The sequence below is a fragment of the Amblyomma americanum genome, chromosome 7 (assembly GCF_052857255.1).
Source record: "Amblyomma americanum isolate KBUSLIRL-KWMA chromosome 7, ASM5285725v1, whole genome shotgun sequence".
NCBI classification, from domain to species: Eukaryota; Metazoa; Arthropoda; class Arachnida; order Ixodida; family Ixodidae; genus Amblyomma; species Amblyomma americanum.
In genome coordinates this window covers 10,352,893-10,495,173 of record NC_135503.1, presented here as the reverse complement: position 1 = coordinate 10,495,173, position 142,281 = coordinate 10,352,893, and the positions used below count along the sequence as shown (strand labels likewise).

Here is a 142,281-nt window from a genome sequence, read left to right as displayed (position 1 = left end):
CATACAACATAACGTCCAAGCATACACTACAGCGAAATGGCATCATTATGATATCACTCTGATTGTGCGTGCAATTCATGCCTGCAGTGGGCGCACACGAAGACTGTGTGTGTGATGGGTGCGCTATCGCTGCTCGGTGGCGACAGAAACAGGGAGCGTCGAGGGCCAGGGCCACCCGTGCACTAGTACTAGCTACTAGTAGCACTAGTACTAGTACTAGTACTGGCCAGCTGTTTGCAGTTGGCGCAGCTGTTTGCGCGGCAGTGGTGCAGTATACGACCTCAGGCCGGCATGTCATTGACAGCATGTGGTAGGACGTTTAGAACGCCACTCTCAAGTACCAACAGCCGTGTCGCAGCTATGGGAAGTCGTCTGCTGATTGTAGCCGCCGCGTCATACAGTGACATGGGTACCAAGCACAAGATTACGAGTTCGACACCAGGAGGCAGCGGCAGCTGGGTTCCGATGGCACGCTAGCGGCCTGAGGGCAGAATACGAAACCACGCTCATGCAACGTCTGCGGTGAAAAGCAGAGAAAATCATAAATCGCTTTCGCGCGCGATGTTGGGTATGTACGTGCTTCTAAAGCAGCGTTCTTCGTTCGGCTGGGTTCATCAGTCACGAGCGCATGACAACTGCATTGAATTTATTTGAATTAATTTCATAGTTACCTGCCCGTCGTGGCAGGTGGGCCGCCTGCTTTTTCGTGACACGGACCGGCGGACGACGATTTTTCTCGTGAACGGAACCTCTAATGATATCGCATTAATCTGTTCATTGTTTTGGGTACCAGGGACAGCATATAGTATACTGCATTGAGGCAACGCAATAAAGCGTGCTGTATAGCGTCCAGCGTACAGTGTGTGTAGTATTCCTGAAACAAACACGCTGTCTACCAGAAACTCATTACCTGTGCGCCCCCGGTCGAGCCTGGATAACAGTCCAGACAAGTTTCTTCTAACTAACCAGAAAGTCTTGAGCTCGAGTTAGCAATACTACTTGGTTATGCTCGGATAAGAGCAAGATCAGCTTCGAAGACCCATAGTTTGATTCGTTTCAAAATGCCATCACTCGCGGATTTAATCATGACTGTGAGGTCCTCAAATGGCTGTCCGCATGACAAGCCAAATCAGATTTTTGCACATTATTTTCACTGTACTTTGAGCAGCGAAGTATTTTTGTTGATAGTTGTGAGTCTGACAAGATAGACTTCACCACAAAACATAAATGTTCTTTGGCAAGGTGGCTTTACTGCAGTGCAGCAATGCAGTTGGGAGAATTGGTACGTCAGACTCACAACTGCCTTCTTGTTGGGCTGAGTTCGAACAAGCGGGATGCAGAATCGGTGTTAATTTGAGGCTAACAAAACTAAGAGGCAATGCAGGATACGAATGTGACAAAGTAAGCGCCACAGAAGCGAAAATATGCCTACACTGAAAATAAAACTGTGCCTTAAGAGTGCGTTTCCGTGCATGTAACCCATCCTCCAGCACGCCCCAAAATAGTGGAGCCACATTTTTGTAGCGTGAGCTACACTCGCCGAGGTTAAGCAGTTTCTCGTAGCTCCTGGAGAGCCGTGCTGCGCATGCGCGAGGAGCAGTGACGTCACACGGCGCACAGCTGGTGCGCCGGAGCCGCCGCCGCCGCGCGCCTCACCGGCCATAGCGGCAGACGCACTGGCGCCGCCGCGCGCCCAGCTCTGCGCCTCCGTTGCGCAGTAGCCAAGTCTGACGCTGCGCCGGAGCCGCTTGATAGCGCCTCTCATTTTGTACGCATGCGCAGAGGTATACATATAGCGAGGCGTTTGACAGTGTGGCATAGCCATGGAGAAGGAGAGCGAAATTGCTGCTCAGCAGCAATTGATGCTTAGCGGCTCAGCGTAGCTCACGCTACGCATAACCTGGCATAGCCGAGCTAAGCCATGCGCTGCAATTCTTTTACGTCCACATGACAGGAAATGGCGCTTTATCTGTATCACATCAGGGTGGACACCTGAACCGCGCCGTAAAGGAAGGGATAAAGGAGGGAGTGAGAGAATACAGGAAGAAAGAGGTGCCGTAGTTGAGGGCTCAAGAATAATTTCGATCACCTGGGGATCTTTAACGTGCACTGACAACGTACAGCACACGGGCGCCTTGGCGTTTCGCCCTCATTGAAACGCGGCCGCCGTAGCCGGGTTCCAACCCGGGACTAAAAAAGAATTTTTTACAATCACGATACCACCTTAGGTGAAACACCCGGTATAAAAGACACCGTACGAGAGACAAATTTTATCCGCCCGCCTTGGAGTGCACAATATCAGTTGAATTCAGATTTTCGTTTCCTTCAGAAGGTTTCCAAACCCTTCCAAACGTGTGGTTCGGCGTAGATGAGGATGACCACGAGGCATACTGGTAGACGATGACAACAGAGGATTTATTCTCCACATATATATACAGAGAGTAAAACTGTGAGTAGCAGAAATGAAGTAGAAAAAAAGAACCTTGCGGTACTTTGCTCATCAACCTATACATTTGGGAACAGCTTATATGCAAAGCCGCGTTATAGACTGGACTGGGCTCAGTTGGCTGCCATTTCATCATTTTAATGGCGATTTCAAAACCTTCATTCCACAGAATTTTGGCGTTCATTTTCAGTGGCCTGCCCGGGACATCAGTTCAACAATAAAAAATGGCATGCGAGGTGGCCACCGACCCATGGTGGGAGGGGAAGGGGCACAGCCTCTAACCCAGGGTCCAGCCAATAACACGAAGCAAATCAAAAACATATACCAGATCCCTTTAAGTGTGCCTGAGCCCTCTCTCGCCGTCGAAAGACTTCTGCCTTGCCTCCGACACGCCGTCGCCCGCACCATCGCGTTGAGTGATGCGCCTACGCGGGTAAACCGCGATTGACGTCGGTCAAAGGCGAACGGGAATGGTGAGACACGCAGATAACCGCCAAAAAGGATAAAAGCTATCCTGGCTTCCACACTTACGGGCACGCGTCGTTCCGCCGTTTGAAAAGGCGCCATCGTTAAGCACCACTTTAGAGCGGGCGCCTGAGGGCTCGGGCGTCCCTCAGGAGACAGCAGGTGAAAACATTTCTACTAGTCCCGGGCGCCTCAAGTTCAGACGGCAAACGATGACGACCGTTTCTGCAAACGCGGTGCACGGAGCTTGCAAGCGGAGCCGATACGGCCGCCTGTTTTCGAGCACGAGCAGCTCAGCGCAGTGGAAAACACTGGCTGGAATCCTTGCTACGATCGCCTCCGACCGAGTGGCGAAACAGGTGCCGTGCCAGCCAGTTTTTGCGGGGCAGGCGTCATGCGCTCCAATAGCACAAAGAAAAAATGACTGGGGGTTCAAGGTGGCCTGAACCTGGTTATACGAGTGATGTTAAGCATGGTTTTCACTGTCTCAAATCAAATGTCAAGGTCAGGTAGCCAATGGTCAGTCATGTGATAAAATGGTCGTACACCATAGCTTCGGTCATACAACCACGCAGTCAAGTTCTGTTTGACCTTGTGAGGCATTGAAGGTTATTGTCTCATCCACATCGAAATCAGAAGTTGTACCCCGAGGAGTAGAGCTCTCACTCTAAAAGGACCGCAGACTTGCAGTTGCCTCACGAGAAGACCACAGAGACACTACTCGAAAACGTTGCAGGATCTTGACCTTTCAGGAACGAGCAGGCAGTATGTCTTTCTTTGTGATGCGTTCTCTGTTGCCTTCGAAAGAGCATTCGTAGCATCCCTCGCACGTCCTTCTATATCTCCGCGTTTGTTCTCTTCGTGTGTGATAGCTTTTGTGTGTTCGGTTGGTTTGTCGCATGCATGAAATATGTATAAATATGCCTCTCTGCACTTGTGCGTGTCTGAACTTGCAAGCAGAAGAATGCATCTTAAGTTAAAAAAGAGTATGTATTTCAGCACATATTATTGTGATAAAAAGGAAAAAAAACGAGCCTGCAGACTATGAGTATGTGTAATGAACTTTATTGTTGCAGCTTGTGGCGTAGCCGCGTTGGCACCAAGAAAGAGGAACTTCACCAGCCATTACGAGGAACATTGGAGCGGTCCGCCATTGAGCAAATTTACCGCGCACAATGTACAGTTGCACTGAGATTGCAGAGCCAAATGCGTACAGTGGAGATCTAAAACATGTGGCAAAGACAGGCGCACCTGCTTCGATGAACTCTTGCGCCCGAAGAAAGAAGTATAATGAGAATATGACGTGTTCATGAAGAGTATGTACAGTCATTCTTCCAACTCAAGTCCTTTGTCCCCTTCAGTGTCAGGCGAAAAAAAAAACGGAAGGGTTAGGCTAACACCAATAGCATCCGTGTCTGATTGAGCTCTCAACCAAACAATAAGTAATGGCTGCTACCATTTTTCACCACAATAAGTCCCCGCTGACGTCGTTAAGAAGCCGTGCGAAGCTCGTTGTCAGAAAGATCACGTGATCCGAAGCGCAAGAGCCTCGCCTTAGAGAGGCTGAATGGCCAAAGCCGCCAGGAAAATGGCACTGCGTTTCGTGGCGGTAACTTTCCTCGACGAAAGCGGAGCCAGGAAGCGGTTTCTGAGCCAGGAGCGAGGGCGCGCCTTCTGGAATGTGTCGGCACGTCCGCTATGGCTCTTTCCGGCGCGGTTCTAGGGAAGCCTCGACTGTGGCGAGAAACGATTGCACTCGCGGGAGGTCATGCTGTGGACGTGCTACATTGCCTTCGCGCCCCTAGAACGGGAATGTCACGACCGGCGGCAGGAAAGGCGCGTGGTACGGCTGGCCGAAGGGGAAGCCCGGGAAGGCGGCCGAAGGCAGCGAGTGGCCCAGGTGCGCCGAGTGGAAGAAGGCCGACGCCAGCGCGGGGTTCGCGTAGAAGGCCGGTGGGAACAGAGGCTGGCGTGGCGAGTACGACAACTGCGGCACTCGAGGAAAGTACGACGACCCAAACGGTTGCGAGAACGCTGGGTGGAGAAAGGGTCTCGCGGCGGAGGACACTCTGAACGGGAAGCCACCGTGGAAGGCCACCTGGAGTCCTCCCGGTCTCCGGTGGTAAGAAGGCATCGTGATCGGGTGGAAGCCAGTGGGTCCGATGATGTGTACGTCCGCTCCGCTTACGTAGAACGGGTATCTGGGCAGGTGGACCGCAGTGCGCTTAGGAGGCGTCACACTGCCGGCACCGGGCACCTTTGCAGCAGGAGGGACAGACTCCCCGCTGCCGTTGGCATCGACCGCCGGAGGTGCTGAGCTCGCTGGCAAGGGCCCAGGTGTGCTCACAGGCGGGAAGACGGAAGGCCTGGGCTTGGGACGGCGAGGCGGAGGCTTCGTGGTGACATCCTCGCCGCCGGAGAGTATTTCTGGCGGCGCAACGTCGCCTCCCGTTTGGGCGACGGGACTGGTCTGCTCGGTCTCGCGAGTGGCAGGCTTCCCTTCTGTCTCGGTAGGCTCAGCTCTCGTCGACGGAGGCGCTGCTGTCGAAACACTGAGTGTCGCGCTCGACGTAGATACAGACACCTGAGGAACTTCTGGGGTTCCGCTTACTTCGACAATTGGCGAAGTGGGATCCGTCACGGGAGAGACGGTCTCGTCGTCACAATCGCAAGGCTCTTCCTCAGTGGTACCAGACTTGTCACCCGTGTGGTCTATGGTGAAGGCTACTGGCGGCACAGGGCCGACGGGGGGCGAGCGGCTTATGGTGGCGCCGGCAGGGTCCTTCATGGGTGCGACCCCTGGCTCGTTTGTTCGCACGTCGGCACGAAATCCTTGCGCGTCAGCCACATAGTTGACAACGCGCACTCGGCCATCGATGTCTCGCAGTCCGTACGATCCCACCTTGACCCCGTTGGTGCTCTGCTCCTTGTGAAAACTGCTGCCCGATGAATGGACAACGTCGTAGCCAAACCTGTAGTTTCCATTGCTCTGTAATGAATAGAAAGGCAAGAAATTGTTACTCATCACAAGAAATTATTTTTAAAAAATGAATGCTATCTCCCGTGTATAACTGGACGCAAGAATATGATACTTTTTTGTTTTTGTTATATTCCAGCGTAGTGCACGCTTTTCACGCTGCAAAAGCACGGATTTGGCTGTTAAATTAAAAAAAAACGTGCTCTGAATGCACACGTTCAAATAACATCGCCATGCTTTAGGGCGCATATACTTAATGAAAGCCCAGGATCTTGCTGACGCTGTAAATACACTATGAGCAATGTTCAGCAAGAGTGTTCTTTGCAAGTTCGACTAATCACAAAGAAAGCAATAAAGCTAGTAATTTGGACAAAGAGTCTTGCTCAGCGGAAGGACTTGGGGAAGACCAGTGAAGAACGCACTCACGTCCTGCGTCTTGAAGTGCGTGCTCGTGCCGGTGCGCGTCGCAACCCTCTGCTGGTTGACAGCACCGCCACTCGCAAACGCGAGCACGGTCGCCAGCACAAGGACACGCTGCGAGCAAAAAGGTCAGGTATCAGGTCATGCGAAACAGGTATTGCTTATGCTGTGGGAATCAATGACTCCCATCCGGAAGCAGTCCCTTTAAGACTACAGCAGTTGCCTGCGCAGCCACGTAGTAATAATAAAGGGTAGGTGGGTAATTACATGCACGCGGAGACGACTTTCCATGGCTGTGTTCAGGAAGCTACGAGAGCGAGGCCACGGCATACACAAGTACGTTGTTCTCATACAAACAATAGCAAAACACACGTCCGGAAGTCGTCGCCTCGCGCTGGTGGTGTTTGCTGAATAGCTGAAAAATTCTACGAATCTAGAGACAACACACTCATGTTTTGAAACGCCGAATGGGAAACTTCGACGACTTATAAATTCCCTACGAGTATGTCAATCCTGAGAGAATTTGTTTTTAGGCTTACACAACCACACGTTTTGCTGTCTGCGAAGCGAACAACAACATGCGTCCCTCACCTGCATGGCTCTCAGCTCCGGGACCACCGCGACGCGCGCGCACCGTCCTTCTCCTGGTCGTGAGGTGTCAAAGAATCCGCCACGGTCTCTCGCATTGAGCCCCCGAGCGAGAAATGGACATCCGGAGGGGGAACGACTTCTCTTTATAAAAGCAACGCCCCGGTGTGTAACACAAGAAGCAACCGGGGCTGTCACGTGACGGCCCCGCTCCCGTGTAAGCGGCCCGGACAGCGTCATCACCTCGCCTTCCTTCGGGAAGGAAGCGCCGTTTCAAGTTCATCCTCCCTGCCTCCTCGCCGCTCGGCTTTCGCTGCTGCCCCGGCGGGCACGAAAACAAACGGCGGCCGAAGGGGGAGGCTGCTCCGCCGCCGTCACAACCGGACAGGCCCCGCCGGAGGACGTGAACCCGCGGCAGACGCGGCGAGGGCGCTCCATTAGGCAACGTACCCGCCCATTACCCGTCACGAATGCCCGATGCCTGAGCGGGGACGGCCCGCAGCTCGACGTTGAGTGTGCAGCGGAGCGGCCCTTCCTCGTGCGGCGTCCACCGCTGGGATGACTACACCTTCGCGGATGTCGTCGCACCGGCGCGCCGATAAGGCCGATGGCTCATTGCCCCGCTCGAAAGCAGGAAGAAAACGAGCAAGGGAGCGGAGGCAGTTTTGCGATGATCCCTGCATGATGACGAATAGGATGCTTCGCAGAGTGTTCCGAGGGGGAAAGGAGGCAGCAGTGATGTATAGAGGCGGGATAATAGAATCAACCGCAGGAAGGATTGCCTCTGCTTAACTCAAACCTCGGAGGCTCAGCTGGAGTGATGAGGTCTGGCGGGAAGCTCGTTAGGATGGGGTTGCCGCGCCCGGCGCCTTGACACGGGAACTAGCGATCGCTGGGAGCGGCATCTCGCCTCGGGTGAACTCAAACTGGTTGTAGCTGATGACGATAGTTAACTAGAAAGTTACCGTGCTGAGCCACACGTACGTGACGAATTAACCTCATCGTGTGCAGTAGTGCGGAAAAAAGATTTCCAGAAGGCATTAGCCACGATAGGGGCGAGTGGTATTTGCAATACCCGTTGGGGCAGGCGTGGTATCATGATTAGACGAGGCGACAACCGTACGTTATACTTCTAGCCCCACATGGCGCGTTCGCGAAAGACTGCTCATTATAGCGGTCCTATGCGCCTCAATAGCACTTTGTGCGTTTTGCATATTTTTGTCTGCGATGGGACAGCTATGGACTCATCTGTGCGAAGAAAACGCGTTGCTGATGCGTGTTCCTTACTTTTGCCACCGGCAAACCCTGTTAACTAAAAAGAAAGACCACACACACACAAAAAAAAGAAAAGTTGTTCCTATTTAGAAGTCACTAAGTCCCTGTGTTTTGCATACTGTTGCTTAGGCTTTCGTGAGCGCTTTACTTCGCTTCTCCAGGCAAAAAATCCTCTGCAGCCTGCTTGCGCTCCGCACAATGAATGTAGCCTTTAAACGCAGTATTACCTTTAGGTACGACACTCCTCTCGGCCGGGCCAGGTTAAAACTCGTGGCTCACAGCCCTAACTAAACGAATGCAGAGCTTCGGAAACAAAGCAAAAGTGGCTGGGACCAGCACGTGGACAGCTAATGCGAGCTGACGTCGTCGCCCGCGTAAACGCCGTGATCGGCTTCCAGCAGCAAAAGCCGGCTGCCAGCGGCCGCTCCATCTTCAAGGCGACGGAAGGGCTCCGGCGCAACCAGCCGAGCAGCGCACGCGGTCGGAAGCAACTCTCTCCCCGCAGGCCGCCGCGACGCGCCCAGCGGGACAGAGTATCGCTTCCCCTCAAAGCTGACCGCCGGCCTTGAATCAATAGGCCCTGCACGCGGTCGCTGGCGCGCGCGATGCCAACGAACTGTCTTTCGGAGAAGGTTGGGTGGCCCCCGCTCGGGGGTGCATTGCGGCCGGCGTGATTATGGTAATGCGGGGAGGCCGACGCGGCTAAACACGGGCAGGCATCGGCCATTCCTGTGCAGCGGGAGAGCCGCACCTGACATCTGGGGGAGCGTCGAAGAAGGCGCCAGCCAGCGGTGCCCATCCTTCCTGTCCCTCGCGTATGCGAGCCGCTTGGAGCGCCTCGAAGCGGCTGTCCGGTCACCAACCTCACGAAGACGCGCGGAGCGCACGTGATCGTGTGTTGTCCTCTCGGCATCGGTCTGCCGAAGACATAACAGGGTGTCACTCGAAGTGCAGAATGGTGTGCTCCGTTGTGGACGTACTTTTACATATTTATATATTTTTTGTAATGCAGCAATGCATCATGGCGGCTTGCAGGCCAGATTATATATTCGTATAGTTTTTTGTAATGCAGCAATGCATCATTCTAGGGTGGCTTGCAGGCCAGATTTTCGCGGCCCCACTTTTACCTTCGCGAACTCAATATCGTATCCAAACTGCAAATATTACCCCTATAACAATACAGATACAAGCTCACCTTGACAACAATAAAAAAGCTTCCGTGTCTTGAAGAGCGTACGTTACACATACGGCCACGTAGGTAGTAGCATCCGTTACCCGTGTTATCAAGGTGATCTCAGAAAAAGAGGAAAGCAGAGAAGAGGAAGTAGTAAGCCGTGTTCCTCGGCTTCCCCGTGTTCACTAGCCGAAGAGTAAAAACACCCCTGAGAACAGAGTGAAGGACGGGACGAAAGAAATATGAACAACACGAGCGCTGTCCAGAAGCGTTGTGCGCAAGTTGGGTTGTTAACAGCGCGAGAAACGATCGCGATCCGAAAAGGCCCTGTCTGCCTTTTTTTCAAGAATTAACTTCCGCCAACAAGCCAACTTTGTACACTGGTAAAAAAAAACGCACAAGAAGAGCGTAAGTTCTGTTAAACCACAGGCGCTCCAAATATAAAGGTTCAAGGGGTTACATTACTGCACGCGCAGAACATGGCATTAAGGCTACTGTTGCGAGGGGTGGAACCCCGTATCCATGTAGCAACACTACTGCATTTACACTGCACATCTACCAAACTAACGGCGACAAACTTTCCAAATTCAACACCCTACTGTCGCATTTAGTTTTGTTTTTCCGTTGCCTCGCAAGAACCATGCAACTGGTTTTCTTTCCCGAGGTTTGCGAGCCTCTGGGCAGTGTGAACTGCCCCAGGTGAACTGTCTGTTCTTGTTGTCCAGCCGCGCCCGTAGCATGTCCAGAGAGTCGCGTGATATGCGTTTATGGCGCGATTAAAAGCCGTGCAGTCACAGCAGGGTAGTGCCGGCGAAGATCAGACATGGCTTCAGCCCTGTACCGCTGACAGCTATGAGATTTGCGGTGTCATGGATCACGGAGGACAAAAACCCTTCCCTGGGTGAATGAAGTAAAAGAGAGAAGCAGGCGGGAGCGGAAAGGTGCTATTTAAAATTTCGGGTGTTATGATCCCTAAACAGTCCCACTGCCTCAAGAACCAAAATACGACCGCATATAAAGAGATGGAAGCATGGGTGCAAGGGTAATGCCGATCTTGCGGTTCTATGAGGTGAAGGAGTGTGCAAGGGCATGGCCGCTCAATCGAGCGACCGTGGTAAGGGTATGGGTGCTTTCAGAACACCTGTCCACCTCTGAAGAACGTAACGGTTGGGTGATAGAGTTTGTTCGTGCTTGACATGATTACAACAGAGCGAAAGACAACACGGCCTTGCCCTTCGTTCTCTGTCCATCGTCTTTTCCGCTGTTATAGCCATGTCTACTGTCCACCTATTCATCAAGCATTCATATAATACGTATGATGTGAACTGATTTCAACTTTCTGTTAAAAGAGCAGGGACACCAAATTTTGCGGCTCTGTGTTCTTTCGCATGACATGCAAGACGATTGAGAAGCCACGTGGAAATCCTTTTTATCATCGCAAAATGTCTATAATTCCGTTTTTTCTTCTTCCGCGTTGCATCTATTTCAGCAGCCGAGCGGTGACTATGATGTCAGATTAGTTGAGACAAGAATGAAGTAACTTGCGGCGTACTAATACACTGATGTGATGGCTGCTTGTTCTCTTACTGTCCTGCCGGCTCTTGGGCCAGGCCAATGAGTTGGATCAAATTAAAAGGAAAAATCAGCGATCATATCGCAGTTTTTGAACGCCTCAAGTGACATTAACGTTGTCTCAACTTAATTGTGACGTCGTAGCACCATTAGGCTATTGATACCGAAAAACTTCAGGGTAAAATTTTTATAAATTATTTAGCGGGAGTGGGCGAATTCCACGTGGTGATCCACTTATGCTAGTGTCTTACGCACCATTTCGAATAAAAAAAAAGCACGCAATGAGAAATTCGCTGTCCCAAAGTTATTAAAATATACTTGCAGCTTGATGCGTGCCGCTGCGGTTACGACTTGTGTCCATAGAAATTAGTAAATTTCCTCGGCCCAAAACGCAGAAGGAGAGCGGTCTCGGATGAAATGGTATGTAAACGTGAAGAAGGCAAGTGTGTCTGGGGAGCGGGGCGCGTTGCTGCCCTAGCTTGCAGTTGGATTCCATGACCTCATAGGCTTCGTATGTCAAGTGATGTTCCATTCTGGGTATTTCCCCTTTTTTAGGGAAATACCACGAAATTTCTTCAGTCTTCAGGGAATTATAACAACCGAAACTTTCTCGCTTTTTTTTTTACGTTTGCAAACATTTTTGCATTTACAAACTGCAATAGTGAAGAGGCAGAAATAGGAATTCTGGGGTCTAATTAAAGGCATTTATGTTTACGCGTGGAACATCATTGTGTACGTCTTATTTCAGTGACGCCTTAATAGACGTGTTTAGCATACCGGAGACATATACCGGTTTACCGGACGCCGGCTGCGCACGCGCAGTGACTCCCCCTCGCCCCAACAATGCCACTGCGCATGCACGGGGGGGGAGGGGGGGGGGGGGGGGTCCGGTAAACCGGTATACGCCTCCGGTATGCTAAAGACGTCTAATATCGCCAGTGTGTACTGTCACGATTCATGCTATCTGAAGACTCATTGTTATGTCCGGCGTGCCTTCCAGCCTAAAGGGATAAAGACGCGGGCTCCCTCGACCAGAATTTCCAGAAAACCAACGTGAAGGCGATTGAGACTTCTCAAGAAACGCTGCTGCCTGGCGTTCGCAGAAGCAGTGGCAGAAGCAGCGGCGACAATGGCGGCGCCAAGTGGCCATCGGGTCGCAGGACGGAGCGTTGCTTTCATCAGTCACGCTGGTGAAGACAATTGACGGGCAGCTGCGTCTTCGACAGAGTTCCCGCGTTTGGGACAACAGGCGAGGAAGTGCAAGGTCGTTCCACCCCCCGGCTGGGAAACGGCTTGACATTCCTGTGCCACGTGGGCGCCCACCTGGAAGCTGTGTTGACAACGTGCCAGCGTCTTTTACCCTTTCTATCGACGAGCTGAGAGAGCACCAGCACCGCCCCTGCCGTGGGCGGTACCATCAGTGTCATCGTCTGCACGTTTGACTGGACATCATTCTTCGAACTGTATTCCCAGCCAGGGATGTGGGGAATACGAAAAGTATTTAACGAGTTGCTGGTTTGGTACCGGCAGACCCGATTGCGGAGACACCTGTCTCCTAAGAGACTTCCTTTTACTGAGAGGCATTCTCAGTTGCTCCTACTTGTACATTATGTAAATAACCTGTATAAAGTTTTCCTCTTCTTTTCCTTCTTAACCACGCCTCCGATCCTCCTCGTCCCTTCTCCGGCCCGACCACGCTACCTGAATCCCAAAAACGGGTGGCAGCGGTGGGATGCTGCTACCCGAATCGCAACAGCATAGACTAACAATGCACTCCGCTTTTTATTCTGTTAAAGCCAGCTCTGTTCCCCCTAATCCAAGACGCCATAAAGCAAAGTATGTAGCTCCTCCCCTGAAAGCGGGGTTGTTGGTGGCGAAAGAAAAAATGGTGTGGGAGAACCAACAAAGAAAAAAAAAAGGACAAAGCGAGACCCGAGGCACCCCTCAAGAGGAGAAATGGAAGCGTCCCCGCCGGTCCGGAGCAGCGGAGGAGGACACGGCTTTGAGCGACGGAGAGAAGAAACATGCGGGGATGGAACTTTCTTCAGTTCGAAGCAGGCTCCCTTCCACTTTTCTGCGAAAATCACTTTGCGATGTTGGGGTGGGTTTATTTTCAGGGAAATAGTTAAGAGCAGCGCTGGCTTCGCCTAACCAGAGCAGAGAGGCGCGAGTTATCCGTGGACACAAACTCCACGCCCTCCGCGATGCATTGATTCTATGATCCATGAATAAAGAACGCTGGCGAAATTGACAGCGCCTTCTCTCGCTCGAGGACAGCGCGTGCTTCTACGAAGGCCCTGAAGATGCTAGTACTGCACCTAAATATTGTGCGCATTTCCTCGTGCAGCTGATCGAGAAAACGTATTTCGTGGAAGAACACGAGCAGTGATCTCCCCATTTTCGGTCGGCAAAGATGGCAAACGGGGAGGCTTGGCTCGTGCGCGGAACGCTACAGCATATAAAAATGTCCATTGGCCACGATCGTCCGTCACGACCATCCCGCATGCAAACATGCTCTGCGTTGCTAACAATCCAAATAATCAGTAATGTTCGGTGCATGTGATTTTACACTCGCGATAGGATACGTACCAGTTTTAAAAAAGCAAGTCGGCAGAGAAAGAGCCTCATGGGTGCTTTGTTACTCCGTTGACTAGTCGAAGCTCTGAACGAAAACAATATTTTAACGCTTCACTCTAACAAACATGTCAGAGACCCTCAATAGTGCGCTGCTCGTTACAGTCGCTCGAGTCTTGAATGAAATATCAGCGATACCATATGAATAACAAAGAAGGTTTAGGTTGCATTCATACAAGTTATATAAGTCAAAATCTGACGAATAAGCGAGACTCTTGATGCAGTAATTTCATGTTAACTGAAGATATATTGTAATGTAATCCAAGTCCCGAAAAAATGCACTCATATATTTCTGCTTCATTCCAACAAAAACGAGCTCGACTCGCTGATAAATGCGTCATCTTCACCAATAATACTAACAACGCTGAAAAAAAAATGCAAGAAGCCAGGAAAAGAATAATTGGGCAGCTGAAATAAATTGTGAATGTGGACTTAACGGTCTATATAATTATACTTGTTTGTTTAGAGCACCTTTACTATGACACGAGCAGGCAAGTACAATTGAGGTCTCGGAGTCGCAGTGTTGCTGATCTACTATACGAGATCGCCAGCATTTGCACATCTGCTCGGAAACACCTCAACGCAGCGTAAAAGGCTTCTAGACATTTCCTTTCAAGAAAGTCTACGGATCCTTTCTCTCAACACGAGAAAGCGAAGCCTACAGTAGTCAGTTTTCAAGATTGCTGCATTTCCTGATGTTTTGGCGCCTACGAGTGGTTCACATAGAAGCAGCTCGATTTCAGCTTATTTTTAGCTTATTTAAGTCTATTACTACAACCGAATGTGAAAGTATCAGCTCTTTTGCGGCTGAAATGCAGCCGCACGCTTACAAGAGCAGAAATTAGCTTAAACTGAGTGCTCGTGTATGTCATTTTAACTTTCCAGTTATTTCGCTCAAGTTTAATGCAGTTAAGTAGTAGTGGTCGACAGAAATGCAGTTGTCTCCATTTTTTTTCTCAAAAACTAGCGCTATGAAAGCAACGAATTCAGTAACAAATCGGGTGCCATACGAAACACTAATCATGGCGCTAATATTACTTCATTGCATAGGGAATTGTGGTGGAATGGTTCATGAGTCAGGAAAGAACTTTTTCTTTTAACGGCTAATGACAAGCACTAAACAGTACACGGCCCTGGATAGATGCAACTCGAAAATAATCAAACTATGACGTGTAAATACCGATTTTTATCCATCATCGTAAACTGCTTCGAATGATTGAGATGCATATGTTTTTATCTTGTACACACAAATAAAACTGAGCTAACTGACACATTCTATCGCATTTATGAACCCATCTTTAACCAAAACATACATTCAGTGGTGGTAGTTGCCTATCTTGAATAAAATGAAAGTGCATCTAATATACGGGACTCGTGCTTGGGCTGGCAGAGCGCTGGCAGTGCTCAATTTCTGCTCAGTAGACCAATCTTTGAATGTTATGTCGCGAACTTCGCGTACCCTCGAGTGATGAGAGGCGAGAGCCGCTGCGTGAGCAGTGGCCGACTGTTTCAAAGCCCCCAACATTCTGCATCAACTTCCTCAGAAGTTCAAATGCCTTGAATCCCTCCTCTTTGCCTGACACTTCTGAACACTCGGCGCGGCTTTAAGAAAGCCATATTTCTATAGCTTTATCTACTTTGCTCGAACTAAACCATTTTGGGCTGTCTTTCCGACTTCGGAGTCCACTGAAACGTGCGGCCCATGAGCAAAAAATGGCAGTGGCTTAGCTCGGCTATGCCAGGATATATGTAGCGAAAGCAAGTGTGAAACTCCCCGGTTGGCCTTGTTCACATATTCCACAACGTATGAACCACAGGCATAAGCGTCCAGTATGACCGCTAGGTCCATGTTTGATTTCAGCACCGAGGCTATCCACGGATTGAAGGGGTCGCGTCACTCTTCCGCCTATTCTCGAGGCTGACGGCACGTTGTTCTTCGGTTTCTTGAGCCCGCCGATGAAGTCTCTTGGTCGCATTCCATCATTCATCACGGGCCGTCTTCAGTGAAGCAGGGCTCAGGTCTCTCTTCCGGCTGCTCTGGCTGCTGCTAGCGGTCAAGACACCGGACGTTAAACGTGCCTGTCTCGTGGCAGCATATTCGCGAGAGCGTTTAGCCAGTCGTTCGGCGCGCTGTTCGTCTTTCTTAAGCGATTCGTTTCCTCTTCATCTCATTCCACTGTCGCCTCCTCCAGCTTATCAAAATTGTCGCCGTCCATACTGTCGCCTAAACTGTGGTTGCGGCGCACGCCAGCTCTCCTTTTCAATCCCGTGACATCTTATCACGCATGCGACGCAACTGTCGAAGCGAGCGGAGGCAAGCGCAACGACGAGGAACGCGGTGTCACGTCCTACCAAACGGCGGCGGCGGCTGCGAGCGGCGCGGTGTGACGTCATGCCAGATGGCGCGGCAAGCGCGCTAAGCACAGTAACCTTCCGCGGCGAGTGAGTGAGTGAGTGAGCAAGAACTTTATTTTCCGCCGATGTAGGAGACCCCCTACTCCCCATCCCCGGCACGCAGGCCTGGAGAACGGGGGCCGGGGTCTCCGCGACTAAAGACAGGCGAAGCGACAGTGTTTCTTCGCGGCTTTAGCCGCCAGGCGGATGGCTTGCTGCTGGTGGGCGAGGGACTCGCTTCGCAGCATCAGTTCCCAGGCTTCTCTACTTCTTATGTTCTCCTTGGCGCCCGGGGAACCAGGGCATTGCCAGATTATGTGGTCTAAAGTACCCCTCTCTCCACATGTCGCGCATTTATCGTCGGCTCTTTCCTCCACTTGCGTGTGGTAGAGCCAGACGGGGTTCGGGAAGTTCCCAGCCATGCGACTGCCTCCCTGTTTGTTAGCGCTCGGTCCGGTGGTGGCAGGGACCGTCTACCAAGTCTATAGTGCTCTATGATCTCTTTGTATGTCTGCAGCCTCTCGTCCATCCCTTCGCAACCAGGCGGCTCTGCGGCTGCCCGGAAGTAGAGTGCTCGGGCTAGCTCGTGCGCCGCCTGTTGCCGGGGACGGATTCGTGCGCGGGGGTCCAAATTATTCGAACTCGTCTATCGAGTTTTCCCTTTTCCAAGATTTTGACTGCCTCCTTCGAGACCCTCCCTTTTCCAAAGTTCCAGACAGCTGTTTTGCTGTCGCTAATGATCGTACTGGCTTCCGTGCCAACGCAAGCGAGCGCTATTGCAACTTCTTCGGCCGTGTCTATGTTTCGACTTCTAACGGAAGCGGCGGCGACGGGGCCGTCAACGACCGCAGCCACCGCCGCCCCCAACTTTCCGCTAGCCGCGTCCACGTAGGCGACTCCTTTCGGCCCTATTTTGTCCGCGTTTTTTGCGAGAGTCTCGGCCCTCTTCCGTCTCCTCTCCCCGTTGTATGTGGGGTGCATGTTTTTAGGTAGCGGGGGCACTGTTATGTGTTCGCGGCATCCTCGTGGTATGTCCGCGGCGAGGCGCGCGTTGTGACGTCACGTGCCTCAATGGAGTACTGCCACGGCGAAATCGCGAGTTTGCGACCAGTAAAGCTTTCGCTTTAAAAAGAAAGTTGAAATAATATCATTATTACAGGCTGTTACTGTATCTGACATATGAAATCAATAATGCTCTACCATTTGCATTACCTTTTTAGCCAGCTGTATGAATGACTTCGCAGCACAGGAAGGAAAAATTATTGATATTCCGTAGTGCCTTTATGCGGCACTACACCGAGCGTTGAGAAGTCCCAGGCAAAGAAAACGGGTTCAACACATTTGCAAGTTTTAAAAAGATGGCGCTTGAGTGAACGCTGGGGTGTTTCAAACAGTCGGCCACTGCTGATCAATGAGAAATCGTAGATATGGTACAGAAAATCCCAACGATGGCAAGAAAAACAGGGTGACGTCATCAAGCGGCCGTAGAACGCACAAAGCAAGGCCAGAACCACCATACACCCCTCACTGGCTGACCTCAAGGTGGCGCTGCAGTTTCCCCTACTACATTCCTACCAAAAAATGTGAGCAACCGTTTGTCGTGCAGCGTTCAGGGTGCTGTCATACGATTTCTCGTACATATAACTTACATATGCTAGTCAATATGGAGGTTAGCTTGCGACAAGGATCCGAACCGAGTGTCCAAGTCTTTCACGCGGACCTTTGTGGATTCAGCGTCCGGAGGCGAGTCCGTTTCATTTCTCAGTGCGCAACTTGCGTCGAGTTGTGTTAGCTTTATAGTATAAGCCATTTAGGGGTTACAACGGCAGCCATAACGCGTTAAGAGAGACGCTTTTGAGGTTGAAGTGTCCAGCGTGAGGCGACATAGTTACTGCGCCTCTCCTTTCATCAAAGCAAACCTGCGGCTCTCCCAACGTTCACTGTATTCCCCGACGGGAATGAGTGAAAACAGCCCGGCGGCGTTTTGTTGGAGGCGAAGTGCAAAACGTCGAAATTATTATTCCGACATTTCTTATTGTGTAAACAGTTTGTGTATATTACCACTCCCCCTATCCTCTCTTTCTGTCCCCTCACTTCTTTCATTTCATTTCTCCATTCTGCCTGCTATCCTTTATTTCCGCTGCCCCAGCTCAGGTGCTTCAGTACGGATGGCAGATGCCGGGGCTAGCAAAAAACTTTTCCTTCCTTTTTTATTTTAATGAAACCACTTACTACTACTACTTATTCCGGAGACCTCCACTACGGCACCTTTCTTCCTTCACTCCCTCCTTTATCGCTTGCGTAATTACGGCGAGATGAGCTAACCGAGATATGCGAGACAGTTACTCCGCCATTTCCTTTCCTCAAACCCACTTTTCACTTTACCCTTCCCTTACGGCGCTGCGGTACAAGTGTCCGCTGATATGACAGATACCGCGCCATTCCCCCCCCCCCCCCCCCCACACAAAAAAAAAATCAATTTTGGCCAGTATGTTGTGCGACCCCTTTTTCTTCTTCCACCTTCCTCCATTCTCTTACGGCCACCGAGATGCGGCAAAATTTCCTTTCCTCAAAAACCAATTTCCGCTGTAGTCAAGTTCAAACCCGGGTACCCCAGCTCAATAGCTAAGCGCTCTAACCATGGTTCGGATGTTCGGAGGATGTTCTGCTGCAATTGCACAAGGAAGTCTTGGATCCGATCGAGCACACCAGTGACAAGGTGGTCCTCGCCTTGGATCTCAAGGGGGCGTTTGACAACGTGACCCACGACATCATCCTCACACATTTGTCACAGACGAATTGTGGCCACAAGACGTAGAAGTACATCAGAAAATGAATTTTTTTTTTGGGGGGGGGGGGGGATGAAATGGCGCATTATCTGTCGCACATCTCTGATGACACCTGAACCGCGCCATAAGCGAAGGGATAAAGGAGGGACTGAGAGAATGAAAGAGGTGCTGTAGTGGCGGCCTCCGGAATAATATCGACCACCTGGGGATCTTTAGTGTGCGCTGACATCGCACAGCACACGGGCGAATTAGCATTTCGCCTCCATCGAAACGCGGCAGCCGTGGTCGGGTTCGAACCCTGGCAGTCCGAATCAGCAGTCGAGCACCCTAACCACTGAGCCGCCGCAATTTCTTACTGATCCGCAAACCTATATAGGTATCCAAGACCAGGAGCATGACCCGAACCCCTTAGGTACCAGAGGAACTCCACAGGGAGCAGTTCTCTCTCCCTTCCTTTTTAATCTCGGCATGGCTCACCTCCCCCCACTGCTTAATGATGTCCCAGGCATCAGGCATGCCCTGTATGCCGACATCACGCTCTGGGCAACACATGGGTCGTTGGGACAGATCGAGGCCAACCTACAACAAGCGGCGACTATCGTGGACGGATATACGCTCGCCGTTGTGGCCTAGAATGCTCCCCGACCAAATCAGAATTCGTGCACCTTCGGCCCTTGCAACCCGAAGTGCATCAACAAAATTGACATCTCCCTTGCTAGCGGCCCTATCCCTGAACACGATGAGGTAAGAGTGCTGGGACCCTTTATTCACCGCAACCGCAAGATCGATACAACCATGAGTGAGTGAAAACTTTATTGGATATTTCAAGGGTTTCGCGGTTATGAAGTCTCCGTCGTCTTCTCTGGCGCTGGCGACTTCAGGCTTCTCGTCAGCAAGGGTGGGCCCCTATTCCAAGGCTCCACTGAGTCGTGCTGCATCCTTCGCGTGCTGCACTAAGGCCCTTTGGGTCGTGAGCTCGCCGCTGGTGAGCCGACTCTCCCATTGCTCCGCACTCGGGTGTTCGTGTTGGTGGAATGCTTTGCTGCGTTCGCACTCCCACGTGATATGGTAAAGCGTAGGTGTGGCATTGCACCAAGGGCAGGTGGCCCTGTATTGTGTCGGGAACATCTTATTAAGTATGTGTAGGTTCGGACCATTAACGTGGGACCATTGCCGAAAAACATGGACCCCAATCTTCACGAAAACAGACGAAAAGCGAGGGCCAAGTACGTAGAAAGAACGCTAGCCCAATTAGACAACACCGTATACACGGACGCTGCCGTATATCCGCGCGAGAGAGAACGCGTAGCCGCGACGGTAGTGGTAAACAAGGAAGGAAACATGATCACGTGTGCCACGGCAAAGGTCGCCGGCACAGCGGAGGCCGAAGAGATTGCCGTTGCGCTGGCGGCAGCAGAAGACTACAGAACGGGCCGATATCTATACATACTGACGGACTCGAAGGAGACGTGCAGGAACTACACGAGGGGCAGGATCAGCAGAACAGCCCTTAGAAAACTCAGCGGGGTAACCTCCGCCGAGGAGAAACCCAGGCATAACCTAATCTGGATCCCGGGCCACGCGGGCATAGGGGGGAACGAAAGGGCAGACAGCCTAGCTCGAGGTAACGCATTCCGAGCAGGGCAGTCAAATGCTCCGGAGCTCCGCCTACAGGCTTGCGAGGGGGGATACGCAGAGACCTTGAACTTGCATAGGAGAGCTAGAATTAGATATCCACCACCACACAAAGCCCTAACAAAGGAGGAAGCGGGGGGGGGCTACGATGCAAACACGCCCGGCCAATGCATTTGTAACCAGCTGGATACTCTATTCGGCACCCTATCTCCACTTGCGGAAATGTGACGAGAACGCCCTAGAGGTGACCCTTCGCAAAATCTATAAGCGCGTCCTCGATCTACAAAGCGCATGCAAACGAAAAGACCAAGGGTCCAGAGGACTGGCGCCACGCGCTACAGGTCCAACCTCTGCCACAGAACATGATAAAGGAGGCTCACAAGGGCCGTCGAAACGCTGCGCGCGACGGCCCTATGGCTCTCGCTATGGAGTCTTCTACACGGATGCTGCTGACCCCACACCACGGGGTATGGTATACGGCCGCAGCAATCCATCAAAACACGGACGTTAAGGGAATCACCTTCCGTGCACCAAACATTACACACGCGGAGGAGGTCGCTATAGCACTCGCCGCTGCAGAACCAGACTCCCGGGAAGCCTGTCGAAATCTACAAGGATGCATATCTCAACGCACAGCCAAAATATTACATACATGCGAGTACCGGGATCGCCCAGACGCGTGTCGTCGTCTGGACCCCAGCACATGCGGGACTAGAAGGAAACGAGGCTGCAGACGCCTCAGCCCGCGCACTCAAACACTGGGCATCGCCTCGACACTCACCGCCTGAGGTCGAAACCTGATCCAGGTATCACTTACAGAGAAAGTATTCAATTATATCAAACACAGCATAGCCGCTTTCATCCCCCTGCGAAAGGGCTAACCAAAAGAGAGGAGCGTTGGCTCCTTCGCTTATATACAACACGGTAATGTGCCCGGCAGTGCTGCAATATTTTAATCCGGCTTTTAACGGGGAGTGCCCGCATTGTGGATGCGCGTTCTCGGATGTGTAACACATGGTGCGGGCATGCCCCCCCCTCCCCTCACCTACACGAGAGAGCTGCGAGACTGCCCTGCTGGGCTGCTCTACGTTAGAGCCAAAGAGCCCTCGTCGCTAGGGCCCGAGCTGCCGCGGAAGCCACAGGGGTCCCGGACTAGGGACCTCTCCTAGAATTTGTAAGGGGCTGGCCTTTAAGGCCAGTACCCACTCTCTCTTGTAAATAGCCGTAAGTAAATGTTCTCCACCACCTCTAACCACTAAGCCACATCGGCGGGCAGTGCCCAGATGCTATGTAGCCAAACTTGCAAACACCATCATTTACAGGCACCTTCTATAGAGCTGCAGGCTTCCAAAGCCTCGGGGTTTTCCTCTAGGACCCGCTACACGTGTGAGAAGTTGCTAAAACGAGTTTAAAAATTTCCCATTTATTCTGAACGTCCATTCAGAATGTATCCGAAGTTAGCTTTGCCAACTGAGAACGCAGACAGAGTCAGCCACGAAGCTTTCGAAAGACTCCGAACAGCGACGTGTGAAGATTCGGGATGGAGTGAAAGAAGAAAGGGAGAATGTGGTGGTGAAAAACATGTGAAGCGAAGTGCTCCGCAAGCCACGGCACTGCTTTCTCCCTTCACTCCCCCCTCCCTGCCTAACCCGACCCCGGCAGTGTTCTGCATTTCTTTCCCCCCTGTCGGCGCCACGCCAGCTGCAGCTTTGACGAGGTGTGAACATGGAAAGGAATCCGCAACGAACGTTAGCGATGTGTGCGCCGTGGGATGCCCATAGATTCGCCATACCGGCAGAAGAGGATATTCTCCATTTCAACGGGAAAGTTGAAAGCGTGTTGACGTCAGAGTTGAACGTGCATGTGCAAGATCGCACCCCTAGCGGCGGTGCTAACACATAAAGAGCTGAAGCCAAATGGCTGAACGAGTTCTAAATTAAGAGCCGCTAAGCCGAGCAGCTAAATGTGCTAGAAATAGAAAACCAAAGACGTAGCTATTTGTGCCTCAGGTTGTCTCGTCTTGTGCATGAAACGTCTGTAAATGATTGTGCCAGTGCTACAGTCCTCGTTGCATGCATGCGCCAGACCGGCCTCACCTGCTGGAAATGCCAAATATGCACCAAGCCGGTAATAGCTCTACTAATTTTTTTGTTGAACAGACTCGTGTGTTTCGAGCTTGGTTGCGCTCGGCAATTACATCATCGTGCACGTTTCGTCGATGCATGACGCTGCAGTGATCGACATCTTCAAAAATGTCAACCTCTGAAAGCAGCAGCGCATGGCAGATAGTAGACCGTTGCTGTGCAGCTCATCGTTTGGATTCTTGGCGCTAAATTTCGAACGTACATGTTTGGTCATGTATTTTTTGCCTGCTATCAAATTATGGTGTATTCAGTAACGATGCTTTAGCATGGATTGTGTGTGCGAGCTGCTACTTGTTCCTATATCTTATTCTAAGCCGGTCGCGTAGCGGCCCAAGGGAGCAGATTTGTGTAGTACAACGCACGGCCGCAGCAGCGCAATGTGCAACTTTCTCATGCTTTCTTCCGCTGCAGATTCCAATACTTTGTCTCCTCCGCACAAGAACACTGCCTGTTGTCTCTTCAGTGCAATGCATTTGTCTTCACTCACGACCATTCAGTCAGGTATATCCAAAGCAGTCTCCGTTCAGAAAGGGGCGAGTTAGTGTGCGCGCTGCAACGGCATGTACTGCATACAGTGCTCACAATTCGATGTGCCGTGCAAGATCCGGTCAAGCAGGTGCATAAGACAAGCCAGATTTTCTCCATAAAGAACATATGAAGGCACTAGAAGCTGTCGTCACCATCAGCACCAGGTTACACGACAGAATAAAAACCTTTCCCAGTATCTGAAGCTACCTATGTCTTGCGTCAGCCTCTTTAAAACGTAGTACAGTAGAAACTTAATTTTAACTCGCTCAATTCATGGCTGCTTGTGAACAGAAGCTCTTAAGTTTACCAGAATCAATGCCTTGGTCCCATTAAGAGAAGACGCTGGTCCTAAAATAAAATTTTTTTACTAGAGATATTGTGATGTAATTAGGTGTGTATATGCATTTCCTCCCGTTTTAAAAACTATAACGAGTAGGATTGGATTGGATTGTGGGGCTTAACATCCCAAAGCTACTCAGGCTATGAGGGATGCCATAGTGGAGGACTCCACTAGTGGAGCCGGCACCTCGCACTCGCCCCCTCCGCCAGATGCCAACGCACGCGAACCAATGCCAGCAGTCCGCTGCTGACATAACAAGCGCTACATGACGTAACGAGCGCGGATTCGGGTGAAAGCCCAGAACCCAGGTCGGCGCGGAAGCGGGTGTTTAAAAAATTGTAATGTAAATTATCGGCTCGCTTTTAGGGTCTTGAAAGTTCGTTGGCATGTGCTACACATAATGGGAGCATTTTATAGAAAACCTCAAACACCCTTTCCAGGGGCCCTTTAAAAAAGCTCCTTTCAGTTAAAACAAATTTTTGGTCTCAGAGTTCGAATTATTAGGAGTAGAGTGTGTACCTGTTTGAAAAAAAAAATTACACAGCTCCAATTTTTTGCTGATATCACAGTCAAGAGAACCGTGAAAGACCACAGTGGTGAAATGGATGAGATTATGAGCATGTGCACAATCCTCATGCCAGTTGCAGCATCACCTGCTCAGCTGTTCCGCTGACGTGATAAGACCCACTGCTTATCTGCTCCTGCTGCAGCACCAGTGTCTTTTACGTCAAGCTTCATTAGGCCAAGGGCAGCAAGTGCCCACAGAAGCCAACACACAAACTGCTACAGAATGCAGAACACATGTCCATATGTCCATAAATTTCTTTTTGAACTGACCCACACGTTCATCACTGAGAAATAAACATTTGTTTCATCAGCCACATACTCTACACACCACAGTAAACGTTTACACCAAATAATAAATAACTTTTATAAGGAATCAAAGCAAGAATGCTTCAGGCAGTCATCGTTTTTGTATTCACACTACTAATCAACACTGTCTGCGACATCACTGGGCAAAAGGTTCCAGAGGTATCTTGAAACGTCTCTCCAGGTGCCAGGTCCCAAGTCTGAACAAGAATCTAAAGCTATGTTCAGACTGCCAGCTTCAAGAGGCCAGTGTATGTCTTGACCTTGGTCGCAATGGACATATCAACAAACTTGTCACCTATGCTGACAAGCATGCCACCCATGATACTGGGATCCACCTGCAAAAAAGCATGCCATATACATTAGCTGCCAAATGCACTACTGCTTCAACGAGTATAGCCACTTATAAAAATCAAGCTGTCTTAAACAGTGAACTGGATGGAGACCACGCAATGGCCCGAAAGATTGAACTTATTTAATAACCTCAGGGTCAAATGAAATCATGGCCTGCCTCTTCATCATCCTGTATCAGCATTTACTTGTTAATTGCAATTGAATGTCGGGCGCAGCACAACCTACAACACACTATATACGGATGGAAGATCATTTCAGAATGTGGTGCAAGTCTGGTACCGCAAAATGTTACTAGCAAATCAAAAGATTGGTTTTGGTTTTATGGGGTTTAACGTCCCAAAGCGGCTCAGACTATAAGGGAAGCCGTAGTGGAGGGCTTCGGATAATTTCAACCACCTGGGGTTCTCGAACGTGTACTGACAGCGCACAGTACACAAGCCTCTAGCATTTTGCTTCCATTGAGATTCGACTGCTGCGGCTGGGATTGAACCCGCGTCTTTCAGGTCAGCAGCCAAGCACCATAACTACTTAGCCACCGCAGCAGCTGCAAATCAAAAGAGCAGGCATAAACTTCAAAGCCTCGCAAGATTTAGTTGCAAAACCTGCAATCGAAGCAAAACTATAGATTTACAAAATGCCACTGCACTAGATGCGAAATGTCTGTGGGGTGAAATGGACACTGGCGAGTGAGGAGCCAGCAGCCTTGGAAACCACAGATGCTGGGAGCATTCAATATTGCACACTATTCTGAATTCCAAACTCCTCAGTGATGGTGAATGGAATCGGTTTATGTAGTGTGCCCAACCAGCTCTTCCCACATTCCTTCACACATGTTACTATATAGGTGGCATGTACTGCGAAACACACAAGAACTCAAGTGTACAGTTGAAAATATCCCTGCATTCAGATCGCCGAACTTTACAGTATGCATCCTTGAGTAGGATCCTGGAGTAGAGTGCACATGCTGTAAGGTGTCTCTTCACTGCCTTCCTATTTCCTTTGAGGTGCGATACCAATCCCTTGAATGATGTTGCATGGGCATTTCAGTAGCAGGAAGCAGACTTTCATGCACATAGCAAAGGATGCAGGGTTTACCTTCTTGGTGAGTACGACCACTTCTCCCTTTTTGAGAAATGCCTTCAGTGCCGTTTCCAGCTCCTTTTCCATGGCAGCGTCCAGGGGCTGAAACAACAAAGCCACATACTCACCCAAATGCACAAAGGTCACTCGGCGTATGCATGAGCACTGGCATTGAGGCAATGAAGTCAGGATAACCAGCTGTTTTAACATTTAGCTTGCGACTGTATTCCACATGATTGCTGCCATAATGGTGGGCATGGTATATGCCAGGAGTGTGGCTTAAAATTATGCTGCTGGCCAGTGGACGTTAAACGAAAATTTTAATCACATCAAACCAAAGGTGTTGCAAGAACACAGAACACTGCAACAAGACTGCTTATACTGCTCATGTAATTTTTTTCCATAATGCAGTTCAGTGGCGAGGCACCAGGTGTGGCTGACCACTTTGAAAATGATTTTGGCCTAACAGCAAACTTTTGGGCGCAATGTTAAACGATGAGCTCATTATACTGTGTGTACTATCATGCTCTGCATGAGCTACACCGTGCTAGGGCTCGGCCAGGCACTACCACGCGAAATAGTACATCCTTTACCTAAATTTTATTTGAATTAATTTAATGAGGTTTAATATCCCCAAGCTACTCAGGCTGAGGAACGGTGTAGTGAAGGGCTCCGAATAATTTCAACCACCTTTAAGGGGAGATGCGCGTCGAAAAAGCGAGTTTTTCGCGAAATGTTTCAGTTTCGGGTGATCACACCATGTGTGGCTCAGTGGTAAATAAAAATGTACTTGCATTTGGTATTTTTAATTTAACAAATTCTTTTCATACATTGCTCCACTGAAATATTTTTGCGCAAGCTTTGTGCCCTGCATATGCCATGGCAGAGCTGCCCTGCAAAGCCAAGGCAAACCAGTAGAGGCATGCCTGGCTTCAGCCTTTACCTGCAGTTTTTACAATGCTACCACTTCAAGCGATTGTGTGTTTAGAGCCGTCTCGGCCAATATAACAGCTCTGTCGACTGCCATCTTGTCAACCGGGACCTCGGTCTCTGTTGAATGGTAGTTCATGCTGTTGTGTAACACCCCTTAACTGCCCTTCAGTTAGACTGCTGATCGCCTGAACAGCCATCGAAAACACCTATGCAATAGAGAAATTACCATACAAGGATCTTTAAACCGAAGTCCTGGAGCACTCTTCCCATCTCTGCCTTGCAGCATAACCTAAAAGCAGCAACAGGCCTGTCAGAGTAGCAAGCTGTGCACTGTCTGCGAAGTGAAATGGACACTGGCGAGGGTGAGCAGCCAGTGACCTAGGAGACCGCAGATGCCAGGGGCATTCAATTTTGCACACCATTCTGAATTCCAAACTCCGCACTGATGGTGAATGGAATCGGTTTATGTAGTGTGCCCAGTCAGCTCTCTTTCAACATTCATTCCAACCAGTTACTACTTAGGTGGCATACACCGCTAGACACACACAAACACAAAAGAAAGTTTTGCCAGTATCCTTTTGTTTTTTTCGCTCATTCACTTGTCCAACAGTTCTCATTCCCATACACTTGGTTTTACAGCAGCAGTGGGCAGCACAACTCTGGCCACCCTGATTGGCCCACATAGTGACGTCGTTTGCACTCTGGCGGAGGAGACAAATACAGGGTTCGCAGCAGTTTTAAAGGAACGCAATCGAGGGTTTTCAAAGACTAAAATTTTAAGGACTTGCTATAATATAATTTGAAGGACTTGAACTATGTACTTAGTAGCTTGGGCAGAAAGAACACCTTCAACAAGATCGCTCATTTTCAATGCAAAGAAAAAATGACACAAGATTGCCTTGAAACACCAGTAATTTGCAACCTAAAATTTCATTTTTTTCATTGCCCAGCTTGGAGTCACGCCACTCCTGCCGGCACGGTGAAGGCGGTTACTTCTGCGCTCCCGTGGCTCTCCAAAGGTAAGCAAGCGCCCACCAGAAGAGCGCGTGTCTGTTTGGCAGCCAAATTTTGTTTCAAAGAAATGATTGAACAAAATGCTGAGAGACTAAAAGCACTTAGGATATCGTAACGAAATTACCACGTATTTCTTTCTCTTGTTTTCAAAAATATAATTAGTTTCAGTATATCAAATATTTTCCATATTATGTAAATATAAATGAAGCCTAATTGGGTAATCACTTGCAGATCGTTAAAATTAACGTAACTGAAACTTCCATAAGGCTATTTACTTTGGCAAAATACATGAAGTTGAGAAACTCTCATTTGAAGAGCGTGCCAGCCATTCGGAGGTCGTTGTAGAGGCCTCAGAAAATGGCAGAATATGGGCACTTCGAGAGGATCTCACAATAGTGAGTACCGTAAAAACCGGAATATAGGCCAAACTTTTTTTCAAAAAACCATTGCGAAAAGTCGACCCCCGTCTAATATACCGGTCATTGGAGGAAAAACTATGGAAGTCTTGCAACAATGGGCGGCTGAAGTCAACAGCCTCCAACACCATAGCGATCAGCAGCAGTGCGGCGTGGCGCCGTTGTCGCACAGCCATTTTGCGTTTCCGTTGTTTGGTTAAAGGCTGCTTTTTCACATTTTGTTTCAAAATGAGCGGAAGCTGGTGGCAATTCACCGTCGCCTTCAAGGAAAACGGGACTGAGTACGCGGAAGCTCACGGCAACCTGGTGGCAAAGCGTGAATTTGGAGTATCTGAAAAGAGTGCCCAGTACTGGCGGAGGCAGAAGGTGTGTATTACAACTTGCAGCAAACAGAAGAAACCATTATTTCATGGGCGGACCGCAGCGTATTCAGAATTGGAAGGAAAGGTTGCGCTGCGTGCAAGATTGCTGCCCGCGACTGCCGAATGCACCCGCGTGAAAGCGGTAGAGATCGCGCATGCCTCTAGACTCATGAGGACGCAATTAAAGGGCTCGCCATCCTGGGTGCGGCGATGCATGAAGAGGAAGGGCTTTGCTCTACGGCGCTGTACTTCTGTGTGCCAGAAACAAACACGCAGGTCAATGAGCGTGCAAAACTGTTAAAAAATTGGCCGGGTGTACATACGAGCAGCATTTAAATGAAAATAAATACTGTCACCATTATGCAACCTGTCGAGTCGCATTTGTTTCAAGGTAACAGTGTCTTCCAGTACTTTTTCCATAGAAGTTTTTTTTTTTTTTCATTTTTAGAATTCGTTTGGTTGAGGGGGGGGGGGGGGGGTCGACCTATATTCCGGTCCGACCTATAGTCCGGTTTTTACGGAAACGCCAGGATGTAGGGAAAAGTACCGGCTTTCAAGCAAGACCAAGATGACAGCCATCGCAGACGTAGTTGCGGAAAAGACAGGCGCAAAGTTCCATCGGATTTTGCCTCGAAACTGGCGCTTCGGAGGAGTCAAATGTACCAGTTTTTTAGTAGTCAGAGGCCAAATTAGACCTTGAAACTTTGCAGGAGGTACTTTAGAGTATACTGAGCCGAATATATTTAATCTTTTTAAAACAAAATTTTAGCATAGAACTGTATCTCCAAACACCAGCACACGAAGCTTTTCGTTGCTAAAATTTGTGACCAAGTTTTTATGAGCGTTCTGGTACCTGCTTACGTGCAGCATTATTAACCAGCTATTTGCCTTTTGGCAACACTAATATTGTGGACACAGAACTGAAATGTAATTTCGGCGCCGCCAGAATTACAACAGCAATGCGCAACACTGACAACTACGTAGTAATTTGCTTGCCTGTGAGCCGATTGTGCCATCAGATTTTAAATTTCAACAGAAAAGTGTTCTGAGCAGTGCTCACTACGTGAATACACCAAGGAAGGTCTCTGCATGCACACAGAAGCTGAACCACAGGGGCGCCTAAGTTTCAATGCTTTGTGCCAGTGCTCTCTCAGAGCAACATGTACCCCTAGTATTTGTCCTCCAAGTGCTGCCAACAGGCTTGGTACTAGAGCGCACCTGTATGCTCAACATATCACTAAGGATGCTGCTTAGGGTGTTCAACAGTGGTTTGCTCACCTTGGCAGTGACCACCTCGCAAGGCACCTCCCCTCGTACAGCACCCATGATGCGTGAAAAGGCACCAATCACCGGCATCACATAGCGGGACCGACCATTCTCAGCAAGAGCGCCTGCATTGCAAGCCAGCAGCATGGTAGGAATTAGGCACAGCATGTGGTGTTCCAACATCAAGAAGCTGCATTTGGACTACAAAGGGCAACGTAGTGAAAGGATCTCAATTAATTCTCATCACCTGTGATTCTTTTAATTTGCACTGACATTACACCACACAAGGACATTTTTGGAGTGCACCCCCATCAAAATGCAAACACTGCAGTCAGGATTCAGCACCACAATCATGGTCCCAGCAGCCAAATGCCACAGTCACAGAGCCACAACTGCAGGTAAGCTGAACTGCAACCTTGAATAACTTTAAGGGGAGATGCTGGTCTTAAAATAAAGGTTTTTATTATCAGAGATACTGTAGTGACATTAGGTGGGTATATGTATTTCTTCCTCCTGTTTTCAAAAATATACCGTATTTACTCGCATAATTTGCACATCCCGAGTTTATTACCCGGATTTATATATATACATATAAAAAAAATGTTTACTCGCATATTTTGCACTCCCTGCTGTGCAAGCGCATCAGTATGCACGCGGACGCGTGCAGGGCAGGCTTCGGAAGATTGTCACGGCCGTGTGCGGCTGCGAAAGGCGAGTGAGTGGTGCTAAAAAGTCAGTAATTTGTAAACTGGCTCCGATAAAGAAAAGTCAATCATCTGCACGCTGCTACTCAGCCGGGCCACATGTGAGGGATTAGTTTAATTGCCTAGTATCTCCATTTGCCCCTGACTATGGCTTTGCAACTATCGCTCTGCGTTTATTGCTTTGAACTGCGCAGCATACAGCTTAAAGCTGCATGTCATCAAGCAGGTAGCTGCGTAATGTGGGTCTGGTGCAGGCGCCAATTACGCTGGCTTTCCAGCACAACACCGACAGCATGAAACAGTGGCAGGTTAAGATCTAGCTGGGGTGGCTTTGCCAAATAACAGCCACGTCACATGGAAATTGGTACATCAAAACAAATGCTACCGCAGTTTTTACCCCATCCATGACAGCCGATATAATCACAGGACAGTCATTTCAAGGCTACAACTGTCCACACTGCTGCTTCCGTGGCACTGTCGACGGGTGTGAAGGCTCGAACACGCGCTGATTTCCCGGCTATAAGCCGTCCATGCCACTACCTGTTGTGGCGCCGTTGGCAAGTGGGAGGTGAAAGCACTAATCTTGGCACAAGCGCATGCTGTGCCACCATTAATCACTTGTGTGATACGGCGAAGCCCACCTCCTGCGAACCTAGCGGCCACCGCTTAGCAGTGGAGGAGTTCGATATATCCATTTCATGGCCAACACCATTCAATATACAACGTAAAAATTGCATGCGTTTGCAAGAAATTTAGGAGCAGTTTGATACAGCCAATAATTCGTATATCCGTGCTCATTATATCTTTTCAAAGAAACAAGCACACGCACACAGGGATTAGGGCAGCAACAGCTTAATCGTACAGTACAGACGATGCTCTCGAGGCACACAGATCGAAAAGGAAAAAAATGTTTGTGGGCTGAAATGGTCACCAAGCACATTCGCACAGGCGACCTTGGATATCCCACTGCAAGCATGCATGTTATATAGCACACACATCTGAACTCAGCCCATGAACAGCACAGCAGGCTGAATTGGTTTCGGTGTGCAGCCAGTCATTAGAAAATATTCCAAAGATGATCTCTGGCATTTAAAGAGAAGCTTAAACTCTTTTTTGAGAGTTCAACGATATGCAAGGATTTCGATATAAAAAGCTGCTTGGATGTATGCTTTGTAGGTAAAGCATACCAAGTTGTTTTGTGCTACCATTTATAGTGGTGACATAATCACAGATTAAAGTCGTGACGATCTTCAGGCTTCTCCTCACAGCATCGGAGGAGTCAGAGAAACTAGATGCTTCATATTTCTGCTGTCTAATGCAATGGTTCAGAAGGAGGCACATTCTCCGTACCAATCAGGTTCACAGTCAGGCTGCTGAACTGCAACTTCTTCAGGGCATCCTGGAGGGCATCTGAAAAAAAAAAAAAAAAAATAGCAGCACACGTCTATTTTAACAAGTAACCCACCAGCTTATCTTTAATCTTAACTGCACCAATCCAAGTGAAAGATTAGTTTATCAGGCACTTGTTAAAGATACAAAGATGAAGCACAGCACAGGTATATCTACCAACACTTTAAATGCAGAATAACACTTCACAAACTCAGTTCCAAGCCAAGCCATGTAAACCCAAGTCCACCAGTCTTAGCAAGCAAAACGCAATTGGTACATGGTACAAGTCACAGCAACACCAAAACGTTTTTTTTTTAAATTTGGAATCTATGTTCTTTCGTAACTACAAAACAAACAGAAATATTACAGTCAGCAGCAAAAGTTTACAGGATGCACGTCCCCCTCATGGCTGCAGGAATTTAAGGTGATTGGTTTGCACGAATGCCATCCCAAAAAATTTTTTTCCCGCACACTCGCATCCCACAAACTCTTGCAGCCGGCTGCATATATATTTTTCTTGCAATTGGTTTTTTTCATGAGAAATTGTCTTGTGACATGCCGCATCATGCAATACATAAGTATTATTTTAAATACCTAATAAATATTTAATGCTACATTGGCCCAAGTTCGACGCTTTCCCGGACTCACACAGGGAATTTCAGCAACAAATCATAATAGGGTGCCAAACATCTGCTACAAGAATCGTGCTTTGCAGACTCTCAACCTTTTCCGTATCTCATAGTCATCATCAGCCTGACCACGCCCACTGCAGGGCAAAGGCGTCTCCTATATCTCTCCAATTAACACAAATAATCCAGTTTCCATATCTACCATAGTCTAATTCTTTGCATTGGCACCCGGCAACTCCAACCAATATTCAGGAATCTGAAATATCTTTAGGAACGCACCTCTCTTGATGAGCTTGTTGACCAGAGGGTTTTCAACGAACTGGGCAAGCTTGGTGTCTTGCTCCATCATGCCCTACAAAGAACAACACAGCAACCATTCAGCTGCCTCCAATTTTTTCTTCTCCGGGAACAAATGACACAACTGGCCTCTATTTCTGACCCCTGCTGCTCTCACAATGTCCGCACGTGCACTTTTGCACCGATAGAAACTTCCTGCTTTCAACCAAATGATTACAATCACCTGGGCATCTAGGAAAGTATCCGGCACTTTATACAAGCAGAACAAACAGCAATGCTCATAACAACAATCTAGGATAACTTGCTGCAACTTGCTGCAGTATGTGCTTTCTCTCGGAGTCAAACTGGATCAAGTGTGTTTGGCAGGCATGTAAACTTGGAACAGATAGTCACTCCGAAACAAAATCCATGATATGCTTTGTAGTATGGTTGCATAAGCCTTGCCATAAGGGATTTAGCATAGCATATGGAAGAACTAAGACAAGAAAGCACAAAATATTATATTGCAAAGTAAAAAATTGCTAAATGTAGACTTTCATCAAGGCTGACAAATAATGGACACGAAGTGCATGGTGAAGCATCACATAGCTTTAAGCTAAGAGCATGGGAGACAAATGGCTAGCCAAGATGGGCAATGCCCATTTCATGGATGAACAATTATTCAAAAAGAAATAAATGCCCTGCCCTCTTGAGAAAAGTAATAACAATAAAGACTGTCTTTGTGAGCCAATATTCTCTCTGTAATGCGTGTGCACCTGATCCTTTGCAGCACGGCATCTATGATTTCGCATGCAACTTTTAATCATTTTTTGTAGAGTCTAGATGTGTTTTCACAAGGTCAGTGAAGCTGGTCACATTTTATATCCCTGATGGATAAAATGGTAGGGCCGCTGCGTGCCTAGATAAAAGGACAGATTTTCAAAACCGAGAAATAAAGATGCTCGCCGCAAAGTTTTACGGTGGAAGTGCTGCCTGGTGCTGCAACTTTTTTCTTCTCTCATGCAGTAGAATGTTTTACTAAAGAGCCTTCTAGGAGAGCTTTCATTGCAAAGACAGCTTCAGATGATAAAGAAAATAATCCAGTGCCATAAACACACACACAAAAGTTTTCAGATTTTTCTCTATATCAGAACATAATGCAGGGTGTGTCCGGAAAATAATGCAATTATTATTTTTTTTTTTTTCGGGCGCTGCTATCGGTCCTACCACATTCGGATTAGTTGGGTTAGGTGGAAGGGGACTTTCGGCTTTTTATCACTGCCTAGTGCAGTCTGCTCCAAGCTCTGGGGCCGTCAGGATCGCTCTTTGTACCTAGTGATGGTGTTGTCACGACGTGTGATGACATCCGCACACGAACAATGGTGCGCGATCAAGTTCTGTGCTAAACTCGATAAGACTTTTGCCAACACCTACCAACTGATTCAGCAAGCCTACAGGAATTCTGCTTTGTCATATTCTCAAGTTTCAAGGTGATTGAAGGCATTTAAGGCAGGCCAGGAAGACGTCGATGAATCCAGCTCTGGATAGCCATCAACGAGCAAATGTGACAAAAATGTGTCTCGCGTTAGTGATCTTTTGAACACCGACTGTTGAATGAATGCGGATGACAGCAGGGACTCAATATTCCAAAAACCGCAGCACACGGCATCGTAAGTATGTGGATGTGCTCGAGAGATTAAGAAAGAGTCCTCAGAGCGCGAAAGGAGATCGCAAATACCTGGCAGTTGCACCACGACAATGCTCCCTGCCACATTTTCTCACTAAGCACAACTTGGCGACGCTGCCCCAGCCCCCCATAGTCCCGACCTGACTACGACAGACTTTTTCCTGTTCCCGAGAATCAAGAGCATCCTGAAAGGAGCCTGTTTTGGCAGCATCGAAGCGATCCAAACCGGCGTGACAAAGGCTCTAAACGAGGTTCCTGCAGACACCTTCCAGGATGCGTACAGTGCATGGCAGAGTCGCTGGAAAAAATGTGCAGATGCAAAAGGGGACTACTTCTAAGAATTTTAAACATTTGTAACGAGATCATGAATAAATTTTTTATACGGATAAAATTGCATTACTTTCCAGACACACCCTGTACGTGTCTGAAAGGGTTATGGACATTATTAGATTTTCTCTATATTAGAACAAAATATGCATCTGAAAGTGTTACAAGCATTATTAGCTAATGCAAGACACAACATACAATAAAAAAATAAAGGTGACAAGATATGACAGGATCTTCATGTTATAGCCAATTCCACTTGGTGTCCAATACCAGTTTCCGTATGTACTAGTACCCCAGAACAGAGCACACAAACAGCGGACAAACAGCATCTCAGTGTACTCGAGCAGAGGATGCACATGCATACAGCGAGGGTGCAGGCAGCAGATGTGGCTGACCACCACTATACTTTTGACGTTCACTTTACCAGGAGCCCAGATGAAGCAGTGCTACTTGTGTATAGAGCATGAGAAAATCCCTGCTAAGTGATGTGAGAACCGTGCCACATATATAAAGCAGCATTCCGAAGGTTACTGCATTCTTGTCGAAACAGACTTCCCGTGCAGCCGAACGTGCACATAGCGGACCAACTCTATCAGAAAGATGAATTCCAATATTAAATCCACACACAAAACATCGAGTGACCGTGACGCACACTGCTCGAAGCAACGAAGCTTCACACAAACTGCCAATAAGGTGAACAACAAAAGTACATTTGCCCACCAGATGTACCACCTGCACCCTGCTGTATCTGCACAAATCTGGCATTAGAAGACTGCATGATGTAATCTACACACCTGTGGATTGGCCTGTCTGTAAATATTGTGTACAGTACAGATGTTCTCTACCCTGTGTGTACGTTGTGTGATCCTCCTGAAAATACAGATCCCCAGTTAACAGGCTTGGTTTCTTTGTTCTTTATGTTGGCCACAAAGTTTCGCCAGCTCAAACCTGCCTCGGGTCGATATTACACAAAGCAACATCGGACGTATGAGAAAAAGATGTCATCACTGCAACACTGCACAGCACGGCGAATCACTTACCTTAAACCTGAGAAGCTCCTTTTCGACTGCGTCCAGCTTCTTCTCCTTGGAGGCAGCAGAAAAGAGTGCCGTCGCATACCGGCCTTCAATGCCAAATACTGCTAAAGGGGGCTGCGAAAATGCGAACAAGCGCTTTACTCAGAAAACATCAGTACGAATATTTTCAACGCAACAAACTAGCCTCGAGAAGAGAAATATACTGACGGACAAAGCTGCTTTTTCGTTGACAGACGAGACTGCACTTTTCTTAGTTTTAACAATATGGATGGATCATGAAATGTGCTCAGCGCCTTGGCTGGATACACAGAAGAGCACCGCAAGTAGGCACGTATCCAATGCCGTCTTTCTGCCGCTTCACGTTACAACCACAACGTTCTCAAGTCCACGCTAAGAAAAAGACGCGCAACATTTCCTAAACACGGATGGCCACATTTATGAGGAACACCGAAGCTGCCGAGCGCTATGCACTGCACTGAACAGGCCCCACATTTGCTACTCACCTTGACCAGACCGGCGTTGACCGCACCGGTCGTGGAGAACTGGCGAGTCTGCAAAGATGCCCCATGGAGGCAAAAACAGACAAAAATTAGATTACTTAGTCGAGTATGGAATGCTATCAGCGCTTGTTACCACTTTACCTAGAACGCGTACTATTAAAAATTATCTTAAGAAAGCACGAGAAAACAGACACGGGTAGAGGCTTAATCTCTTTCAAATATTACTATCATATTCGACTAAACAACCAGGACTTTTGATGCGCTCAGCAATAATTTGCAACGCACACGTGATATTTAGCTCTCCAGTTGCTTCGCACCAGAACGCAGCAACTCGGGGAAACAAAAAAATGTGGACCTCACCAAAGTCAGCACACGACCGCAACCCGCCATGTTGTGAAGGTCAAAACGATGTGGAAGTGGTGGAAGCTAGCAGCCCTGGCGGTGGTAATGATGATAACACGGCTACCGAACTTTTCGTTGTAATAAACTGTGAACTGAACTCAATTAAGTAGTGAAATAATACATTTTTTATATATAAGCAGACCATGGGAATTTATCATTTTTTTGTAAACGCATATCTCGGAGGTCATGTCTTGCGTTTCTCCACCATACACCATACAGTTACGTTACTCCCTACCACGGTGCTCCCCACATGGTACTCGCAGTACTCGCAACCCGCATGCCGCAACGCAAACAGGGCGTCTGATTTTGCGGCGTGTGCCTTGCACGCCTGAATAACTGCAAACATGCCAGCGTACGAAATGACTATGATTTTACGTACTCTGACGAAAGTAAGTCCGTCAAATCTATGCAATGAGAGAAACAAGGCCATACGCGCAGTGTCGTGATTAACATCCATGTACAACTGAACCTTTCGTTTCCATTTCTTCTTTCAGCCGGAGCTCGCAAGTGCTCTCAAACGCACGGGCGAATACTTACTGAAAAATGGAGCAATTCTTCGTTACATCCAAAACCTGGGCACGAAGGAGCTTCCGCTCAAGATGAGCAAACATGGTCAAAGGAACTGGCACGGCAGGTTTGTCGCTGATCTCGTCTCGTCCCTTCGTAACTGTAAAACTGACAGTGTATCATGCCCGCAGTTACACTAGCTCCAGCGTTTTCTAACGACCATTAGGCAGTGCTGATGTGCTGATCGTCGTGTGCTCATGTGCTGATCGTCGTGTGCTCATGTGCTGATCGTCATTCCTAGCAATATATTTGCACTGATAGATAAGCAATTTTTTCAGCCTAGCTAGATTTAACATTTAGGGCATGTAAAGTGTAAATCGGACTGTTATGACAGATATTGGTCGAACATGCTGAGGGTTCTTTTCATTAGGTCAAACTACCCAACTATAAAGATCTGTGCTGTCTGTCATTTGAGAACCTTGCACCCATTTAAATGTATGGAGTTGTCTTCTGGCCTTTGTGTTTTATGTTACACTGTAATTAGCTGTCTGCATTCAGGGATGTTTCACGAAAGACTTTTCATGGCACAATGGACTTATTTTTCTTCTCCATGGTTGAGAGAGAGGTTGATCAGACGGTTCTTCAAGGTAATCACAAATTGAACTTTGGCAAGCACCCTGAGGTTTTTCCTCCCTTTTTCACTGTGATTATTTTTCTACTGCCAGATTTGTTTTCAGTAGCAGGTTGCACATGACATCATGGGTGTCATGATGAGGCATTCCACATCGTGTTCAAAGTGCAGGTCGGAGCAGCAGGTGATATGCGGATTATGCAAATCTGTAAACTTTCTCCATTCTTGTCTCCAACATGGCAGTCACTGTGGCATAGTACAAGCCATTTGTCACCATTTCCCAATGCTATGCTGTTCTCACAAATTACTTCGCATGCCTACATTTGCTTCTTAGCTGAACATAAACAAGACTGCTAATTTTGTCATGCGACTTAACCACTAAAATCTAAATCAAAAGGTTTAAACTGTGTGAGTGTATTATCTCCTATTGTCTTGGCATACCCTTCCACACATTTGGGGAATCTTGCCAAGAAGTAAGATAGATTACTGACTTGAGCACACCACAGTGTATTTGAACCAGACCAATAATGCCATGCTAATGTCAGATCTCACACACTCGGCTCTCTATGAGTACTCCTCTTCGCGCATCAATGTGCCTTTGTGCACACTTCCCCTTTTCACTGCGCTCCTCGTGATCCTGATTAAGTTGACCCACTGTGAAACAAGCACCATCGTGCGCCGCCACTCACCATCAGCAATTTTGCAGGCATTGCATAACTGGGATACAGATGGTGCATATTTAGAGTTGCTGGAAAATGTATGTATGTCAAGGCATAGTTTCTTTAGACTTCCAGAGGAAAGTCAGTGAAAAAAACCCAATTCAGGAAGGGTGTCAGTCAGGGAGACACAATCTTGTCACTACTGTTCACTGTGTGCCTAGAGGGACTAATAAGAGGATTGGATTGGGAAAAGATGGAGATAAAAGTTAATGGAAAATTCATTAGTAATCCCCAATCTGCTGACGAGATTGCCATGCTATCTAAGGGGATGAATTACAGAGCATGATTGAGGACTTAAACAAAGCAGAACTGAGGGTCTAAAAATTCACTCATTGAAAATGAAGAAAGTATTCTAGAAAACGTAGTTTTTGCTGCACGTTGACAATTGCAGTTCTGCTTATGTAACATAAATGTGCCGAAGGGTTGAAATGCGGGCCAGTTGGTTCATAATAACTTGAAAAAAACCAGTCACAAAAGACAAGGGACAAGAGAAGGAGACTATGGGACTATGTTTTGTCTAATAAATCTTTGTGTCTAATAAATCTTTTAGCAGTCCAGTCGTTGTGGCGTGAACACTCCTTCTCTTGTCCCTTGTCTTTTGTGACTGGTTTTTTTCAAGTTACTATAAATGTGCCTTTCCACACTGCAAATTTGAGCACACTATTCCAAGCTATTTCTGAGAAAAGGGGGGCAGATGCGTATAAAAGAATAAATTTTGAAATGGTTTCTTTGCAAATTTGAAACTGTTTTGTAACTGCTACTTGTGTGCATTATTTGTGCCAAGTTTCATTCACGTAGCTTTAATTACACCATTGCTACAGAATATTTTATTATTACTCCCTCTAAAGTCTTGCTCCACCTTAGCTCTTTCGTTAATATGAGAAAAATGACCGTTTTTGATATGTGTTGGCATAATTTTTCCTGCAAATATGTGAGATGTAAAAAGAGCAACATGCATGAAATGATGGCAATAGAATGTGTTCTCTGTATTTTCTGTGTTTTCAACACAAATACTTGGTGTAAGTACGTGATAAAATTGACAAACAAAAAATTTACAATCAAGAGAAAATTGTATTGAGTAGATAATATTTCTTGGAGGAAAAATATTAGAAACATTCTGGAAAGTACAAACCGTTTCTAATTTTCTTACAAACTAGCCATTTAAAGCTAGAAATTATAACTCAAAAACTTTGAGCTACAAACTTTTTCTGATACATAAAAAATGTCGTTTTCAGAGTGTCCTTGACGTAAATTTTTCATTTGAACCAAAAAATTTTCCAAGTTCCAATTTTCCAAGAAAATAATTTGGTAAATGCACTTCTCGACATTATATGTTCGAACTAACGTTTTTGAAGAAGCCAAAAAATTGCAGAAACACAAAAAGTATATCCACCATATCATTATTGATGATGTACTCACATAAAAATAAAAAGTTAATACAGTGAAACCTTGTTGTGGCAAATAGGTAAAAAATCGTATAATCGTTTGATACAGCCAAAATTGTAATATAAATTTTTGCCAGAAACTCTAGCTGGAGAAGCAAAATTTAATCAGTGAAGGAACAATATTTGGGAGAAACCTTTACCATTTTAACACCATTTTTAAGTCGCTCGTGGCAGTTGCAGAGGCCACAAAACCAAGCAGCAAACACCAGTTAGGTTGACTTCCCAGCAAAGCACCACAGTACGTGACAGTGGCAGGTCAGATGCCAGCTAGGGTGGCCTCCTCGCATTACAGCAGTGTCGCATAAAAAATCGTATACTAGGACGAAATTATCGCCATTTTCTCCACCCCTACTGCATGACAATCGACGTGAGCAGAGCATGGCTGCTGGAAAGCTACAGCAACTGACCATGTCATTGGTTCCAGGGCACTGTGTACAGGTGCAAGAGGCACAGATGGGTGCCGACCCGATGGCTACCGGCTGTTCTCGCCACTTTATTTTCTGTTGGCAAACGTGAGATATAGAGTGAACCGTGGTGCTAACGCTTGCCGCCCCACCACTGGTCATCCGTGTAGTGAGGCAAAGCTTGCCTTCTGCCATCCGAGCGGGCACAGTTTGGCGCTCGGCAGTTAGATATGTTTTTTTGGAAAACCGCATTCAACATACAAAGCAAGAAATGCATGTGCTTGTAGAAAATATTTGAGATCGGTTCGATACAGCTAATAATTCTTAGCATTCGCATTTGTTATTACGAGGTTTGACAGCAGGTTGCTTGGAAATGCTCTACAATGTTTGTTTCACGAGAAACTATTTCGGAACACGTTTCGGACTATTTAGAACCAGTCGGAAGGCATTCACAGCTTTCACAAACAGCTTTAGACTATTACGGAGTATCAGTCCATGGTTGGTGCCTCAACTTCTTGGCCTGAAGTCTATTCGTTTTTGTGAAGATGGAAGTAAACCTTGCCCTTATGATGTCAAGATACTACAAAAAACCAGAAATATCATTCGTCACATCAGTGCAATGCGTAAAATCGGCTGCAGGAATGAAAAGCAGGCAAGAAGCGGAAAATCAAACCTCCGGGAGGACAGGATCCCAGTTTTGTGCTGGGGTTGCACAGTTTCTATGTAGGAATCAAAATCTAACGATGCAGTATCATAGTAAAGAGTCGCTGCTGCTTGATGCATCGAAAAAATTTGCTGTAGATGCAGCAGAACTGTGCAAAGCGATATTTTTCTTGTCAGTTACCCGAGCTGTCCTTTTACAGGGGAAATTCATTTGTGTGTATATTTTCTTGGCAAGTTCATACTTGTGCCGTGTGCCTCATTGCCTGCAGTTACGATTTTTGTGTAGATAAGACTGACGTAGTGGCCGCGTCCCAGTAAAAGCTTGTCCTCCCTGCGTGGAGGGAGCCTAATTGATTCTGCAGGCATTTTCAATAAAGTTGTTCTCTCTCTCTCAAGGGAAAAAGCGTGGTACAGTTATCTTATTCATCTTCACTACCATCTTCAGTCTAGCACTTTGTTGTGGCTTACGACTCTTGAGAACGCTTTATGCTTACTAACTCAACACTAATCAAGTAACAATCAGTGCAGTACACAGTAAAACAGAGCCCCTTTTTTCTCCTCGCAGCTACTTTCTCTACCGGTTCGACGGCCCACCAGATCTTGCGGTATCAGTGCGAGGAGAGATCAAGCGAGATGTGGATGTAATTCGTGCCACCACCATCATGCTTTACCCTCCAAAGACTATCAAGTGCACTCTTGAGGAAGAGATGCAGCCCCCTGCTTACCGACCGAGTGTGCAGGCGCTCATGGAACAGAGCAAGGTGAAGAAGAAGCAGACTTTCGAGAAGCACACAGACGGTCCGGTCTGAAGGGACAGTGGCTCTGTGCATGGTGTGTCTCTCTTTGTAGAATAGTACTTATTTTGTACAGTTGCAGTCTTGCCAGCAATTGTTTGGCTCAATTTATTTGTGCCCCGTCATCAATAAAGTCGCGGCAGGAATCAAAACTTGGGCTAGCTGTAATTGGTTCCAGATTGTACAGCCACACCGTGTACCATTTACAGCAAGGAAGAGGCAGCTGTTAGGTGCATTTTGCTCTGTAGCTATTTTATTGAGAGAGCGTGAAGGCTTCCATTCTGCAGAAAATCCATCGGCGGAAGCAGCGTTGTGACTGAAAAATTCCCGGAGAAGCAACCTAGGTGGGCCACATAGGTCACGTGGCTTTTGTGGCATCATCACAACATGCCCACCGGGTTGTAAGCAAACTCACGACAATGACAGATGGCAGTTAAAATAATGATTGGTCGGGGGAGGTTGCTCGGGAAGAGCTACCTGGGTCGCTCAAGCCCCACTGATGGCAGCACCTGCCATCGAGGGGCTGTGGAACATTGCTTAATTGCTGCGCCAGGAGTGGTACGAGGATTCCCAGGGATCTATGAATGTGAAGTCGAGAATTATCAATTCCGCATATGTGGGCATTAAGCCAGTAGCGCTATCGCATCGTTCCCTTATGGTGGAGCTTAAAGGTGCACTAAAGAGGATTCTGAGGTCGTCTTTTTACCATGGAAACTCAATCTGCATGCTCCCAGCATTCTTAGAAACTTTGTATTGTCTTGTGCAGACGATTTCCCTATTAAATCTTCCGGCTCCCGCTTTTTTTTTTTAACTAACTTCCGAGAGTAGGAGGAGTCAACCAACGTGTGGCGGCATCACTTTTGCTTTTTTTGGCTTTTACGTTTCCGTGAATAAAGAGTTTCAGTCGCAGACAACAACAGAGCCGCAAATTAGGCCCACAGAAATAAAAATATTCATGCACTCTTTGCTTCCACAGATCACTCTGCGTATTACTGCGCATCACTCCTCTTCTGGCTTCAGGATGAGAAGAACCCTCATACTCTCCTTTTACACCTCCCTGCAGCTAGGGTTGCTGTAAGCGCCACGCTATAGGGCTCTGAAAACAAAACATCGCCTGACAATATTTTACCAAGGCTGGAGATTGGAGAGTGAAAAACCAGTAAAAATTCCCGCTTTAAGACTTTTTTCCCTAGCATTTCCAGGCTTGAGCCACGCTCCCCCTTCTCTCTGCTTCCTTTATCATCCACAATCAGCGAAACACACTCCATGGCCAATACACAGGCCGCAGAGGTTTCCAGAAACCACAGTACAGTCGGTCTCTTGCCGCATGCAGGTGCATTTCAGGTGGTATGCCAGTCAATTGAGTTCTATGGGAAGCAAATCGATGGTCACAGAATGGCACATCATAAGTTATCCTGCCATATAAGCAGTTGCATTGTAAATGGTCTGAGTAGTATTTTAAGACTAATTTCGAGAAAACGAGTTTTGAGAGACTGCATGAACATGGTAATCATCATGGCTACCTTTTGCTCCTCGCTGCAAAATCCGTCTTGTAAACTGTTTCCTGAGCTTACACCAACTATTTGCGATGGACATAGAAAATAGTAGGATGTAATGAACATCTCGAATTCCTGCAGTGGTTTTGAGTCTTCAGTGCCACTCGGCACACAGTGGCAGCCATGCATACTAGAAACATTTGTCCAGATTTCCTGGGCTTGTTTACTCCTATTGCACTTCTTAATGTAAAAAGAAACCATTGCCATGCATTTTAGCAAGTTCTTTGCAGAAACATTTAAAATCTTTCAATAGACGCGTTACATAACGTATTACATAAGAGCACAAGGACTTGTTTTACGTAAAATCAAATAGTTCAGTTTATGGAGGTTTAATGTCCCAAAGCGACTCTGGCTATGAGGGACGCCGCAGGGAAGGGCTCCGGAAATTTCGACCACCTGGGGTTCTTTAACATGCACTGACATTGCACAGCACACGGGCCTCTAGAATTTCACCTCCATCGAAATTCGACCGCTGCAGCCGGGATCGAACCTGTGTCTTTCGGGTCAGCAACCGAGTGCCATAACCACTGAGCCACCGCGAATGGCGTACATGTATGGAATGTATTTGGAATCTGCTCTCAAAAGTACACATTCCTTGAAATTTTCATAATTGTGACTCCATTAGTAATTAATAATTTTGAAGGCCCTCTTCCCCTCAAATGCAAAAACGCTAGGTTGTAAATTTGCTGCTTGTGTGCAGGCTCCTTGTTTACATCAATGTGGCTTTTGAAAAAAAAAAGGCAGGTAGTACTTAAACATAAAAGTTATCTGAAGCTTGAAGCTTGCACCATCTGAGTAGTGCCTATAGGTCGCTAAGAGCTAGGCATTCAAACCACTCGCTGCACCAAAATCCAAGCACAAAACCACTGTATCTCAGGGGCAAACTGGCCAATAGCTTCCCTGTACACACCATGAAGCTCTAGTTAGCATTAGAGCTGCCCTGTGTTTTTAAAGGAATACTGAGGACAACTGCATCTGATTTTTGTTAGTGAAAACAGATTCTATGCCTCTTTCTTGGTATAGTTATGTTCATGGAGCAGCATAGGATGCATTTACTACTGAGAAAATTGCATTCAAAAATTTTTTAGCAGCATGTGCAGGACTGAAACACTGAAGAATTCATTGTTTCCATCCTTGTTCACGCTGCTTTTTTCAAACTATGAATCAGTACCAACATGCCCAACTCGCGGTCGTGATTCAAACTCGCGGCATCCACACCAAATAAGACTCTCTGATCACCATTTTGAAATGAACGGCAGTGTAACGTAGCCTCTGGAACCTGTGTCCAAAAAAACTGCATTGATGCACTGTGGTTTACATGTGAAACTGGCAGTGATGGAGACACCTGTATTTTATTTCGTTTGGCTTTTCTGGTTTATAAAAGCTCCACTTTAAGAGAAAGTAGCATCTTTGTCATTAGAATGCAGTAATCTATGCATCAGAATGCAGGCCAACTTGAATTTTTATTTTTCCTCAGTGCTCAAGGTGACTTAGTAATATCTAACCACCATCAGACCCAAAGACAAAAGGCTCCTAAGATTACCTTATATACTAGTGCTGCTGCACAAGCACTTTCAATCCCAGTTTAATTTTTGAGCACACAGGACATGCAAAACTGCTACACATTCCCATTTGATTTCTAATTGACAAGTTGGCCAGCTACTCGTCAGGTGGCACTGCATGCACACACAGCTGAAGAAGTGGCCAACAAATTTCTACGCAATTAAAAGTAAACAAAGCCACTCCACTAATCAAAAAATTCTGTGGCTATGGTGCACTTTACAGCAGGTTCAGTCACCAACACATACAAAACAGTGTACTCCTGTCCCAAGCACATGTGGCCTGCATTTTTTGCTCTTGCACATTTGTTCACTGCCGCTACTATTGCTAACACAGGTGTGTGGCATTCAGTGTGTTAGCACAGATTTGAAAATCGAGCTGCACTAAATAAAATAACAAGTTATCAAAACTTTACACCTTTTATAGTATATGCCTTTGTATGTTTAATTTTTCATTTGCATTTGAATATTCCCCGTGCACGAGGGCTGCTGTCCTCATCCTCATCCAAGATTAAACATGTCAGTAGCACCTCCAAAACCATATTTGGGTCGACCAGGATCAGGCTCAATCACAAATTGGCCGCGCGGCAGCGCTGGATCCGCATTGTGCTGATCGACTTAAATGAGAATGGAAGTGCCCTCGTGGTAGCACCATTACAATACTTACATGAATGAACTGTGATCTTCCAATTCCTCGGGTATCAATAAAAAACCTGGCAGAGTAAGTGTTGGTGCACCGTCTAGGCTGGTGCTGCTAGATCCACAACACCGATCTATTAGTACATTAAAAATGAAATGAAGATAAGAGCTTAAAACCGTAGTACTTTATTCAGTACGAAAATAACAGTTTAAAATGCGGATATTCTTACACAGGTAACAGGCTGCTGCGTTCATGCCAAAAGCCCATGAAAACAATGCATACACGCCAGGCTGTAAAGCATCAAAATTTGGCTTCAGAACAGTGGGCAACCTTTTAAGACGTAGGGATGGACATGTGGCACCTTGTGTATGCAAATGAGGAAGAGTGGTTTCAATACCTGCAGGCGTAACACTTGCACTAACCCCGCTGTCACGGTTCTATGCATAAACAACTCTGCGTGTTGCCCATTTACGCAGTAACATGAGGATGACTAATTTCAGCATTCACGATGCACATACATCTGCAAGAAAGCAACGTAAATTTGGTCTGGAATGCAGCGTATTTTGTCAAGGAATGCCTGGGGCCTCATCTAAGATGTGTGCATATGATCACTCTTGGAATGTACAAGAGGGTACTGCCGATCAACAAAGTACTTATAGTATGTCACCCTCTTTCCCAGCTGGCAGCAGCGAATGGTTTTGTTCTCCACCTGTTCGTTGCTTGAACAGTGCTTGAACAGTACAGCAGTGTTCGTTTGGGCAAGGGCATTACTTTGTTCGCACCAGTTGTGTCCCTACATGTGGCGTGTGTTACCAAAGTTGATTCCACTTTGCGTGGCACCCTTGTTGGATCCGTACTGGAGGCTGATCACATTCTGGCCGGCCTTGAGCTGTTCCTCGCTGAAGTTACGGACATTAGCTTCGGCTTCCTTTGGTCCCATGCCCTTAACACCAAACTTCGGAGCCTGCAAGCATTCAATCAGCAGTTGAGGACATGTACTTTAAACTGCGGAGAAAGTCTACTGACAAAGGGAGCATGATATATTAATGTTAAAGAAGATGACAAACCACTCCAAAAGGAACTAAAGCAAATGCTAAGGCAGAAGCCATTGCAGCTGGGAAAATTGGACAAGATTCACAAAGCACAAGTGTAACAGCCAGTAAGAGTGAAAATATAATGAGGTATCAAGTATAAATAGGAAACTTAAGTGCAAGTAAGATTGAGTAAGCCGTGATAAAGAATGTATTAAAATAAGAGTGCCGAAACAGAAAACGTCAGGGCCACTAATGCCTGAATAGGTTTCAAGAAAGCATAAGGTGTTCTGACTTCTCCATTTCTGTGACAAGGAACTAATGGAGAATGACAATTTGGTTTTAACAGCATCTAGAGGTGGTGCCCAAGAGCGACTTGTTCACATGAGAAATATCCAATTTCAGAAAAGTGATATTTTTAGCACAGGCAAGTGGCTAGCCCTGAGCACAAAGGGAAGAAGCGCGCTGAAGGGAAGTTTGGCAGGTCTTCCACTGCTTTTACCATTGCTTTTAGATGTCCCTCACTCTGTTGTAACAAATGGGGCATAAGACTAGCCGGGATTCTCACGAACAGCTTGCCTTTCATGTAACTGGGCAACATTTGATTAAACCGACCTCAGTCTTTGTAATTAGCATCCAATTTAAAAATGCCTAACTGTACCATGGGTTCTAATGGCACAAGTGCCTCTTCACTGTCCCAGCATCAAAAGTTTATGGGGCACGTGAGTTGTGAAAAAATTTCAATTTTGTGGAAGCGACTGGAGCTCTGAAATGAAAACCTGTAGCCTCTGTTTTAGGGAGACAGCTCTGCACAGCCTCTGTCATTTTCAGCTTATATGCCCAAACTACGATAAAATCGTGTTTTTCGGCAACGCTCGTGCCCCAAAAACTTTTGATGTCAGGTATACATAGAGACGCATCTCCGACACCAGACTACAGCAGTGGCAGGGCAAAGCTTTTGTGCGACCTACCTTCCTGGCCAGGGACTGCAAACAAATGGAGACTGAGAGCAGATTCTGCTTCTCCCAAAGGTCGACTGTCTGGAAGGTCTCCTGGGCAGGGACGCCCATCTGTCGTGCGTGCTCCAGGAACAGGTTAATGTTCTCCATGCACTTGAAGGCCATCTTGGAGTTGTTAATCTTCTTCTCAGGAATGCTGTCTGGCTTTATTGAGTTCACCAGGCTGTGCAAGAACAAGGCAAAAGTGGTTTTCTGCCTCCACTCGCTGAATATTGCTCGGATCACTGAATACAGTACTTTAAAGGGTCACTGAGGACAACTCCACCCAATTTTTGTTCTTAGCAAAAATCTATTGCATGGCTCTCTCGCTATGTTAATGTTTGTTTGGGAACAAAAAAATGCATTTATTGCTGAGAAAACCTGATTTAATTATTGAAATTTTTTTTTTCCTGCCTACTGATCTAAACTCATGATGTCAAGGCCAAAAGGGACTCCATGATAAATGTTTGTAATGAAATGACTGTGTGGCCTAGCTTCAGATATTCTTGAAGCCACTACAGTTTGCTTGTGGCAGCTACGTTTCGTTTTTTCTTATTTTTAGCATATAAAAGCTTTGTTTTCATTGTTTTTAGGATGTAGTAATCTATCGATACAGACCAACTTTAATTTGTTTCCAGTGTCCCCTTGAAGTGCACAAGCCATTCACGCGATTGGTGTAGAAATACCACCCCTGCCATCTAACTCCCTACTCTGCATGCCTAGTGCTCAATTTATACATCCTCGGTAAGCGGTTAAGCAAGCAGTATATAAAGAGATGATAGAACCATAGTTCCATGCACCAATGTACCACTGTACAAAAAATGCAACTTTGTCAGCACTTGGTGCCGTTCGTTTGGAAAGCGTACGTAAGTAACTATCGGCATGCTTTCCTTGCTAAAATTAGGAATATTTGTTGGACATGCGCAACACTGCCAGCAGAGCAGTTTAACCTGCCGAAACTGCCACATGCAGCAATGGAGCTAGCCAAAAACGCATAGATCAAAATCCAAAACGGGCACGCTTTCGCCGGAGGAGCCAATGCTAGCTTCATTATACTTAATGTTTATATACCTATGGCATTAATGGGCCCATATTCAGAGCAAAAGCAGCTAGCAAATTTGGAATAAAAATGGCAAAGAGAAGCTTTTTACAATTGTACTTTTTTAACTACTACTGGAAAGAACGGTAAAGTGTTGAACAAGACACTCATTGCTCCATTGAATATTAGTTAGTAAATTGTTACTTGTAAAATGCACGTAGTGAGTCAAAGCTGCAAATGAAGCACTATTCCAACCCAAAAATGGACATATTCTACTGTCAAATGTTCATGTGAAGCCAACCTCTGGCTGTCCCTGCAAAAATTAGATTTAATTTAAGGTTCACCCTTTATTTTTCATGCATGTCTTCTGCAAGCCCAGCAAGCGATGAAACTGATCCAGCACTGGCTATGGAATTACTTGGAATCAGTCTAGTATGTGTGTTTATGCACGTGAAACCATGCACTGCACTATGGCAATTTCAACTTTAATGAGAACAATCATGGCACAAGAGCGTAGATAAGAGCTTTGCTGAATTTTGCACCAAAAATATCTGCCATGTTTCCACAACTCGCTTCCACAACTCCGACCCCTACCACCAATACAGAGAGAGAAAGAAGAAAGAGTCTGGAAGGTTATCCAGGAAATGCCCAGATGACTTTACACGTGGGAAGGCAGATAAAAGGAGTGAAAGAGAAGAGAGAAGCAGCTGTTGAGGTTCAGTTCGCAACTTGTAAATGTTGTCCTTGGATCTGTAGAAATAAAGGACGCCTATGTCAGGCTAGAAGGAAAGCATATCGAAGAAACAAGCCGGAAAATTTTGCGAGTTTGTTCACTGCAAATGGTTTTGTTTCTATATTGAATCCTCACTTTTTTTCCGCAAGCACGCGTGCACATGACTGTATGAAAACAGCTAGTTGCGAGCCCTGAACTTCCTGCTATTCTGTGTAGTGTGTTGCCAATATTTTGTCCTCACTGCGCAGCTTCACCACAACAAGCTACAGGGGAGAACACACGAATCCTGCCTAGTGTACCACATGCAGGTGTGCCACAAAGGGGTATACACACTGGCAGAGGAGGACACCATCCTTGAGCGTCTCATAGAAGTTGTCCATGTCACCCGAGGTGTTGATGTCCTTGCCCGTGACCTCCTTGACCCAGGCGAGCAGCGCACCAGCCAGCTCCGGGTCATACTTGGACTGGATCTGCATCATCATATACACAACACAAAAGGCACGATGAATTTTGCAGCCCAGACAGCTCGGCAAAGATTCATTGTGACAAAAGAGGATTAATGTGAAGAAGTAATGCGAGTTGAGAAGTGCCGATCCCCTTGAACAATGCGCGACTCTACAGTCATTCTAGACTAAAGCCTAAGCCTGTTAGCTTCGTCATGAAACAGCATATGCAGACGCCTATTACAAAATGCACTCTCAGAGGTGACCAGTCAAATCTGAAAATTTGAAAAAGAGTAATGCTGCCTTCAGAGCGCTGCTAAGATGAACTGCCATCAATTCGACCAAATACATCCATTTCTAATGTGTATATCTAGGTAGCGCCAAACATTAGAATAATGTTGAAAAATTATGAAAGGTGAAGTAACATATGTTGCATTCAAACATTACATTAATGTATTAATCTTAATAACCTACAACTCATGTTTATGGTATACAGAAAACATTAGTTCAACATTGAAAAACGTTTTAATGTTGACTTCTGAACGCCATTGTAGTGTTGAAAGTTAACAAATGTTACATGTCATATCAGACATTAATTTAACATTCCAAATATATATACATTGTTTTAATATAATGTCTTAACGTTTGAGTCATAAATATAAAACAACATTACCAACATATTCCAAGCACTGTGTCCCAGAACATTTCCCACCATTCTTACAGTAAACATCTTCAACTAGCAAACTGAATCTCTTAGATTGTGCCTGCTATAGAGTGTATGCACAGCCACATTATTTTGATAGAAAGCTTTGTTTATTAGTACCTATTTGCCATTGCCACTCATGGGTACAATTCAATAATGGCTATGTAAGCTTGAATCTATCCATGGTATCTATCCAGAGGTGAGTGTATGAGTTGCATGTTGTGCTGTATTGTGGAGCTCAAGTGTCGCCCTCGCTGTTGGTTGTGTTGATTAAATTGTGCACCTTCACAACTGGCGAGACTGCATGCTCATGCAGGGTTTCTTTACCATTTGAGAGTATTGTGTTTATGTTGTGTACATGCTTAATTATATAATGAAGGGTCATCCCAACATTGTTTTGTAACATTAGAGGAATGTTAGAAAAAAAAGTGCAATAAGAACATTTTATGTTGATCAAAACATAAAAGTGACATTGATGTAATATTAGTTTTGGAGCTGCCCGGGTACACTGATCTCTGAAAGAGAGCCTAGCACAGCATACCGCACTTTCGGAATGCGCTGAAGTTTCGAAATCGGACCAGAAATTTCATGGGTTTCAGCAATGGGGCAACGGCCCGCAAACTGACCAGCAGCTGCGAAATTTTGCTACTGTCGCTTGAAAATGCAGCACCACATTGTGCCTCACAGCATTCATGCCGGTCATGGTGTGAGTGCTATTTCACCCGTAACTCTTATGCAAGACTGCTCAATCCCTGTTCTGCACTGGTGAATACATGCATTGCATACGGGGGCCCTCATATGAATTTTTTGGAAAGAGGATGGGCTTCTAACTGTATAAAGTAACTTCCCGAACAAACTTCACAGGGAAGTCGCCGCAGTGGCTATGGCACTCGGCTACTGAGCCCAAGGTCGCGGCGGCCGCATTTCGATAAAGAATTTGACCCGCCACGGTGGCTCAGTGGTTAGGCGTTCGGCTACAGAGCCGGAGTACCTAGGTTCGAATTCGGCCGCGGCGGCCGCATTTCGATGGCGGCGAAACGCAAAAGGCGCCCGTGTGTTGTGCGATGTCAGTGCACGTTAAAAATCCCCAAGTGGTCGAAATCATTCCGGAGCCCTCCACTACGGCACCTCTTTCTTCCTTTCTTCTTTCATTCCCTCCTTTATCCCTTCCCTTACGGCGCGGTTCAGGTGCCCGCCGAGATGCGAGACAGATACTGCGCCATTTCCTTTCCTCAAAAAACAATCTGCAATTGAAATCCTAAACCGCCTGCGTGTTCTGCGATGTCAGTCAAAATTAATCCACCGCCTTCCATTGCGGTGTCCCCATAGCCCACGTGCAGCTCCGGCACACACGTCACATACAAAAAAAAGCAGGTGAATGTTCTTTTTTGTATTTTTTTATTAATCTACCTCACAACGAAGTTTTCTGCCAGCTTTCTGCCAACAGACATGCGTGCCGATCGAACCACCGATCCTGCGCGTTTCACACGGCGCAGCAAGTCTCGGTTTCCAGGCGCAATATTTTGTGTCTTTTGTTCTGAACGAAGTGGTCTTCCTTTGCTGCGCATGCTTCTTTCTCATTTCACATACGAAACAAAACGAGCATTGCCATCCATTTCCGACCCTCGAACGCACAAGAATGACACGATTCACGCCGTTGTCACTTCGGAGTGATTTGAAAGAGTGTAAACAGCGCCCCCTTTGTTTTGAGGCGCTGGAGTAAATCGTTTTCCTTTTTGCTACGCTTGAACATTTATACCCCCCACACGTGCACACCCCTCAACTCGTGACAGTTTAATTATGCAGGCCATTGCTTATGTCGCCAGACAAAGATCGACGCCATGCGTATATAAAGAAACCATCGGAAACGGCCGACCTGACCAAGCGACTACGCGCGGGATGGTAACTCGAGATATCCGTGTACGACGGGGCACCTTACAACGCCCAGTAGCTCTGTATACGGACGGACGAGGGCGGCGCGTTCAGCGAAAAGGGGGAAAAAGAAAAGCGAGTGCTTGTGCGACAAGGAAAAAGTTCAGCTAGCACAGTCATCAGCAGAAAAGCAGTTCTGCACACATCCACGACCACGTGGTTCGCACGCGCGCGCCAAGCAACAACGCCCACCGCGCGTCGGTTGCCCGTCTTTGCACGTATTTTTCCCGCCTCTACTCAGCAGCCTGGACCGCGAAGGGAAAATAAAAAGAAACGCGCAGCTGGCGCGCGCGAGCGTCGCAGCATTCTTGGCTGGATTGCGTGTCGGACGGCGCGACTGGCATCGGGGGGAGAGGGGGGAGCATCTTCTTCCCCGCCTGTTTCCATATAAGGAAACGTCGCCGCGCCGTACCGGCAGCAGTCGATGGCGGCGGCAATGCATCAGATGCAGCAGCCCCGCTGTGCCATTCGCGCTCGTTGCGACATGCGCTCCGACCACGGCTGAGCGCGCCCGCGCGTAGCGTATCTTGGTGTTTGACGCACTTCGTCGCCAGGGAACGACGGCAGCTTCCCAATGGGCACTGAAACTCCCTTGGACGTCCAACGGATGTCCTGACCGTCCACAGGACGTCCGCGGCAGTTTCAGTGCCCATATTTCGCATCATCGCTGCTCTCCTACTGGGCTTTGGAGCTGGGCCCTCCGCTCACAACCAAGTCTCAGTGTAAAGCGCCCCGTTACAGCGAAATCGCTTCAGCCCGTCGTTGCCATTGCGGCGCGGCCAGATACGTTGTTGATGCGCGTTTGCACTGCATCCCCGCTTTCGCCCAAGTGGCGCTTTTAAGGACCTGTGCCAAATAACACTGACCTCACGGTAAGGACGGCCTGTCGATCCTGACAGCCGCTTGATTGTCTCGCGTTCGGATCGTTTACTGCGCGTGCCGCGCCGGAGAGGGAGAGAGCTGTCCATCGTTACGAACGGGGCCTGCGGGTCAAGGCGGACCGTGTCCGAGCGCAAATGGCTCATGGCTATGCTATGGTAGCTAGGCCAACGACGCAGCCAGCTGCGGCCGCCGAGCGCCGGAATGCGGAGCGGCCCCCGCGCAGCAGCTAGGCAGAGCAGCCGTGAGGCCGGAGAACGCACCTCTAGAAGCCGCAAACGACGCGCTATACAGGGTGTGTCGAGTAGCTTGATCTCGATCCATATTTTCACGCGATACTTCTCGTTGGAATAACACAGACGCGGTATTGGCGACAAGATTAAAGTACGAAGTTGCAGAACCTTTAAAACGGGCCTCACTTCAGAGCCGAGGAATAGACACAAGTTCGCCGAGCGTGTCTGGCGTAAAAAGGGGACAGTTCAGAAAAGTGACTCCTCTGCAAAAGAGAGCAGTCACCACACGTCAACAGGGCTAAACCAAGCGTTCACACCGTCAGGCAAAACTCCCGCGCGTTGAGAAAAGTCCCTTCATCCGAACCATCCGAAATCCGGCAAGTTTTGTCACAGGCAACAGCAGGCGGTTTTCGCAGACGTGCCCAACGGTCGAATCGCGCGCAGCTGCTCCGTACACTGACAGACTACGTCTACTTGGGTCCCGGCTAGCGAATTCGACCAAACGCAGAGGAACGCGGGAATTCTCATTTCTCACGCTTCACCTCCACGGAGGCGCGGTAGCCCAAGCAGCCAAGAGCAGAACCTAAACTTACACTAGGATTCGGGATCATTAAGTCTGACCCCGGAGAAATTAAACAAACAACGTCCTGTCGATCGGCATCACTGGAAGCTAGAAGCCTTTGCCCTGCAAATGATGACGACGTCCGGTCTATCGAACTATCAACTGGACGCCACATATAGAAAAAATATAAATGGCAGCCAGGATTGAGGACAATTGTTTTTTTCGTAGAAAGGAAAAAAGCTGCGATTGCCCCCGCACCCAAAGAAACAGGCCCAGCTGCGGTGTTTTAATGCTCCCGAGCCACACGTCTCGACTGTCCGTTCGGGGTCTACCGTCTCGGCGTACAACCCGCCAGAGAAACGCCTCGAGACGCCGCGGCGGGTCGCTGCCACATGACTTGATCGCTTCCCGCCAAAAGCGGTTCCCCGCAGGAAAGGGGCCGTGCCTCTGTCGCGCCGAGCAAAAGGGCTCGATCGCGTAACTTATCTCGTCAAGCAGCGCAAATAAAGGAAGAGAAGGCGACAGTTTGTGCCTCCAGATCCCCCCCTCTCCCAACCGGGCGCTGCAGCAAAACAAGCCCAAGGATAAAGAGAGGGGAAGCGGAGGAGGGCTTGTCTCAGCTCCGGCTTCTGGGCCATCTCTCCTCTGCTCGCGTCTTCCGGCCGGGATGTCGGCCGCTCCGCTCGGAACCACATCCTGAGGGGGCTAGCGATAGGGCGCCCGCGGACGCGAAAGACGTCTGTATAGACTGCTGATATAATGACATGCGCGAGCTTCCATTCGTTGCAAAACAGAAGGCAGCGAGCTAAAAAAATAATCAAGGAGGCGCCAGAAAAACCCTGCAGCCTGTGTTGCACAGTTTTACGCGAAATACGCATTGTAACCAATTTGCCCAGCGTACATCGGGCTGTCTTCAAGGCCAAGGTCTCGCGACATAACGCTCGGTTCATCGCAGAACTCTGCTTTGTCGGCCACTGTCATATGGAATGTATGAAAGGAATCTTGAACACAATTTCTATTTTTGTCCTCTCTAAAAGCTGGCACAGATGCTGTTGGCATTGATGGTGTCAGCATAGGTTAGATGATAGGCTTACTACCACCCAACACGTAGTTTCCTGGTTGTCCAGGCAGTTTTACGTCATCGCTGGAAACGATACAAAGTTTTAGCACTTTATTAATGCGACTGCATTTATGCTATCATGCAGTTTCCTGCTTCTACGTAACAAAATTACGTGATTGGTCAATTCCCTGATGACGTCATTAGGGCCAATTGACTAGTTGACCAATCAGAGCACCGCGAAATGTGAAATTTCCCACGAAATTACCTGATTGGTGGAGAGAGGTCACGCGACCTTGTGACGTCGTCACAATCTGAACACCATTGCCAAACTGAAAGAGTTGCCACCTGCCCACAGTGGCGGTGCGCATGAGCCTTGCAGGAGCTCGGGAAGCGCAACCTCGCGGTATCACAAGTCCCACCGGTGGCATTGTTTGAAACAGCTACCTGCCGGGTCAGTGGCGCATCGCTTAACCGCTGCACCATTAAGAGACCCCCCCAAAATTTAGACCACCCCAAGAACTTGGAAGTTGGCCCACCCCAGAAATGGATTAAGGCGGATTAGTAGGTCGGATTAGTTCAATTCCATATGATAATCCACACGCGGGTCCGATCCCGGCCGCGGCGGTAGAATTTCGATGGAGGCGAAATTCTAGAGGCCCGTGTGCTGCGCGATGTCAGTGCACGTAAAAGAACCCCAGGTGGTCGAAATTTCCGGAGCCCTTCACTACGGCGTCCCTCATAGCCTGAGTCGCTTTGAGACGTTAAACCCCCATAAACCAAACCATATGATAATCCAATTAAAGTAACCGAACAGAAGGTGATGACCCATGCACACCACATAAAAGCAAATGAACTGGTTCCAACTGGAGTTTTGGCGGGAAAATCGCAATGACATTAGGCCCTGATTAGACATTAGACTATATTAGCTATCGAATTTTCTTTAAGACTGTGGTTAGGAAGGCTCCCCAGTTTTTTTCCCAGCTGTTTCGCGTTTCGACGGGGCCCCTCTCGGGATCGCCACTGACAAATACGTCTCCGCTATGGCTATCGTAACCAGAACGACCCCATCTCGATGCCCTCTGCTTGAGAAAGAACGGCCCTGTCGTCTTCTTTCGCACGCTAGAAGCGCGCCATGTTTATTTTCGTCTCCACACGCTACAGGCATTGAAAGATGCCTCCCTGTCTGGCCCAACTGCAGGAGATGCCAGGGAGAGAGAGCGAGCAGACCCAATGGCGGACCTCCATGGAGCAAACGGACGCAGAGAGAGGAAGCATACGACGTCCTTGAGCCAGCGCCTCATACGCGCATCCAGTTTCCGCCGACGCTCGCTAGTGAAAGGGCTTCGCCTTACCAGGCGCGCAGCACCCGTGGCGGTGGCGAAACTGCATGTCTGTCGAGCGTCTACACTTGGGCACGCGATGAGTCATACTGCCCCCCCCCCCCCCCCCCTCGCGCTTCCTCTACCAATCACCTCGATAGCGTGTCATCACCAAGTCCGCACTCTCTATACGACTGGCTGCTTGGAAGGTGTCTACGTTGTTGCAAGCACAGGAAACGCATATTTGCAAAGTGGATTCAACACGCACTGCTCTTTCTCAAACCGGACGTGCTACACCCTGCAGGTGTCGCAATGTGTGCGGTCGACAAGTCTGAGGAAAATTTTTCCACTGACTTCAGGCTGAGGCATGCAGCTTAGCGCGCACGAGCTGTTCACAACCCTAATGGGAACAACTCCGTCGCGAACGGCAACACGCAAGGAGAGAGCGTAAAGGGAAAAGGCGGGTGTCGGAGGGGGGCAGCATTCGAATCCAGCGGTTTAAACGGCCACCCCAAACGGTCCAAGTTAAGGGCGCTCGAATCACTCCAGCTGAGTGGCCGTTGCTACGTTAAGTGCACTTAACGCCACCGTCACTCAGGTCCATCGAGGTGGACAACAAGACAGCTAGCGCTCATACACGAGAGCTTCTTGCAGCAAGAAGTGTCCAAGCTTTTGCGAAACCCTTTCAAAAGCCGTATAATTTATTGTAGTCGACTAATAATAATTGGTTTTGGGGGAAAGGGAATGGCGTAGTATCTGTCTCATATCGTTGGACACCTGAACCGCGCCGTAAGGGAACGGATAAAGGAGGGAGTGAAAGAAGAAAGGAAGGAAGAGGTGCCGTAGTGGAGGGCTACGGAATAATTTCGACCACCTGGGGATCTTTAACGTGCACTGACATCGCACAGCACACAGGCGCCTTAGCGTTTCGCCCCCAATCGAAACGCAGCCGCCGCGGTCGGGTTCGAGCCCGGGAACTCCGGATCAGTATATAGCCGAGCGCCCTAACCACTGAGCCACCGCGGCGGGTAATGTAGTCGACTGCAAACCTGTTTACAGGTGCTACGTGATTTAGGTTGGTCCTGCATGTACGTGAATCCACGTTTTCCTTTATTTCTTCAAGCTTCTTTCCTTTCCTGACGGCAGGAGAGAGCGGCGTAACTTTACGGCATTCTTTCTAGCCACAAGGCCTTGCTGTGAATGCGCGGGAAACCGCGCAGCTGGATAGTTCCAGAACCGGACCAAGGGGACGCAATGCGCGCACCAGAAGTGGGCACAGCTCGGGAGGGAGCCACCGCCACACAAAGCACATGCGTAAAGTGCCACGCATGATACAAGTCGAGCAGATGATATTCGTTGTTGTACAGATAGAGAAAGCAAGACACGTTTCACAAGTCCATTGTCCGGCGTGCGATACCGCTGTTACAGCCATTCGCGATAGCTGTATACTCTAGCACCAGCAGTGTGCGGCGCACAGGGATGTGAGTGGCGGCAGAAAGGTGCCACGGCTTACGTAGAGCTGTTTGCTGCTACTGCGATGGCGACGGCCGCAGCCAGGGTGAGTTCCGCTGCAGTACTTACTACGTAGTGTAGTGGTGGTAGCGTGACCGTGCATGGCAGTGGGGAAAGAACTCGGAGTTGGTGCAAGGAGAAAGGGAGGTTCAAGAAAGAAAGGAGTATGCAGCATGGGCTGCCCGGGACAGTTCGCTTGCCTTTGTTTTTTCCTCAATGCAGAAACTGGGCTTATGCAACAGAGGCGGCGAGGATGGATCAGGCGCGAAATGGGATCAATTGCACCTTGTGAGAGGCAGAAAATGTTGGGTGTCGTGTGCGAATGGGCGTGCGCGAATCCGGCGCCATCAGGACAATGTCCTGTTTCTGCGTGTGCTATGGCGGATATATAGTTGTAATAATAATAATGGTTTTTGGGAAAGGAAATGGCGCAGTATCTGTCTCATATATCATTGGGCACCTGAACCGCGCCGTAAGGGAAGGAACAAGGGATGGAGTGAAAGAAGGAAGGAAGAATAGGTGCCGTAGTGGAGGGCTCCGGAATAATTTCGACCACCTGGGGACCTTTAACGTGCACTGACATCGCACAGCAGACGGGCGCCTTAGCGTTTTTCCTCCATAAAAATGCAGCCGCCACGCTCGGGTTCGAGCCCGGGAACTCCGGATCAGTAGTCGAGCGCCCTAACCACTGAGCCACCGCGGCGGGTATAGATAGTTGTACAACACGGCATATATTGCCATTGATAGTTGTACAGCACGGCATATATAGTGCACCCTGCGAGGCCTACACCACCTGCATAACAGTCTAGGTGACGTTGGCGAAGTACAGGCACCATCGACCAGTCATACGCCAAGGCGCATTTCTGAAGGCATACTGTCGTGAACGCGCGTATCCCTCTCGTAAAGGCAAGCTCGACAACGGCGGCAGCTTTGAGTAGGATGACGCAAAGTGACCTATTCAGACGCAACAGAAACCACAAATGATTAATAGCACCCGAAAACATATGGGAGCGCGGATACCAATATGAGCCTGTCTAACAATCAAACGTCTCCGCTGCTCGGATATAACGACCCACGCAACGATTTGCACAACGAAGGATGCAAGACGCTGTGCACCCAAGCCGAGCTCTTTACGCCAGCGACGGTGGCGGTTCTAACGCGGTCTCTCGCGATCCTGAAAAGCTTCGAGAGGTGGCGAACAAAAAAAGAGATGACGGAATCGGAAAAAAAAAAGAAGGGGGGGGGGGGGTAATTGCGGCCGCAGCAACGTGTGAGAAGCCATTCCTCGCTCGGTCGTTTGGCGGCCGTGCATTCGTGGAAGAGCGTGCCGCAACTCGGCGGCAAGCGGGGCTTCGCCGCACCTGTGGCCAGTCCCGCAGCTGCGAGCCGCGCACGGCGTCGACCACCGCCGGTTCTGTAGTTGTGAAGCAACGCGCGCGTGCCGCCAATACGGGCTCGCAGGTGGTGCGCCTGGTCTGAAATTCCAGGCACCTCAGGAGACGATGCTCACAGCACACACACACCCACCCCTAAGATTGCCAAGCATAGGGTTGTTTATACCGGTAAGCAGAAAATTAGGAAAGCCCGAGTGTTACGGCCGCTCAATGCCAGCCGTTCTGTCCGAGGCGAGACGCGTACGTCACATCGCACAAGGGCAGGCGTCAACGAGATCTTCGGCAGAGTAGTACTACGGCAACTGCAGTAGCCGCTGTCGGCCCGCACACTATACCTCGAGGGGGCATGAGTGGTGTAGGCGACCGGCAGTATTGCTTAAACTAGGATAAAAATACCCGCTGATCTGACAAGCGAGCAGCGCGATGATGCCGCAGATCAGCTGCTGCGCGGGCGCCTTATGGTCGGCAATCACATGGGACCCCTTTCCCGTCAGTCTTCAGGCCGCGAGCACTCGCTATCATCTCCACCTCTGGCACACCTCGGCGCCGCCATACTGTTTGCCGAATTTGTACACCTGACGCGACGCCCACGGAGCGCTTGGCAGCTCCAAGTGCAAAAAGCAGTCTGCAGCGAGCAGCTAGTACCGCTGCGCCAAGGTTGGAAATGTTCACCCGTGGATGAATCGCCAACGGTGAGACGGGACGGTGCGCTGATCGGCTGCTTGCTTCATACGAGGATTACATCACTTCAGCGACGAGGCCGGAGTGTGCTTTTCGAAAGTCTGCACCGAGTCCTTCCCGCGGGACAGGAACAGTTGAGCGGTCGCGCGTACGGAGGGGCCCCAGCTGCCCCCACATATTTCCGCGCCGACTGCGCGGACCGCAGGGTGGTCGCAGATGCAAGGAGATTAACCGGACTGACCACAACGTCAGGGCAATCGGTCGACACCATTGGTTGAAAGGCCTCCTTCGAGGAGCACACGCCGCTTCGTTCTAACTCTTCAGTGCAGGGGTGGAGCGCAAAGTGGCGCGGGAACTTTGTGAACTAGGTGCATCAGACAAACAAAACAGCCACGCGCAGGAGACGAACCGCGCGATATACGTACTACATGTAGTGCCTTAATTGTTGGCTTGGTACACTGGCGCACGCGCAATCGCTTGTAGGCAGACTACTCTGCTTCCTTCTTTCACGCTCTTTGCAGTGCCAATGGCTCTGTGCGGTTCCATAACAACCGCAAGTGTGTTTGGGCTCGTTGCTTCCTTCCTAGCCTCGAAACAAGTAGAGCAAGATTGCAGGATGGCGAGGAAATCGACAAACGACAGTGCGCCGATTCACCTCGTGTGCAGACTCGCACGTGCCGGAGAGTGATGCGAACCTGCGTAAATACATTATCCGCTGTCACAGCGGCCGCAACTGCTCGGACGTTTGACGTCAGCATGGCCATCAGCCAATAGAAAGCTATGAATCGGCACGCTTTGCGACAACTCCGCAAACGATGCCCCAGCATTTCCCAACACACCACAGAGAGCGATATACGTATACAGGGCTGCCGCGAGACAATGAAGCACGAGATTCCGTGCTCCCGACAGCGCGAGCGGACACCCAGGTGCGCCCTATAGGCTGCGCTATGTCCCGGCAGCGCCACGCGGCGGCAGCAGACTTTTCACGCGTGCAGGACAAGCTTACGCAAGCGGGGCGTTCTTCGAACAATATGCGCATGGCGCGCCGGGGGATTTCGCGGAAGTCACAGCGTGAGTTCAGTGCGCGCGCAAGACACGTTCACTCTCCCCTCCTTCAGTGTCAGTGCTCGCCTTCTCCACACGCTGAGCAGCTTGAGCGCTAGCCGCATGTCATTACTGCACTCAGCACTGCTTCAAATCAAATCAAATTTATTTCAACATTACAATGATACATGTATGCAATGCTGCGGGTGCAGGCAGAAAGCCTTCTGGTCGAGTTTGCTTCAAGTTATGCGTGGTTCCAGCCTGGCGCAGAATCCTTTCGACGCTCTTTGAAAATTTTTGCGTGCACATATATAGTTAAAAAAACGAGTAATTTTGAGCGAACAATTAAATTATCCCAAACTGAAGTTACTCGGGCTTGCCGAAAACGACGACGAACAATCGTGGCGGATTTTCCCTCCCTCATCATGGAGCAGTGCTCCTCTTTATCAAACCCTTCGCTCAAGTTGGTTGGGACGACTCTGCACCACACTCGGGGGCGACGGTTGCTACCATTGTTTCCAGCACAGCTACTAAGAGGCGACATGTGCGCAACCTGCATGCACGAGACTGCGTTCAAGCGGAGCGCGTCGCAACCCCGGAAATGCGTTCTTCTCCAAGCGGGTGCCCAGAGATGGTGGCCACGCCAACCCGAGGAGAACGCACCCTCCTCCCGCCGCTACGCGCACTCGGGCATATCCGATCGCGCAGCGGGAGTGCGCGACACCTTGACACGGGTTATTACTCGGCGCCTACTCCATTGCGACTCCATTGGCGTCGGGGGAGAGCTCTCACCGAGCCACGAGGTACGGCAGGCCGCGTGGAAGAACGAAATGCATGCACTGTTACTGCTGGCTGTAGATGACACGTGATCGTAACGAGTGGTTTGCACGTGACACCGCGGACACCATAATGACGGGCAGCTCATAGCTCATTTCATCACGCAAAGTTAAGCGAATGAGGCAAATTAGGCGAACGCGCTATTTTTCGCTGCATGTTCCCGGCCTCTCCAACAAGGCGGCCCCTATAACGTCAGTGCAAGCTTATCAATATAGCACACGCCGATAAACTGGTCGCAGCACTGATAGCTCACCCACAAACTCGCAGTATAATTATTATCGTTATCGTCAGCCAGAATACGCCCACTTCAAACTTTGCTTTGTCCTGGGACGGCCTCGGTCATTGTCTAAGCAAATTTCCTAGCCCCGTCGCCCCTTCTGACTCCAGGCTATAAGTTTGTCAAACCCACTCTGTCAGGGGCCATCGGTCGCCTGTTCCCCGCACCACATGCCCCGCCGAAGTAAATTCCACCCTTTATCAACTCGGGTCGGTTCTGCAATCCATGTTGCCCTGCCTGTGGCTCAATGCTGCCTCCATAATTTCCCTCTCCTCCATGACCCGCTGCCCTGTCCTCAGTATAATCTGAAGACTCAGTTATTTCCGGCACCACGGAAGACGGTTGGGCGTGACATACACCGCAATCAAACGCGGCTTGCGAGGCAGACAGATGAGTCGGGCAGGGCTCCTTTTGTCTGCCTAGTCTTCAGGATGCAACGCAACAACCGAGCAGCAGCTGTTCCCAGAAACATCGCGAATATAAATCACTCGAATCATCTACTTCGAACTTAATTGGCTTCACAGCTGTCAGCAGCACAGTCGTGAGGGACGTCTTCAGACACCCGCCCACTCGGCCGACAATAAGGAAGCTTTCAGAGCGCCGATTTCCCTAAGAATTACGGAGCGACGGAAGGAAGACCAGCAGGTGTCGAGGGAGGCGGGCGCTGCTTGCTGCGCCTCCTTTGACGGAGATAAACGACAGTGTGCGCCACATTGTCGCCACGCAGCGAAGGCCGGTAGATGAAAGCGGCGAACACGCAATCTCTTGAGCGGTCCGCTGCTCAAGAGTGTCGTGGCCTCTTCGCAAGAGGACGCGTCAGCGGGATGAAGAAACGCAAACGCGGTTGTAAAGATAGGGCATCCGGAGACTTCCAAGAAAGCCATCTGCATTGCCCGCAAGGTGCCGCTGACGAGCGAATACTTCCGACACTGCGCCAGCTCTGAACGCTGATGGTGCTCACGCTGTGTAAGCGAGACAACTGCGGTCACCTTGTCGACACGTGCACGCGTTCCGCTGGGCGAAGAGGTAGTCAGACTGCAGAAGATGGTCCATTTCGACGTGTCTTCTTAAGAGCTCAGGTTAATAAAACACGGAGGTTATACAAAAGAGCCGAGAGACGAGGAGCTCTGTGTCGTATACTATTCACAGGTTAGAGTATCGTGAGGAAAAAAAAGATGCAATCACTGTCACTCTGGACAGACGAGTGCTGATGATGGACTACGCGAAGTTATACATGTGATACAGCCTAGCTGGCATTTCTTTCTTGCGGCTATAAAGCCCTGTAGCAAAGACAGACCGAAACGTGCTACTCAAACGACTCAGGCCTGAGCACGGGAAGTTGAGCGTCGAGCTCAAAATCAACCGCGCCGCTACAAAGTACGAGACAGGCTGCCAGATGGAGGTCACAGTGGAATTAATCGGGTCGGCCAGTCGGAGCTTTTTTCTGCTCGTTAAATTTTCTCTCTCGCGGACTGTCCGCGTCGTTTTTATTTTGTCCACTTGAGTGCGTGCGACGAGCACAGTTGAACGGTGCAGCCAGCGGACACGAAAATATAAACCGCAACACGGAATAAATGATGACAGCGGCCCGTCCAACAACCCTGCGGGGTGTACCGGTACTACCCGTCCAGACCGCGGAGAAGGAGCGCGTGCCGACTTTGACCCGGAGCGGACCGCGAGGCGGAAGCGACCTCCCTCCGTCTCCCGACCCCTTGCAAAACCGGCACCACGTGCAGTTAGGCGGACAGCGGGCCCGGAAAACCCGTTCGATGAGCGCGCCCACGTCGGGGCGGCAGACGCAGTGGAGCGGCCAGTTCAGCTAGCTCTTTTCTTTCTTTTTATTTCATAGTCTCTGCGGGAAGCACCGCTCCATACCGCACCCACCGAGGAAGATGCGCGCAAGGAGCCAGCGGCCACACACAACACAGACGAACCGCGCCTCCTCCTTTTACCCTCGGGCAGAAACCAGTATTTGTTGCGAAATCGCCGATGCTTGCACGGAGCCGCTGCACTGCTCGCTGGATGAAACCTCTCCGCAAAGGTGGCGTATCGACACTGCAACCGGATGCGTCACATCGAGCCCTGGCATATCTCGGAGATAAGAAAGGGCGCAGAAGAAACTGGCAGAAGAGAAATAGGTTGAAGTGCGTTTGGCAGGCACAGCCGAGGTATACGAACTGCTCAACACAGGGGGCATCCCTCGCAAGGGAGAGCGTAAGCACTACAACACCGATGCACATCCTGTCAGAACTCGCCCACGGGGCCGAAACGTGGGGCTGAGGAAAAGTCTCTGAACGAGGGCAAGGAGGGCGTAGCGAGCGGTGGAAAGGAAGAAGACAGGCGTGAGATTTGGACATGCAACTACGTGTACAACGTGGGTTAAAGGGAAAAAAAAAAGCCCGGTGTTCATGCTATTCATACTGAAATCAAGATGAAATGGATTGGTCACCTTGTGCAAAGCATAGAGTAATAATGGAAGTATTGCGTAAGAAATTGTACAGCGGGTGACGGCCATAATTTCTGTCTATGTGCCGACCTCTCAACTGTGATTCTCGGACAGCAGGCTTTGCGTCGCGGTTATCACCATGATAAGAATTAAGTGAGGTTATTCCACTGAAAAACAAAGGCCTCGCCCATGACCTGCAACTGTCACGACCCTCCTTGCGCAGGATACAGTCACCCCTTACAAGCGGTTTTCCTGAAAGCTCCCCCCCCCCCCCCCTCTTGGCATCAGCTATCACTCGATCGGTATCTTACGTAATAAAATTAACTTGAGCATTCGACGGAAGACCTCTGTGAAGATTTAGTTCGGCAACAAAGACCGCGAGCGCTGCCAAAAAAAAAAGGAAGATGAAAAACGGGCACGGCTTCACAAGTCGTCGACGCACAAGAGTTAAAAAGAAAAAGTTAACCAGTTCGCCCGCGCCGCGTTCAACCGCCATCCGAAACAGCCAACGCGCGCGTCGACAAGTGACAGGCACGTCGTCGGCTCGCACCCATCATTTCAACGCCATCCACAGGGCGCCGATCGCAAAGCATCGCGCAATAAACAAGGCCAGCTGACAACGCGTACGCAAATCACTGCATGTTCGATAAGCGTTTATTCCTGCTTAAGAGGCTCTCGACGGCCTACATCCACGACCGCTGTACACTACACAACCAAAAGGAGGACGCGACGTAAGGGCTAATTAACTGCTGATAAGATAAGAAAGCACACAAACAAGGATTTCCGCTGGTCAGCAACGCCTCCCTCGCAATCTGTGCCCGTGACCCAGATATCGACCGATGGGGGCGTGTACACTCAGTTTTTTTTAACAGACACCGCGCAAATAACCAAGAGTGCCCGCGCTAACGTCGGCAGTCCAATGGTGGGCGTGTCCGCGAAGAACGCCCCCCCCCCCCCCCCCCTTTCCTGTGATCGCTCTGGAATGTCGCCGGCGTAACCGTGGCGTTGCTAAAAAAGGCATACGACAGAGGGAGCAAACACCGCAGCCAAGGACTCCTAAGAACAATGCATAATACGGCCGCAATCGCCCATTTGGATGGCGAGAACATATTAGCGACATTTGTGATCACCCAGCGTTAATTAACACGTGCTGCCTATATACTCCGGTCCGAGCGTACGCAAAAAACGACCGCGGATAACAACGGCACGCAATTACATCATTTGCGTGGAATTTGGCGAGCAGCCTGGCTCTCGGACGGAGCCAGGTATGAGCGATTCTGGGCGGCGGAGAAAATATATACATATATGTGCACATAATCAGAGGCACACTGCGAGCCAGCACTGAGCGCGCGCGATTGCAGTTCGCGCCAGTTTTATGCCTCGATGTCGTTCGCCTTCGACGGGGGCACAGCGCCGTGCGAACCTGTCACTACGAATGACCGCACATTAGCCGCACTTACGAGGGCGTGGAGCTGCTTTATGAAGCCCCGAGGAAGAGTACAAAGCGACCAACCAACTCTCACAGCGCGGGAGTTTTTCCAGCGAGACACGAACATCACTTTAGCCTCGCAGTGATATTTTCCTTCCTTTTTCCAAACGCAAAATGCCTTTCGTATATGGGGCGCCTCCTTCGGCAGTCGATCACTAAACTGACTACGAATATGTCTGATGACATTGAGCACGACAGTCATAACACGGCCGATCGAGCGGCTGTGGTTATATATAAGCATCGTTTACTAACCTGAATGCACCTTAAGACTGATGTTCAGGCTATGTAAATACGGGGGTGAAAACTTCGAACATTTCGTCTTTCTGAGCGCTACATTACTGGTAGATTTATTGGGGAGATTAATTAAAATTAACATATTAGACCAATTTATGAACGCCTAAAAAACTGCACACAATATAGCCCATATACAGGGTGTCCCGGCTAACTTTAGCCAAGGGTTAAAAAATAAGATATTTGAGGTAGGCCAGGGAAACCACTTACATACAGCTACCAGCCGGCTTGCGCGTGCAGGGAATTTTTCCTATTGCTATTAATTAAGTGGTAATTAAGATAATTTTTCTAAATGCGTAAATATCGACTTTAGACAGCAGATGTGAAGAGCAAAGTTGGAGAGCACCTTCAGAAACCCCCATTCCATTTATTTGCGATAACGAAAGCCTCACTTGTATCTTTTTTCTGAGCTCCAAAGAAAGCCCGCGAAAGACCAAAAAAAAATCACGTGACTAACGCATCCGGGCGCCACGATTGTGCTGCTCTCAATCCTGGCTTGAGTGAACGAAATCAGCTGCTGGCAAGGCGCGACGACCCCGTTGCTCCGGCAGGCCGATATGTCGATGCAACCAAGATACACGTGAGGCTTTCGTTATCGCAAATAAATGGAATGGGGGTTTCTGAAGGTGCTCTCCAACTTTGCTATTCACATCTGCTGTCTAAAGTCGATATTTACGCATTTAGAAAAATATCTTAATTACTACTTAATTAATAGCAATAGAAAAAATTCCCTGCACGCGCAAGCCGGCTGGTAGCTGTATGTAAGTGGTTTCCCTGGCCTACTTCAAATATCTTGTTTTTTAACCCTTGGCTAAAGTTAGCCGGGACACCCTGTATATATACGATAATGCAACACCTAAATTCAAATTCATCCCATCATGCAGCAGTATATACGCGCCCGTTGAAAATTAAGCTTTCGCCAGGAGAGCCATTAGCTTTCGATGAGATTGATCTCGCATCATGACATTTGCGCCTTTGGCAGCCTGACCTTTCGCCGAGGGGAATGCCGCTTATGTAATTGTGCGATGATTTGATGTAACTTGCCTGCGAGCATAGATGAACGTTTGCAGTCTGTATCGAGAGGTGAATTTCCCAGGGCTTCTCTTACGGCAAAAGGAAAGTTGTTTAGTTCGAATCCTGAGATAAGCGCGGCTCTGAACATCCCTGGCATTGTAGGCCCGCGGCCTGTGACACAACAAGCCTCCGACAGTCGCTCGTGCTGTTGTAGCACCCCGGCCAAGCCGTCTCCTCAGACGGCAGTGCAAACCCGTTGCCAATCACGAACCGGAACTCTCCCGGAAGCGGCTGTTCTTTCGTCACGGCCTTGCAATGGCACCGCCGAAGCCGCACAGATACGGAGTTAGGCAGCTTCCGCCTGCAGACATCCGCTACTCCGTCGCAAGCAGCCCCTTCCTTCTTCCCCCCTCGCCCTCTTTCAGAACGACATCCACCGCACCACTCCGGGGGATAGTGCCAAGAAAATTTTGCTCCCTTTTGCCGCAATTTTTAGCGGGAACGGCAGCAAACGTGGGGGGGGGGGGGGGGGGGGGGTCCAAGTTGTTCACGGCCACGACGTCCTTGCGACTACAGCCATGTGCTCAAAAAGATAAATTATGTGGCTGTCATTTGTTTATCAATCATGTAATATTAATTCCTTCGGCACTGCTGCCTTCTCTGTTCAATAACGAAGAGGTTTTTTTTTTTTCTTCATCAACCGAATTACAGTTAGGATGCAGTTCGGGACATTGAAACTATAGCAGAAGGAATGACATGGAATAGCTTCTTTCCTGTTTGCCCTCATCCCACAGCAGATAAGCTAGACATGAAGTTATAATGTCGATTCAACAATTCCTCTTGGACATGGCAATATCCCAAAGCGTGCTACTGTGAATGAGCCGCGAAAGAACACGGCCCGAAGAAAAGCGCATGAGCTCCTGTCGCAAAACATCGCGGACAGGCTACGATAAGGGCGCCACTGTCCGCGCGTAAGCACAGCAGGTGCCGTTGTGACTTACGCGCAACTGGTGTGATGAAACACTCTTGCTCTGCTCTGGTGTTCGAGATATAGGGTGTCCAAAATTTCCACCCGGTGCCAAAAGCTGCTACCCTACAACAGGCAGAATAGCTCGAATTTCCACACTACTTCAGTTATAAGGTGCCAAGTTATACGTTAAATTGCCACTTATCTCAGCTAAGGGTCTAAATTCCCACTCTTTCCTGGCTAGGATACTTTCAATGCACCATAGCTGGAAATTCAATCACCCTTTCACAGAATGGGTGCCTGAATTTCCTCCCGTTGCCATTGACGGATTGATGGCGGATAGGAGCGTCCCCTTTGAAACAGAGAGGTGGCAGTTGCCACCATGCTCAGCTTTTTTCCCCCTTTATATTTATTTAAGCAATACGTCAAAATTAACGGTGTTATCAATTCGCCATTTCCTTAAGAAAAATTTTTAATCCTGCACTTCTAACTTACGTCCCCTCCCTGCCTTTGAGCCACCAATCTCGCAATCGCTTTTTGCTAACTTCCACTGCAGATTTATTCGCATGAACATTGTTAAATCTAAATCCTATGGCATCAGGGAGAGGTGTGTCTGCATCGACATCCGGATGGATACCGCCGCATTCGAGTACAAGGTGCTCAATTGTTTCTGCAGATTTACCACACACTACACATATGTCATCATCTCGGTTAAATGTTTTTTTTTTCTCTTAATTCAATGGAAAAGAAGCAGACTGTAGAACTATATAGAAATTGGAAAAAGCTCTGTGATTTATTTCTATTCCCGACTAAACTTCAGCCCTTAGGCTCATTCCCAAAAGTAAGCCCTGGCATCATTAAAAATATCTATCAGTACTCCATACTTGTGCCACCATAATGTCCTATGATTCACTATCGCGCGGCATCTCTTCGCACTGTCGCCTCAACAGTCTGTACGCGCTTTTCCATGCATATCTGTCCTTCGTTTACCCATACCCCGATATATTTGTGTTGTGCCACTCCGGGTATTTCATGCCCTTGTATTGTAAGCACTTGATCAGTAGAATCGCTGAAAATCGTCAGACAAGACTTAATTGCGCTAAAAGTGAAGCCTGTAGAGCATCTCCTTCGCCTCCACAAGAGGTAGAATCTGCAAATCTTCCTGGCTGTCAGCTTGAAGCCAGTGCACTCCCGAATGCCTTACGTCGGCGCGAGGGGGCGTCGGTAGCCACGAAGCGCGACGCGAGAAAAGAAAAACACGGGGCCTCTTCCCTCCGGAGGGAGGGAGGCGACAGCAGGAATGCAAGACAAGAAGAATTTATGTCTGAGCGAACTCGTGCTCCCTCCTCTAAACAGGCCCACAGAAGGAGAAGCACGACCGGGCTTCGCGTTGTTTCGGCCTCGAGAGTAAAATGAGTTGGCGCGACCACAGGCGCTGCCGCTGTACACGGAGGAGGAGACGCAAGTACAAACACGTTGCTGCCGCTGCGTTTGCTGCGGCGGCGAAGCGAGTTGAGAGTGCACACAAGGAGGCAAGCTTGTCTCTCCTCGGCCGATCTGCCGCGACGCTTCTTTTCTCGTTTTTTTTTTCTTTCATTACCTTTCGTTCTTTCTCGGCCCTGACGGCCGGGTGAGCGAGAAGAGCTTTATTTTTTTTTTTTCGCGCAGATCTTAGGCGCTCGGGAATTCATGTTTCACTTCTGTCCAGCGCCCCTGTTTGGCGACTGGTCTCCCGCTGCGAGCCTGCTTATTGGCGTTCCCGCGCGCAAATCCTTTACCCTTTGTTTTTTTTTTTGTTTCTTCCGATTAAGACAAATGAGGGAGGCAACAACATCGGTGTCGACGCTGTTCTCGGGGCAAGCAGAACGAGACAGTCGGGATTAAGGGAGAAAAGTGACGTCAGTGCGAAAGAAACGCGCTTGCAGACCGGCGGCCATTATAGTGGGGTAGACTCGCGAACAGAAGTAATCGGGGCACGTTGCGCCCTTGTAAACATGTACTAAGCTTTGCCTAGGGAAAATAGGGAAGGCGACAGGTCTGTGCGAGTGGGTATCGTCGGCGTGGTCGCACACGGGCAGACGGTGTTCCTTCATTTGTTACGGTTGGTGTGAATGCTGTTGCGACAGAGAACCGTGTCGGCGCTTGTTTTCAGCTCAGCGAACCATGCACGCGCTTCGGCGTCCCGTCTCGCGCACGACCTCTCTGTTTCGGCTCGCCACAGGAGGAGAGCGCCATCGATCATCGGCTGGTTGTCTGGAACGGCATCCGTGAGAGAGGTTTGGAGCGCCTTGACTGATTTTTTTTTCCTGTCAGCTCGTTATCTTCTGTGAACCAACAAGCGTCGACTGCGCCCTCTAACGGTGCACAGTGTCTAAAAACGACTTGCAACAAAATATTTCTATGTCTCAAAGGTTCACCTGCGCTGCAGGAACGCCGCAGCACAGGGCTCCGAAGTAAGAGAATAACTGCCGTCGCCAGCTGCGGACGCGAGGGAGGTGACTGCAGGAGGAGGCCTTTCTGTCCTGTGCTGGACTTTATTAGACTGGCGGTGATAGTGACGGTGAAGACGGGGATTTACGACGACGACCCAGCTGTCGCTGACAATCGAACCCGCAACCTCGTGCTGACCAGCAGAACGCCGCAGCCACTGACCAGGAATATGGGCGCGTCATGGCGACAACGGGTGCCACGCGTGCGATCCGAACCGTCGGCCGGGATCGACGCAGGCGCCTTCTTTTGTCGCCAGATCGATTGGGTAGAAGCGGGTTGCGGCCGCTGTGCTACGAGTGAACCAGTCGGTGGTACCGAACACATGCTACCCGAGCGGCACGCGCAGCTCTTCGCGACGGCTTCGCCTGTCTACCGACGACCTCTTTCTCATCGGCGGCCATCCGCGCGGTGATGACGGAATGTACACGGAACAACACGAGCGCGCAAGCTCCACCTTTCTCACCCCAGCACGCCTGCACCCCTCCTGCCACCTCGTCCTAGCCTACCTGTGCCCGTAGCCCTCCAGAAATATCCCTACGGGTGGCTGTGACAGGTACAGCCACCTGCCAGTGCAGTGGCGCATCGCTTAATTAACCACTGCGGTGGCAGCGGTATGACTATCTATCCATCTATGATTATTAAGCAGAGAATGACCAATCCTGCATATGGGCACCAACCCACAAAAAATACCGCGTCATGCCCTTAAGGCGGAACTTTAGTGTCCGTTAATAATAATTGGTTTTGGGGAAATGGCGCAGTATCTGTCTCATATATCGTTGGACACCTGAACCGCGCCGTAAGGGAAGGGATAAAGGGGGAGTGAAAGAAGAAAGGAAGAAAGAGGCGCCGTAGTGGAGGGCTCCGGAACAATTTCGACCACCTGGGGATATTTAACGTGCACTGACATCGCACAGCACACGGGCGCCCCAGCGTTTTGCCTCCACCGAAACGCAGCCGCCGCGGTCGGGTTCGAACCCGGGAACTCCAGATCAGTAGTCGAGCGCCCTAACCACTGAGCCACCGCGGCGGGTGTCCCAATTGAAGAATGAACATCTTCTTTCGCAGTGTACTCTGTTTAACTACGATAAACTCCTACCATATTTTTTTTTCTCTCCCTCTCACTCCGGTGGCTTGGACACCGACTCCCGATAGTCATTTATGGGAGTGAGAACACACCCCCTAAATGTCACGCTCCCGAGTCCCTGGCTTTGAAAGTGCGCGGTGTTCTGTTCGGAGCTCGTTGAGTTCGTGAGCAGGTTTGGAGTGCTCAGTAGTTTTTCCCCCAATTCTGCCGAGCCTCATTATCCTCTTCGTAGAGGTACAGTGAAATAATAATAACAGTAATAAAGCGCCGCTGTTCGTGGTAATGCACCGACCCTCGTGAGTGCGCATATTGTGTCTCATACGTAGACAGCAACCCCAGCATTCCTGGTGGCCAAGCACTGTACTGCTCGTGCCAATGCATATCGAAGCCCGAACACGGTTTCGGATTTCGCTCGGCGAGAAGTCCGCACCTGTCGACCGACGCGAAGCTCATCCATGACGCATGCTGGCGGGGAATTTCCCAGAGCCTTTCGGCAGCTATCGCCGTGAGAACCGCAACGGGCGCAGAAAGAAGACACTCGTCAGCTCTCCACGCGGCACATGTAGTGGCATGCGTCTATCTCTCTCTGTCTGAGCGTCCGCGTGGCGAGACTGGCGCACTGCAGGAAAACGAGGTCATCATTTTGATATAGCCGGAAATGGCTGTCCGGACGAGGCACGCTGACGACCCGGGACAACGAACTAATAAATGTAGCGCCATGCGCGCTCCAAAGTAATAACGGCGACTGCACTGCCATGCAAGTTCCATTAGCTCGGCGCTCTGAGCGCGCCAGCGACATTTAAGAAGGTGTGGCCCCAGGAAAATGCGGTTTGGCTGGCGCTATAAGTGCACCTTAATGCCAACGTATGTACTGTACTACATGCGCGTGCTAGGCTAAGCGCATATAGCCACACTGCGCAGCGATGCCAAAGTTATACGGCTCAGGGGTGAGAATACATTAACGGGGCAGGGGTCTGCGAAACAGCTGTATCGCTTTGTTACTTCTTTACAACAAAGGAGATTGAAAAGAAAAGAAAAACGAGCAAATACCCGTACTGTATCTGGCCGGGCCACCGTATCTTGCCGCATCGCTAAGTCGTCGAACGTACACGTTACGCAAGAAGCTGTAGGCCTGCCGCTAACACCCCACGCGTGGCTACAGCGAACACAAAGTATGGGTGCTGAACCTGCGAGCCAGACCGACACGCGCCGTATCCCGTGCAACGGTGAAAGCGCACGAAAACTGCAACGCGCCAAGCGCAATTTGCTCAGACCCCCGATCGCCTCTTTTGCTGCCGGCGACCTGCGCGCTGGCAGCTACGGCGACATTCTGCTCACGCGGGTAATAATCGTCAATCGGTGCGTTTTGTGTGCAACGAGGCAAGTCGGACTTGGTTCGCTCTGAGCGTCTTTTGCGGGAGTCGCTCGAGCGAGGTTGCCTCTTTCAGACTTGTCTTCACTCGAAACGCTGGCCGAAGGCGTTTGGCGCGAGACCACTGGCCGGATAATTAAGAACCGATCAGGCGAGACTTTCAGGATACAAATGAATGAAAAACGTCGCATTTTCGGTCTGCCTTCAGTTGGTGCCTACAGAGATACAAAACGCGGCAGATAGCTTCGATATCATGCTCTGAATCTTATCATGACCCCTCAGTTGAGTAGGGAAAAGGCCAAGGTGAACAACGAATACCCCATCGTGCATCTCAATTCAGAAAAGCAGGGGTGGGTGCGGGGACAAACCACGGCTAGAATTCCGGAGGAAGTATACTCCAAAGGAACCGTTATATATATTTAGCAAGAAAGCACAATCCAACAATGCGGTGCTGTTTCCCGTTACGTATGCAAATGTATGCACACGTTCCTCAAGAGTTCTTCAACGAGGCCTCACGATCACATCACAATGAGCGTGCGCGAGCGCGTGGCCATCACACCCCTCTGAAAACAGCTGGTTGACTGCACGTGAGGTGACGATTTAGCAAGAAAGCACAATCCAACAATGAGGTGCTGTTTCCCGTTACGTATGCAAACGTATGCACACGTTCCTCAACAGTTCTTCAACGAGGCCTCACGATCACATCACAATGAGTCCGTGTGCGAGCGCGTGGCCATCACACCCCTCTGAAAACAGCTGGTTGACTGCACATGAGGTGACGTAGCAGGTACGATTCACTGTAAAGGGCTTCACCCTACAGTGGAAAGCAGCGGAGCTGAAATATCCAAAGCATTGGGGTTTAAGGATAGTGAAGGAAAATAGATGTTAGGCGGGTAGAAGTAACCAAGCGGAGGTTATCTGATTGGTGGCTAAAATCAAGACAAGAGTAAAGTTTCACAAGTTATGGCTAGGTGGCTTGAACCGCCACCCAATTCAAAGGGTTCAGCCTTATCCATCCATCCAGTTATCGCTCTGTAATAATGCCCCGAATATCACGGAGAGTACGCTTTACATGTGCCAGAGGATTTTGCCTGCTCGCAACAGAAAATTAAAACCTCACGGTACCCTAGCGAAAATTAAAACAGCAGAAATAATTGCCTACTTATCGAGAACCAATGGGCAGTTAGACTAACAAAATAATGTATCAAACAGAAAATTACCCCGCGAGGCAGCATTTGCTGGGCCATCGCCATGACAGAGGCCTCCGTTTGAAGCACGCGTCAACATCATAAGAACACTGAGGTTTAGAACCTTTAAGCTTAGAATATAAAAACAGGCAGCCATAACTGGACTTTATTCTTTATAGCCCTTCCAAACAGTGTGGCAATATGTGCTGGTCTAAAAAAATATTAATAGCTATTCATTATGTGTCGTGTAAAACAGCAGCTATATCTGTGACGTTCTGTTGAATACCGCAATAATTGCCGATTTCAAAGAACTTGGTGCTATTCCTTGTTTCAAAATTGCACGTATCGCTTTCTATAAGACAAATCGAACGCCTATCAGACTAATATATCGGACCTATGCAGCAAATACAAGAACGTATACAAGACCACCACATACTCGGATTAGAATTTTCACTACTGTACTACGCTAACCCCATTTCCGAACACATTTATCAAGCAAGGAGAAACTGTCAGCTGCCAGTTATGCAGACAGATGGCGTGCTATTAGGTAAAACCTGTACCTACCTCCCAGCGAAACAATCTGAATTTTCGACGGGCGTAGAGCTTAGTCAGCAAGTGATTGAATGAATACGAATTTTTTATTACTATCTTGCAGGTGACCGGACTGAGCATGCACAGTTTCATCGTTTGGAGGCATTCAGAAAATAGTCTAACCTGGCCATACCTAAACTATGAATATATCTACTACTTTAGACATTAAATGGTCAATCAGTGACTGAATGAGTGACGAGAGACCTGCAACTCGGGACCTAGAGTGACACTGACCCAGTGGACACCACGTCACCTCTCGGCGGGCGCAATTGGTGCCGCTGGTTCTGCGTCCAATGTGGTTCGGCTAACCGTGCCGTCAAATGCGCGCGAAGCCCGCCTTGTATACTTCCGTTATACTGTCTGCGTACGTGTGACCTCGCGACTAAACGCACATGAAGCACAGGTGACAGTCTTCGCAATAGGCGCAGGCGAAACGCGCAGGATCAGGCTTCAGGCGTGGGCGCCGCAATCATGCATATTTCATTCACGCCGGCGAGTCAGCGCTGAAAAAAAAGGAACATGCACGGGGCCACCTGCTGCGACTTACTGCTGTGACCACGCTGCATTCTCAGGCTCCGGCGACGCATAGGTAAAGACCAAGCAATGCAAAAGCCAGGCACAGGGGCTTTCGTACAAGCTTGTGCATCCATCAGAATGCGTCGAGAGGCTGAGCTTACCTTGCTGTGAGCTTCGGCAGCCAGTCCGGATTTGGTTGCACGGTTTTCAGCCATCTCTTGCGTAGAGCCACTTATTCCGGAGGCGACCGAATGCTATCCGCGTCGAGGTCCTGGGGCAAAAGATAAGACCGCAAGGAGTCAGAGACGCACGCACGTTCGCTGCAGAGCGACAAACGACGAGACCACAGATGCGAACAAGCACTCCGCCTACACCGCGTCTAGCCGGCGTTTGATCGGTTTGATCACGGCGGTCGTCGCGCAGCCACCGCCGGCGCGCCGCTAGTAGCGCCGCTGCCGCTCCTTCCGTTGAGCAAAGGTCACGTGCTCCCTGCTGCCATAGCAACTACGGCCGGTGGGCGTCGTCTGCTCGGCTTGCTGTGCTGCGGCTGCTGCTGCGACCCTGCTATCTTGCACGTAGAGATTCTGGTACGCCAGTAGTTTCGCGTTTGTGACTAACAGTCCCTTCCCTTTCATATCATTCGCTTTCAAAAGCAGAGCTGTCGCCTCGCAAATTAATACGATCACCTGGAAAGCTATGCGAAACTGCGTGCCGCGGTATTAACCACACAAAGGTGAGCGATTGAGCGAATTGTATGCGCGTTGTCTCCGACAGGGTTTGAAGCTTGTTTTAATGACCGGAAGGTAAAGTGATCTAAATGGGGTGTGCTAGAGCACCAGTTAGTGTGCTTTAAAAAAATTAACTTCGCTTGTACAGTACGTTAGTACAGAGTGCGTATTCAATAAGTTTTACCTGCTGTTCGTTAACGTTGGTTAAGAGATGGCATTGAAAGATGCCAAATTTAAATGAGTTTAGAATCTCGTCTCTCCCAGGAATGCATCATTTTTCGATGTAAGTGCCGCTAGCTGTAGTGCAGCCATTTATGAGATTTATGTGCATGCCGTCGCAGACAATCAGTGCGGCCGTTGACATAAACGGCACACTGCTCATTAGAGCTTGTACCTCGCGCTATAACACTTCGTCCCCCCCCCCCCCCCGCCCAAAGTAAAGGAGCACCTGAAGCGTATGTTTTTCATATCCGAAAAATTTTTTAAGGCGTTACTTCAAACTCAATGCAGCGTGGAACGACTAGATATTGCATATGTACTGGACGCATTTCGCCCCCGGTAAGTCTGTGTCTAAACGTCCTTAAAACGAGGATGCCCAAAAGGCGATTACCGAACCCCCCAATTGTATGCATGCAGGAATTTATGATAACAGATATATATATATATATATATATATATATATATATATATATATATATATATATATATATATATATATATATATATATATATATATATATATATATATATATATATATATATATATATATATATATATATAGATATATATATATATATAGTCTGCACAATTTCTCACTCAAATGAAAGAAAAATGCTTGTTTAAGAGACAAGAGTAACTTAAATGGCGCTCTGTCGCTAATTAAATAATGCACCCAAAATAAACACAGACTCCAAGAAAAGCGAAACCGAAAGTAAACTTAACCGAAACTGACAATGCCATGCTGAGAGGCGTCTTTGCTATTTATTAAAGGAGCAGTAATTCTGCACAAGACGGAACAAGTTTTTTTTTAATTACCTGCTTTTTTTATTGCCTCTATAATGACGCAGTTGTCGACTCACCCCTGCGCGCGTGTGCTGAATCAACAGCGCCCCACAGCAGTGAACGCAGGCGAACGAAAGCGAAAGTATAGTACCGCCGTAGTGGTCGTATGTCGAGCATCATGTCACACCCCTCTTGATGTCCAAAACACAGTCGCCGTCTAAACTTGTATCGCACGAAGTTTTTGCGCGCTGCGTGAAGACCGCTCGTAAGAAAGCATTTCAGCGCAGTCCTCAGCAAGGTAAGATCTGAGAAATTGAGCGTGTTACACTGTGCCTCTTGAATGCGAGCAGATTTGTAGCGTATTTGGTCGATGTTTGAGTATTTCAGTGCTTTAGTGCGCGTGCTGACATATTACACTTCCGAATACCGCGCATTATCGCTGATTAGATCAGACTGCGTCGTTGGAAGTAGAAACGAACTTGTATGTACAGGCATGGACAAAACCTTGCTTAATGCGGATTCACAGGGGGAAAAAAAAATATATTACTGTGTTGCTTCGCTGGTCAGCCAGCTGGCATTTATCTAGAGGATGGAGCTCACTTGTCCCCTTGTTCTTCAATGCTTTAATTTCGTTGACCTCCTTTGTTCGGTCACATAGAAAAAATTATTTTTTTCTGCAAACCCACATCCCGTGAACTTTTCCCATGACTGTGTGTGTGCCACTGTTGCTGCAAATATTGTTTCGTCCGGGTGATGCAATAGTGCTTTATTTTGCATTATGCAGGGATACTAAAATGGCTGCAGAGCAGTGCCTGGTGGAGTTCTTTGCTCTTGAGATGAAGCGGGCTGGTGGCGTCCTGCGGGTGTCTCACTATGATACAATCGGAAGGTACGAAAAGAGCATGCCAACGATGCTGGCTGAGTTCATGAATACCAAGTACAACGGATCACTCACACGGTTCTTCAGATCTCACAAGGACTCCTTTGTCTTCTGCGAGAATAGGGTTGGCCTGCTGCCTCATTTCGAAGCTAGGAGCATCCTGGCGCAGCCAGACAACTTAAATGTTGTGCAATTCTTTCTGGACCTCTTTCAGAAGATTGGGGCAACCCAAGAGCAGCCATGTTCAGTACACATTCTGTCCAAGTATGTCCCATACATGGACCATGATGCAAGACTGTTCCTTCGCAAGATGTATGCAAACAGCCTGAATGTGTTTTTCACCCTCAACGACTTCCACTTTCACATGACATCGCCTGACCGAGGTTTCGTGTCCCTTAGGCGGCCCCCTGCAGCACCCAATTGCATTGCTGCACAACTTAGAAAATGTCTGCTTAAAAACAATGCTTTTAATTCTTTGAGTGGTCTGAACATCGAGGAGCTGCTGCATGAAGCAATAGCAACTTGGCTTCCTGAACTAAGGTTATACTTTGGTGGTGGAAATCGGACAAGCAAGTTGTACAATGTGTTGAACTCTTATCCAAATGTCTTCAAGTGGAAACCCCATGAAAAGGTTTGGCTTCGCAGGAAGTACGAGAAGTGGGACAGAAAGTGGAGTGGTGCCGAAGAGCTCCTAGCTGCAATTCACTTCATGGAACTGTTGAAGGACATAGGTGCCACGTTGTCAAATCCAATTTGCTTTAACTACATCTTGTGCTGTGCAGAATCTGTACCTAAAGAATGCTCAGCTTACATCAACCATGTCTTCCCAGGCATTGATCTAATTGATCTGTTCCATTTGCACCCTGACAAGTTTGATCTCTCTGTAGTCAATTGCGTTTCTCTGAAATTTGGAGATCAGGAGATCGAAACAAAAAAGAGCCCAGGTGCCCTGTCAGCTTACTATGCTGCTCACCTGTTGAAATATGCACCTAACTTAGTGCCCGATACACTGAAGATCTGCATAGAAAATGCCCCTAAGGCAGTGAAAAGCTACTGTGGGACTACTGTCCGACACAGGCTTCACGTAGTTCTTGATTCTGGAAGGGAGCTGCTCACAAGTGGTGTCGTAGACAACATGATGGCTGCTGACCTGCTCAAGTCTATCTGCAGAACCCCTGCACCAGAAGGAAACCAGAAGAAAAAAAAATCCAAGGACTCTGCTGCATCAACAGCTGCCAATACTACTGCCGCTATGCCAAAAAAAGCCACTACGAAGGCTTCTAAGATTTCAAAAACTTCTGCCATGGCAGGGCCAGTGCAGGGTGCATCACATCTTGAAACAGCTGCATCAATTGTTCCAAGTCTTACTGCAGGGAGCTTGACACTGCTTGAAAAAGAGAAGCTGCAGAACACTCTGGCTAAAGCATTAAGCTTGACTGAAATGAAGCAGGATACCCCGGCATTGGATACGTCAAAGAGGTTCCAGTCTCAGCTTGACACTATGTTGATCATTCCAACTGTCAGTGCAAGAACCCTGCAAGAGTCCAAAGAAATGAAGCCGCAGAATAGCCTGGCTAAAGCAGCAAGCCTGAGTGACCTGGTGTTGGATGTTGCAGTGTCTGATACTCCAGAGAGATCCCAGTCACTTGTTAACACAACTATGTTGATCATTCCAACTCCTACTACAAGAAGCTTTACAGATTTGGAAGAATTGAAGCCACAAAACACCGTGGCTAAAGCACTAAGCTTGACTGAACTGGAGCAGGACTTTGCAGCATCTGATACTTTAAAAAGGCCCCACTTGCGTCCCTTTGCTTCATACAGCATGTCTCTGCCATCCCAGCATTCACCTGCCATACCGGATGTTGCCAGGCTAAAAAATGAGGACAGAAAGACTAAAATGCTGATGAAAGCAAAGTCCAATCCATGCCTAATAGTGAGCAAATTTAGAGAATTAGCACCAGTCACAGAGAAGAGCTCCTCTTGTGTGGAGCTCTGTGGTGATGAGTCAAAGCTTGTGGCGAGAATAGTTTCACACGGAAGCACTAAAGCCTTAAGTCTAGCAGTGCAAAAGCAAGAGCCCAGACAACAGTTAGAAGACAAGGTGGATGAGAAGGCTAAGACAAATGAAACAAATCAAGGAAATGTGTGCGGTGCAGCATCTGATGATTACATGTACAGCAAGATGGAGCATGCTCTATCGGAATTTATTACGAAACGGCTCGAAGCAAGTCCCATTCATTCTGAAGAGTTGAACAGTCTGTCTGATGCTGTGAACAAGAGTTTTGGTGTTCTCCCCAAGTACGAAATCCACCTGGCTGTGCTTTATAGTGAGGGAACACTCAGTTTTGATGGCAAACGTGTTTTGTACAATGCTAATTAAGTTGGAAATTGTTTTTTATATATTTGAGAGGAATTACTTTTTACACTATTATATATATGTCTGCCTGCAGGCTCTGTATTGGTGCCAATTTTTAGCGAGGAGTGGTTTGTGCTGTGCAGTGATGTTTTGCAGAAAAGTTTATACTTGTCGCTGATCTGCGTACTGATCTTTACTCAAACACTGGTGGTTTTCATCAGCATGGTTTTCACCTTTGATATATGTGGTTGGTACAAGCAAAGTTTAAGCCAGTGTCTTGTATACAACTTTAATTGAAGAATAAACTTTGTTTTACAGCAGCAGCAGTGTTCTTTAAAGGGATAAATTACACCACTTCATATGAACATGCATGCAATCTAAATATTATTAAAAACTATGTAGGCTAGAATAAAAGCAAATTATTGAGATGTGATTAAATCTTTTCAAAAGCTGTAGAGTATTGCATTTCAGGCTACAGTGTGCCAGAAGAAGGCAAATGAGCTATAGCATCAGGCATGACAAATGGTTCAGAACTGGAAAACTGGTCTAGAGTGAGATTTGCTGCATAAATTGAGCAGAAGATATGTCTTGGTTTCCATGAACATTTCATTACACCTATCTTGTATCTGGCACTTCATACTTATTAGCTGATAAAAGTGTTAATGGGCTCAAGGAAACAGAAATTGGCATTTAAAAAGCTTGCCTCTGTGTTGTACCATCACATTGGTCAAACTGACTTTCAAAGGGTTCCTGCTGCAGCTACACAATGCTTGAAGTTATTTCTTGCATTTATGCTTTCTTATACACATTAATAACAAAATAGGATAAGCATGACATTGCTGTTTGAATAAGGAAAGTGGTCGGATGACCCATCATAATTGGAACAGTATAAAGTCGAACCCCGCTACAGCGAATGCCGCTTTTAAGAAATTTTCGCTTCAACGAAATATTTCAGATTCCCCGTCAGCTAGCCATAGAAAACAATGCATGCTAGTTCTCGCCACAAGGAATTATCTTTTCAGGTGCGTTTCCACTTCAACGAAATTTTTTTTTCAGTGAAGGTGGGCTTAACATTTATTTTAGGACAAAACAAGCATAATGTTACCCGTCCGTACGTTCATGGCATTTAATTTCACCAAAAACGCTTGCTGGAATCGATGTGTGCTGGCCTTAAACATGGCGCTGAATCAACATCCAGCTCAACGGACGACGACCGCGTCCTAACAAAGCCTCAGAGGCTCCCTCCTCAGAGGCCATTGCGATGTGCGCAACACTTCGGGTCGCCTGAAACGTTCCAGCGGATGTCTACCTCGATGAATACATCGCCGTTGATGCGGTCGTGGTAGCACATGAGGCGCTAACCGACGAAGCAATAATTGAAGGGGCCCGCCACAACGAAGCCTCGTCCGAAGATGACAGCGACGTGCAAGGTGCACCAGCCCTGCCGTCTGCATTGCATGTGATGGACGCACTTGACACCATTCGTGCTTTCATTGCTGAGCATGACGATGGCATCGCGATGCAGTTGTTGGCCGAGTGTGAAATTCACACCACGACGCTCATGTCCATTAAAAGGACGCAAGCCAAGATGACCGAATTTTTTGGAAATAAATGATGCTTTTGAACAGTGCAGTCAGATATTAGTTTTTTGGGCTGATTTTGCCAAAACGAAATTTCCACTTCAACGAAATTTTTCGCGCACCCCGTGAATTTCGTTGTAGCGGGGTTCAACTGTAGCCTCTGAAATTTCTCCCAAAGTTTCTTCTCATACGAAGGAAAGTTAGAAATGGAAGATTTGAAATATAGCCATTAGGCTAACTTCAACAGTGTCTATGATTTCATCTTGGGCACATCTTGCATGCAAAGCCTGGATATCAAGCACATTGGCAGTCCATCTCTTCATCCTAATAATGAGCGATGTCTTTTCTTTTGAAAGAGTACGAGCAATTTTAATTGCACAAATTGGTATCATATCAAGGGATCAAAAGTGGTAGCTCATGCATCATTTAGACGCATACAAGAGAAACTATTCTTTTCATGTAACCTATGCATCCATTCTAGGCATGCCATGCATAGAGCAGACAGTCAACATGATTGTTCAGACTGAATGGCACAATGCTGAAAGAAGGAACGCATAACTGGGGATGTTACTGAATGAGGTGGAATGACGAGGTTAGGAAATCCATCACATTTGGCTTAATTGTCGGAGGGTATGCTGCAAGGGAAATTTGAGGTCACTGCAGCCTTTTAAAATACTGATTTCAGCTGATGATTGTAATGCTGTCCAAGGTTCTCAGGCCCTACTCATATAAATCATTTAATTCATGAGAACGATACCTGCAGTCATGCAGTCTAATTAATCTCCTATTCTGAGCTCAATGAAGAAGCCCGTTTATTCCTTTCATACTCATGTCAGAAGGCACAAGTGCCTTTCATCCATAGCTTGCCGCTAACGGCACAATTCTTCCTTATAAGCGCCCGTTCTAAATAACTACCCTGCATGAAGAGATCGTCACATAAAAAGGAAATCGGGTCATACAAACCTACCTTGGCTGCAATACAGTGCTCAACATTGAGCGAGATCAAATTGCTGTAGAAAATAGTTTTATTTTCTCGAAAGTGCAATGTAGTGCTGAAATACTGCACTGCACCTTTGTTTTTAGCTGCTTTAGCAACATACGTTCAAACAGCTAGTTTGCATTCGATGCACGTAATTGGGCACTTGCATATATATGGCGCAAAAACTGATGGCATGCCTCTGATGAAAAAAATACTCTGCACGACAAAAGTGCGTAGAGTTTTCAGAAAATATAAAGCTAAGTTATGATGCAAATTATATAGAAATTGGCCAATTCACATTAGCCAGTCAGTTAGAGTTGGAACAAAATGCTATCAAGGCTGAGACCCTTCATGCTTCTCTCATGCTGTTTTGGTTCATTTCATGAACCAAATGCTGGCTGTGACATGTAGCTAATGTTTAGGTCACATGAGGTGCTAAAACAACTGAAATATAATTGCTGATTCGCAGTCTTAATTCGCTAAAGACTTAAGCAACCCTGCTTCAAGATTTATAATGACAAAAAAATGTATCAGCATTTATATACCTGTGTTTTCATAGCTCAAGTAACCTAAACACTAACTACATATCACAGCCATCGTTTGGTTGATGAAACCAAAACAGTATCAAGAAGAAATTCAGTTATAAATTATTTAGCGGTCATAGGCGAATACCACTGGGTGATCTATGCATACTGAAGTCTAACGCATCATCTGAAAGAAGAAAACACGCAAGCAAAAATTTGCTGTCTATACTCCTTAAATCATTTTCTTTCCACAGCTCAATGCGTGATGTGGTGGCACAACTCTCTTGCCAAATCATGATGACAACGCTCACAGCTTTTCCACCGAACGTCCACTCTAAAGCTGCCATGTTAAAAATGTGTGGAAATTTATTTCTCGAAGCCGGGTTGCCACTTTATTGTTGGACTTTTCAGGAGGACACAGGGGCGCAACAAAAACACACGGACATAGAAGTAGACAGGGACGAGCCCCGGTTCTTTCTACTATTTTTTTATCGCAAGTTGACCGCTCTTTGAGTGAAACTTTTGACTCAGACCGTATAGCTCATGTCTTCAGATATGTAGATGACTACCTGGTTCTGTTGAAGGAAAGTGGTTTTAGTGTTGACGAGGCCATAGCTGATGTTTTAGATACGTTTGGTAGGAAAGGCATGGGACTCACCTTTACCCATGAAAAGCCAAGCAGTGATAACCAACTGCAGTTTTTAGACATCACCTTAACATTTAACCCTTCACATGTTTGCTGGCGGTATTGTCCGCGCGCAAAGAAAGATTTGCTACCATTTCATTCTAATCATTCTAAGACGGTCAAAAGGGCTATCGCTTTACAACGTCTTTCATCGGCACTAACGAAGTCCTGTTACCACGCTGTGTACGCTGGCTTCTTGTCACAGGTCTCAAGGCTGGAAAAGGCAGGCTTCCCTGATTCCCTCATTCTTGCTGTGACGCAGTCCTTGGTCAAAAAATTGAAGGGCAGCAAGCAGAGCAACGCGAAAGACCCAACGAAGTGTTCAAGGCCGGAGGTGGTACCATACGTACACAGAACTTCCCACAACATCAAGAAGGTGGCCAAGAAGTACGGAGTAGAAGTTGTTTTTTCTGCTCCGCGAAAGTTGTCCGGTCTGTGCGCATGCATAAGAAGAAAAGAAAAACGGCAAGAGTGTGGCGTAAAACACCGTAAGCCCCACGTAACCTGCAAAAAAGGAGTTGTGTATGAGTTCCCGCTCACTTGCGGGAAGGTTTACGTTGGGCAAACTGGACGCTGCCTCAACCAGCGCCTTCTGGAGCACAAAAATTCTTTAAAGAAGACAGGCTCCCATCTCCCGGACCATTGCCAAGAATGCACTAAGAAGACTAAGGTCGCCTGTTTTCCCCGATTATCGGACTGTAGAGTATTGTTGAGAAGCCGTGATCAGATTGAACGGGAACTGGTGGAAGCCTATTACATCAGAAAAAAGGAGATAACTGCATCAGTGATTCGTCTGTAATGCTTCGCCGATCTGAAACTGTTTTCTTAGATAGATTTCTGTAATCGCCTACCTTTTGATTTCTTTTGGTGTTTTCTGTTACCCACGTGCTTGTGATTCGCACAGTGGCGCTTGGGTAGGCGAAAGTATATTAACGGTCTACGTCAAATAAAGCCTGTTGATAGTAAGCGCTCGTCCCTGTCTACTTCTATGTCCGTGTGTTTTTGTTGCGCCCCTGTGTCCTCCTGAAAAGATATGAACCAACACGCCCAAATACAAGTACTTCTGTATTGTTGGACTGTTGCGCTGGGTTGAGTGAGAGAGCAGGGTATCACGTGGTCTTTGTACTATGATAAAACAGCCACTGAATTGTCACGTTAGCCGGAACATGACACTTATTCGTGATGCTTATGCATGGTTTCTTGTCAGTGTCCTTAAATGCACTGGAGAAACATCTCACACAAATTTAGTAACTGAGGCGTGCAAGGTATCACGGCGATACCTCTAAACTCTGAGCTGCATCACATAATCCAGCGGTACTGCACGCCTTCTCACCACTCCTCTGACTTCAATACTTTTTTGATTCACTCCTTTTGCTGAGTGTATACCTCATGCTCAATAGCCAGATAGCTGCGGCATGCATGTCAAGAATGGTCGTCTTCGGTTAAAACCGAATTTCTAAAATTGATTTCGGCGTCTTTTGTATTTGTTTAACCAAAAGGTCCAACCTCAATTGTTCACGATGTGGATCCAGCAATGTGCTCGAAGCGAGCCTGATTGCACAATACAGCTCCTCAAAGGCGCCCCTGTCTGCGTACGTCAACGAGCGAGTGTCAGGACATAATGGTGACGCCGCACATTCGGCTGAACGGAAGCACCTGCAGACAGATGACGTATCCAAGAGGGCGAGCAATTATATGTACTGACACCTAGAGACTGTGGCATGAAGAAGAACGGGATCACCTGCAGATAGGTGACGTATTCAAGCCAGCGAGCAGTTACTGACATCTGGAGATTGATATGGCAGGAACTTTCATGCAGCGGACACGCCGACACAGCGCACAGATACGAGCGATACGGAAGCACGTTAAAACGCGCGCGCTTGGGCCGTGTGCCACATGAGCAAGCAGCTGTGTCCGCAACTCAAGCTGCATGCTGTCGGACGGACGTGCTCACCGTCTTCCACCTCATCGCAAGCTGCAGCGGAGATAATCACAGGTAAACCTTTGTCTGACAATGGTGTTGTGCTGGCATTTAAGCCAAGTTCATCAGCAGAACGGCTTTTCGTGTTGCATCGTCCGCATTCATACACACGGCAGACCCTTTTGCACAAATATTCGCTTGCACATTCGCACCGAAACGGCTCGTTCTCTCAGCGATGGCATGCAAAAGAGACCCGGGCTCGAGCGTGCGAAAACGTTGTGCCGACACTTCCGTCATCCGCACACTTGATTGTCGTGGAATACAAAACCGCAGCATGTAGCAAACCCTTAAAACTGTACACAAACTACTATAGGTCTCTTCCATTCCAAAACTACCGAGCTCGGCGCACATATTTCAGAAGTGTCCTCGTAGGCTCGTAGCTTGTATTTTGCTTGATAGTGAAAAAGAGCCCGACTGATGACCGCATCCCATCACGCACGTTTAACGGCGTCAAACCTTCTAGCCTCTGTAGTTATGTGCCCATCATACATGCCCCTTTAGAAGATAATCCCATTAGCCAATAGAATCTTCAAAATCATGCGAATTACTTTGCTGCGAAGAGTTGCAGCTGATTGTCCTGCCATCTGCGAGAATGAAATGGACATGCATGCGGAAGCTCATCCTAGCCAGCACCAGATGTCGCAAGGGCGCTTTTAGCGTTAGGGAGCTTCAATGAGCGCGCTTGTACGACCGCATACCCTATTTAGCGCAAACGATGTCCAGTTTCTGAAACGAAGGTTCGGTACATGCTTGACTAATATATGGAGTAAATATGTTGACCCTGGAGAAACAGGGTGCTCTGACTGTAGTGGGAATTGCGACCGTTGGTATAATTTCTTGTCGCTCGCATCGATAACGCACAATGGATGGATGGATGGATGGATACGGCTGAACCCTTTACATCGGGCGGTGGCTCAAGCCACCTAGCCATGTCTTGTGAAATTTTACTCCTGTCTTGCTTTTAGCCACCAATCAGATAACCTTCGCTTGGTTACTTCTAACCTCTTAAAATCCACTTTCCCCTCACTATCCCTAAACCCCAATGCCTTGGGTAAGTCAGCCCCGCTGCCTTCCACTGTAGGGTGAAGCCCTTTACAGAAAAGTATCAAGTGTTCAGCCGTTTCCTCCTCCTCTCCGCACGCAATGCACAAAGTGTCTATCTCCTGGTACCTGACTCTATACGTCTTAGTCCGCAAAACTCCAGTCCTGGCCTCAAACAGCAAAGAACTTCCCCTACAATTATCATAGATATTTTCCTTGAAAATTTCCTGTTTAAAGGTCCGGTATGTTTCCAGTGCCGATTTCGTCAGCATCCCTGTTTTCCACAATGCTCTCTCTGTTCCTTTAACCTTTTTCTTAACCGATAATTGCTGATTTGCCCCCTTACTGCTGTCCAGATATTTGCTTGTCAATTTTCTAGTTCGCTTTCTCCATTTCGTGTCAACATTCTTTATATACAGGTATCTGAAAACTTTCCTAGCCCACCGCTTTTCCTCCATCCTTCTCTTTGCAGATGTAGCGCCATCTGGACTTTAAGTTATGTACTACACGGGTGATGCATTTTTCAAACATGATGGAGGCGAAACGCAAAGGCGCCCATGTGCTGTGCGATGTCAGTGCACATTAGAGATCTCCAGGTGGTGGAAATTAATTCGGAGCCCTTCACTACGGCACCTCTTTCTACCTGCCTTCTCTCGGTCCCTCCTTTATCCCTTCCCTTACGGCGCGGTTCAGATGTCGGCCGAGATGTGACAGATACTGCGACATTACCTTTCCCCAAAAACCAATTTTCAATTTTTTTCCGGAACTTTGGGGCGTTGGGCAATTACGCAGAGTAACTGGCTTGACGCTTGACTGGCCAACCCATCAAGGCGCCACATTCATTATTTATGTATTTGCTAACGATGTTACATTTTGTTTTGGTCAAACGTTAACTGAATGTTCTTAATGTCACTTCTAACGTTTCTTTAATAGTTACAAATAAGCGCTGGAATAACTTTACCTAATATTAGTTTACCATTTGAACAAAATAAATGCAACATTATCAATTACGTGAAACAACCTTTACGAGCGTGAAGGCTTATGTCGCAGGCCTGCCAGTTCTGAAAGTGCACAATACAGCACAACAAGCAATTCATGCACTCAGCCAAACGGCTTACGTAGCCGTTACTGAGGAGTGTCCCATGAGTGATAGTGGTGAACTGGTAATAAGGTAATGAATAAGCAAAGCTTTGTAACAAAATAATTGGGCTGTGCATGCAATCTATGGCAGACACAATATAGGGGACTTAGTTGCGAAGTGCAGGTATAGAGCGCTACAAACAGTACGCATACGAAGGTTAATGACGCAGTAGACGTTTGTAAACGAAGGAAAGATTGCAATGGAAAGTAATTATATCACAGGCAGCCATGCGCCAAAATACATGCGCTTTTTAGAAGCTTGCCGGCAAAGCAACCTCTCGATCCAGTCCGCGTAACTCATCGAAATAGCCAAAATTTAATTATTCGGCCATAGCGCCGACAGTAAGCGTGTTTTAGAAATTCTAAAGACTGATATGGATATTACTTACGGTGGGCTACACGCCTTTCAATGATTAAGGAGCCTAAAAGTAATGGTTGCAAAGTTAACTATTCAGTATTTGTTAACCAGCCTGCTAGTTATTACGTCTTAGCAGTATTCTGATGTTCTATACCGCTGACAACGCTATGCCGAAAAAAGCGCTCTTCTAACTCAAGAAAACTTATCTTTAAAAATTGTGCGAAATGTTAGGTGAAAAACCCTGTATATCCGAAGCTAGACGATAAGAAACCCTTAATGTGGCTCTTTCAAATTAAGTTCAAGGCTGTTGATTCTGCCCCATTCATTAACACCACAGATGCCTTCATGCAGAAGCAGGCATTCAGCATTACTGCTGACCTGCCGAAACAGCTTCAAAGCGGCTGAATTCTTAAGTGCCGCAAATAAATTATTTACAAAAGCAACTCAAGATCTCCGATGTACGGCTCAGATACTCTGCCCACGACGCGAACTATGTTTTTACTACCATATGGCCAGCGGGCATCAAGGCACCGTAATGCGGTCGTTTGTGCGACTGTATTCACGCGTGTTGCTTATGCATTAGACCTACCGCAGTAGCTCACTCGCTAGGGGTGTGCGGATGTCAGAAATTTTTGAAATAGCGAATCAAAATATCCTCCTGTTGGATTTGCGAAGCAACTCGTATATTGCGCCTCAAAATAGTTGAAACGAATCGAATATTGTTGCACACCGTTCCCTCCGCCGTCAGATGTTGCAAGCGTTCCGCGATGATCCTACGGCTGGTCACCTGGGCTTCTACGATCGCCTTGAAAGCCACTTCTTTTGGCCGGGTTTTCCGCCATCGTTGCAAAATACGTCGCCCTCTGTGTTCCCTGCCCACATTCACGGAAAAAAGCCGCTTGTCGTTTTGGTCTTCCAAGGGGGAGTAATTATAAGGAGGCATAAAATAATAACAAGGGTGGCAACCTGCCCAGGTGCAGAGAGGTGTGTGTGTGTGTGTGTGTGTGTGTGTGTGTGTGTGTGTGTGTGTGTGTGTGTGTGTGTGTGTGTGTGTGTGTGTGTCGCCATTTGTAACTTGCATATGGCTACATCCGAGAATATGGTTATTATACGCAGTGGAAAATTGCGTACATTCGGACAAAATATGTGATTTCCCATGTTTCATGTTTGTATAACTTCTTTTGCTGATCACAAGACAGTCTTTATAACCTTTATGTGTAACAGTAACTTATATGCATGCATAAAACGACTGTATAAACATTGCGCCATGTATCTACTGTGTTTAATCCATGTCATGCGGACACACACAACACACGAAATACACTTGATATACCACTTTAATCGCATAGCAATATCATGCTTACACAATGCAAAACCAAGATAAACAATGAAGAACAATGGTCACACATTGCTATTGCGCCTAATTCGAGTTTCTACTAACTACGCAAATCTACAGCCATTTTTTTTTATTTCACTGGTCGTTCAGAGTTATACCCCTGTCACACGGCAAGTCGAGGGTCTTCGAAATTCTCAATCGCCATCGAACTCGAAGGAGTTGTGTCGCTGCTCCACGGCAAATCTCAATGGCCATTGAAATGGTTCTCGTGTCTTACGGCAAGCTTGTGTGGCGCCACAATCGCTACTTTTGATTTTGCAAAAATAACAAAAATATTTGATAAATGTATACTAAATGCTTAAATACACGCACATGCGCATGTCGTTTAAAACCCTTTTAATTGCGCGTACGTGGCGGACAGAAGCAGACACTGCTGTAGCCACTCTAATACAAGACGAGCCAAATCCAAGCCAGTCCAACTGAGTTGGAGCCCTGCTTCGTCAGGCTTAAGACCTGAGAAATCGCCTTGATATCTGAAAAACAAGAGCTATTTGTCTCTTGAAACTTTATGCGAGGGTAAGAATGTACAAATCGAAGACGAATACAACAGCTTAGAACACGATATTGCTTCGAGGGATTAGCGACGAAGCTATTATCGCTGTGAAGCCGGCGGGCAGGGCGCCGCCATGTTGTCAACGCTAAGTACGCAAGCAACACAAAGACCGCAATGCAAAATTATTGCGCTTAAAACCAGTCTTATACAATTTTAAAATTATTGTACTGACTACTTGCATTAAAGTTTAGGCTAATAATGTTTGTTCATGCTTTTGTACCGTGAATGCGTCGTGTACGAAATGCGCTTGGCGCCGCTCGAAGCAACGCTAGCAACCTTGGGCTGCGCTCGAAGGCCCTAAAATCTCGATGGAGTTCCGCGCTGCTCCGTTGACTCGATAGACTATTGACTCGATGGCCATTGAAACTGCCCGTGTAGCAGCGCTCGATCGCCTTTGAGTCGATAGACTATCGGTTCGAGGGCCCTCCAACTGCCCGTGTGACAGGGGTATTAGATCGTTCTGCGCCACATTCTGGTGATGTGGCAACTCCGTTGCAAACTGAAAAGCGCTATTCTGAACAAGAAATGCGTTTCTTTTTTTGCTGCTCTTTGCAGAACCAGGACTAGCCCGTTCTCGGCTGACCATGTCGACGGCAGAGATGAACTTGACGTCAGGGTTATGGCTGATGCTGTTCGTACAGAAGCGTGTATCCGGCTGGCCCGTGCGCGAGCTGATGACCACCCTCGGTGCTCTAGTGGACGACGAGCAGCTGGCCCCGTATCTCGCGCCGGGGGCCGAGAAGAAGTTTCGCCGTTTTGTACGCGAAATGCCCGCCCACTTTCACTACGACGCCCAGGAGGACACAGTCGCCTTGGTCAAGGACTCGCCAAGCACAGCCGCGGATCGGTGGCTGGTCAGGTATCTGGCACAGCAGATCCAAGCGTCGGAAGGTGGCCTCGAGATGGGGGCCGAAACCTCAGCCAAATGCCAGTCCGCTGTCCTTAAGTGCATGGCGGACCACTTGGGTCTCGTGTACGGCGGCAACTTGAACGTCTTCTTCAGGACGCACCCGAGAGATTTCATTGTTGACGAGAGCGGAACTCGCGTGCGGCTGCCTCGCAGCTTCCACGAGGAGAGCATGACGACATTCGCCAAGGAAGAAAACTTGGTTCTTTTCTTCATCGACCTTCTGCAAAAGATCGGGGCGACGAAAGACAAACCGTGTAACGTGCACACTCTGACGAAGTACCTCCCGTTCGTGAAGAGCGCCGAGAGAAATCTACTGCAGGAGGGATACCGCGGCAACCTGAATGCGTTTTTTCTCCTTAATCCTGCACAGTTTGCTACTACGAAAGCCGAAAAGGGATCTGTGTTTCTCAAGAACCACGATCCAGACTACGGGCTAGCCTTATTTCTGAAACAGCAGGTCCATATTCTAAGTACATGTGCTTCTGGACACTCGGCCAAAGTCCCTTTGGCGGATCTGGCCTCAAGAGTGAAGCACTCGCCATCGCCGATCGCTCGTCCTTTCTTTGGAATTAAATCGGTGGGGAAAAAACTGAGAGATATTGCCCGGCGACATCCCGCTCTGTTCCACGTAGATGAGTCAGGCGACAATCTGTGGCTTAGAGAAGAGTGCCCGCCTAGGCCAGAAGGTCAATGGAATGCGGATGCTGAACTCTTGTCAGTAGCCTACTTCATCCACGTCCTCAAACACATAGATGCTACATCACCAACACGGGCAATATGCTTCAACTACATCGTCCGTGCGGTTAGCGCAGCACCACCTAGCTGTAAAGAATACCTGGAAAGTGCATACCCCGCGCTGGAAGTCATTGGCCTCTTCCACCTGTATCCTGGGATCTTCGACCTGTCCTCAGTCAACAGAGTCTGTCTCAAGACTACAGAGGAGGCACCAGACACGAAATCTGCGCCTGCAGACCCCCGAAACGGAGTCGAATGACGGCTGCGCTGAGAAGCAAGCCGCTCTGTACGCGGCAAAGCTGCTCAAGTATGTACCCGACTTGAACCCCGATCTCCTGGCCATATGCGTGGAAAGCGGGTCTCTCGACGTTCGCAGTTACTGCATGGCAACAGTGAAGGGTCGTCTGCAGTCTGTGATCAAAAGTGGCAGGGCAGCATTGTCGTCTGCGGAATGGGCCCAGCTGCCGAACCCAACTCAGGCAAGCGTCAGCGAGAAGACGACGTCCGAAGCCTCGACACAAACAGTGGCTGAGCCAATGCCCCCTGCCAGTTAAGAGCGAGCCTGATAAGAAAGCTGCCAGTAAGAAGAAAAAGACGGTACAAGACTTAGGTCAGAAAGCTAACGTACCAACGGTCTTGGTAAGCAAGACCAGCAAAAAGAAAGCTGCTAAGGTGTCTGTTGTCAGTGACAATGCCGCTCACAAAGTCTCGGTCGTGTGTGCGTCTCCAGGGGTGCAGCAACTCGACGGCCGTATCTGGAACGGAGAAACCTCAAAAGGCAGAGCAACAAATTGTGCTTTTCGAGCAGGCTCAGACAGTGGGAGGCCAAAGTGTAAGAGATGAATTGTTAGCAGTTCTCGAGCGACTAGCGAAATTGTCGCCACAGAGCCACGAGGACGAAGCCAGTGCCGAAAAATTGCCACACACCGTCCACACCATTAAAGATTGCGAAACTGGGAAGACTTCGAAGAGAGTAAGCAAAATCACGATGGAAGTGTCTAAAGTGACCATGTATAAAACGGAAGACCCTTGAAGCGGACGATGTTCTAGGATCACGAGGATGAAATGGCGTGCCAGTTTTGCTGAGACTTGCGTCTCGCATTATTGCTCCGCAATTCGCGTGCAGTGCCTTTTAAACACGAATACCGTCGTTTATTGCTGAACACAATTTATTCTATATGGGTCTTTTATTCGATACCATCGTCCTCTTCCATGCTGTGCTACGTTCTGTATGAGCACACTCGTTAATAGTGGTTCAAATTAAATGGGCAAGTCCAGACTGCGGTTTCCCACCTCTTTAATTCACAATTTCTTTGTCGATCTAAAACTCACTCGATCGAATCCCTGCCGCAGTGACCGCATTTTATTGGAGGTGAAATGCAAAGCTCCCTTGTCTGCGTACATTAGCGAACTCCAGGTGATCGAAGTTGACTAGCAGCCCTCCACTACGCCATCTCTCAAAGCACGGGCGCAGCTTGGGGACGTTACTTGCCGCACACCGACAAATTTTGTAACTTATTTTACAAACTGCCAGCTGCATTTCGTAATGCGGCACCTTTGATGAACGCGCCTGCCGGGAAATGGTCAATCCCTCATCTGGTAGCCGTGGCCGAATGCAGTCAGAATCCGAGTTGCGCACGGGCGTGATTGTTCAGACAAAGTCTCATTACATCAAGAGTAATGTGTATCGTTTTGCGCTTTTTATCGCGTTTATGACGAGAGCACGTTTCGCCGCTTTCTGGGCAAACGGCTTGCCTAGCTACTTCCCGTACGACGTCGAGAAAGACACGGTCACCTTAGCCGAGGACTTGCCAAGAGCCGTGGATCAGTGGCTGGTTAGGTACGCATAGCATCGGAAATTCAAGCGTCGCCAGGTAGCCTCGAGATGCAGAACGACGCTTTCGTCAACTGCCAGTCTGCTCTTCCCGAGTGCATGGCGAACCACTTGAGAGTCATGTATGGAAACAACTTAGGTCTGTTCAAGACGCACCCGAGAAATTTCACGGATGACGAGAGTGGAACTTGCGCACGACTGACTCCCAGCTTCCACGCATAGCGGCATTAGCCAAAGAAGAAAACTGGGTTCTTTTCTTCATTGCTCTTCTGCAAAAAATCGGGGCTACGGAAAACCAGCCGTGTCACGTGCACACGCTACGTACGCGCTGTTCATGAAAAGCGACGAGAGAAAAATGCTTTACGAAGGCTACTGCGATGATCTGAAAGTTTTTTTTTCCTTTTAGCAATGGTAACTTTGCAACTACAGTCGAAAAGGGATCCAAATGTCTTAAAAACCACGATGCCGAACGAAGCGCGCACCCGCGCCATTGGCATGCTTTCAAAATGGCGGAAAGACACGACAAGGCTTTCAGTTCTAGAGAAACAAGCCATCAGGAATCTACGCTGCAACCGTAGTATTGTTTTTTTTATACCTGCCGACAAAGGCAACGCCACTGTGCTGCTAGACAAGACAGACTACGAGGAAAAAATGTGTGGCCTGCTTGAGGACCGAACAACATATACCGCCCTGCCGCGCGACCCTACTGGAGTGCTTCAAAGGAAGCTACAGGAGCTTCTGGCAGATATCTTCAAGTTCGTGCCTCCGGAGAGGAAGAGGTTATACTACCAACTACTGTGCACAAACGGCTCCGCGCCTGCTATTTATGGGCTACCAAAGATCCACAAACCAGGCGTTCTTTTGCGGCCCATCGTGGATTTCAGCAGGTCACCACTTTACAGCCTTTCCAATTACCTGCACAGTGTAATAGGCCCCTTGGCCGGTAGAACCGCAACACATGTGGCCAATTCCTGCGACTTTGTTGAAAAGGTGCGCAACGTACAACTGGACGAAGAAGATGTAATGGTGCCCTAGCTTCGACCTCACGTCACTGTTCACCAGCGTGCCGGTCAGCCATGGCCGTCTCTAAGTGCGAATAACTTTTGCAGAGGGAAACCGCTGTCGCTGAACGCACTCCGTTTGACGTCCCAGACCTTTCTAATTTACTACGGTTCTGCCTCAGCAATACGCATTTTACATATTGCTCGAAGTTTTACTCGCAGACACACGGCACTGCCATGGGCGCCTCCATTTCCGTAACGACAGCAAATATTGTAATGGAAGCATTAGAAACGGAAGTCCTCAGTAAATTCACGCCGCAACCCAAGCTTTTTTACCGCTACGTAGATGATTGTTTTTGCATCCTACGCAACGAGGACGTCTCCCGGTTACTGCAACAATTGAATTCATTCGAGCAGAGACTACAGTTCACGGTCGAATATGAACAACAAGGCATTCTCCCGTTCCTCGGCGTATTGGTACATCGCAAGGGCGATGGACTCTCCTTCAAAGTATACCGGAAGCCAACGCACACAGGAAAGTACTTGGACTTTAATTCGAATCACCCGATTGCCCACAAAAGATCCGTTGTGTCATCTTTGGCGACGCGTGCGACATGAATCTTCAAAGAAAAGGAAGATTTGCAAGCCGAACTTCAAATGATACTCCAAGAACCTTCGTCCAACGGCTATCCCGACCATTTTGTGAAAAGGATCCAAAAACATATTTTGCAACCGAGCTCTTCCAGTCGTAAGGTTTTCATCGCCACTGCTGGAATTCCGTATGTACTGTACGTGGTGTAAGCGAAGCTTTATCCCGTATTTTCGCGAAGTTTGACCTACGCATTGGACACGTGCCTTCCAGCAAACTTCGAAGTATGCTGGTGAATGCCAAGGACCCCCTGCCAGATAACCGCTTTCCCCGGCGTTGTCTACCGAATCCCGTGCGGTGATTGTAACCAGGTTTATATAGGCGAAACGGGAAAATTCCCCAGAAGATTGAAAGAGCATCAGCGCGATGTTGATAACCACAAAGTGGCTTCCAATGCGATTGCCGAGCACGCGCACGAAAAAACGCGTGATATCGCCAGGGACAACGCCGCAATTCTATCCAAAGAGCGGACACGCCTTTTTCTTGAGTCATCATTCACCCAGACGACACCTGATACTATGAACCGGAAGGAAGGGACGATGCCACCAGTGTACATACAGTCATTACGTCATATTCTGCGTATTCAAGTTTCGACCACTGCCATTTTAGCCTCAGTGTGAACAAGGAACCCGTACGGGTTCCGAAACGTCAATTTGTTTTTATTTTGACTTGGTCAGTGACTAATCTTTTGCTTCTGCTAATGCCTGACCAGACGAACTTTCGTCTAACCCTTGACTATCCCGCACGGTGTCTTGAGCTGACCGCAGAAGCGAAGTTGTCGTCATCGCGTGTCGCAAGGTGTTTTCAAGGCGTCAATTCGGTGCACGAATAACTGAGAGAGATAGCCCGGCGATATCCCGCTGTGTTCCACATAGACGAGCAAGGCGTGCAGCTGTGGTTGAGAGAGAGAGACCGCCGTGGCCAGATTATCAGTGGATTGAGAAGGCTGAGCTCTTGGCAGTGGTCTACTTCATCGACGTCCTCAAGCACGTAAGTGCCGCATCACCATCGCGTTGCAAGAACTATCTGGAATGCGCATACCCTGCGCTTGAGGCTTGTTTCATCTATAGGCCCTGGCATCTTCGACCTGTCCTGAGTCAACCGGGTCCTTCTCAAGACTGCGGAGATGGCACCGTCCTCAGAAGCGGCGCCTGAGAACGGCGGAACAGAGTCATAGTCGTGACAGCGCCGAGGACCAATTAAGCTGTCGCCCGCGACTTGAACCCCGATCTTCTGGCCGCATACGAGGAAACTGCGTCTCTCGGCGTTCGCAATTACTGCACGGCGGCGACAGTGGAGAGTCGTCTGCAGTCTGTCATCGAAAGTGGAAGGGCAGCGTTGTCTGCTCAAGAGGAACGTTTATTTAACTGCCGTTTCACGGACTGACAGTGCAAAATGTGGCGTCCAAGGCTTGAGAAAAAGCTTGCAGCTGAACCAGCGCCTCTATCGCTGCCTTGCCAGCCTGCAAAGAGGCAGCGCATACCAGGAGGAAAAAGAAGGCTCGTAAGGCTCAATGTTCGAAATCCCAAGCCGCTAACGCCTTGGTAAGAGGGAAAGCCAAGAGAAAAGCTTTCAAGACGTCTCTTGCCAAGACGTGATGTCGCTAATTAAGTGTGCGCCATCACTGCGTCGCCGGGGAAAACGTCAAGTGTAACGGCCGCGTCTGGAACGAAGAAACGTGTACATGCAGGTGAAGCACTCGTGCGTGCCGTGTGAACGGACCTACGCAGCATAGGCACGAAGTACAGCAAGTGAATTGTTTTTTGGGCGTTGTGGAACGATGTCAGGTGAATATTGAGGCCGGTGCCAGGGTGTTGTCACAGATCGTTAAGAAGAGCAAAGTTTAGATTTCTTCGAGGTGTCTATAATGCGACGGTATCGCGGGGCTGAAACGACAAACTTTATGGTGACTGTGATGTTGCCTCGTGATAACTTCTCACTTTGCGGGCAGTGCCTTTTGTGCGTGTCGTCGTATTTTGGTTGTGCCTGTAAAATTTAGTAAGTGCTATCGTCTCATACTAAAATCTATTACGCACGACGTTTGCACATTTGCTAATAAAGCTTCAAAATAAATGGGCACGCAAAAACAGGGCTTGTCGACTTTTTTTAAATTTTTGTTCAGTTCAGTCGAACTAGACACGTATTCCGCCCATATACAGTCGAACTCATATATAATGTAAATCGAAGATGATCGCGAATTCGATATGTAAAAATGACAAGAGATAAGCTTATCTAATCTAGAAGCGAGAATACATTGCACGCGCTTCTTGAAGCGACGTTCTGCACGCTGGCGCGCACTGAAAAACAAAATCGTACCTGTTTGTTTCTGATAGCTCACTTCCGAAATATTTTTTTCACAAGATTTTCGATCGTTTGACCCCAAAACAAAGAGCCAATGAAAAGAAAGGTCTGAACAATAACTCAATATTGGCCCATATACCACCTCAGTTGGTTTGTCTTGATATACTAATTCAGGCTAGTCTGATAGGTTATCGTCACGCGATAGCAAAGATGCCATTTTTACCAAAACAGGTTTTACATAAGCCAGAAAGGAGCTCAAAAGCGAAGTGTACGCATGGCGCCACCACTTGCGTAGTCACGCAGAAGAGGTTGGCTATGTATTTGTGAGTGTTCCTGAGGAATGCTATTTCTCCGTCAATGGGCAACCGCTGTCGTAATAGGAGCAGAGCAGCGCGGCAAAACAGACGATAGGAAACATTGGTTGCGCTTTCTAGACAATCACATGTAAGAAGACAGGACAGGCGCAAACTAACAACTGAGGTTTATTTCAGAAAAAAAAAACACTTATATATCATACCATACCAGCACAGGCGCATCAGGGTATCAGCAGCGTAACAAAAGAACAACCCAAAATCAGAAAAAAACCAAAGGCGCGGCTCACCTAAACATACTATCAAGAAAACGTGCCTCCCTATTGTAAAGTATGACTGATGTGTCACTGATGCATGCTTGTCCCTTCTTTTTTTATATAATATGACTCAAGAAGTTCACGTGCTTTTTCATTACTGCACTTGCGCAGGATCTTAACTTGGTGGAGCAGGGGCCTGCATTTATGTTCTAAGCAGTGCATGGGTAAATGACGTTGCTCCTGGTTTAAAATTGATCTTTCGTGTTCTCGGATTCGCACGTTCAGACATCGGCCCGTCTGGCCTATGTAGGTTTTGCCGCATGTCAGGGGAATCTGATAAGCAACCCCAACTTGACAATCTAAATAGCGGTTCTTGTGTTTCACGCCGCAGCCACCTTGCTTTGTTCTGGCGTGAAGTCTCCCAATGCGGGCGCAAAGGCGACTCGGCTTGCAGGGAGCCGAGAAAACGAGTGGGACACCATGCTTGGTTGCTATCTTCTTCAGATTATGTGCAGTTCTGTGAACATATGGAATTACAACTGGCTTTGAAGCTTTGTTGGCAACATCAGAGCTTACTTTTTTGGGCGCTTTTAGCCTCTTTTCGAGCGTTTCAACCACTGCCAGCACAACCACATCGGGGAAGCCAGCCTCTTTCAGCCTGGAAATTTGCATGTCGAAGCTAGCCTGCATGGCATGCGTACATGACTTCTTCAAAGATTGCTCAATAATCTGTTTAGCAATGGCCCTTTTGGTGATTTTAGAGTGGGCTGAATCATATGGTAATAGTTGTCTTTGTGTGCGAGGGCAGAAACAGCTACAAACGTGCTCTTTTCCAAAGGTAAGTTTGAGGTCAAGGAACTGCAGAGTGTTATTAACAGGGAGCTCATGTGTAAAGGTTAGACCTAAGGCATTATTCTCAAAGAGATTTAAAATGTCTGCAATGGCATCGTCATACATACAATCATTTCGTACTTTCAGCAGCACAAGAAAATCGTCAACATACCTGAAAACGTGTGCTACTTTGTCCTTGTCAAGTACACCATACACGGTGCGGTCAATACTCGATAAAAAGATATTGCATAAAACTGGTGCCACGCACGACCCAATGCACACTCCCTGTCGTTGCAAAAAGGTTTGGTTGTCAAAGGTGATAAAAGTGGCACTGAGATAGAATTCTATTCTGAACGTAAAAGCGCAAAAACACAAGGACACAGACTGAGGCAGACAACACGTGTTGTCTGCCTCAGTCTGTGTCCTTGTGTTTTTGCGCTTTTACGTTCAGAATGGAAAACCAACTCGCCCAAATGCAGCCATTATAGAATTCTAAAAGAGCCAGGAAATTGTCTACCGAAATGCCTGCTGAGTTTTGGAATCAATGACATCATTAGCTTCAATGCAGCTACGCACTGATTCAAAAAGTGGCTGGTGAGGCATGGAGTAGAATAAATCTTCTACATCAACTGAGAGCCCAAATCCGATTGAGTCAACTGTCTGCAGAAGCGAAAAAACATCTTCTGAATTCTTCGTGGCAAAAGGATCATCAATATGTAACATGTTCAAATGCTTCTGCAGAAAGATACTAATTTCGTGTTGCCATGTGCCTTTCTCGCTAACAATGGCTCTGAAGGGTACATCAGCCTTGTGCGTTTTAGCGAAAAAAAAACACAGACAGGCTGTCGTTCTTGCTGTTGTTAACAACATGAGACAGTTTGGCTAGCTCTAGCTTATCGCATAAAGAGATTGCGGCTTGCTTCACGCGAGAACGCTTCACGGGTACCTTTTTAGAGTTCTTGAGCAGAGCTGCAGTTGCTTTTTCGTTGAAAAGTCCGGAGGGCAGAACGACGAATCCACCTTCTTTGTCAGATTCAATGAGCTGGAGGCCATTCCTTACGAGGAAGTCGTAAACAAAGCTTGTTGGGTCTTTCTTGTACACAGCCTTGTTCACTGATTTTTCCAAGCTGTCGACGCCGTCCAATAGGCACCTTTCCTCGTCTTCCGGACCTGCTTTCCTTGATGATTGGCGATTCATGGCTAGCCATTCATGGGGTGCCAATGTTGGTTCGAAGCAAAATTTCGGGCCTTTCCGAAGTAGTGACGACACTTTGTCTGGGACCGCAGCTCCACCCAGACACACCAGGTTACCTCGCTGGTGTTTGCTCTTTTTTTCCAAGCGGGGAAGTACCAGGTTGAGCGTTTGCCTCCAATCGAATTCCGTAGTCTGAGCCGTCTGTCGCCTTAAGGCCGGGATACATGGAGCGTTTTCTGGGCGATTTTCGCCCGACGGCGCGCATTTGACGCCCGGCCTCGAAAAAAACGCCCGCCGCCGCCGATCTAGCCCCGCCAGATATTGACGCGCGGCGTCCGACGAGACCGGAAGCGGCAGCCGGAGCAAGCCAATAGCAGCGCAGAAAGCCCGCTCTTCCGGTTTGGCCGCCTCCGCCGCCGCCGCCAACATGGCCGACGAGCTCTGCTGTGTTTATTGCGCGGAAATGTTCTTATCGTGGAAATAAACGCTTCACGGGACATGAAATGTCACTTTTTTGGAGAACACGACCGAATCTTGGATCGAAATGACCACTTTTCCTCCCTGAAGCGAAGGTGCCGAAGAAAACCGCAGCCGATGGTAGCCACGGCTGAGGCGGGCATCGAAAGGTACGCGACCGCATGCATTCGAGCACGCAAAACCTTGTGGATATATATGCACGCGTGCTGCAATCAGTACAGTGATGTCTAAATGAACAATTTCGTTATTCTGACAGAGGAGTCCGCGTCGCTGCTCTCAAACAGCTCCTCGCTCAATGGTATTTGCCACTTGTTGATCACATTGCTTTCGCGCTGACATACGCGGCGGCGGGCTGCCGCTTTTTCGCTCCATGTATCTCCGGCCGGGCGTCGCGCCGCCACGACGTTTTCTGCCGCGCGAACATCGTCGGAAAAAAACGTCGCATGTATCTCGGGCCTTATACCTTGTCATTTGATTGTGGCTAACTAATGAGGATCCCTGGAAAAGCACAGGGCTCGAAGCATGTCCTGGTACAAGCGGACTTGACGCCATAGTTCCGATCGCATGATCTTGCAGACGCGTTTCGCGTGTCCTACTGAAGGTTTTAGGTGTCCAAACAGGGCATTGACTTCATCCGGGATGTGGCCTTTCTTGAGGTATAGGCCCACAAGTCTTGCACGGCAGGAAGTGCTGATGATACCCGACATGACCGCTGATATTTGGCACGATGAAGGGAAAACACAAAAGGAAGAGCCCGATATAGAAGAAATGAAGTTTAGCAGGATGCGTTGTTGGGCAAGTTGGTTCATTGCAATAGGAAACATTGGTTGCGCTTTCTAGACAATCACATGTAAGAAGCGAGTTAAGAAGCGCGAGCGCTCAACTACATTCACGTTCTTTTGGGCTTCCTAGGTGGCCGGTGAAAAGGTTTCGGCCTCATTTCAGCCGTCGAATTGGCTGCTTTGTGCAGGCTATGGGCTCCGTGCGCTGGTATGGTGGCGCCAGCAGCGACCAGATCGCCAGCGCCGCCTCGTGGCACTCGCCGCATTAACCGGACGCTCAGTCACGGCCGGTCTCTCGAGGGCAGAGCGCGCGCCCCTCGAGACTGGCCGTGGTGGCCCTGCGCCTTCCTCCATGCCCGATGCGTTCGCGTCAGCGCGGCCGCATAGCTGACTCACTCTGACCGAGATGCCATTCTGAGTCAACGCCTGCTTCTATGCGGATTTTAACGCATTGAAAGCCTTGACGCCACCGCTGCTACATTTCGTTTCAATTGCTTTCAGGTTGGGCTGATCACCGATTGCGAGCAACCATGATTGTGTTGCAGTCCCGACGGCACTGCAATATCAGGCAGCGCAGTTGAGCTTATTGAGATTAATTAAGTACCTTTACAGTTTGTGAAACAAGTCTCCAATTGGCTCAGATAATGAAATCAGCTATGTAATTTACATGCACTGTGACATCCACTATGTGAATGGTCGGCTAGAATTGCGAAAAAAGCAAACTTACTACACACACACACACACACACACACACACACACACACACACACACACACACACACACACACACATATATATATATATATATATGATAGTGATCAGATGATAGTGCTCTATATCCTGCAGGATCGACACTGCTTTACTTTGTGTATTCACCTCAGAGAAGCATAGCTCTAAGCATACATAAATATGATGGGTTTCTTGCTGATTATCTTCACAGTTAGAGGACTTTCATTTCAGGAATTTCATGAAGGCACCAACTGCATGAATTATTTTGGTCGCATTTTTTTGGTATATACTTAACTCTAGAAAGGCCGCCGCGGTGGCTCGGTGGTTATGGTGCTCAGCTGCTGACCAAAATGACTCGAGTTCGATCCTGGTTGCGGCGGTCGCATTTCGATAGAGGCGAAATGCTAGAGGCCCGCGTACTGCGCGATGTCAGTGCACGTTAAAGAACTCCAGGTGGTCGAAATTATCTGGAGCCTCCTACTATGACGCCGCTTATAGTCTGAGTTGCATTGGGACGATAAACCCCATTAAAATCAAAAGATTAATTCCAGAAATTAAGGGTTTAGCGATGTTGTGAAATCCAAAAAATATATATAGGGAAATTTGAACCGCTCACTATTATTCTTTTTATTCGTCCAGGATAGGATTTGAGATCTCAGAAATGCAACAAATAAAGATACAAAATTTTAAACCACTGTAAGAAATAGAATGATGCAAATAAATACACAAACGCTTAGGTGGAACAATGGGAAAAACGACATAAGCACTCTCATAAGAAAGACGTCGCTCTCACAGCATACACACACGCACGAAAAATAAACTAGAAACAAAATTGACACACTGAACCACAGATGCGCATAACAAACGAAGGCTAGAACTTCAGATGCTAGCTCCAAGAACTTCACTGTAGACCATTTCCTGTGACTGACTGAGCTCATTCCTTCCCTTTACATAAAAACATAAAGCAACTCCTACCAATGATGTCACCTTCAAAACACCCCAGTCAGTGTAAACCCTTTCCCAGTTCACACTCATGAATTTAATTCCACAGTGCATTCATTTCCAGCAGACCCTCTGTGCATTAGCGAGCATGCACGATATCCAAGTAAAGCGTTAAAATATATTCGGTACCTTGGCTGCAGTGTTTTCATAGCTTTTGACATTGGTAAACACAGCAGTAGGTTGAGCACCCATAATTATCTCAGTTTGTTTTCGCCTTCGGACGAAACACCTCACCGCTCGCATCGCTCACTGCGAACTGAACCAGAGAGCTGCGTTGGCTGCGTCCGCCTTTCGCCACCGCTGTTAACCAGGTGGCGCCACTCGCACGCGCCAAGTGTTTTTTTTTTTCTTTCAGGAAGCTCATCCAAACAGGCGCATGCCTGCGCATCGTCAACTTGCGAAGGGTGATGAGAGCGCATGTTCTTCCATGTTTCCTGCTCAGTGGAAACGCGGATATGTTTTGCGGTATGCTAAAAAATATCTGAGAAGTGCCACATGCATCTCCTCGCATTTGGCGCATTAAAGTAAAACATTCCCAGCGCGGGTCGTCATGCATACAGTACATATGGGGCACCGACACGCTGGGCCGGATTTAAGCACCAATCATCGAATGCTCGTGGCGAAGCTGCAACATAAACATGCACCGGCAAGCGTGCCCAGAAAGGCCACAAGGCAAATCGGTGAATGCGTGTGTACCGGCTGGGCAAAGCGTTTCAAGTATTAGCAGAAGCGTGGCAGGAGCGAGACGGGGTCAGCGTTGAAACACAGCCAGCGAACAAGCAAAGGCACCAACTCGAGAAGTTTGAGCACCTGCCACGAGGTATGCCTGCTGGTCCACCCGGTCACGTGACGTCTGTCACCTCCGCTGCTGCCGCGTGCAGGCAGCCTGCGTCACCGTTGTGTGAAGCTGCCGAGAAGCGTGCGGCAATCAATGAAAACTGAAGTCAGACAGTAGGGGATGGTTTTCCGGTAAAGCGCTATAGTTACTACGTCATTTGCAGGTCTATTAGTCTCTACCTACGCGCAAAGGTTCCATCACCTACCTAGTGACCGCGGCCAGGCGTCGCTTTATTCGGAGTCTAATGCGCTGCTCGAGCGCTTTACACAAGTGTGGCGCATACTGTACTAGTACAGTATGCGCCACTTCTCTGCGAACCACCCTACAGTCCATAAAGCATCAGTGGTGAAGACGCTGTTCAGAAGAGTTGAGACACACTGCAGCACAGAACTTGACAGAAAAAAAGAACAACGCACGATATTCAAAGAACTCATCATGAACGGCTACCCAAAAGACTTCATTCAAAAAACCATTCGACGTCAAAAACACAACATTCGTCAAGAAATCAACGCACAAAGACCTACGCCACCACCAAAATACGTCATTTTACCTTATGTCAGAGGTGTCAGCGAAACCATCGCCCGGATCCTGAAAAAATCGGGTCTCCAGGTTGCGCACAAGCCCACAAACACTGTTGCGCTTTGCCTACCTGTTCCCAAAGACCGGCCGCTGAGAGCAAGAGCCCGAGGCATTGTCTACCAAATTCCATGAGCCGACTGCGACACAAGCTTCATCGGCGAAACCAAAAATTTCAAAGAAAGAATTCGCCAACATAAGAACGACGTCCGCAAATTCGCAAGAGAGCGCAATCGAGTAGCCGAACATTCCGAGGACTCCGACCATAGAATCAACTTTGAAGAAACCCGCATCCTCGGAACCGAAACAAATTGCCACAAGAGGCTCCTTCTGGAATCCTGGCATATCCAAACCACCCCGCACAATATCAACCGCACAAAAGGAAACCTGCCCCCAGTATATGCCCAGGGACTTCGGTCTTCAACGCAACGAAAAAAAGTCGCCGTTCAGCCCCTCCCTGCAGTGCGCCAGCGTGACTAACAACCTAAACCCCCCTCCCCCTCTCTCGCGCCTTTCGCGACACAGCTGTCGTTCTTTTCACCCACCCCCCTCTCCTTCATACTTAAAAGACGCTAGCTACGAGTCACCCCTGATGAAGGAGCCAAGTCGGCTTCGATACGTTGGGTTAAAGTTAAAATTTTGGTTTGACATGTGCAGTTTATTATAAGTCTTCAAACCCGACCAGACAGGCAAATCTGTCCAAATGTTTGGTTTTCAAAATCCGATAGCTCCGCATTTCGCTCCATTGGTGCTGCCTCTCCTGCAGCGAAAGCGGCCTTTAGTGAAGATTCGTCGACCGGCAGCGATTATAGCGAAGATTCAACGACCGGGACGACCACGTGGAAGCGGCAATTTCGACAGATCCTTGACCCACGAGGACCCCTGCGAAAAAAAAAAATGCCTCCCGGGGAAGCAGCCTCTGGAATGTTTCCCACGCAGATTAAGAGGGAGAGATGACCTTCCCTTTGTCTGCAGTTCCTCGCAAGACGCGGCCGACGGTGTACAGTCGAAGCGGGCCGTGACTGACTGCTTCGGACGAAGTAGCAGCCGACCTCCGAATCCTCCTCGCTCATTCCCACGGGGCTCTGTGGGTATGTGCGGGGACTCTTCCGATCTGTGCATCGTGTGGTGAAAGAGGCGGAGCCTCAGTGTATTTAACGAGCGTCCCGAGTGCGAACGACCGCTCTGGGCCTTGGTGAGCAGGCTCATTCCATCGCTCGACGCTGTGAACATTTAATTCTTGACTGTTTGCTCTTTATGTTTCCTTCTAAATTATGTAATCAAGTTTCTTGAAAAGTGCCAGTAAGCCTGTGTGTGTTTTCATTGTCCCAAACGCCAAGCTTCCATCCTAGTTCCTAGTCCCTTCTCCGGCCAAACAACGCTACCCTGCATCAAAACAACCGGCCATGCTACCCGGCCCGTATCAACTGGTGGCAGCGCTTGGATGCTTCAATCCCGGCCTATAACAGGACTCTCTTAAGACGTAATACCCGAAAACTGAGGCAAACGGTGGCCTCCGTGAGCTGCACGATGGGTGCGGCCTATAGTCGGATACAACTCAAGACCGAAGCAGCAGATTCCCCTCAAAGGAGGACCTTCAACCAATGGCGTCGACCGATTTTCGTGAAGCCTTGGTTAATCCGATCAAGCCGTGGTTATTCCTCATTCGTCTGCCGCCCCCGAGATTTCACGCTTGTAGGCTCAAAGGGATCGGTAACGGGGAAAATCGATCGACCCCATTGGCTGGAGGGGCCCCTTTGAGGGGCATTTGCCGCTTCGTTCCTGAGTTTCATCCGACTATAGCAGCAGCTAAAATGAAGACTGCCGCCGCTTCGTTAACGTTTGCACCAGCATTACGATGGATCCCGTTCCGGACCTCGACAACGAAGTTCTCGCAAAGAACTCCGCAGTGCATTTCAGCGACTTCAGCTCCACAGAGCGTGCGATGCTTTTGAGAGCCGAGTTGGGCGGGACTGTCTTGATAGTCCGAGTGCCGAAGCCTCGGTAGGAAGCCAAATTATTCCGGTGCGGCAGCAGTCACCGCCGAGTCGTCGTCACGGCTGGTAAGAGACTGGCACCTGCAGACGCATTTAAGTTATATAATACTAGTCCTCGTAGCACTGGCTACCAGCCCAGAATCCTAGCGCGTTAACAGAGCGAACCCGCCTAGTGGTGCATTGCTAACGTGGAGGCTCGTGCAACATTACCAAGCCACAGGTGTGTTCCTCGCCACACGGCGCGAGCCGAGGCATGAACTTCACCCGAAGAGCACTTCGAAGGGAACTTGGAGTGCTTGGAGCTGCTCTGCTGCGCCGCACTTATAAATCGAGGCGCGTCGAAAACGAAACCACGCGGGCACGCAAATGGGTAGCCGGCATAGCCACGAAGCACCAAAACATACCGAAATTCAACTGGCCGCCAATTGTAGGTTTTTTCTGGCTTCCAACATTCAGGTTGCCTTTTTTTCCGTCTTTATTGTGTAAAAAAAGTGCGCTAGTTTTTTCAAAACAAAACTTACTTGAATATTCAACCGCGTAACTTTCGTTTGTCAGCCTCAGAGATCTGTTTGCAGAAATCTTCAGTGAAATAAGTTCAGTTTATATCCAAGCGTCGTCCTGTGTGCTACTGTATCTGATTCCTTGCGCTGTTCAATTTGTTAAGAAAAGCTATCTATAAAACAAAATGGTATGAATTTTTTCAGACGAGTCCGGGATGACCGAGTACCGCATCTGAGAACGGTTTAGATGGAACGGCCTAATGGTAGCGCTCTGTTAGTATGGTGAAAAAGCTTCGAGAGCAAAATCACGTTGTCCAGGCCCTACCAATATCACCTTGTCATCAGTTATTTTCTTTTTCAGCCACAGCGCGCATCGACAGCGCCACCAATGCTCTGGAAAAGTGGCGCCACCAAATGAGTTGACTGAGAACTGCTGCTCCATCGGCTGTGCATTTCGCGCCTTACGGCAGTGAGTCTTTGTTTACATAGCGAGGCCGCGATTATATAACAGCAATTTGTGAGAACATCGCGGTAACGCACGTGTGATTGACTTGTAAACCAGTGAAACGCGTTTGTACTTTAGAGCTATACGCCGCAAAGCCTCCCACATGCCACGGCGACCGAGTTTGCCGCACGGCGCACGCTGCGGGCCGGCTGTCAAAGGTGAGCGTTCGCTTTTTCGAGCAATGCATGTGTGTGGCTTTGTTTAGCTTTAATTATATCAAAAGTGGCGTTGTAACTGCTGTCAGCACGTAGTGCGCTAATGACATTTCAAGGGAGACTATACTCGCACCGAGTTGGGCGGTCGCTAGCGCGACCATCCGGAGTGTGTGCTTGCAACGTGTGGTGCCCAAACCGTTAATTCCCGAGCCACTGAGAGAGAAACACGTTGTTTCAAGGCTCGTGATTTTTTCAACATTATAGTGCATTATTGCAAGTGGCGGCCATTTATGCAAGCTCATATGGCAGTCTGAAGCGAGGCTTTCATGCGGTAGAACTCGCAGCGTGAAGTTTAGCAGTTTTGGCCCCGGCAAGCGCATATACTTGAAAGCCGCGGCGGCTCACTGGCGGTGACGTTCGGCTGCTCAGCAGTAGTTTGCGAGTTTGGCCCTGCCGCGGGAGGCGCATTTCGATGCACGCGTGCTGTGTGAAAATGTCAGCGCATGTTAAAGAATCTAGGATGTCCAAAGAACGAAGGTTTGGGCTAGTAGGTGTTTGTTAATAACTTCTGGATTTACTGCACGCTCCGGGCAACGCCGTGCACAAGAGGCTTGAGTTAAACCTAACAAACAGTTGCCGCGCTCCGTCCTCTGCACATTGCAGGTGCGTTAGGTCTAGTAGCTGTGGCCCACCAGTGACCCATTTGGACTCTAGAATACGTAGCCAAGTGCGACGTAACGTAAATCGTACGGCCGGGCCATCGTTTGTCGCGCCTCAAACGAAACGCCTTTTCGGTTCTGCCTTCTTGATCTATATGTAACAAATCGTAGCATGTTTGTCGAAATAGGCGACGGCTAGCGCTACCGACAGATGGGATTTAGGGGCTTTACCAAGATTAAGTAGGGTGCCCCGATGCTTAGAGTCGTCATTCCAGGGACTAGGGCCCCTTATGGACCTTATCGGGGATCGCCTTCATGGGCGAGGGGGGATGCGGAGGGGGTGCAGGCCAGCATATGTGCCGGCTTGCTCCTTCTCTCCTTATGCTGATATGTGCGGTGGAAGAGCAGGGTGCTTTCCGCGCTATGAAACAGTGTGCGCCTGATCTAAAATGTTCGCAGCAGCGGAAGTTCGTTGTAACAATCTTCCGCTCGCAAATTAAACTTTTCGTCTACCTGCCGTGTTTTAGTATTTGAATCGTTCAGAATAAACTATTCATCAGTCGTATATAAACAAACTGATATACTCTTGAGGAGGTGGCGGCCAAATAATAGCTAATGACTAAACCAGCGTGGCCAACTCCTGTTAAGGTGAGGCGCAGCGCGTTTCTGCTCTTTACTCAGTGAGCATTTCTAGTGTGGTTGCACCAATTGCTAGCATAGCCTCACTGGTCACTGTCGGTTTTAGCCTGCATAAGCCGGCACCCCAGGCCTGGCAGCACCGGGATTCGAACCGCTGCCTTCGTGCACGCTAGGTGATGCTATGCGCCACATCGGTGGGATCACGTTTTGCGAAAGGGCTTGCAATGAAGTTGACGACGGTTGAGCGAGCGATGGAAAGGGAAGTGATAGCCGTAATTTTAAGGATTTTAAGGGACAAGGGGAGAGCACCGCTGGTTAGGGAACCGACGCAAGTGACACCTTAGCTGAAATCAAGAAGCGGAAATGCCCAAGGGCAGTAGTGTTCCGCATATGGTGGAATTTGAGGAGTAAATTTGGCGAAGCGCGGGAATGTTTACGGAGTTAGGGAAATTTTCAGAAGCAAAATTTTCTCCGTTTTTCAAACTGACGGAGTTATCAAGCTGCTGCAGGGGAAAAGGGCTTGAAATGAGGATTCTGGCGTCTAACTGAGGAAATTTTCGGCTATACGGCTAGGAACAGCACTGATGTAACACAGAAAGCAGATAACGTGTGGTCCCTTGGTGTAGTATAGTTGCTTTCTAGGAAAAGAAAAAAAAACGTAGCACGGGACGGCAGAGAGTGGGATGGGAAGGGGAGATTGGGTGGTGGTGAAAATCTTTATTGTCGGCAGAGCCTATTAGCTCACAATTTCGTAGGTGGGCTGCCTCCTGGTCGTGGGTGGTGGCCGACAGCCCGTGTATGACGGCGGCCTTCTCCGCCCACTGCACCAGCCTCAGTTGCGAGGCCCGGTCGGAGACCTCCAACTCCTCCGAGTCCGCGAGGGCCCATTGGGCCGGTGGTTGTAGTTGTCGGCAGATGAACATAATACCTGTATGATCGAATGTGGGTCTCGGGGCCCCACAGAGGGAACATTCGGGGGTGTGAGTAGAAGGGAAGAAAAGCGCAAGTAGCGCTCGCAAGGAATGGTGCGAGCCTGGAGTTGTCGCCGGGTCGTCTGTTGTTTTATCAGAGATGTGTGTGGCGGGGGGTGAAGTAGACGTTCTTCGCAGTCGATATCCAACCATACTTGGCATAGCCGCCGCGGTGGCTCAGTGGTTAGCGAGCTCGGCTACTGATCCGGAGTACCCGGGTTCGAAGCCGACCGCGGCGGCCACGTTTCGATGGAGGCGAAACGCAAAGGCGCCCGTGTGCTGTGCGATGTCAGTGCACGTTAAAGATCCCCAGGTGGTCGAAATTATTCCGGAGCCCTCCACTACGGCACGTTTCTTAATTTTTTCTCTCACTCCCTCAGTTAACTTTGGATGGCCGGTTTGGGCTGGTCGGTTGCTCGTCGCGAGCGGTGGATGGTGATGGCACGCTGGCCGTGATCGATACACGGCGGTTAGCAGTACAAAGGGATTACCTGTCTTCGTCCGCTCGTCTGGCGACACGTTGCCGGTTGGGGCAGCAATCCCAACTTCTTGGCACATAAACTGATTTATTCAAGACGGGATCGACATAAAAAGGCAGGTGAGCAAAAGGCAGTTTAAAAAGTGCAGTTTTAAAAAAGGCTGTTTAAAAACGCTGTTAAAAACGGCCGAGCTTGAGACTCGGCGCGCTCCTCGTCAGTCGTTGTTTCTAGCGGGTCTTTAACCCCTTCGATAATTGGGCGGAGATTTAGTAACTAGCTCTCGCCCAATTTTAACCAACAACAGTGCAGTGGCACCGTATGTGCAAGTGGGCGGAGCCCAGGGCTCCCCGGTCCGAGCTCAGTGTCCAGGATCCCCACCTCCTGGAACGTGCAGGGCGCGTGACTCCGCATGCGCAGATCGCTGCATGTGCATTCCATCGAGTGCCACGCATCGGATTTGCCGTCTCCACTGACAGTAAGGAATGTCTTCCTCCGGACAAGGTTGTCGGCCCCCTGCCGGTCAGCAGGGGATGACCGGCGCCAGAGCCGAAAGGATTAGTGCTGTAGCTGGCATCGAGGCGCCCTACGCGCGGGCGTCACGCCTCGACGTACATTCCTCTATTTCCCCCGGGCATGACCGCTTCTGGGAACAGGTGCGGGGGGGGGGGGGGGGGGGGGGGGGTGAGACCACCGGCGCCGTGGGCTTCTAACTTAACACCCTCCTTTATCCCTTCCATTACGGCGCGGTTTAGGTGTCAGCCTATACGCGAGACAGATAATGCGCCATTTCCTGTCCTCAAAAACCAATTTGCATACTTGACCGTGGCCAACACGATGGCCTCCTCGAAATTTGGCCCGGACAACCGCTGATATTTGACCTTGGCGGATTTGGACCAAAATCGGTGCCCACCCATAATTGAGCATGCCCAACACGATGGGGACCTCCAAATTTGGCCCGGGTCATTGCCAAAATGTGGCCTTACTGATTCGGGAATGCTTCGCACTATAATAAATTTAACCAAGTTAAAACCCTATATGGTGTACCATATCTAAGAAAGGTAAACCATGGTGGTGATGGTGCTACCTCGGGCGCTCTAACAGCTGGGCGCCCCACACCAGCTGTTGCGTGCAAAGTGCGGCGCGCGTGTGACCATTGACTGCCGAGTTTCCCGTCATCAGCACACGCGCGCCGCGAAGACAACTGACTTTTTGACTGTTTGTGTAAATAATGTATATAGTATATTTATTTTGCATTTATAGTGTTTACTTTTAATGTTCTTATGCAGTGTATATCTATTTTATGTAGTGTACTATTTACCTCCCCCCATGTCTTTCTTCTGTCCCATCACCTCTTTTATTTCATTTCTCCCACCTGCCTGCGATCCTTTATTTCCGCTGCCCCAGCTCAGGTGCCGCCGCACGTGATGGCAGATGCCGGGGCTAGCAAAAATCTTTTACCTTCCTTTTATGTTATTTTAAATAAATCACTACCACCACCACCACCATGGTGCCTCATGTCCACCATGGGGCACTTGCACCCTTTAACCCTTGACATTTCACCTTAAATGAGTTTCATCGAGGCGGTGCTACTGCCAGGTTATGTGACGTGACGTCAACGTATGGCGCGTATATAAGTAGCCGCGCTGGAAGATGAGGGGTCGGGACCGTCTGCGTCTAGCCATGTCAGAGCTATTGCTCGACCTTTGGGTATAATCGGGGTTAAACCCTGCCTTTTGCTTTTTATTACGGTAGTATCGATTAGAGAAAGACTTGAACTGTGGAAAGTTTTAGATGGGAAAGTATTTTGGAGAAAGTCGGAGAAACTGGCTAAACCGGGCAACGGCGCAGTTAAAGAATCAGCGTGAACGGGTGGGTGGGTGGGCGGCGGCAGCTGCTTCGTGCTGACGCTTCCAGCGCTGTTGCTTCAGCGCAGCCCTCCCCGCACGAACCTCGTCCGAGACGGATGTTGCGGAAGTTGAAGACTCGCCCTCTCCGCGTTGTCGCCGCTCTTGCTGCTGCAAGGCCCTCATCGTCCGCCGTTCCTTGGTCTGCCAATGTGGTTGTCGCTCGGCGGCGAGCACAACTGTGCCTTGCCAACGGCGACGCTGAGTAACGATAGCGCGACGAACGCCCTCGCCATCACCCGCAGCACTGCTGCGCCATCCGCGCGCGCTGGTTTTTCGATTTGTTATTTTAAGGCGAAAGCCTTAGAATAACAAATCCTTTTAAATTAAAGGCGAAAGCCTTTAATGGCTCATACTCGCGGTGTCCATCCGTCTGTCCGTGACACTCTTCAGCTCGATAAGAAAAAAAAAAAATCTTTGTGCACGATGGGATTCGAACCACAATCCCTCCGTTCCGCAGCTGAGCGTGCTAACGGCTACGCTACTTCCTGCCAACGCATATGTAGTTCTCCTTGTCTAGGACGCTGGAGTGTGTTAGTAAAAAAAAGGCGTCGAATGAGACGGATGCCTCCCGAATGCCCTCTAGTGTCTCCCGCATTTGAGATTCACAAAGAATTGTGTACTTAATTAACGCCTTAACCACATATAGTGATTTAACCACACATCAGTGGCACGAGCAGCAACACCGCGCTAAAGGCTTTCGCGCCTCACCGCACTGTAGGCCAACAAAGTACATCCTATTTACTTATGCATTTACTTATGCATCATTATATGTCATAATGACATTTCGGTCATGCTACAACCTGATAGTCACGATTTAACCTGAGTTACGCTTTAACTCAAGCTTTAAAGGACAACAGACGCCTAGTTTTAGTTGCATGTTTTCTTCTTTGAAGTGGTGCATTGCGTTAGAGATTAGAATATATGGGTCACCTTGCTGCATGCATCTACAACCGCTAAATAATTTATAATTGATTTCTTCTCTCATGCTGTTTTGGTTCATTTCATCAAGCAAATGCTGGCTGTGACAGGTAGGTGATGTTTAGATCACATGAGGCGCTAAAACAACTTAAATATAATCGCTTATTCACAGTCTTAATTCACTACAAGACTTAAGCCACCCTGCTTTAGGATTTATAATGACAAAAAAGTATCAGCATTTATATACCTGTGTTTTCATAGCTCAAGTCCCCTAAACACTAACTATACATGTCGCAGCCATCGTTTGGGTCAAGAAGAAATTCAGTTATAAATTACTTAGCGCTCGTAAGCGAATACCACTGGGTGATCAATGCACACTGAAGTCTAACACATCGCCTGAAAGAAGAAAACACGCAAGCAAAAATTTGCTGTCTATACTCCTTAAATCATTTTCCACAGCTCGATGCGTGACGTGATGGCACAATTCTCTTGCCAAATCATGATGACAACGCACACAGCTTTTCCACCAAACGTCTACTCTAAAGCTGCCATGTTAAAAATGTATGGAAATTTATTTCTCGAAGCCGGGTTGCCACTTTATTGTTGGACTGTTGCGCTGGGTTGAGTGAGAGAGAGCAGGGTATCACGTGGTCTTTGTACTATGATAAAACTGCCACTGAATTGTCACGTTAGCCGGAACATGACACTTATTCGTGATGCTTATGCATGGTTTCATGTCAGTGTCCTTAAATGCACTGGGGAAACATATCTCGGAACAAATTTAGTTACTGCACGGAGCAGCTGATGATATTGAACAAACAACACTTAGCTGGCAGACGGCGAGGAGGCGAAGCCTCCCGATTGAGACATGCAAGGTATCGCGGCAATACCTCTAAACTCGGAGCTGCATCACATAATCCAGCGGTACTGCACGCCTTATCACCACTCCTCTGACTTCAGTACTTTTTTGATTCACTCCTTTTGCTCAGTGTACCTCATGCTCAATAGCCAGATAGCTGCGGCATGCATGTCAAGGATGGTCGTCTTCGGTTAAAGCCGAATTTATAAAATTGATTTCGGCGTCTTTTGTATTTTTTTTTAACCAAAAGGTCCAACCTCAATTGTTCATGATGTGGATCCAGCAGAGTGCTCGAAGAGAGCCTGATTGCACAATACAGCTCCTCAAAGGCGCCCCTGTCTGCGTACGTCAACGAGCGAGTGTCAGGACATATAGGTGACGCCGCACATTCGGCTGAACGGAAGCACCTGCAGACAGATGACGTAGCCATGGGGGCGAGCAATTCTATATACTGACATCTAGAGACTGTGGCATGAAGAAGAACGGGATCACCTGCACATAGGTGACGTATTCAAGCCAGCGAGCAATTACTGACATCTGGAGATTGATATGGCAGGAACTTTCATGCAGCGGATGTACACGCCGATCAACACCGCGCACAGATACGAGCGATACGGAAGCACGTTAAAACGCGCGCGCTTGGGCCGTGTGCCACATGAGCAAGCAGCTGTGTCCGCAACTCAAGCTGCATGCTGTCGGACGGACGTGCTCACCGTCTTCCACCTCATCGCAAGCTGCAGCGGAGATAATCACAGGTAAACCTTTGTCTGACAATGGTGCTGTGCTGGCACGTAAGCCAAGTTCATCAGCAGAACGGCTTTTCGTGTTGCATCGTCCGCATTCATACACACGGCAGACCCTTTTGCACAAATATACGCTTGCACATTCGTACCTTCTAGCCTCTATAGTTATGGCGGAAAATGTTCAAGCGCCGACCAATCGTTAAAAAAGATGACGTTTCTGCCCCGGCTTACGGGGGCTTTGTTCCGCTCACAACGACGGGATTTGAAGCCGCAGGCTCCTTTTCCAAGCCATGCATCCCAGCAAGCCGAGCACCAGGCCGGGTGACACCTTGTACCCATTTTGAGGAAACCGGTGGGTGCCCGGCCGGCAGCGGGAGTCGAACCCACCACCTCCCGAAGCCGAGGCGGATTACGGGGGCCTTGATTGTGAACAAGGCCCCCGTAAGCCGGGGCCGAAACGTCATCTTTTTTAACGATTGGTCGGCGCTTGAAGATTTTCCGCCATGAACATACCCGACCAGACGGGTTTCCGTCGAACCCTGGATTTCCTCTATAGTTATGTGCCCATCATACACGCCCCTTTAGAAGATAAGCCCATTAGCCAATAGAATCTCCAAAATCATGCGAACTACTTTGCTGCTAAGAGTTGCAGCTGATTGTCCTGCCACCTGCGAGAATGAAATGAACTTGCATGCGGAAGCTCACCCTAGCCAGCACCAGATGTCGCAAGGGCGCTTTTAGCGTTAGGGAGCTTCAATGCGCGCGCTTGTACGCGCGCTTGTACGCCCGCATACCCTATTCAGCACAAACGATGTCCATTTTCTGAAGCGAAGGTTCGGTACATGCTTGACTAATATATGGAGTAAATATGTTGACCCTGGAGAAACAGGGTGCTCTGACTGTAGTGGGAATTGCGACCGTTGGTATAATTTCTTGCCGCTCGCATCGATAACGCACAAGCTTTGCAGATGTAGCGCCATCTGGACTTTAAGTTATGTACTACACGGATGATGCATTTTCAAACATGATGGAGGCGAAACGTAAAGGCGCCCGTGTGCTGTGCGATTTCAGTGCACATTAGAGATCCCCAGGTCGTCGAAATTATTCCGGAGCCCTTCACTACGGCACCTCTTTCTTCCTGCCTTCTCTCGGTCCCTCCTTTATCCCTTCCCTTACGGCGCGGTTCAGGTGTCGGCCGAGATGTGACAGATACTGCGACATTACCTTTCCCCCAAAACCAATTTTCAATCTTTTTCCGGAACTTTGGGGCGGTGGACAATTACGCAGAGCAACTGGCTTGACGCTTGACTGGCCAACCCACCAAGGCGCCACATTCATTATTTATGTATTTGTTAACGATGTTACATTTGTTTTGGTCAAACGTTAACTGAATGTTCTTAATGTCATTTCTAACGTTTCTTTAATAGTTACAAATAAGCGCTAGAATAACTTTACCTAATATTAGTTTACCATTTGAACAAAATAAATGCAACATTATCAATAACGTGAAACAGCCTTTACGAGCGTGCAGGCCTATGTCGCAGGCCTGCCTGTTCTGAAAGTGCACAATACAGCACAACAAGCAATTCATGCACTCAGCCGAACGGCTTACGTAGCCGTTACTGAGGAGTTCCATGAGTGATAGTGGCGAACTGGTAATAATGTAATGAATAAGCAAAGCTTTGTAACAAAATAATTGGGCTGTGCATGCAATCTATGGCAGGCACAATATAGGGGACTTAGTATAGCGAAGTGCAGGTATAGAGCGCTACATACAGTACGCATACGAAGGTTAATGACGCAGTAGACGTTTGTAAACGAAGGAAAGATTGCAATGGAAAGTAATTATATCACAGGCAGCCATGCGCCAAATTACATGCGCTTTTTAGAAGCTTGGCGGCAAAGCAACCTCTCTATCCAGTCCGCGTAACTCATCGAAATAGCCAAAATTTAATTATTCAGCCATATCGCCGACAGTAAGCGCGTTTTAGAAATTCTAAAGACTGACATGGATATTACTTACGGTGGGCTACACGCCGTTCAATAATTAAGGAGCATAGAAGTAATGGTTAGAAAGTTAACTATTCAGTATTTGTTAACCAGCCTGCTAGTTATTACGCCTAAGGAGTATTCTGATGTTCTATACCGCTGACTACGCTATGGCGAAAAAAGCGCTCTTCTAACTCAAGAAATCTTATCTTTAAAAATTGTGCGAAATCTTAGGTGAAAAACCCTGTATATCCGAAGCTAGGCGATAAGAAACCCTTAATGTGGCTCTCTCAAATTCAGTTCAAGGCTGTTGATTCTGCACCATTCATTAACGCCACAGATGCCTTCATGCAGAAGCAGGCATTCAGCATTACTGCTGACCTGCCGAAACACCTTCAAAGCGGCTGAATTCTTAAGTGACGCAAATAAATTATTTACAAAAGCAACTCAAGATCTCTGATGTACGGCTCAGATACTCTGCCCACGACGCGAACTATGTTTTTACTACCATATGGCCAGCGGGCATCAAGGCACCGTAATGCGGTCGTATGTGCGACTGTATTCACGCGTGTTACTTATGCATTAGACCTACCGCGGTAGCTTACTGGCTAGGGGTGTGCGGATGTCCGAAATTTTTGGAACAGCGAATCAAAATGTTCTCCTGTTCGATTTGCGAAGCAACTCGAATGGTGCGCCTCAAAATATGTGAAACGAATCGAATATTGTTGCACCCCGTTCCCTCCGGTGTCAGATGTTGCAAGCGTTCCGCGATGATCCTACGGCTGGTCACCTGGGCTTCTACGATCGCCTTAAAAGCCACTTCTTTTGGCCGGGTTTTCCACCATCGTTGCAAAATACGTCGCCCTATGTGTTCCCTGCCCATATTCACGGAAAAAAGCCGCTTGTCGTTTTGGTCTTCCAACGGGCAGTAATTATAATGAGGCATAAAATAATAGCAAGGGTGGCAACCTGCCCAGGTGCAGAGAGGTGTGTGTGTGTGTGTGTGTGTGTGTGTGTGTGTGTGTGTGTGTGTGTGTGTGTGTGTGTGTGTGTGTGTGTGTGTGTGTGTGTGTGTGTGTGTGTGTGTGTGTGTGTGTGTGTGTGTGTGTGTGTGTGTGTGTGTGTGTGTGTGTGTGTGTGTGTGTGTGTGCGTGTGTGTTTTGTTACTTGCATCTAGTTACATCCGAGAAATATGGTTACTATACGCCGTGGAAAATTGCATGCAGTGGAAAATTGCATGCATTCGGAGAGAATCTGTGAGCTCCAATGTTTCATATTTGTATAACTACTTCTGCTGATCACAAGACAGTCTTTATAACCTTTATGTGCAACAGTAACTTATATGCACTCATAAAACGACTGTATAAACATTGCGCCATGTATCTACTGTGTTTAATCCATGTCATGCGGACACACACAACACACGGAATACACTTGATATACCACTCTAATCGCATAGCAATATCATGCACAACAATACAAATCCAAGATGACAGTATAGTTTTCAGGCCGGTAAATCAACCCAATCAGCTCTGTTAGATATTAAAAACTCTATAATTAACAATTTTGAGAGTAGGCTTTTTCTGTTGGAATTTTTCATGATTTGTGCAAAGCCTTCGATTCTGTGAAGCAGTCAATATTCTTCATAAATTAGAGACTTATGAGATCCGTGGAGTTGCAAATGCGCTTTTGGAGAGTTACCTAACTGCACGTATCCAGTACACTCAGATTCATGATGCAAAATCTACTTTTGGCACGATGAATGTCGGTGTCCCTCAGGGTTCAATTTTAGGACCACTTTTATTCATTTTATACATTAATGACATTGTCAACATTCCATTAACTCCTGATATTATGATATATGACGATGATACTTTTTTTTCTGGATCCAATCTTCAAGTACTTGAACAGCAATCTAATGCCTGGCTTAATGAATTAGCGGTTTAGCTCTCTGTTAATCAACTTTAGTTAAACGTCAGCAAAACAAAGTTTATGCTCTTTCATCCTAAAAACAAACCATTAGATCATCGCGTCAAACTAGCTTTTAATGACTTGAACATCGAGCAAGTTTATAGTTGCCGCTTTCTAGGTGTGTATTTTCGCAGTGATATAGGGTGGACAGATCATGTAAATTGCATTAGACTAAAAATGGCCAGGGCTATTTGTGTTATCTATCGTATTAGGCATGTACTTCCACTACAGGTTAAAAGAAAATTATACTTTGCCCTTGTTCATTCCCATTTTGTATACTGCAACCTTGTGTGGGGAACTTGCAACAAAACCGATTCGTATAAATTGCTTTCTCTTCAGAACAGAGCTGTACGCTCATTATGTTCAAGTCCAGACGTCGGAAATAATATTTTCGAAACATTTCATGTTCGCAATTTCTTTCATTCCTACAATTTGAGTTTGGCTGTTCACATTTTTTTATAAACTAAAACATAATTTCAGGTCTTTCCAAAATGCTTATAATGCAAGAAATGTTACGTATGGTTGACGTGCGGTCGCCTTATCCACTGAAAGACCTAGAACAAACTATGAAAAACAACCAATAGATAATCAAATTGTAACATTGTGTAATGCTTATCAGTCTCTAATAAAAATCGCCGTAGAAAGTCATCGTGTATCTGGTTTTAAGAAACAAACTGAAGGTTCTTTTTCCTGTATAAATTCAGCTAACTTTGTTTATTTTGTCTTTTGCGTTGCTTCCTTTACTGCCGAGTGTGCATATTGTGTTTTCTGCCAATTGCTGTTTATTATCTTTGCATCGTTTTTTCAGTGTTTGCTATTTCTATCGTATAACTTTTGTTGCTTGTTTTGAAAGTGTCTTTTCTTTTGCCATGCGGCCACTGTTCGATGTGTTATTCGGGGTGTAGGCCTCGTCAGGAGGTTTGCCTAGTCTTCCTCCTTTTGCCTCACCTCGAGGGCATATTGTATTATATGGCCAAATAAAAAATTCTACTACTACTACTACTACTACAATGAAGAACAATGGCCACACATTGCTATTGCGCCTAATTCGAGTTTCTACTAACTACGCAAATCTACAGCCATTTTTTTTTTTTATTTCACTGGTCTTTCAGAGTTAGATCGTTCTGCGCCGCATTCTGGTGATGTGGCAACTCCGTTGCAAACTGAAAAGCGCTATTCTGAACAAGAAATGCGTTTCTTTTTTTGCTGCTCTTTGCAGAACCAGGACTAGCCCGTTCTCGGCTGACCATGTCGACGGCTGAGGTGTGCTTGGCGGCAGGGTTATGGCTGATGCTGTTCGTACAGGAGCGCGTATCCGGCTGGCCCGTGCGCGAGCTGATGACCAGCCTCGGTGCTCTAGTGGACGACGAGCAGCTGGCCCCGTATCTCGCGCCGGGGGCCGAGAGCAAGTTTCGCCGTTTTGTACGCGAAATGCCCGCCCACTTTCACTACGACGCCCAGGAGGACACAGTCGCCTTGGTCAAGGACTCGCCAAGCACAGCCGCGGATGAGTGGCTGGTCAGGTATCTGGCACAGCAGATCCAAGCGTCGGAAGGTGGCCTCGAGATGGGGGCCGAAACCTCAGCCAAATGCCAGTCCGCTGTCCTTAAGTGCATGGCGGACCACTTGGGTCTCGTGTACGGCGGCAACTTGAACGTCTTCTTCAGGACGCACCCGAGAGATTTCATTGTTGACGAGAGCGGAACTCGCGTGCGGCTGCCTCTCAGCTTCCACGAGGAGAGCATGACGACATTCGCCAAGGAAGAAAACTTGGTTCTTTTCTTCATCGACCTTCTGCAAAAGATCGGGGCGACGAAAGACAAACCGTGTAACGTGCACACTCTGACGAAGTACCTCCCGTTCATGAAGAGCGCCGAGAAAAATCTACTGCAGGAGGGATACCGCGGCAACCTGAATGCGTTTTTTCTCCTTAATCCTTCACAGTTTGCTACTACGAAAGCCGAAAAGGGATCTGTGTTTCTCAAGAACCACGATCCGGAATACGGGCTAGCCTTATTTCTGAAACAGCAGGTCCATATTCTAAGTACATGTGCTTCTGGACACTCGGCGAAGGTCCCTTTGGCGGATCTGGCCTCAAGAGTGAAGCACTCGCCATCGCCGATCGCTCGTCCTTTCTTTGGCGTTAAATCGGTGAGGAAAAAACTGAGAGATATTGCCCGGCGACATCCCGCTCTGTTCCACGTAGATGAGTCAGGCGACAAGCTGTGGCTTAGAGAAGAGTGCCCGCCTAGGCCAGAAGGCCAATGGAATGCGGATGCTGAACTCTTGTCAGTAGCCTACTTCATCCACGTCCTCAAACACATAGATGCTACATCACCAACACGGGCAATATGCTTCAACTACATCGTCCGTGCGGCTAGCGCAGCACCACCTAGCTGTAAAGAATACCTGGAAAGTGCATACCCCGCGCTGGAAGTCATTGGCCTGTTCCACCTGTATCCTGGGATCTTCGACCTGTCCTCAGTCAACAGAGTCTGTCTCAAGACTACAGAGGAGGCACCAGACACGAAATCTGCGCCTGCAGACCCCGAAACGGAGTCGAATGACGGCTGCGCTGAGAAGCAAGCCGTTCTGTACGCGGCAAAGCTGCTCAAGTATGTACCCGACTTGAACCCCGATCTCCTGGCCATATGCGTGGAAAGCGAGTCTCTCGGCGTTCGCAATTACTGCATGGCGTCAGTGAAGGGTCGTCTGCAGTCTGTGATCAAAAGTGGCAGGGCAGCATTGTCGTCTGCGGAATGGGCCCAGCTGCCGAACCCAACTCAGGCAAGCGTCAGTGCGAAGACGACGTCCGAAGCCTCGACACAAACAGTGGCTGAGGCAACCACGATGCGTACTACAGTAGAGCCTTATTTCTGAAGCAGCTGGTCCATATTCAAAGTGCACGCACCTCTCGACACTTCCGCACGGTGTCTTGAGCTGACCACAAAATGAAGTTGTCGTCATCGTGTGTCGCAAGGTGTTTTCAAGGCGTCAATTCGGTGCAGGAAAAACAGAGAGATAGCCCGGCGATATCCCGCTGTGTTCCACATAGACGACGAAGGCGTGCAGCTGTGGTTGTGAGAGAGAGAGCCCGCCGTGGACAGATTAACAGTGGATTGAGGAGGCTGAGCTCTTGGCAGTGGTCTACTTCATCGACGTCCTCAAGCACGTAAATGCCGCATCACCATCGCGGGCAACTACATGCATCGTCCATGCAGCGAGCGCAGCGCGCCATCGCGTTGCAAGAACTATCTGGAATGCGCATACCCTGTGCTTGAGGCTTGTTTCATCTATAGACCCTGGCATCTTCGACCTGTCCTGAGTCAACCGGGTCTTTCTCAAGACTGCGGAGATGGCACCGTCCTCAGAAGCGGCGCCTGAGAACGGCGGAACTGAGTCATAGTCGTGACAGCGCCGAGGTCCAATTAAGCTGTCGCATGCGACTTGAACACCGATCTTCTGGCCGCATACGAGGAAACGGCGTCTCTCGGCGTTCGCAATTACTGCACGGCGGCGACAGTGGAGAGTCGTCTGCAGTCTGTCATCGAAAGTAAAAGGGCAGCGTTGTCTGCTCAAGAGGAACGTTTATTTAACTGCCGTTTCACGGACTGACAGTGCAAAATGTGGCGTCCAAGGCTTGAGAAAAAGCTTGCAGCTGAACCAGCGCCTCTATCGCTGCCTTGCCAGCCTGCAAAGAGGCAGCGCATACCAGGAGGAAAAAGAAGGCTCGTAAGGCTCAATGTTCGAAATCCCAAGCCGCTAACGCCTTGGTAAGAGGGAAAGCCAAGAGAAAAGCTTTCAAGACGTCTCTTGCCAAGACGTGATGTCGCTAATGAAGTGTGTGCCATCACTGCGTCGCCGGGGAAAACGTCAAGTGTAACGGCCGCGTCTGGAACGAAGAAACGTGTACAGGTGAAGCACTCGTGCGTGCCGTGTGAACAGACCTACGCAGCATAGGCACGAAGTACAGCAAGTGAATTGTTTTTTGGGCGTTGTGGAACGATGTCAGGTGAATATTGAGGCCGGTGCCAGGGTGTTGTCACAGATCGTTAAGAAGAGCAAAGTTTAGAGTTGTTCCACGTGTCTATAATGCGACGGGATCGCGGGGCCGAAACGACAAACTTTACGGTGACTGTGATGTTGCCTGGTGATAACTTCTCACTTTGTGGGCAGTGCCTTTTGTGCGTGTCGTCGTATTTTGGTGGTGCCTGTAAAATTTAGTAACTCCTACCGTCTATTACTAAAATCTATTACGTACGACGTTAGCAGATTTGTTAATAAAGCTTCAAAATAAATGGGCACGCAAAAACAGCGCTTGTCGACTTTTTTTAATTTTTGTGCAGTTCTGTCGCGCTGGACACGTATTCCGCCACAGTCGAACTCATATATAACGTAAATCGAAGAGGATCGCGAATTCGATATGTATAAAAATGACAAGAGATAAGCTATATCTATAATCTAGAAGCAAGAATACAATGCACGCGCTTCTTGAAGCGACGTACTGCACGCTGGCGCGCACTGGAAAACAAAATCGTACCTGTCTGTTTCTGATAGCTCACTTCCGAAATATTTTTTCACAAAACATTTTCGATCGTTTGACCCCAAAATAAAGAGGCTAGAAAAGAAAGGTCTGAACAATAAGTCTATATTGGCCCATATACCACCTCAGTTGGTTTGTCTTGATATAATAATTCAGGCTAGTCTGATAGGTTATCGTCACGCGATAGCAAATATGCCATTTCTACCAAAACAGCTTTTACATAAGTCAGAAAGCCGCGTAAAAGCGGAGTGTACGCATGGTGCCACCACTTGCGTAGTGACGCAGAAGAGGTTGGCTATGTATTTGTGAGCGTTCCTGAGGAACGCTATTTCGCTGCCAATGGGCAATCGCTGTCGTAATAGGAGCAGCGCGGCGACCGTAGTCAAGAATGCAAGAAGCCTATCGTAATTAAATGATGCAAAACAGACGAGGCAGAGAAAGGCGGGCCGCAAACACGAGCGTTGAACCTTTCTCCTCGCGCTTTGCAGCGCACTCGGGCTGCGCGTGGCTATTGTGCGTATACAGCGAGTTCAGAAGCGCGAGCGCTCAACTACATTCACGTTCTTTTGGGCCTCCTAGGTGGCCGGTGAAAAGGTTTCTGCCTCATTTAAGCCGTCTAATTGGCTGCTTCGTGCAGGCTATACCGGCGCTCTGAAATTGCCAAGTGTTTTTTTTTTTTCCTTTCAGTAGGCTCATCAAAACAGGCGCATGCCCGCGCACTGTCAACTTGCGAAGGGTGATGAGAGCGCATGTTCTTCCAAGTTTCCTGCTCAGTGGAAACGCGGATATGTTTTGCGGTATGCTAAAAAATATCTGAGAAGTGCCACATGCATCTCCTCGCATTTGGATCATTAAAGAAAAACTTTCCCAGCGCGGGTCGTCATGCATAGAGTACATATGAGGCACCGACACGCTAGGCCGGATTTAAGCGCCAATCATCGAATGCTCGTGGCGAAGCTGTAACATAAAGATGCACCGGCAAGCGTGCCCAGAAAGGACACAAGGTCAATCGGTGAATGCGTGTGTACCGGCTGGGCAAAGCATTTGAAGCGTGGTAGCAGAAGAGTGGTAGGAGCGAGACAGGGCCAGCGTTGAAACACAGCCAGCGAACGAGCAAAGGCACCAACTCGAGAAGTTTGAGTATACCTGCCACGAGGTATGCCTGCTTGTCCACCCGGTCACGTGACGTGTGGCACCTCCGCTGCTGCCGCGTGCAGGCAGCCTGCTGCGTCACCGTTGTGTGAAGCTGCCGAGAAGTGTGCGCCAATCAATGAAAACTGAAGACAGACAGCAGAGGATGGTTTTCGGGTAAAGCGCTATAGTTTCTACGTCATTTACAGGTCTATTAGTCTCTACCTTCGCGCAAAGGTTGCTTCAACTACCTAGTGACCGCGGCCAGGCGTCGCTTTATTCGGAGTCTAATGCGCTGCTCGAGCGCTTTACACAAGTGTGGCGCATACTGTACTGTCTGAGCGCGCATGCGCTGCGGTCACTTCGTCGCTGCATCGTTACAGCTGTGGAAGACAGAGATGCCTGCCTGCCACTGAGTGAGCTGCCGTGAACACCTCAATACCTATGGGCGTTGTCGCACCGCTAACACTGCACCTCCGCAGCAGCGAGGGTCTCGGCCAGGAGCACATGACTGCGCTGGAGAGCGTAGAAAGCGGCTTGACAGGGCCTTCTTTGACGGAAAAGACCTGCACAACGGACCTTTTTTTGGAGAAATAAACGCCATGCTTGTCTGGCTGAATGCTTTAGCTGCAACAGGGTAAGCCCACTTACTACGAACATCGGATACAACGAACCCAATTCGTGTTCAACACAATGGCAAGACGGGCGAGATGGTGATACATACTTAAGGGAAAACAGCGTAAAAGACGGGGACAAGTGAAGCAAACAACAGGACCAGAGCAGGAGTGCAAAAAGCGAAAGAACCACGTCTAGCCGTGGTTCTTTCGCTTCGAAATATTCGAATATGCACACACTCATCGTGAAACTCGCAGCAATGCATCAATAGCCCGATTTTTTTTTACGATGTCTTTGCTAGCGTTTAAAAGAACACAGACGACCACTTTATCACATATTTTTTTCTTAGCAAAATCCGATAGCTCGGCATTTCGTGCCTTTGGTGCTGCTTTTCCTGCAGCGAAAGATGCATTTATTGCTAAAAGAGTTGGATTCTAAGATGAGTAAGTTTCTGCCGCCGCTTTGATTCATGGCGGGGACTCTGAAAATGTAATACCAGAAAACTGATGCAAACGGTGGCCTCCGTGAGCTGCACGATGGGTGCGGCTTATAGTCGGATACAACTCAAGACCGAAGCAGCAGATTCCCCTCAAAGGAGGACCTTCAGCCAATGGCGTCGACCGATTTTCGTGAGGCCTTGGTTAATCCGATCAAGCCGTGGTTATTCCTCATTCGTCTGCTACTCCCGCGATTTCACGCTTGTAGGCTCAAAGGGATCGGTAACGGGGAAAATCGATCGACCCCATTGGCTGGAGGGGCCCCTTTGAAGGGCTTTTCCCGCTTCGTTCCTGAGTTTCATCCGACTATAGCAGCAGCCAAAATGAAGACTACCGCCGCTTCGTTTACGTTTGCACCAGCGTTACGATGGATCCCGTTCCGGACCTCGACAACGAAGTTCTCGCAAAGACCTCCGCAGTGCATTTCAGCGACTTCAGCTCCACAGAGCGTGCGATGCTTTTGAGAGCCGAGTCGGCGGGACTCTCTGGGTAGTCCGAGTGCCGAAGCGTCGGTAGCAAGCCAAATTATTCCGGTGCGGCAGCTGTCACCGCCGAGTCATCGTCACGACTGGTAAGACACTAGCACCTGCAGACGCATTTAAATTATATAATACTAGTCCTCGTAGCACTGGCTACCAGCCCAGAATCCTAGCGCGTTAACAGAGCGAACCCGCCCAGTGGTGCATTGCTAACGTGGAGGCTCGTGCAACATTACCTAGCCACAGGCGTGTTCCTCGGCGCACGGCGCGAGCCGAGACATGAACTTCACCCGAAGAGCACTTCGAACTTCGAAGGGAACTTGGAGTGCTTGGAGCTGCTCTGCTGCGCCGCACTTATAAATCGAGGCGCGTCGAAAACGAAACCACGCGGGCACGCAAAGGGTAGTCGGCATAGCCACGAAGCACAAAAACATACCGAAATTCAACTGGCCGCCAATTGTAGATTTTTTCTGGCTTCCAACATTCAGGTTGCATTGTTTCTCGGCTTTCTTGTGTGATAAAAGTGCACTACCTTTTTCAAAACAAAAGTTATTTTAATATTCAATCGTGCAATTTTGGTTTCCCAGCCTCAGAGATCCGCGTTTATCACAAATCTTCAGTGAAATAAATTCAGTTGATAGCCCAGCGTCGTTTTGTGTGCTTCTGTATCGGGTTACTTGCGCTGCTTAATTTTTTAAATAAACTATTCATAAAACAAAATGGTATAAATTTCTTCAGACGAGTCCGGGATGACCGAGTACCGCATCTGAGAACGGTTTAGATGGAACGGCCGAACGATACCGCTCTGTTAGTATGGTGAAAAAGCTTCGATAGCAAAATCACGTGCCCCGCCGCGGTGGCTCAGTGGTTAGGGCGCTCGACTACTGATCCGGAGTTCCCGGGTTCGAACCCGACCGCGGCGGCTGCGTTTTTATGGAGGAAAAACGCTAAGGCGCCCGTGTGCTGTGCGATGTCAGTGCACGTTAAAGATCCCCAGGTGGTCGAAATTATTCCGGAGCCCTCCACTACGGCACCTCTCTCTTCCTTTCTCCTTTCACTCCCTCCTTTACCCTTCCCTTACGGCGCGGTTCAGGTGTCCAACGATATATGAGACAGATACTGCGCCATTTCCTTTCCCCCCAAAACCAATTATTATTATTATCAAAATCACGTTGTCCAGGCCTCCCTATCAATATCACCTTGTCATCAATTATTTTCTTTTTCAGCCACAGCGCGCATCGACAGCGCCACCAATGCTCTGGAAACGTGGCGCCACCAAATGAGTTGAATGAGAACTGCTGCTCTATCGGCGTGCATTTCGCGCTTTTCGTCAGCAAGTCTTTGTTTACATAGCGAGGCCGCGATTATATAACAGCAATTTGTAAGAACATCGCGGTAACGCACGCGTGATTGACTTGTAAACCAGTGAAACGCGTTTGTACGTTAAATTTATACGCCGCAAAGCCTCCCAACTGCAACAGCGACAGAGTTTCCCGCACGGCGGACGCTGCAGGCCGGCTGTCAAAGGTGAGCGTTGGCTTTTTCGAGCAATGCATGTGTGTCGGTTTGTATAGCTTTAATAATATCAAAAGTGGCTTTGTAACTGCCGTTAGCGCGTAGTGCGCTAATGCGATTTCAAGGGAGACTATACTCGCACCGAGTTGGGCGGTCGCTAGCGCGACCATCGGGAGTGTGTGCTTGCAACGTGTGGTGCCCAAACCGTTAATTCCCGAGCCACTGAGAGAGAAACACGTTGTTTCAAGGCTCGTGATTTTTTGAACATTATAGTGCATTATTGCAAGTTGGTGCCATTATTGCAAGCTCATATGGCAGTCTAAAGAGAGGACTTCATGCGGTAGAACTTGCAGCGTGAAGTTTAGCAGTTTTGGCCCCGGCAAGCGCATATACTTGAAAGCCGGGGCGGCTCACTGGCGGTGACGTTCGGCTGCTCAGCAGTAGTTTGCGAGTTTGGCCCTGCCGCGGGAGGCGCATTTCGATGAACGCGTGCTGTGTGAAAATGTCAGCGCATGTTAAAGAATCTAGGATGTCCAAAGAACGAACGTTTGGGCTAGTAGGTGTTTGTTAATAACTTCTGGATTTACTGCACGCTCCGGGCAACGTCGTGCACAAGAGGCTTGAGTTAAACCTAACAAACAGTTGCCGCGCTCCGTCCTCTGCACATTGCAGGTGCGTTAGGTCTAGTAGCTGTAGCCCACCAGTGACCCATTAGGACTCTAGAATACGTAGCGAAGTGCGACGTAACGTAAATCGTACGGCCGGGCCATCGTTTGTCGCGCCTCAAACGAAACGCCTTTTCGGTTCTGCCTTCTTGATCTATAAGTAACAAATCGTAGCATGTTTGCCGAAATAGGTGACGGCTAGCGCTACCGACAGATGGGATTTAGGGGCTTTACCAAGATTAAGTAGGGTGCCCCGATGCTTGGAGTCGTCATTCCAGGGACTAGTGCCCCTCATGGACTTTATCAGGGATCGCCTTCATGGGCGGGGGGGGGGGGGGGGGGGGGGGAAGAGCAGGGTGGAAGAGCAGGGTGCTTTCCGCGCTATGAAACAGTGTGCGCCTGATCTAAAATGTTCGCAGCAGCAGCAGCACGTGCTTTGAACATCCCGCGTTTGGCGCATAGACTGTACTGGCCGTGGACATAACTTGCTCAATACGGCGGTGCCGCAGCCCCGCGTAGTGGGCACGAGCAGCCGCCTTACTGCGCCGTTTCCTCAGCCCCCTCCCCCCCCCCCCTCTCTCTTCCGCAGAATAGAAAGAGGGAGCTAAACCTCGCTATATGTTCTAAGAAATTCTGACGTCGCGGAAGTTCGTTGTAACAATCTGCAGCTTGCAAATTAAACTTTTCGTCTACCTGTCGTGTTTTAGTATTTGACTCGCTCAAAATAAACTATTCATCAGTCGTATATAAACAAACTGATATACTCTTGAGGAGGTGGCGGCCAAATAATAGCTAATGACTAAACCAGCGTGACCAAGTTCTCTTAAGGTGAAGCGCAGCGCGTTTCTGCTCTTTACTCAGTGAGCATTTCTAGTGTGGTTGCACCAATTGCTAGCATAGGAAAGTGGAAGTAGCGCAGAAGAGGGATAGGTGCGGTTCTGGATTTGTCGCCAGGTCGTCTGTTGTTTTGTCAGCGATGTGTGCGGCGCAGGGTAAAGTAGACGTTCTTCGCGGTCGATATCCAACCATACTTTTCCGACCCGCCGCGGTGGCTCAGAGGTTAAAGCGCTCGTCTACTGAACCGGAATACCCGGGTTCGAACCCGACCGCGGCGGCCACTTTTCGATGGATGCGAAACGCAAAATGCGCCCGTTTGGTGTGCGACGTCACTGCACGTTAAAGACTCCCAGGTGGCCGAAATTACCCGGAGTCCTCCACTACGGCGGCACCTTTCTTATTTCACTCCCTCCTTTATCCCTTCAGTAAAGATAGGTTCGTTCTTCTTGGTCGTGGTGAGATTTCGTATAACTCGTATACCGGGCTCCACCACCGGGTGCCCCACCGTCCGAGACGAGACGGTATAACAGACGAGATCCGGCAAAACTTGACTGAAGGAAGGAAAACTGAAACTTTATACAGGAATTCACATATTTACAACAGAATAAACGGCAAGCATGATTACATGGAACTGGCTAAGGGAAAATCTTCCCTCCTTGGCATCGCCAAAGATGCAAGGGATCTAAATCTAGCTCAGAACGCCTTTTCCCGGCTCCGGACCTGGTTTTAAAGACCTAGGAGACTCGCCCACCCCTTGCATCACCCAATCACAAACAACTAACACCTGATTGGTTCAAAAACTGTATGGCACGCCTTCCCGCTTCGGCAAGGTTCAAAACCCTTTCCCTAAAATGCCCAACACGAAAAGAACATCAAAATAGCTATACGAACATGGCATTCCGGGAATAGACACTCGAAATGATTGGCCCACCAGGTTTAGGTGGCACGCCCCATGCCTTCACAGTATTGCTCACACTCTCGCCCCCAGAAGAAAAGCAAAAACAACCTCCCATTGTGCCCGCAGGCGCAATCGTTTTCCTTTGACTCTCGTCCGGCCCGCAGCTGTTCCGCACTTAGTCCTGTCATCGGACCACAGCGGGGCGCCTCTCGTGCGCATACGCGGCTTAGCTTGCCGCTGTTACGGACGAGGCGCGACAACATTCCGGGAGGGTCCAAGCGACTGGGAGTCGTCTCTCGACAGATGCTTCAAGGAGGCGCCGGCGTGTCCGCGGTGCCACTAATGCACGCGGCGGCGTCAACGAGGGATCCGCATCTGTTGTTTACGGGGGTTAAAATGGACGCCCGCCGCCCGGGACAATTCCCCGAAACCGACGTCCCCATTAGCTCACGGCACAGGACCCCCCCGCGGGACGCCACGACAGTGTGTCGGGTGTCGGCAAGGGCGGCGGGCCGCGGCGCCGCGAGCCATCGGCGGTGGACGCGGCTGTGTTTGTTTAAGGCGAGCAGCTAAATGCTCCCGCCTCGGAAAGAGACCCCGTTTTCCCGGAATGAAACCTTCTGCGCGAGGGCAGCATCGGCCTTTCGGTCCCCGCGCAGCGTTGTGCAGCGCAGGTGCCTGACCTTCGAAGCCGAGTGGGCCCCCATTAGGGCTGTTCATCACTGCCGCAGAGACAGCAGGAACCATAATGTGCCGGAAGTGGCGAGAGTGTGTTGGGGACGCGTCCTGGCAGCCCACGGACTGGGCACGTGATCGACCTCACAGTGATTCAACGCAGCTGCCCATTCGATCCCTTCACACGCCCCCCCTAAGATTCTGCCAGGGGCCCAAATGGCACCTTGTAGAACTATAACACAACGAGGGATCCCTTTTCGCCTATAAAATCGCTCTGAGGGCGACCTAAGTAGTGGGGATACTACTGCAAACACATCGCAACGCTGCAAACAAATTGCGACACTGCAAACAAATTGCGACACTGCAAACACATTGTGACACTGCAAACACATTGTGACACTGCAAACACATTGCGACACTGCAAACACCCAAACGAGCGGATTACACCGCAGTTCCAGTTACTGCCACAGCACACGTCACTGGGTTTGCTCTTTGGTACACATGTCCTCTCTTCCTTGCCCCCCGGCGTGATCATTGCTGTCTGCCTCCCAGCTGTCGTTCGGCAACCTAGACAGCGCGTCAGCGTTACCGTGAGCGCTCCCTTTCCTGTGTTTTATTGACACATTATATCTCTGTAGGGCAAGTGCCCAACGCGTCAGCTTCGCTCCCTGAGGCGTGGTGAGAGTAAGAAAGGAGAGGGGGTTGTGGTCAGACACCACAGTAACCTGAGCGCCGAACAACCAGAGGTCGAACTTCCCCAGCCCCCAGATGACTGCAAACGCCTCTCTTTCTATGGTTGACCATCGAGCCTGCGTTGGAGAAAATCTGCAACTCGCGAACGCAATTGGCCGCTCGGAGCCATCCGCGGCACACTGGGAGAGACAGGCTCCCGCCGCAACCGCTGAGGCGTCCGTGTCCAGCCAAAACGGCTTGCCAGCATCGGGCGTCCCGAGAGCCGCAGCTTCACAGAGTGCCGCCTTGAGTCGCTGAAACGCACTTTCAGCTTCCGCGGGCCACGGAATTTTGTTAGGAATCCTTTTCCCCGTTAGCTCTGTCAGCGGCGCTGCCACCTCCGCATAGTTGGGCACATAGCCCCGGTAATAACCGCACAGCCCGAGCACGCTACGGAGCTCTTTCTTCGTTTTCGGTGCCCTCAGTCCCCTAATGGCTTTCAATTTTTCGGGATCGGGTGCGTGATTTCCCGAGCCCACTATGTGTCCCAAGTAACGGATTGACCCTCTCGCCACCTGACACTTTTCCAGCTTAACTTTCAGGTTCGCCCTCTCTAACGCTGCGAAGACGGCGTGCAAGTGTCGTATGTGGTCAGGCAACGCCTCGCTGAACACGGCGATGTCGTCTAAGTACGCACACGCGTAGGCAGAATGCGGGAGTAAAAGCTCGTTCATGGCTCTTTGAAACGTCTGGGCCGCGTTTTTCAGCCCAAACGGCATTACCGTCCACGCAAACTGCCCCCGATGGCAGACAAAAGCGGTGAGTAGCTGAGCCGACTGTGCCAGGGGCACCTGCCAATACCCTCTTCTAAGGTCGAGGAGCGTAATGTACTTAGCCCTTCCTACGCTCAGAATGAGCTCCTGCTGCAACGACATCGGGTAGGCATCTGCCACTGTCCCCGCATTGAGCTTTCTAAAGTCCACACACATTCTCATCGACCCGTCCTTTTTGGGGACACAGACCACGGGATGGGCGTGGGGGCTTTCGCAGGGAAAAATCAGACCCATCTCAAGTAGCTCATCTACTTGCTTGCCCACTTCGCCTTTTAGGCTTGCGGGTATTCGATAAGGGTAACCTGACCTCGGTGTGAAGCCCTCCTCTAAAACGATCCTGTGTTCTCCTATTTTCGCTACTCCCGGCTTGTCGTCGAATAGGCCTCGGTGTTCGGTGAACACTTTGCGAATGAGGTCGCCTTCTTCCGCCTTCAGATGGGCCGTCATGTCCTTGGGGAGGACCGATACTGTAGCCCGCGTTGACACCGATCGAGGCACGTACTCTACTTCGCCAAACGCCCTGTCCTCATCAAATATCACCCCAACTGTCATTACGCGCTTCTGATACGGCCGTAGTTTGCTGGCGTGTACTAATTTTCGGGCACCTCCTGGCATCTGCACGAAGTACGAGTGTTCGCGATACTTTCCGTCAACGCTGCCCGGCCCTTTCCACTGCGGGAACATTTTTCCAGGACGTTGCTCGTCAAACACCAGCACACTGTCTCCTATCTGAAAAGTTTTGTCCTTCGCCCGCCTGTTGTACTGGGTCGCGTACGCGTTCTGCTGCTTCGAGCTCACTAATTGTGCCACCTCCGCTGCATGCTCTAGGCGCCTCTTCAGCTCCCGCATATACTGTGATGGGGACGGCCCCAGCATAGCTGTACACTTATCTGTCCCGCCCAGCTGCGCTTTAAAACCACCAGCGGACCGGTTGGTTCTCGCCCGTACAGCATCTGGAACGGGGCGACGCCCGTCGTGTCATGTGGTACCTCGCGGTACGCCCATAACAAGAAGGGCACAAACTTGTCCCATTCCTTTCCTTCCTCCTGGATGATATGATACAGCATGTTCTTAAATGTCCGGTTCCAACGTTCGACCGCGCCGTTACTTTCGGGGTGCCCCGGCGTTGAAAACCTTGGCGAGCAGCCTAGCCTCTTCAGAAACTCTTGTGTGAGTTCGGCCGTAAAGTTTGTCCCGCAGTCTGAGGCGACTACTTCCGGAATTCCCGTCCGGCTGAACACCGTCAGGAGCGCGTCACAGGTGGCCTTCGCACTGAGGGAGCGCAAGCACACCACCTCAGGCCATCGTGTGCACAAATCGATGATGCACAACGCGTACCTGTGACCCCTTCCTGAGGGTGGATCCAATGGACCTATAACGTCGACGTTGACCTGTTCGAACGGGTATCGAGGCCTCGTTAGCGGTTCTATCGGCACTCTGTCCGTCTGGCGGCGATCCGCCCTTGTCTGACACCCATGGCAGCTGTTACAGTATGCCCTTACATCCCCTTCAATACCTGGCCAATAAAACGTGTACTTGATTCGCGCCTTAGTTTTCCTGAATCCAAGGTGACCGCCCCAGTTTGATTCATGGGCTAACCTAAGTACTTCTTGACGTCGGGATTTAGGGAGCACCAGCTGCATTACTGGTTGCCCAAGCAAGTTTTCCTTATGGTAGAGGAGACCGTCTACTTCAGTTATGCCACCTTTCCCAGCCCTGGCGTTTTTCCACACTTCTTGCAATGTGGCGTCATTGCGCTGCTCCTCCCTGAAAACCGCCGAGGCGCTGCTTTCCTCGGTTACACTACGAGCTGTGTCTTCGGCGATTAGTGCGCCGCTCTCGCTTGCCCTGCCGACCACCGCGTGCACTTCCGCGTGGGGAGTTACGCCCTCCTTGACTGGTTTCTCTTCTAGCGGCCCGTGTAACTTGTCCCGTTCCACCCCCACGTGGTCTGCCACCTGACCGTCGTTCGCCTCTACTAGCCCTTTCATATCACACTCCTCCCTCAGTGACTCCCATGCTTCCTCCGAAAGCAAACAGTCCGTTCTCGACGCTAGCTTGTCGGTCAGAGCGCATACCACTGGCACCGCTTCTTTAATCTCGGAGAAAATGCCTGCCCCGCGGTTTAACATCAGGGGCACAACTGCAAGCTTAGCCCGTACCTTTTCACCAAAGGCTGACACCAATTCGATGGACCCATGTGGCTCCACCAGTCCCGGGGGTACTATGCTCTCCCGCACAACCGTGATTTCTGCGCCTGTGTCCAGAATTGCATTAATTTGCCTATTCTGACAAGACAGAGTTATCGGTCTTAGTTCGCTTTGTGCGGCCGCTCGTGCCTGTGTCGCCACCCGTGCAGTAAGGCTTTCCCCTTTAGCGTTAAGCGCTTTCGTGGGTGTTCGTCCCGAGCCATGCCGGCATTCGGCCCTCCTGTGACCCATCGACCCACACGAAAAGCACCCTTTATACTTCTGCTTCGTGTCCGGCCTTTGTATTCCTGTCGCCTCCCGTTTGGGTTGGTACGTATCTCGCTTTCCGTCTCGACCATTTGAGCTCTCCCCCTTTTTCTGCTCGTGCTTTTTCACTGCGCTGTTCTTTCCCTGCGCTTCCTCGAACGTCTGCAGTAATGCCGCCAACGTTGGCGCTTTCTTCCATCCCTCACCCTCCTGCAAAGTTACGTATCGAAGGGCGTCCTCAGACAGGATGTTCTTTAGTTGGTCCGCCACTAGCAACTCAACAATTCCCTCCAACGTTTTCACCCCCCTTTCCTCCACATAGAAATTGAGATAACTCTGCAGGCGAGTCGCAAACGCCCTCCAGCTCTCATTAGGCAGTTTTTTCGATGTTATGAACCTTCTGCGATATTCTCCCGCTGAGAGCTTAAGCTCTTCTAGCACCACTTTCTTCAGGACTTCGTACTCCTTATGCTGCGAAGGTGTCAAGCGCGTCGACAAGAACCGCACCTTATCCACTATTAGCGGAAATACAATTTGGCCCCACTGTTCCTTCGGGACCGCGTAGGCCTCCAGGGTGTGTTCAATCGACTCGAACCAGACAGGCACTTCTGCCTCTGCCGGGAACTTCGGGAGCACTCCCGACAACCATTTCGAGTACCGACAGAACTCCGCTCGCGAATCGCTTCTCTCCAACGCCGTGGCGTTCTGCTCCAGGCTTACTCCTTTGTTGCTTGCTTGGAATTTTGCAAGTTCAAGCTGGACCTCGAGAGCTCGACGGTGCTCCTCAGCAGCTCTGGCCTCTTCTTTTTTCATTTCCAGAGCCATCTTGCTAATCTGAGCGTCAGACACAGACGAACTGTCCTCCGAAACAACCGTTTCCTCTCCCTCACTCATCGTGCTCGCTTTCCGCCTGTCCGGGTTTAAGTGTGCGAACCGGGTGTTCATGCACTCCCAGACCGCCTATCCAGACAGCAATGCCCCCGCCAAGGTGAAAGGCAAAGAGGACTCACCCACTGATGAGATGCACCTCGCTGGCGTCCGACTTTCGTCGCTGTCGCTGTCTCTCTGTCGCCGCCCGCTTCCCCACGCAGCTTCTCCCGACCGGCTACCGCCTTGCGCTGCTGGTCCACCCTTGGAGTCTCCGCTGCTGGTTCCCTTGGAAGCTGCCGATTCCTGCCTTCAGCTCTTGCTCCTCCTCAGCCGCCGATGCTTGGCCCGTTGCCGGAACGTCGTCTCTTCCTCCTTTGCTATCTCCTGATAACGAAAGGATCCTGTCGACTGCGCCAGTAAAGATAGGTTCGTTCTTCTTGGTCGTGATGAGATTTCGTATAACTCGTATACCGGGCTCCACCACCGGGTGCCCCACCGTCCGAGACGAGACGGTATAACAGACGAGATCCGGCAAAACTTGACTGAAGGAAGGAAAACTGAAACTTTATACAGGAATTCACATATTTACAACAGAATAAACGGCAAGCATGATTACATGGAACTGGCTAAGGGAAAATCTTCCCTCCTTGGCATCGCCAAAGATGCAAGGGATCTAAATCTAGCTCAGAACGCCTTTTCCCGGCTCCGGACCTGGTTTTAAAGACCTAGGAGACTCGCCCACCCCTTGCATCACCCAATCACAAACAACTAACACCTGATTGGTTCAAAAACTGTATGGCACGCCTTCCCGCTTCGGCAAGGTTCAAAACCCTTTCCCTAAAATGCCCAATACGAAAAGAACATCAAAATAGCTATACGAACATGGCATTCCGGGAATAGACACTCGAAATGATTGGCCCACCAGGTTTAGGTGGCACGCCCCATGCCTTCACAGTATTGCTCACACTCTCGCCCCCAGAAGAAAAGCAAAAACAACCTCCCATTGTGCCCGCAGGCGCAATCGTTTTCCTTTGACTCTCGTCCGGCCCGCAGCTGTTCCGCACTTAGTCCTGTCATCGGACCACAGCGGGGCGCCTCTCGTGCGCATACGCGGCTTAGCTTGCCGCTGTTACGGACGAGGCGCGACAACATTCCGGGAGGGTCCAAGCGACTGGGAGTCGTCTCTCGACAGATGCTTCAAGGAGGCGCCGGCGTGTCCGCGGTGCCACTAATGCACGCGGCGGCGTCAACGAGGGATCCGCATCTGTTGTTTACGGGGGTTAAAATGGACGTCCGCCGCCCGGGACAATTCCCCGAAACCGACGTCCCCATTAGCTCACGGCACAGGACCCCCCCGCGGGACGCCACGACAGTGTGTCGGGTGTCGGCAAGGGCGGCGGGCCGCGGCGCCGCGAGCCATCGGCGGTGGACGCGGCTGTGTTTGTTTAAGGCGAGCAGCTAAATGCTCCCGCCTCGGAAAGAGACCCCGTTTTCCCGGAATGAAACCTTCTGCGCGAGGGCAGCATCGGCCTTTCGGTCCCCGCGCAGCGTTGTGCAGCGCAGGTGCCTGACCTTCGAAGCCGAGTGGGCCCCCATTAGGGCTGTTCATCACTGCCGCAGAGACAGCAGGAACCATAATGTGCCGGAAGTGGCGAGAGTGTGTTGGGGACGCGTCCTGGCAGCCCACGGACTGGGCACGTGATCGACCTCACAGTGATTCAACGCAGCTGCCCATTCGATCCCTTCACACCTTCCCTTACGGCGCGGTTTAGGTGTCAGCCGATATGCGAGACAGTTACTGCGTCATTTCTTTTTCTCAAAAACCAATTTGCGTACTTGACCGTGCCCAACACAATGGCCTCCTCGATATTTGGCCCGGACCACCGCTGAAATTTGACCTTGGTCGATTTGGACCAAAATTGATGTCCACCCATAATTGAGCATGTCCGACACGATGGGGACCTCCAAATTTGGCACGGGTCATTGCCAAATGTGGCCTTAGCGATTCGGGAATCGCTTCGCACTGTAATAAATTTAACAAAGTTAAAACCCTATGGTGTACCGCGTCTACCAGTGGTAAACCATGGTGCTCCATGTCCACCATGGGGACTTGCACCCTTTGACCCTTGACATTTAAGCTTCATCGCGGCAGTGCTACTGCAGGTCATGTGACGTGACGTCAACGTATGGCGCGTATATAAGTAGCCGGGCTGGAAGAAGAGGGGACGGGACCGTCTGCGCCATGTCAGAGCTATCGCTCGACCTTTGGGTATAACCGGGGTTAAACCCTGCCTAGCTTTTTATTACGGTAGTATCGATTAGAGAAAGGCATGGACTGTGGAAAGTTTTTGGCAGGAAAGAATTTTGGAGAAAGTCGGAGAAACTGGCTAAACCGGGCAACGGCCCAGTTAAAGAATCAGCGTGAACGGGTGGGTGGGTGGGTGGGCGGCGGCAGCTGCTTCGTGCTGACGCTTCCAGCGCTGTTGCTTCAACGCGGCCCTCCCCGCACGAACCTCGTCCGGGACGGATGTTGCGGAAGTTGAAGACGCCCTCTCCGTGTGGTCGCCGCTCTTGCTGCTGCAAGGCCCTCATCGTCCGCCGTTCCTTGGTCTGCCAATGTGGTTGTCGCTCGGCGGCGAGCACAACTGTGCCTTGCCGACGGCGACGCTGTCTCGCTAGCGCGACGAACGCCCTCGCCATCACCCATAGCACTGCTGCGCCGTCCGCGCGCTGATTTTAAGAGCGTTAAGCCGCAACTCATAGACACATCCTAGGCGTACGGGCGGAGCGCTTGCGCGCCCAGCGCCGCTCCGCGACGGGCGTCAAAAAAAAATGGCTGGGGCTTAACTAAGGTTCAGCCTGGATACCTCGAAGCGAAAAGGTTCGGCGATGCTTATGGTTTAGCTCATGGTTATGCTTTATGATTTAGCTTATGGTTATGCTTACGGTTGAGCTTATGGTTATGCTTTATGGTTTAGCCTATGGCTATGCTTACAGCTTTGCTGCGTCGTTTAGCGAGACGTTCTTCCCGTGGTTCGGGTGTCTCGGACGCTCGTTGAGCTTTCAGCCTTTCATTTCTTCGCTCCTTTTCAGCCATCTGCCGTAGTAGTAGTAACTTTATTCATAGAAATATATGGGTGGGTCTTGGTGTTGATGCACTCTTCACATCTTTTGATGTGGTCTGTGGCTCTTGTGGCAGGGTTGGAGCCCCTAGTCCAGGGCCCCACTGAGTATTGCCGCCAGGTAGGCTTTCCGGACCAGTCCTGCTGGACCGCCGGATCCTCGCTGGAAAGCATCCTCTCCCACTGTTCCGCACTCGGGATTCTGTTTATTGCAATACGTTATATGAATTATTGTGGCTTTGTCCTCGCACCATGGGCATTTGCTGCTATATAGCCCTGGGTGCATCTTGCTTAGCGTGTTTAGATTCGGAAAAGTTCCCGTTTGTAGCTGTCTCCAATAGACCGCTTCCTGCTGGTGGAGATTTTTGTGAGGTGGGGGATATATAATCCTGACCCCCTTATAGTAAATCAGAATTTCTGGGTATCCTAAGGGCACTGGTTCCGCGTCAGGCTGCTCGAGGCTGGTTTGGTTGGAGGCTCGGTTTGCAAGCTCTCGAGCTCTCCTATCCGCCTCGGCATTGCCCGCGATGCCTGTGTGTCCCGGTACCCACATTATTATGTGTTGCAATTGTTTTTCCTTCGGCGGTAATTTGGCTGTCTTTAGGATGTGGAGCGCTGCCCCCCCCCCCCCCCCTATTTTGCCATTCATGTAGTTTCTGCACGCTGTTTGCGAGTCTGTTAGAATTGTTAGGGACCTTTGAGCACGGTAGCCCTCTGCCGCCGCTAGGGAAATGGCAGCCTCTTCGGCCTCCTCAATCGTGCCATCCCTGATAGTTGCGCTGGCTATTTCTTTGAGCTCATGATTAATTTCTGTTGTGTTGTCTAGTTCTTCCGTATGCAGCCGCATCCGTGTACGTGGTAGCACTTCTGAATCGGTAGTATCACTCTCTTCGCTTCAAAAATTGCTGATGCCCTAGCTCTGCTAGGTCAGGATATACGTAGCGAAAGCGCGGAGACTTCTGCATCTTAAGAGTGCATTCACTAGATGCGCCTTTATTCATGGTTAAAGCGTGAGCTGTCGTGGCGGTGTGGTAGTGTCTCCGCCTCGAACGCCAAAGGCCCTGTTTCGATTCCGAGCCTCGGCACAGGTTTTCCTTTTTTTTATTCAGTGAGTGTGCGGGGGGTTTCAGTGGCTCCCATAGATGCCGCCACCGAATACGTTGGTTAGCGGTTAAGCGCAGGCTCTGTTAAGGCGCGTGTATACTCTGGCGTAACGCGCGGGCGCGCGCTGCACGGTGACGTCACGTCGTCCAAAGCGAGACCCTCTGTACTCCAACTGCGCTTGACCGCCGACGCGTTCGGCGGCTTCGGCGCACTCTAACCGCACTGGCGGAGACTTGGAGCATGTCTTTATTTCGCGCCGAGTGCGCCAGCCCGGCCAGACCGGTTCGGTTTCACGGCGAGGCGCGCGTTGTGACGTCATGTGCCTCCTCGGAGCACCGCCACGGCGAAATCGCAAGTTCGCGGCCAGTAAAGCTTCCGCCTTAAAAGGCATCCACCGCCATGCTCCCTGTGCTGGCTCGTTACCCCTCTCGAGACGACCGAAGAAACTTCAAGCGTGAAGAAAGGGGATTTGCGGGGTGCTGAAAGGACAACTTAAACCGCGAAGAAAAGTTCCAGGAACCTGGGAGAGGTTCAAGCCATAAAAAAAAAAGTGTCCCCGAGAGCCCCGCCGTCTTCCTATTGTTGTAAACCGAACCTCGCTTCCGACGCGCGCGGAAGTGCGCGCGCTCTCAGGCGCGGATATCTGAAATGGACAGATATCTGCCCCTACTCGCGGCTGCGCGGGCGTCGCGCTTTGCGCATGCGCAGACAGGATCCAGCGTACGCCCGTGCGCGTAGGATGTGTCCATCGAGTTGGGGCTTTAGCTCTTACTCATCATGTTCCGAGATTTCGTGGGGTCTGCCACCACCCTGAGATCAAAGCGTCATCTGTGGCTGCAACTAGAAAAACTGGAGGACGCTTAAGCTTCGTCTTAAGCGGGACGCGACAGCTTGTTGCAGCGTTGACAAGGAGTTCACGGAACGCCATGGCCTGTTCGGCGCGACGCCTTGCCCGTTGGACATTTAAGGACAAGAAATGACGCCTGGCTCACATATCTCGGTGGACACCCGAACCGCTCCGCAAGGAAATAATAATAATAATAATTGGTTTTTAGGGAAAAGAAATGGCGCAGTATCTGTCTCATATATCGTTGGACACCTGAAACGCGCCGTAAGGGAAGGGATAAAGGAGGGAGTGAAAGAAGAAAGGAGGTGCCTTAGTGGAGGGCTGCGGAATAATTTCGACCACCTGGTGATCTTTAACGTGCACTGGTGCACTGACATCGCACAGCCGTAAGGGAATGAAATTGGTTTTGGGGGAAAGGAAATGGCGCAGTATCTGTCTCACCTCTTGGGCGACACCTCAACAATGCCTTAAAGGAAGGGATAACGGAGGCAGTGAAAGAAGAAAGAGGTGCCGTAGTGGAGGTCTTCGAAATTGCGAGAAGGAGAAGGCCGAGGAGTGCGAGGAGGAGGATTTCTCCTTTTAACGCTGTTATAACGCTGTCGTGTTAATTCATCTAATTCATCTCAGCCTAATTCATCTCTTTTTTTTCTCCCATCGCCAACCATCCATTCGTTATCTCCTCTTTATCCCCCACGGGATGGGATCCGTGTAATGACACATGCCGTCAATGACATCTTCGTGCCACCGGTGTGATCCGAACCCACGACCTCCGCCTTGTCGCGCCCGGTGCTCTACCGACTGGGCGGCGCTGTCTCTGCTTATGAGACAGCTGTTCATACTACGTGCAGCCTGGCCTAGCCTACGCTGCGAATGTAGTTGCAGAGCGCCATAGATGACGTGATTATCGTGGGTTCGGATCGCTCCGG

At 49.0% G+C, this 142,281-nt stretch overlaps 7 protein-coding genes across 10 annotated transcripts; 4 read left to right on the top strand and 3 right to left on the bottom strand.

The window, feature by feature from the left end:
• Positions 1-3,882: 3,882 nt before the first annotated feature.
• LOC144098437 (uncharacterized) lies at positions 3,883-7,080 on the bottom strand. The gene is made up of 3 exons (XM_077631106.1): positions 6,900-7,080; positions 6,315-6,422; positions 3,883-5,900 (listed from the first exon to the last, which is right to left on the bottom strand). Exons 1-3 carry the CDS (start codon positions 6,903-6,905, stop codon positions 4,713-4,715), a joined length of 1,302 nt encoding a protein of 433 aa, XP_077487232.1. The 5' UTR covers positions 6,906-7,080; the 3' UTR covers positions 3,883-4,712.
• A 17,256-nt stretch (positions 7,081-24,336) lies between these two features.
• Positions 24,337-36,704, bottom strand: ATPsynO (ATP synthase subunit O, mitochondrial). Its single transcript, XM_077631103.1, has 8 exons — positions 36,586-36,704; positions 36,229-36,276; positions 35,729-35,839; positions 32,678-32,750; positions 31,731-31,790; positions 29,689-29,801; positions 25,701-25,787; positions 24,337-24,589 (listed from the first exon to the last, which is right to left on the bottom strand). Exons 1-8 carry the CDS (start codon positions 36,613-36,615, stop codon positions 24,476-24,478), a joined length of 636 nt encoding a protein of 211 aa, XP_077487229.1. The 5' UTR covers positions 36,616-36,704; the 3' UTR covers positions 24,337-24,475.
• A 138-nt stretch (positions 36,705-36,842) lies between these two features.
• On the top strand, positions 36,843-41,942 carry mRpS6 (mitochondrial ribosomal protein S6). Its single transcript, XM_077631105.1, has 3 exons — positions 36,843-37,016; positions 37,122-37,261; positions 41,562-41,942. The coding sequence occupies exons 1-3, from the start codon at positions 36,972-36,974 to the stop codon at positions 41,803-41,805; spliced, it is 429 nt and encodes a 142-aa protein (XP_077487231.1). The 5' UTR covers positions 36,843-36,971; the 3' UTR covers positions 41,806-41,942.
• A 3,765-nt stretch (positions 41,943-45,707) lies between these two features.
• Positions 45,708-76,092, bottom strand: Chd64 (transgelin calponin-3). Its single transcript, XM_077631104.1, has 4 exons — positions 75,831-76,092; positions 49,680-49,816; positions 47,548-47,758; positions 45,708-46,509 (listed from the first exon to the last, which is right to left on the bottom strand). The coding sequence occupies exons 1-4, from the start codon at positions 75,882-75,884 to the stop codon at positions 46,339-46,341; spliced, it is 573 nt and encodes a 190-aa protein (XP_077487230.1). The 5' UTR covers positions 75,885-76,092; the 3' UTR covers positions 45,708-46,338.
• On the top strand, positions 57,615-97,426 carry LOC144098433 (uncharacterized). Of its 2 annotated transcripts, none has more exons than XM_077631102.1 (2): positions 57,615-58,035; positions 91,432-92,930. In XM_077631102.1, the coding sequence occupies exon 2, from the start codon at positions 91,461-91,463 to the stop codon at positions 92,778-92,780; it is 1,320 nt and encodes a 439-aa protein (XP_077487228.1). In that variant the 5' UTR covers positions 57,615-58,035; positions 91,432-91,460; the 3' UTR covers positions 92,781-92,930. The 2 variants fall into 2 exon arrangements, with proteins under 2 accessions (XP_077487228.1, XP_077487227.1); XM_077631101.1 differs by lacking the exon at positions 57,615-58,035 and adding an exon at positions 85,826-86,403 and having other exon boundaries at positions 91,432-97,426.
• On the top strand, positions 76,223-80,962 carry LOC144098432 (uncharacterized). 2 transcript variants are annotated; one of them, XM_077631100.1, is made up of 2 exons: positions 76,223-76,402; positions 78,185-80,962. In XM_077631100.1, the coding sequence occupies exon 2, from the start codon at positions 78,195-78,197 to the stop codon at positions 80,661-80,663; it is 2,469 nt and encodes an 822-aa protein (XP_077487226.1). In that variant the 5' UTR covers positions 76,223-76,402; positions 78,185-78,194; the 3' UTR covers positions 80,664-80,962. The 2 variants fall into 2 exon arrangements, with proteins under 2 accessions (XP_077487226.1, XP_077487225.1); XM_077631099.1 differs by lacking the exon at positions 76,223-76,402 and adding an exon at positions 77,438-77,698.
• A 10,615-nt stretch (positions 97,427-108,041) lies between the features above and the next one.
• Positions 108,042-123,246, top strand: LOC144098431 (uncharacterized). 2 transcript variants are annotated; one of them, XM_077631098.1, is made up of 3 exons: positions 108,042-108,270; positions 108,387-108,464; positions 120,816-123,246. In XM_077631098.1, exons 2-3 carry the CDS (start codon positions 108,410-108,412, stop codon positions 122,474-122,476), a joined length of 1,716 nt encoding a protein of 571 aa, XP_077487224.1. In that variant the 5' UTR covers positions 108,042-108,270; positions 108,387-108,409; the 3' UTR covers positions 122,477-123,246. The 2 variants fall into 2 exon arrangements, with proteins under 2 accessions (XP_077487224.1, XP_077487223.1); XM_077631097.1 differs by lacking the exons at positions 108,042-108,270; positions 108,387-108,464 and adding an exon at positions 114,591-115,648.
• The last annotated feature ends 19,035 nt before the right edge of the window (positions 123,247-142,281 follow it).

Coding starts and splice junctions, on each gene's coding strand:
- mRpS6 (XM_077631105.1), top strand. CDS start 36,972: ATGCCAGCGTACGAAATGACTATGATTTTACGTACTCTGACGAAA. Junction 37,017..37,121: donor TTTTACGTACTCTGACGAAA/GTAAGTCCGTCA, acceptor TTCTTCTTTCAG/CCGGAGCTCGCAAGTGCTCT. Junction 37,262..41,561: donor CAAAGGAACTGGCACGGCAG/GTTTGTCGCTGA, acceptor TTCTCCTCGCAG/CTACTTTCTCTACCGGTTCG.
- LOC144098431 (XM_077631097.1), top strand. CDS start 115,549: ATGAGCAAGCAGCTGTGTCCGCAACTCAAGCTGCATGCTGTCGGACGG. Junction 115,649..120,815: donor TGCAGCGGAGATAATCACAG/GTAAACCTTTGT, acceptor TGCTCTTTGCAG/AACCAGGACTAGCCCGTTCT.
- LOC144098437 (XM_077631106.1), bottom strand. Junction 5,901..6,314: donor CGCACTTCAAGACGCAGGAC/GTGAGTGCGTTC, acceptor TATTCATTACAG/AGCAATGGAAACTACAGGTT.
- Chd64 (XM_077631104.1), bottom strand. CDS start 75,884: ATGGCTGAAAACCGTGCAACCAAATCCGGACTGGCTGCCGAAGCTCAC. Junction 47,759..49,679: donor GATGGTGTCCTCCTCTGCCA/GTGTGTATACCC, acceptor GTTCTTGCACAG/CCTGGTGAACTCAATAAAGC. Junction 46,510..47,547: donor TGCAGTCCCTGGCCAGGAAG/GTAGGTCGCACA, acceptor GAATGCTTGCAG/GCTCCGAAGTTTGGTGTTAA.
- ATPsynO (XM_077631103.1), bottom strand. CDS start 36,615: ATGGCGGGTTGCGGTCGTGTGCTGACTTTG. Junction 32,751..35,728: donor AGGAGCTTCTCAGGTTTAAG/GTAAGTGATTCG, acceptor TGTTCTTTGTAG/GGCATGATGGAGCAAGACAC. Junction 31,791..32,677: donor CAACAAGCTCATCAAGAGAG/GTGCGTTCCTAA, acceptor TTTTTTTTTCAG/ATGCCCTCCAGGATGCCCTG.
- LOC144098432 (XM_077631100.1), top strand. CDS start 78,195: ATGGCTGCAGAGCAGTGCCTGGTGGAGTTCTTTGCTCTTGAGATGAAG.
- LOC144098433 (XM_077631101.1), top strand. CDS start 86,304: ATGAGCAAGCAGCTGTGTCCGCAACTCAAGCTGCATGCTGTCGGACGG. Junction 86,404..91,431: donor TGCAGCGGAGATAATCACAG/GTAAACCTTTGT, acceptor TGCTCTTTGCAG/AACCAGGACTAGCCCGTTCT.